Genomic DNA, 144,179 nt, shown 5'->3' on the forward strand with positions numbered 1-144,179 from the left:
TGTAAGGCTGAGACAAGGGGGGACGTCGGCGTGGTTGGGCTTGGTGTTGGCATCTTAGTCTGCAGGAGCTGGAGGAGCTAAGACCCATCTCCTCCCACCCGTCCTGCACCACACAAGATCCAGGGCACCAGACTTCTCAGGAGTGAAGAACTTATACATAGCTCATCAGAATCACTGCCCTCCTCCCCAACCTCTAAGCAGTTTTAAAAGCTTGATTTTGAAACATCTAAGGCTACCTCCAGTTATATCATGTGACATCACAAAATTCTTAACCAAACTCCTCATGACAAAAGCGAGAAATTTCTGTCTAAACCATATAATTGAAAAACTTCCCAAAATTGGAGCTTTGGAGCTTTAAGAAAATTTTAGCTTTAACAAAATGCTTACTTTCAGGAGGAAGTTATCAAAAACAAATGTTCGAAATATGTGGGCATCAAAACTCAATTTTAAGACTCCTTCTTTCCAAGACTCTTGTAGGTGAGGCAATTTCTAATAGCCTCATTCTTCTGTGCATTTATAGCTCCCTCCCTCCACCAAGAAGTTACTCCTATACACTTCATTTATCCAAGACACAAACTAGCCACGGGGCTTGGACAAAGCACTTCTTTGAGCTAGTTTTCTTATGACAAAAATACCACAGGGGACATGTGTGTGCATAAGTATGTACACCATTCAGAACTTTCAGAACACAGGCACAATCTTGGGAAATCAGATAAATAATAGGATAAAATCCCACAAAAAGCTGGGAATCATTGCCTTAAGTGACAGCTAAGGTATTTGCAAGCATGGGCGGGGACTGTCCACACCTCCTTTAACAATGGTACTAACCAAAGAAAATGCCTTTTGAACTATTCACTAGTGCTTGACCAGCAACATGCAGCTCGTAGTATGTATAGAACTGTGCAGCCGGACGACTTCCTGGGATGACGGAGGCCGCAACAGAAGCCCAGGGTGCAATGGACACGCTCCCTGGCTCCATCCCCCGACCCAGGCCTGAGGAAAGAGCGCCACCTGCAGCATCTCGGTTTTGGAGAGAAACCCTGCGCACAATGACAGTGGAACAGGTCGGCAACAACTCAGGATCCACACCATAGCAGGAGCCACTGTCAAGGCACCTTATGGATTTAGGTTGTTTGCAGTCTTTTCTTTTTAACCAAAACTGTCCCTTTTACTAAAATCTTGGGGAACCGTTCTTGGTTGGGCCCTGCGGGAGGCAGCCACTCGGTGTGTCCCTTTCGCATTGATGTTTCTCTCTCTCTCTCTCTTCCTCTCTCTCCTTCCCACTCTATCTGAACAAAAAATGGAAAAAAGTGTCCTTGGGTGAGGATAAAAAAAAAAAAGTGCCCTGGCCGGTTTGGCTCAGCGGTTAGAGCATCGGCCTGCGGTCCTGAGAGACCTGGGTTCGGTTCCCGCTAAGGGCATGTACCTCGGCTGCAGTTTGTCCCGGGCCCTGGTCGGTTGTGCGGGTGGCGGCCACTCGATGTGTTCCTTTCACGTCGATGTTTCTCTCTCTCTCTCTCTGTTCCTCTCTCTCCCTCCCACTCTACCTGAACAAAAAATGGAAAAATGTCCTCGGGTGAGGATTAAAAAAAAAAAAAGTGATAAAAAGGCAAGGACCTCCAACCAAGAGTACTCTATCCAGCAGAGCTATTATTTAGAATCAAAGAAATCAAGAGCTTCTTAGAAATAAAAAAGCTATAGGAGTTCATCGCCACCAAAGCAATACAAGAAATGTTAGAGGGACTTCTTTAAGAAGGGGTAAAAAAACCCATAAATCTGAATAATAAAAAGGCAATAACTATATACCTATTGATAACCACTTTATTTTTTTTCCCCTTTATTGATTTTTAGAGAGAGGGGAAGGGAGAGGGAGAGACAGAAACATCATTGAGAGAGAACATCAGTTGGCCACCTCCAGCATGCCCCCCCACTGGGGATTTGGCCCAAAATCTCGGTATGTGCCCTGACTGGGAATTGAACCAGCAACCTGTTGGTGCATGGGCCGACGCTCAACCACTGAGCCACACCAGCTGGGCTCAATAACCACTTTAAACGTAAATGATTCATTGGCCCATGGACCAAAGGGTTATGAGTTCAAATCCTGGTCAAAAGCACATACTTGGGTTGCAAGTTTGGTCTCCATCCCTGGTCGGGGTTGTGTGGGAGGCAATCAATCAATGGGTCTCTCTCACATCGATATTCCTCTCTCTCTCTCCCTCCCTTCCACTCTAAAAATCAATGGAAAAATATCCTCAGGTGAGGATTAACAAAAAAATAAAATAAATGTAAGTGAATCAATGCTCCAATTCAAATAAATAAGGTAGCTGAATAAATAACAAAACAAGACCCATACATATGCTGTCTACAAGAGACATACAACAGGTTGAAAGAAACACATAAACAAAGTAAAAAGGATGAAAAAAGATATTTCATGCTAATGAAAACAAAAAGAAAAAAGCTGAAGTAGCAATATATATCCCATACAAAATAGACTTTAAAACAAAGAATATAATGAGACCCCCCCCCAAAAAAAGCACATTTCATAATGATAAAGGAATCAATCCAACAAGAAGATATATATAACCCTTGTAAACATTTATGCACCCATCACAGGCATAACTAAATAAATAAAGCAAATACTGAGAGATGTAATGGGAGAGATCAACATAACACAGTCCTGGTAGGAGATTTTAACACCCCTCTGACATCAAAGGATAGATCTTGCAGACAAAATCAACCAGGAAAAGAAGCCTTAAATGACACACTAGATTAGATGGATTTAACTGACATTTTCAGATCATTTCACCCCAAAGCAGCAGAATATATATTCTCCTCAAGTGCACACAGAACATTCTCTAGGATAGGCCACCTGTTAGAACACAAGACAAATCTTAATAAATTCAAGATTGAAACCATATCAAGCATCTTCTCTGACCACAATAGTATGAAACTAGAAGTCAATTTAAAAAAAAACAACTAAAAACACACAGACACATAGAGGCTAAATAACATGTTACTAATAAACAATGAATGGCTTAACAAGGAGATCAAGAAAAAAATCAAAAGATACCTTGAGAAAAATGAAAATGAGTGCACAACTATCCAAAATCTATGAAACACAGCAAAAACAGTCCTACAAGGGAAATTCACAGCAATACAGGCATATCTAAAGAAACAAGAAAGATCTCAAATAAACAATCTAACCTTACACATAAAGGAACAAGAAAGAAAACAACCCAACGTGAGAAGAAAGGAAATAATAAAGATCAGAACAGAAGTAAATGAAATACAGCCTAAAAAAAACAATACAAAAGATTAATAAGAGCAAGCGCTGGTTCTTCGAAAAGATAAACAAAACTGATAAACCTTTAGGCAGACTCATCAAGAAAAGAGAGGATCCAAATAAATAAAATCAGAAAGGAAAGAAAAGTGACAAGTGACACACAGAAACACACAAAAAAACTACCAACAAAAGTCCTGGACTGGATGGCTTCATAGGTGAATTTTACCAAACATTCAAAAAAGAATGAATACCCATTCTTCTCAAACTGTTCCAAAAACCACAAGAGGGAAGGCTCCAAAGCTCATTTTACACCAGCATTACCCTGATTCCAAAATCAGACAAAGACATTACAAAATCTCGAAAATTATAGGCCAATATCCCTGATGAACATAGATGCAAAAACTCAACAAATTATTAGCAAACTGAATTCAGCAATACAGTAAGATCACACACCATGGACCAAGTAGGATTTATTCCTGGGATGCAAGGTTGATACAATATCTGCAAATCAATTAAAATGGTACACCACATATACAAAATCATATAACCATATCAATAGATGCAGAAAAGTGTTTGACAAAATCCAGCATTCACTTATGATAAAAATTCTCAGTGGGAAGAGAAGACAGATACCTCAACATAATATAGGCTATATATGACAAACCCATAGCTAACATCATACTCAATAAGGATAAGCTGAAAGTGGTTTCCTTAAGGTCAGGAACAAGACAGGGATGTCCACTTTCACCACTTTTATTCAACATAGTATTAGAAGTCCTAACCATAGCAATTAGGTAAGAAAAAAAAACAAAAGGCATCCAAATTGGAAAGAAGTAAAACTGTTATTTGCAAATGATATACTTTGTATAGAGAACCCTAAAAACTCCACCAAAAATTATTAGAACTGATAAATGAATTCAGTAAAGTAGCAGGATACAAATTAATATTCAGAAATTAACTGTATTTTATACACCAATAATGAACTATCAGAAAGAGAAATTAAGAAAACAATCCCATTTAGAATTGCATTAAAAAAAACAACAACCTTGGAATAAATGTAATCATGGAGGAAAAAGACCTGTACTTGAGAAACTGTAAAACACTGAAGAAAAAAAATGAAGAATATACAAATAAATAAGAGGACATACTATGCTTGTGGAAGAATTAACACCATTAAAATGTGCATATTATCCAAAGTAATCTATAAATTTAATGTAATCCCTTTCAAAATACCAATGGCATTTTTCACAGAAATAGAATAATTATAAAATTTATATAGGACCACAAAAGACCCCAATAGCCAAAGCAATCTTGAGAAAGAATAACAAAGTAGGAAGTATCACACTACCTGATATCAAACTATACTGCAAGGCTATAGTAATCACAACAGCATGATACCAGCATAAAAACACACACATAGATCAATGGAACAGACTAGAGAGCCCAGAAAAAAATCCATGCCTATATGGTCAATGAATCTATATCAACAACAAAAAAGGCAAGAATATGCCATTGGGTAAAGACAGTCTCTTCAATAAATGGTGTTTGGAAAACTGGACAGACACATGCAAAACAATGACATTGGATCACTTTCTTATACTTAACTCAACATTGTTAAGAGACTGAAATGTAACACCTGAAACCATAAAACTCCTAGAGGAAAACACAGGAAGTAAATTCTTTGATATCCCTCTTAGTAACATGCTTTTGGATGTGTCTCCTTAGGCAAGAGAAACAAAAGAAAAAAATAAACAAATGAGACTACATCAAACTAAAAAGTTTCTGCACAGTAAAGGAAACTATCAACAAAATAAAAAAGTAACCTATTGAATTGGAGAAGATATTCACCACATATCTGATAAGGGATTAATATCCAAAATATGTAAGGAACACACAAAACACAAAAAAACACAAGCAATCCAATTAAAAAATGGACAGTGGACCTGATAGACATTTCCCTAGAAGACACACAGATGGTCAATTAGACATGAAAAGATGCTCAACATACTAATCATCAGAAAAATGCAAATTAAAGCCACAATGAGATATCACCTCACACCTATGAGAATGGCTATGATCAATAAATCAATAAACACGTGTTGGTAAGAATCCCTCATGCACTGTTGGTGGGATTGTGAATTGGAGCAGCCACTATGAAACAGTATGGAGATTCCTCAAAAAATTTAAAAACAGAACGACCATGACCCAGAAATTCCACTTCTGGGTATTTATCCAAAGAAACCCAAAACACTAATTCATTTGAAAAGACATATGCACCCCTATGTTCACTGCAGCATTTATAATAGTCAAGATATGGAAGCACCTTAAATGTCCATTGATAGAAGAATAAAGATGTGTTATATATATGTATATATATAAAATGGAATATTATTCAACCATAAAAAGGAATAAAAGTTTGCCATTTACGTCGTGGATGGACTTAGGGTATTATGCTTAGTGACATAAGTCAGACAGAGAAAACAAGTACCATATAATTCACTTATATGTGGAATCTAAAACACAATAAATAAATAACAAAACAGAAACAAACTCATAAACACAGAGAACTAATTGGTGATTGGCAGAGGAAAGAGGGGTTGGAAAAGATGGGTTAAAAGGGTAAAAGGATTAAGAAGAAATGCCAGTTATGAAATTAGTCAAGGAGTTATAAAGTACAGCATAGGGAATATAATGAATAATATTATAATAACTTTGTATGATATCAGATGGGTACTAGACGTACGGGGAAGATCACTTTGCAAGATATATAAATGTCTAATCATTATGTTATACTCCTAAAACTAATATAATATTGTATGTCAACTATAATTGTCAAATAAAAAATATTTTTAAAAAATAGAATTTAGTTAAAATAGCAAAAGTGTCAAAAATTTATACGAGAAGTCCTAGGGGGTCCTAGACATTCTGCGAAATTATCAGATAGTGTTATGAAGACAGAAGATAAAGTCAGTGAGCCCTCTGTAAGGATCATAAATGTCAATAAAAGAATTGTTGGGAAGAAAATGTGGTCTCTTTTGTCAAAGCTCTCATGTTAGTAAAGACACTCACCTTTCAAAGTATTATTTATTGGAAAGAAACTTTAAAATAAGTCTTAATTCCTACAATACCAAATATGGTTCCCCAACCTCCCCAAATGTATCTCCCATTTGCTCACATTCTTTACCCTGACCCTTGGAATCTCCTGGCTGCCCTGATCAGAGGCCACATTCTTCCATTACATATTGGTTCACCAAAACCAATGGCTGATTCCAACAGCCTTCAAAGAAGTAATTATGCCAAGAAAGGAATCCACACAGTTAAACACAGCTTTCTTAGGAATGTGGCGCTATTTAATCTTAGCAAGGGCAGCTGCTCTTCTTTCTGTATTCTGGAACAAGGCACGAATTAAGGCTTTTACTTCACTGGAAGAGAATGCAGCTGCTAAGGGTCCTTTTCCATCTGCCCACCTGCAAAATAAAAGATAAAAAATTATATTTCCTATTATGTCTCTGAAGTTATACTATAACCAAGATTTTAAAAATGTTTATTTGATCCTAAACACTTGTTTTACTAAAATAAAACAAATCCTGGTATCTTTCTCCTTCTGTATGGATCTACCACCACGCCATCTCTTTGACCTCTTTAGCTTCTTGGCTGCATTATGGTACCAGCACAGACAGATGAAGAGACCAAGTTAGGAAGATAAGATTATTCTCCCTTATTCTATACTCACTAAACCCTATTGGAACGTGACAGTTATGACCACATCTTCATTTTTTCACCTAGAGTATTATAAAGTATCTGTAACTACTTTAAAAAGTAAACCACAGGCAACAAATTTCAACTGACAAAGAACTGATATAAAACATATGTAGAGAACTCCCATAAATCAATAATAAAATCCCAAACAACTCACTAGAATAAAGGGCAAAAAATATGAACAGGCATTTTACAAAAGAGGAAACATGAATGATCAATAAAAAGATGCTCATCACTAGATCTTGGGAAAATGTAAATTACAGTGAACAAAATTCACATCAATTAGCAAAAAGTTTAATCTGATAACACCAAATACTGGTGTAAATATGAAGTAACAAGATAAATAATGAAATATCTGTATAATGGAATATGATACAGCAGTGAAAATTAACTGCAGCTACACAAACCACTGTGAATGAATTTCAAAAATAGGATACTGAACTGAACCAAAGAAGCACTTATAGAAAGTTCAAAAAAACAGGCAAATCTAAACTTTATATTGTTTAGGGATATGTGCAAATGCAGTAAATCTATAAAGGCAAGGACTTCTGGCCTATATGCTCAATGGTTAGAGCACCAGCCCCTGCACTAAACGGTCACGGGTTCCATTCCTGGTCAAGGGCACCTACCTGGGTTGCAGGGTCGATCTCCGGCCCCAGTTGAGGGCGTGCGGGAGGTAACCAATCGATGTGTCTCTCTTATATCAATGTCTCTCTCTCTCTCTCTCTGTGCGTGTGTGTGTGTCCCCCTCCCTTCCACTCTCTCTAAAAAAAAAAAAAATCAATGGAAAAAAATATCTTCAGGTGAGAATTAACAAAAAAAAGGCAAGGAAATGACACAAAATTCAAAACAGCGGTTTCCGCTGATGGGGAGCATTTGGAGAGGAGTACACAGGGGTCTTCAAAGGCTCTGGTACTATTTTTTTTTTCTTAAGTTGGGTAATAGGTTCATGAACACTTATTTTACTCTTTTTCTTTAAACTATGAGTACATGTTATATATACTGTACTCTTTCATATGTATTTTTTTGAATTTTAAAATGTTTAAACTACACAACCAGAGGTAGTAGGTAGTTTCTTTGGTAAAAAAGTTTTCTCAATTAGTTGTTATCCTTATATTTACTGCAATCTCTAGAAGAAAAAACAATCTTCCTAGGCAAAACAAAAAAGAAGCTAAGATGTATCAGTATTGTAATTTTTCTCATAACAAGGAATTAATGATCATTCTTAGTCTGTAAAAGAGCCCTTTAACAGCAAAAGAAAAATTCTTATCTGCTGCCCTCTGGAGTCTTACCTAAAGATATTGTATTACCCACTAAGACCTTGTAAGTAACATATAAATAAAACAAATTTTGTACTAAGCATAAGTTAGAGGTTATTTTGATATGAGTTTTTGCAAGTAGAAATCTCATATTGTTTTAGAAAAGACATTATTTGCTAAGAACAATTCAGAACCATGTAGGTCTAATATAATTGAGGATCTGTAATAAACCAAGCTAAAGCAGATAAACAAATAGCTATAGGGATAGAGATGGACCTTAAGGCCTATTTAGGGAGCTCCCTGTACAAGGCATGCATACTGGTTAATAATCTACCAAGACAATAATAAAAGCATCCACAGATGTGTAACTAGCCCACACCTATTCTATTTTGTGCAGTATCGATGACCTCCACACACCCAGTGTGATATGATATAGACTGCATAAAACTACTGGGACAGCCATGTTAACCGAGGGTAGTGGAAGAAAACATCATCTACTACATAAGAAAAAGTGAATCCTTTCTATGTGTATGGTGCTCAATCTCTAAACCTACTGTAATCCCTGCAGAAAAACTGCTGGCCAATCAAACAATAGTTTAAGGTTGAATAATACAAATAAAAGTCACTTCTCTGTTAACGTGTCCACACCAATGTTAAAATGCACTCAGTGTTGGTTAAAATGGGCAACAATTTCCATCTAGGTGTCAGAAGGTGTACTTCTTATGAACCCAAGATCACCTGTACAGTATCCCCAAACATGTTCAAGACCACAATAACATGAAACAAGACATGTTTATGTTAACAAGTATGAAAAAGTGGTAATGAGATCCACACGACGACAGACCATGTAAAGGCCCCAACTACTGCTACTCAACAGGAAAGTCTTTCCTGGGTAACATTAAGAAATAGAGAATAATATTATAATAACTATATACTGTATCAGATGGGTACTAGACTTATTGGAAAGATCACTTTTGTAATGTATACAAATGTCTAATCACTTTGTTGTACACCTGAAACTAATGTAATATTCTCCGTCAACTATAATTGAAAAATTTTAAAAAACTTAAATAAATAAAAATAATCTCCCCATGGCAAGAAAGAACTGCTACCAATGGCACTAATACTCTTTGTAGCTGTGAAAAGGTAGACGCCTCTACCTACCGATCCCCAATTTCTTGCAGGCTGGCCTGTAACATCATCATCAGTTCTTTGAATGGCATCCATTTTGGCACGTAGACTGGAACCTCTTCTTGGTATTTCTTGTTCTTGCTTTCTTCAGATAGGGGTGCAAATACCTGAGGTCCTTCATCCATCACTGTTTTGCATAAGGAATACAATCTATCACCATCTTCAGTAGAGATGTCCTGGTTTTGCACAAACAGAACACAACAGAACAGAATTGGGCCAGCTTAGTAGTAAGGAAAGGGCAGATCTTTGGTGCATGTTGTCCAGGCAGTCAGCTACAGCAAGATGTTTTCCAACCAATTTGGCACATCTTACAAAACACTAGATTTCATCAGCTCTCTGACAATACCCCTACAGCTAGAATGACACAAAATATGTTTCAACAGATCATCTGCAGGAAAGAGCCCATTTCTCCAGCAGAATGCAGTACAGCTTGCTGCAAGGCAGGGCATGTTATTACAAGTAAGGGTTTAGCCAGTCTCTGCTGTAGAGGCATGAGATGGCAGAGTCCAGGCAACTTCTGTGGGATTACATGTATAATCCCAACTGCAGGAGTGTGTTGGAAAAGTGGTGCCTGCACAAGGCTGCTTTTCACTTTACTAAATTAAATTATTTAATTCACTTGCAAGTTAAATAAATGTATGACTTTGTACTTTACAGCTCATCTTGGGACTACTCAGTTTCCAACCTCCTCGTTCATAATTCACACAGATGCTGCTAGATGGAGAGGTAGTGCAATCCTACCTTCTTATACAGCTATAAAAGACTAAGATTAGCAAGTCTCTAGAGAGAGACAGAATTAAGACAAAACTGAAAAATATAATAGTATAATGAGTTAGACATAAAACATGAACAATTTCATCTACCATCTGTGTTGACTAACAAGGAGTCTTCAACAACACTTTCTTAGTAGAGTGACAATCTGGGAGAAGAACTGCATATCAAGTCTGGTGCAGCGTCTAATGGCTCTTACCTCTAGGGCAGTGATTCTGCCAATAATCTCAGAAATTGCTGTATTGAGTAAAGTCCCCATAGCCTTGCAATATATATTCACGGGTAGGACATCCTGCCACACAATTCCAAGTCTCTTTAGTTGGTGCAGAACCTGTCAGAAGAATATCGCTATTTACATAGAAGAGAGATTATTACAACTTTTTTCCAGATTTACATTTATCATTGGTGTGTTTATCAGAGAAGAGGCATTATATAAAGGTGAGGTAAAGTAACCAAGACTATGTGCTTCTTGAATATTAAACCTTACTGACATGCCTGCTAGATGAAAAAGACATATCCTGATGATAGAAAAATTGAACTAAAAAAAATAAACAAAATAGAAAAGAGGGGCATTAAGAGGAAAGCTAATATTTCAAATTTCCCAAACCCGAGCTCATGAGTTAAATATTTTGCTATGACAATCTTAATGACTTGTCACTGGTGAGTTGATGAAAGGTGGCTTCCTGCTGGCTTGGGGCAAGGGAAGGGAAAGATCGTAAGTATGACTATAAGGTATCCAGATTTTCCAATGAGGGTTGTGTGGACTCAACTGAGCTACCTGTAACATATTCAACATCTAAAGATAGAGTACAAATTCCAAAGCTAACAACAGCCCCCACCTGACGGATTGCTTTACTTGCTGCAGAATAGTTCTCTTCATCATCCATGTTTGAAAAGTTCCTCGCACTGGATAATCTTTCCATAAGTTCTGCTTTCTGTGCCCGCATTTGGGCCAAAAAACACTCTGTCCCTATGATGAGAAATGAAAATAAAGAATTCTAAAAGTTGTTCAATTACACACTGCAGAACTAGGGTGGAAGAGGAGAGAAGCAGACACCAGGTACCTGTTCTATTTACCGGAAAACACTTGTTTAACAGATAACATCATAAAGCTGCCCTAAGGTTACTAGAAACAATCACTTCTAATACATGAGCCAGCTCCTCCAAACCCATCCTCTGGATAGTAAGTTTTTTCCAATAGTTTGTGCAGAGTCAGGTAAGAAAAATTACTTATATCGAAGAAGCAGCTACTTATTTTTCTGATTGATCTATTCCACCTAAGGGAAAAGTCAGGAATTGAAAAGCTAACTGAATTATATAGATCCTCTGCTTTTGTTAGGCTACCATTATAGTAAACATTGATTTACCCCACATTTCATTTCTTTTGATTTTTAATAATCCCAAGTAAAGTTAAGGAAGGTAGAAGAGGAGGGAACTGTCTTGAGGTTTTGTAAAATAACAAGACTGACATTAGTGAGCTCTTACCAATAATGCTGACAAAACTTCACAACACAAATTTTGTCATTTTGCTGACATAACTCTGATTTGGTTAATTCACTGCATACCAGCAATGCAGTTTGGAACTCTAATGTGCTGTGAAGTCATGTCATGAAAAAGTAATGCTTCCACAGAGTGCTTTATAAAATTAAATAACCAAGAACACTTGCCAATTAAATGCCCTACTTTCCAATATAGCTCGGGACCACCACCTAATTTCTAACTGCCTCATTCATAAATTACAAAGATACCAGGCTGAGAAGCTCCATAATCAATATGCTTTACTGAATGTAAGGTATCAGTTACCTAGTCTCCTGAAGCCAGGTACAAGATCCACAAAAGTAGTAGTGCCATCACAAAGAATGGGAGCAAGACGTAATCTGAACTGATGCCCGAGGGTCAGCAAGTGATGCGCAATATACATACAGTTGTTGTGGTGAATGGCAGCCAACTGGGGCAGTTTTTGAAGGTTCTCCCTACAGGAAGTACAGGAAGGAAGTGGGGTAGAAAAAAAGAAATCACCTAAAGTTGGGGTTAATAAAGTTACTACTCTTTTCATTTTTTCTAGGCTTTAATCATTGTCTACTTACAAATGCTGGACATAAGACATAATCCCATCACTCCCACGCACACTCAGAGAGAAGTTGTTCTGCCTGAATGTGACCTTATCCTACAAAAGTATCCGGGTGATTAACAAACAAGAAAGAGTAAGAAAATTAAGATATTTATCTGTGTCAACTCTTTATATTGGAAACCTAGCATAGCTATATAAAATAAATCCCTTGAAATTTAACACCGATCAGTCTGTGGAAATACAGGATTACTTCCCCTTTTTCCAAATTCCTATCTCATTATATACTGAAGAACTTTGCTATTTTCTAATTCACTGGTTTTCAAAGCTGGCTACAGATCAGAATCATCTGGAAAAATTTAAATATACAGATATTTAGACTACACCCCAGACAAATTAAATCACAACCTATGAGTGAAGCCAGGGCATTTATGTTTTAAATTTCCCAGGTAATTTTTTCAAACAAAATAAAAAATCACTGCTCTAAATCTTCCATACATATTAGTCTTCTTATCCAGCTTGGTAGAAATCTTGTCTTATATTTCTGCTATATACCCTCTAGCAGTCTTTAAACACGTCCTAGTTTGCTGATTTGATTAACATCAGACTAAATATACAAAGTCATAAACTAACAATTTAAGACATTTGTCCTCACTTTGAGCTACACATCAGAATAATTTATAGGGTTTTAAAAATCCACAGATGTGCCCAGCTGGTGTGGCCCAGTGGTTGAGCATCAACCCATGCACCAAGAGATCGCCAGTTCGATTCCCAATCAGGGCACATGCCCAGGTTGTGGGCCCAATCCCCAGTGGGGGGCATGCAGGAGGCGGCCAATCGATGTTCTCTCTCATCGATGTTTCTATCTCTCTCTCCCTCCCCCTTCCTTGCTCTCTAAAATCAATAAAGAAAAAAAAACACACAGATGTGTGGGTCTTAGAACAAATCTATAAATAAAAATTTCTAGGGGTAGGACCTAGGCTAATATATATATTCTTAAAGCTTCATAGTTGATTCTAAAATATTGCCAAAGCTGCCCGGCCAGTGTGGCTCTGTGGATTGAGCATCATCCATGGACTGAGAGGTTCTGGTTAGATTCCTGATCAGGGCACATGCCCAGGTTGCAGGCTCGATCCCCAGTAGGGGGCGTGCAGGAGGCAGCTGGTCGATGTTTCTCTCTCACATTGATGTTTCAATCTCTCTCTCCATAAAAGTAAAACATATTTTTAATAAATAAATAAATAAAATACTGCCAAAGCTGAGAACTCTAGTCTAAAATAGTAGTTGCCAGTGTGGTCCCCTAACAAGCAACCTCAGCATCACCTGGAAATTTATTAAAAGTTCAGGTTTTATTCCAATTCTACTGAATCAAGAAATCTTGGGCAGGGGACTAGCAATCTTTATTTTAACAAGGCTTCCTGGTGATTCTGATGCACACGCAAGTCTGTAAACTGATGGTCCAGCACAAAGTTCCAAGATCTGACAAAAGTAAATCTAACTTCACAGCAGTAGGAAAATGTTTCTGATCAAGGAACTCCTAAGCCAACTGGCTCTGAATCTCCAAGGACATAAAGGACTATAGCGACCCAAAGACGTTTTCTCTTTTCCTTTACTTAACTAAGTAGAAAGTGAAATATAAGAAAATAGAACTAAAAATAATAAAGTTCACAATAAATAAGTTTTCTTTCATAACAAGAACAACAGATGGGCCTACTTAAAAACATCTCAATGTTCAAAAATCTAAACTAAAAACACTACAAAAAATAAACTAATTTTTTTCTTTGAAACCAGTCCTCGACTAAGGAATATCTTTGCTGACATAATATTTAAAACATTTATAAAAGACATCCAAAACACTTAATGTTGATAACAGCTTCTGGAGGCTTAAAGTTATGAGTAACTTTTCAGATTAATATTAAAAGAAACTTTTTAGCCCTGGCTGGTTTTGCTCAGCGGTTAGAGCGTCGGCCTGCAGTACAGGGAGACCCGGGTTCGGTTTCCGCTAAGGGCATGTACCTCCCTTGCAGTTTGCTCCCGGCCCTGGTTGGGTCGTGTTGGTGGCAGCCACTCGATGTGTCCCTTTCACGTCGATGTTTCTCTTTCTCTCTTTCTCTTCCTCTCTCTCTATCTGATCAAAAAATGAAAAAATGTCCTTGGGTGAGGATGGAAAAAAAAAAAAAGAAATGTTTTAAAATCCAAGACATTAAGTAAATATAGCCTAAGATAGCTAGGAAGGGTGGCTGATCATATTCGACAGTTAAATGGCAATTCCTTGTGGTATTAAGTCTGCAAAGCCAAGAGAAAATATAGTATGTTTACTACATAGCAATATGGAGCGGTGGCCTTTTGTTGTATAACCAAGTAAAGAGAGGCAGTTCTGAAAATAGAGGGCAAAGTTATTTTGAGTTTTTAAATCTGAATCACCCACTATATTGCAAGCTTACAGTATAGTACCCTTATTAATTTATTAATAAATGACCTGTGTCCTTTAAACATGTATTTTAAATGGTTTACTGCCCAGCTGGTGTGGCTCAGTGGTTGAGTGTCGACCCATGCACCAAGAGGTCATCAGTTCAATTCCCAGTCAGGGTCCATGCCCAGGTTGTGGGCCAGATCCCCAGTTGTGGGCATGCAGGAGGTGGCCAATCAATGTTCTCTCTCATTGATGTTTCTCTCTCTCTCCCCCTCTCCCTTCCTCTCTCTCTAAAGTCAATAAAGAAAAAAAAATTTTTTTAATGGTTTACTGCATTTCATTGTAAATATTTTAGTAACCAAAATATCTTTGGTGGGAATATAACATTACGGTTCAACATGACTTACAAACATTTTAGACATACACTATTATACAGAAATAAGACACAGTGGCACTTACTTGTGATATGTTGGTACAACATCATGGAACAAATGGAAGATATTCCTCACCGAGTAGAAAAGTTGAACAGCACTGAGAGGAAAATGGTTTCAACAGAAATGCATAAGAATATATTGGGTATGAGAAAATATTCAAACTAAGTGTACCTAAAGAGAGAGTCATCAGCTAAAACTACAATTTAAGACAATACTTGCCTTGGTCACTGCTGGAAACACCATTAATCTAGATGGAAATAATTCTCAGCCAAAATTTACTAACTAGATTACAGTCCTAAAAACCTAGATCCTTTAATAATTTTAAGAATGGCAGCATTCAACCCAAAGCCTTTTTTGCATTTATCAATTTGTTTTCTGCCAGGACCCAGAGTATCCCTTCAGTAACAGTGGAACTAAGCCTCAAGCAAATGTTACACACTCACTGACGCACTCTGCAAAGGGCAAGATATCAATAAAGGCACGCACTTGGTTCTTTTGGAATCAGTCTGACTTCCAGCTTTCACCTTTTCTCCTTCTTACCCCAATGCAAGATGAATCAACATTTCCAGAAGAGAATCTAACCTCAAGTTTTTTGCCCTTTATATCTGGCCTTAGAATACCTAAAGTTTATTACTAAAATGCACTCAGAAAGAGCAAATATAACATTTGTGTACTTATTTCTACATAAGAGTATCTTAAACTATGTACTTTGAATAAATCACAGGAATTCCACAAATATTTAGGAAAATAAGTTATGGTTACTATACCCCAAAACACTATTACTTGATTATTATAATATCTGATTATTTCATTCGATTTTTGTTGCTCTTTGAGATTTAATACTAGAGAAGTAGGTTACTACAGTATAGCTGTGGTTTTGTTTGTCCTGTTAAAAACTATTTATTTTAGTGAAAGAATGCCCACAAACATTCAGTATACAAAAATATTGTTGGGTATTCTGTATTCTCAAAAAAACTTAGAAAATATTGCCTTGCATCCCTAACTTCTGATCTGGTATACTTCAGGTGAATGCAATGTGAAGAAATAGTCACTCCAGCCCAGTTGGTGTGGCTCAGTGGTTGAGAGTCGATCAATGTACCAAGAGGTAGCTGGTTCGATTCTCGGTCAGGGCACATGCCCAATTGTGGGCCAAATCCCCAGTGGGGAGCATGCAGGAGGAGGCGGCCAGTCGATGTTCTCTCTCATCAGTGTTTCTAGCTCTCCCTCTCCCTTCCTATCTCTCTAAAATCAATAAAGAAGAAACATGGAAAAAAAGAGTCACTTCTATAATTATTTTGCCAAAGGAGAATATATTTTCTTTTATATGCATTTTTCGTCCTACTTATATTTAAAACTAGATGGACTTGTGAATATAGTGATTCATTAAAGACTGGAAGTATCTTGGTAAATGTGTTCTTTCTAGAGCCAACTAAAATAAAGGGGTTTGCATGTGGAAGTAAAAACTGAAACCCTGGCCCTGGCTGATTTGGCTCAGTGGTTAAAGCGTCGGCCCGCATACCAGAGAGTCCCGGGTTCGGTTCCTGCTAAGGGCATGTACCTTGGTTGCAGTTTGTCCCCGGTCCCATTGGGGACGTGTGGGTGGCAACCACTTGATGTGTCTCTCTTGCATCGATGTTTCTCTCTCTCTCTCTTCTTCCCTCTCTCCCTCCTGCTCTATCTGAAGATAAATGCAAGAATGTCCTCGGGTGAGGAAAATAAATAAATAAATAAATAACTGACTGAAACTCTGGAAGCCAATCTAAAGATGCAGTTTGATTAAGTCGAACCCTAACTGAAGGCGTTTTTTACTACGAGGAAGAGATGGAAAAAACTGCTATGTATAGATAAAAACTAAAGAGGCTTTTATAAATCTATTCTGCAATCAACCTGGGCTACAACCTGCCATTTTCTCTTCAATTTAGTCTAGAACTAGGAAGGAGCTTACAAGAGATTCAGTAGATGTGGAATAGAGTTGGGGGTAAACTGCATACAATGCACATTAAAAGAAATCATCCTGGCCCTGGCCGGTTTGGCTCAGCGGTTGGAGCGTCGGCCTGCGGTCCAGAGAGACCCGGGTTGGGTTCCCGCTAGGGGCACATGCCTCGGTTGCGGTTTGTCCCCGGCCCTGGTTGGTCGTGCGGGTGGCAGCCACTCGATGTGTCCCTTCACATCGATGTTTCTCTCTCTCTCTCTTCCTCTCTCTCCCTCCCGCTCTATCTGAACAAAAAAATGGAAAAATGTCCTCGGTTGAGGATTAAAAAAAAAAAAAAAAAAAGAAATCATCCTGATAGGGTGATCTTTGGTACATTCCCTTCTTTTCTTTCTACCTTTGGTTGCCCAACAAATTATTATGACTATATAAAATAAACATTTAAAATGTAAATTAATTAGGGCCTAGATTTCAAAAGGTAACATAAAAGTTAAGCTCAAGGGCTAGAGTAGGCTGGAGTAGATGATACAACTATCACTATTCCCACTACCACCAATGATAATAAATATTTGAAAATTAATCATTTTCCAGGTAGCAATCTAAGATCCTTACACATACTTTCTCATGTAGTATCATTCCACTCAAATAAGAAATAAAAATTAAACAACAAATAAACCCATTAGTCTGTCCATATATACACACTTCTATTTCTTAAACCTTGCTAACATGTTATTGTAAAGACAAGTTAATTATCAATATATATCTGTGTGCTGCATTGGTTTTTTTTTTTAGAAAAAAAAAATTAACTAATGAGATAAGAAAAGAAAACCCAAAAGATTCTACCTAATTTTCTTAATAAATGTCGGCATAGATATGCATTTAATCAAGTCCCTGTCATTGTCCCACAACTCAGAACTCTTACCATTGATCACTGCTGGTTGTGGCCTCTAGTAAAGTCTGATAGGCAAGTTCCATTAATTTCTTCACAGATTCACTGACACGGCAAGTGGGCAAAGAAAAGGAATGTCGGTCCAGTGTATTTTCCGGCTGTAAATTCACCATTTCATTATACTGAGTTACGGATATTTTCTGTACTTGTAGCTTGTTATCCTCATCAGGGGTGGGTAAGTCAGGCACACTTATCTTAGAATCAGGAGTAATCTAAGATTCAAAAATAGAAAATGCGCTATTCTCAGAATAATTCAAATGCAAGCACAGTGAAGAATAAGACACTGGTTGCTTCCATGATGATAAGGTTATGGCTCTACAGGGTAATGAAAATATTTGAGTAGAGCCCTCGCCAGTTTGGCTCAGCGGTTAGAGTGCCGGCTCGCGGACCAGAGAGACCCAGGTTCGGTTCCCGCTAAGGGCATATACCTCGGTTGCAGTTTGTCCCCGGGCCCAGTTGGGGCTGTGTGGGTGGCAACCAGTCGATGTGTCTCTCTCACATCGATATTTCTCTCTCTCTCTCTCTCCTGCTCTTTCTGAAAATAAATGCAAAACTGTCCTTGGGTGAGGATAAAAAAAAAAAGATTTGAGTATAGCCCAGTTGGTTGAACATTGTCCTAGGTACCTAAAGGCTGTGGATTTGATCCCTAGTCAGGGTGTGTGCAAGAGGCAATCGATGAATGTTTCTCACTCTCTCTCTCCCTTTCTCTCTCTAAAATCAATAAACATATCCTTGGGTGAAGAGTAAAAATGATTTGCATATATATGGCAGTATTCTCATGACTGCTCAATCCTGGGTTGCGAGCATGTCACAAGAATAAGCAATCCTTTTTATTATTTACTACAATTCTTCTGTTCACTCCTAATCTTGGTGAAAACAGCAAAGCTGTAAAACTGGCCCAAAATTTCAGGTAAATGAAAAGACCTTCAAAATCACCTTTCTTGAACTAAACTATTAGATTGTTTCAGATTAGTATGATTTTGCATTCTGGTCATTAAACAAATCATTTCCCACCAGGAACATGTGTTGGCTTAGTCAAAGAAATAACTCATTCAGGCTAGCACACCCTCTCCTTAAAAATTCCAAACCAAAACCTAAAATGCCTCCCTAACAATTACGCAGAATGAAAATACCCAGACTTAGCCAAGACTAAAAGAAAGAACACTAGGCTGCTACTCTGGAAACATCCGTGATATTTTTTACCCTAACTTTTGACAAAGTCATTTAACTTCTCTGGACCTCAATTTTCTAATTATATAAGGAAGAGAAATTACACTGCAATAATGGTTTTCAAACCCTGCTTCTTAAAGATGGCTCAGGGCTCAAAAAAGTAGAGCTTAGGCATGTAGAAGCAGCAGGTTCCCTAACCCTACTGCAGGAAAGCACCTCTGCTCTGCACATCCTGGACCTCCAGAGAGTTTATGAGAGAAAAGGCTCAATCTAATAACAATGTGTAAGTCATCAGACCTGCCTTCCCATTCTGTCAAAGGGTGTAACAGTATCTACTTCAAAGGGCTATCATGAAGTTTAAATAAGAATACAACTGCCAGGGACCTGTCAGTCAAAATTATGGCTACGATTAGAAGGCAGAAGATGTACTATAGAGATGATTAGAAAAATGCTAATGTTTGTCTGAAAACTAGTGGACCCAGAATACACATGACTCAAAACAGTGACTTCACGAGAAGGGCGAGGGAACCTCAAGATGGAAGAATATAAGATCTAACATGGTATCTGTCAGGTTAAAATATAAACAAAACAAACAACAAAACACAGCTTTAGATGTTTTGCGAAAATAGTGGGTACATATAGAAAATTGTTTTAGAGAAAATTTAGTTCAGGACTATGAAAGGCAAATGAAATGAAAGTGATTTATGAAAAAAAAACACCAGCTTTTCAAAGTCGGGTGGTTTAAAGATCTAATTCCAGGGCCTGGCTGCCAAGAAAAGAACCAGACAGAATCTGGAGCAGAGGCTCTCAACTGAGAACAATTCTGCCCTCCAGGGAACATCTGGCCACACCTGGAGACGTTTTTGGTTGTCACAACTGAGAAAGTTGCTACTGGCATCTGTGAACAGAGATTAGGGATGCTACTAAACGTCCTGCAGGCCAATCCCCCCACAGCAAAGAATTATCTGGCCCCAAATATCAACAGAGCGATTGCGGAAAAACCCTTATCTAGCAGAAGCTGATTATTAGGATTTGGGTACTCTGAAAACAAAAATAGTTTTATAGAAAGTCAGAATTAGTTGAATAGAAAGCTCAGAAATTATCTAGTTCAATTCTGTCATGTTACTGAAAAGGAAAATGAGGTCCAACAAAGATAAATATTTAGCTCAGACTCACAGAGCAATACAGTAACAATCCTACTTACAACAAGGAGTTATGACAGAGGAAGTGAGATACATATTCATTCACTTACCAAATATTTACTGAGCACTAAATACACAGTCATATGCACCAGGTATTTTCTTGGTGCTGGAGATATGCAGTAAAAAAAAAAATTCTAAACCCTTCCCTTATGGAGCTTATTTTTTAGAGAGGGAGAAACAATAAATAATTCATAAAGAATGTTTATTGACGAGTGATATGAAGAAAAATAAAGAGAGAAAAGTATAGGAAATAGGGAGAGGTCAAAATTTAATTTAATTTATTATTATTATTTTTTTAATCCTTACCCAAGGATATGTTTTTATTAATTTTAGAGGGAAAGGAAGAGGGGGAGGAGAGAGAGAGAGAGAGAGACAGAGAGAGAGAGAGAGAAACATCGATGTGAAAGAGAAACATCGATCAGTTGATCTGACCAGGGATCAAACCTGCAACCTGGGTATGTGCCCTGACCAGGAATCAAACCTGCAACCCTTTGGTGCACGGGACAATGCTCCAACCAACTGAGGCACACTGGCCAGGGCAGAAGTCACAATATTAAAACAGTAGTCGGGCAAGGGAGCAAGCCATGCAGTACAACGTGTGGTAAAATGTTCCAACCAAAAGGAACAAGACATTCAAAGGTTCAGCAACCAAGTGGTCCTGCAAACTCAGGGAACAGCAGTGACAGAAGAATACACAGGACCTGCAGTCAGAGAGGCAATGGGGGGCAGATCATGTAAGACCTTATAGGCTACCATAAGGCACTGGGTCTTTCTCTAACTAAGATGGGAAGCCACTGGATTTTGTCAGAAGAGTGACATAATCAGTGATATTTATGTTAAACAAAAAACACCTAAAACCCACAGCACAATTCCTGGTAATAAGTAGACTTCAACTCCCTTAAAAATCCAAAATTACCTCAAAATGTGATAATATCTATGCCCTCAAAGGACTAACTAACTTGCTGAAGTGGACACAGTAACAGGGTACCCCTAAGAAGAGCGATGACAGAAGGGGGAGAAGGAGAAGAGCCTAGTACCTGCAGTGATAGAAGAAAAATGGTTGAGAAATTGTCGTCTAAGAGATTACCTTAGTCTATGTGTTGCTTTAATCTAATACTTTACATTTACCAAACATTATTTTACATATGTAAGGTATAGAGATAGGCAAAAAAAAACAGAAGAAAATATACAGAATTATCTAAGATGAAAGGAGTAACTTACCCTCAATGCAAATTAATTAGTCCACTAACTTTGCAGAAAATGTTTACACCCTACAAAGATTACATCTTTTTGTTTGTTTTATTATTTTAACTTCAAAACTAGTGCCTCTATTAGCCTAAAAGAAGAAGTCAACATTTTCACAACAGAATATAATCTCTGGATATAAACAAAGACTAATTATACCTGTCATAATTGTGTACTAAAAACTCAAGGAATAAAGTTGAGAAAAACCTATAGGTTGGCATAATATCTAATATCAACAATAGTAATCCATTACATTTAGGTAGACTTGTTCAATTTATACAATGCTAAGTACCTTAGCTGGACTTCACAATATCCTATGAAAAAGGTAGTTATTAGGACCACTTCAAAGGTGAGAAAACTAATATTCAGAAGATGAGTAACTCCCAGTGAGCTCAGCAACTGTGATACTCTCTTCCAGTCTACCATGTTCATCTCAAAAAGGAGCTACTTCCTGAACACCATGTATACTATAACCCCAATACCTTCACAGTGTTGTGAATTTCAGAAGTCATTAGGTTTCTAGCTGCCACAATCACATCCTGACACTTCTTGTTAGCAAAATGAGAATTGATGTTATGGGCATATTTCAGCAAATCAGTAGTGTCTCCTTTTAAAAACCTCATCTCCTTTAAGGCATTTTCAAATTCTTCAGTGGATTGTATGATCTGACAAAAACAAGAAGAAATAATATTTACATATAGTCCATTTCAATATTAAAATTTCAAGTTCAATGTATAGAAAAGAACAAGGACCATTTGGTCATTTAAGTTTTAGAACACATCAATTACTAGGTGTAAACTATTATACGTTTTTCCTGCCTTAAATTCATTAGGAAGAGTATCTTCAACAGAAATTTCTGACTCTACTTGGTGAAGGTGCAAAAACCTTTAAAATAAATATACTTATTTTAGTGTTCAAGGAAACACTAAAAAAGGGTAATGCCACATAGTAACTACTATAACTGATACAAGTATAAATAAAAAGATAATTGTTTTTCAAAAGTATCTTACTAAAGAAAACACACTTAGTAAATAGATACTTCCCAATCAAAAGGTAGGAAGCCAGGAGAAAAAGGAAGTCATAGAACATTTGCTTCTACTCCTTATTAATAATTTTCTTAAAGATGTCACTAAAGAACAAAAGATCTAAAAAAAAAAAAAAAAACCCAACAAAAAACAAATCAAACCAAACAAAAAACCCGACACCAGTAAGAACCTCCAGTCTCTTAAAAGCTCCTGCGCTCCATCTGCGCTTACCTCCTCATATTGCTGTAACTTGCTGCTATTTGTTGGGATAGAATAAACCAAACAGTTTTTAATGAGGCACTCAGATAAGTCCTCCCAGATCATGTCACCAAGCATCTCAGCCAATATGATCTTAGGTGTTTTTTCATTTTCTAGACCAGTATCAAGAGGCAAATCTGAATTCAAAAGAAAAAGTTTTAAACAAGAAACCATTCTCAGTCTGGATTATTCTCTAGCTTCCTGGTGTTCTAGAATTCTTTAATTATAAGATGATGGGGGGGGGGCAGATACTTCTACAGCTATCTTAACTGACTTTGTGGGGACAAAGCATGGCATACAATCATTACTTTATTTCTCACTGCTCAAATGAATCATGTGCATTGTATTACTGTCTGTATTCTATAACAATAAGGTATTAAGCCATCTACATTATAACCATCTACTGCTAATCTACTGATCTGATTCTATGAGAAGCACTCAGAAATTATGCATATAAAGTTGAAACTAGTTTAGAATAAAACCCCAGTTCTTTAATAATAAATACTTTTTGTGTATCTTTGCATAGGAATTGAGTGTTTATCCTAATAAAAATACCAATAAACACCTTACATTACAGCATATCTAGTCTAGCAAATAATATTTCAATACCTCTTCTACAGTATACGTTATAGGGTGGTGTTTTTCCAACATATTTAGAGAGAATTATATTTAGAATATACTATTATATTAAGAAATACTTAGCCCTGGCTGGTTTGGCTCAGCGACTAGAGCGTCACTGTGGACCAGAGAGTCCGGGGTTTGGTTCCGGCTAAGGGCACGTACCATGGTTGCAGTTTGTCCCTGGCCAGGTTGGGATCTTGTGGGTGGCAGCCAGTCAATGTCTCTCTCACATCGACATTTCTCTCTCTCTCTCTCTCTTCCCCCCTCTCTCCCGCTCTATCTAAAGATAAATGCAAAAAATGTCCTCGAGTGAGGATTAAAAAAAAAATACTTATCTTCAAAATATTCTTGGAACAAAAGTAATGCTGGCCAAATATTCAATAATCAGAGATTTAAAAAAATGGAAACTTTTTCTACTAAGGTCACATTGCATATCAACAAACTAAAAGTGAAGTTCCACGGAAAGAAAAACCTTATTTGTGACCTCACTAGACAAATGCGAGAATTGAAATTAAACCTTTTCATAACACATATCAATAATAACATTATCATATTCCTAATAAAACTCAAAATGTAGATTTTAATTGTAAATTGGCTGCCAAAAATACCAAAAGAATTTTCAAAATGCCTTGCTTATACTGATAAATTCAGAGCTTTTAAAAATTTTATGCAAAACTGCTTTGAATTCCCTGTTAATAATAAGTTGATATATGGGTTAATAAATTTACTTAACTCATTTATAGTTTTGAAACAGATATGCTTTTGCTTCAAAGTCAAATTCATTTAAAAGGAAAAAAAAATGTATTGATGTAGGTGAAAATATTAAAGAAAAATGGTTTTTTGGCATTCAATACAGCTATTGGAAATTTTTCAGAATGTTTGGAACAACTTGGGTACAGAACTTACTTTTTCAACTAAATTTTCAGTATGTTTGGAACAACGTGGACATGGAATTTACTTTTTCAACTTTAAGTTTTATGACATCTAAATGACAGATCAAGTATTCCTAGGAAAAATTTGCATCCAGATTGAGAAGTATTGTAAGTATAAAATAGAAAATCTGGAAAAGTTCATATAAAAATGTAAAATAGCTCATTAATAATTTTTATATGATTATATATTAAAATTATATTTTGTTCTATTTATTTTTTTGTTAATCCTCACCTGAGGATATTTTTTCCACTGATTTTTAGAGAGAGTAGAAGGGAAGGAGAGGGAGAGAAGAGTGGGAAGCGGGAGAGGTCTATCGATGGGTTGCCTTCCACGCAAGCCCTACACAGAGCCAGGGACCAGGCCTGCAAACCAGGTGTGTGCCCCTGACCGAGAATCAAACCTGGGACTCCTCCATATGCAGGCCCACATTCTAACCACTGAACCACACCGCTGAGGTTTAAAATATTTTGACTCTATTGGACTAAATAAAATATATTATTAAATGGTAAGTTCACATTTCATTTAACTTTTTAAATGTGGCCACTAGAAATTTTAAATTACATTGTGTAGTTTGCATTTTATTTCTATTAGGTCATGCTGATCTAGACGGTAGAACCTATGTGCAGCTACCATCTTAGTTAAGTGGTATAAATATATACAGCAGCTAGCTCTGTAAGGATTTGTTGAATGGATAGATGCATACATATCAGAGAAGTTTGGTATAATACAGAGGTGTGCTCACACCATATCAACCATTTTGTACCTTTTTTTCCTCCTTAAGATCATAACATAAACATTTCACCAAACTATTAAAAAGTATTATATTCCTATTTTGCTTAGTTTTTTATTAGTAAAGGCCACTACATTTTGGCATAATATTTCCCATATCTAATGATGTAACAACATGCTGATATAATGAACTGTTTGATAGCTTTCTTATGCTGAACCATCTTTGTACTCCTAAAATAAACCCTTGGTCACATGTCCTTTTTAAAGGTACTATTGAACTGAATATTTTCTTGATGTTTGCATTTATAAGTCAAAGGTAAAATCATTCTATAGTATTTTATCTGTGAGTAAGCAACCATTATTATATTTTGGTATCAAGTTTATGCTGGTTTTTAAAAATTCATTAGGATACTTCTCATTGTTTTCTATTGACCAAAAAGCTTGATTAAAAAGGAGATTATCTGTAATTTAAAGAACACAGAATTTAGCCATAAACCTTCAGTGCCTGATGGTGGCCTCTGTAGTGTCAACTCTTTAATAACCTTTCAAATTTCTTCTACAATTATTGGTATGTTCAGAGTATCTGCTTCTTGGTAAATTTTAGTAATTTATAGTTTCTAGAAAATCATGGCAAAAGCATAACATACTTGCTGTGACAAGACTAACACCACTAAGACTAATAAAGAAAACCCCCAAATTTACTCTCTCCATACCCACAAGAAGGTAACTACTTTGTTCCCATGACATAATCTACTCACCTCTAATCTTCCATTCACTCAGATTGTGGGTATTTTTATCTACTTTGAAATAATATTTACTTAAAAACACCATAATGACTTTTCCAAAAGCACTGCCTTGAAGATACGTACCTAGAAGATGTTTCTGGAGCACTTCCAGTACCAGCCTGACCTTTGCAAAAACTTCAGATGGTGACGGATGCTCCAAATTAGTCACCACAGATTCAAAATGAATGACAATGATGTTAGGCTGGCTTTCCACCACAGCAAAAAGGGAGGGGCAAGATGTCAGAGGCCTGAGGATATACTTCAGCAACATCTGACCTGAAAAATTATGTGACATTCATCAAAAATCACTAGAATAAACTTTTACATAAAAACATGTCCAAAAAAAAAAGATCTTTGAGTCTAACAACAAAAACACATATATTGTGACATTACACACCACACACTGTGCCCTGTATATTTTCCCATTGAAGTATCCTTGATTATCTACAGATTTTATTTCAATTATTCAAGAAATCAAATAAATAGCAGCAGCTATTTTAAAAAAGAAAAAAAAGTATCTAAGCCTTTAAGAAAAAGGCTAATATTTATGACAATTCCATTTAATGAATCATGAGGTCAAACCCATGAGGCCAGATCCACTGTCAATGTTATCCAGAGAATATCTCATAATGTTTTCTGTAATTCCTTTAACACTGGACCTTCTGAGATTTCATGTAAATGAAACAACGTAGCGTGCCTTACCAAATGATTTAAGCTTGGTATGGAGCTCCCCAAGAATAGAAAATGCCAAGAGGACAGAACTGGTTGGTGGCACAGGGGTCTTCTCTTCATTCTGAGATTGTTCAGTGCACAAATGAAGCTCTGTTTGTAGGCAAGATTCCAAGTTGCTGGTATCTAAGTAAAAAAGGGGAAAAAATATCAGCTATCTCAGCAATACAATATGTTCCCACTTCCATTCCTCAGAGCCCATTCTCTACCCAGATCCCTAAATATGTAGTTTTATTACAATACACTTCCATGCAACCAAACATTAATCATGACATACATGTCCTTGGTATCACTTTAAAATAGGAAATTCCTTTTTTAGTATGTTCAAGTAATCAAACTAAGTACAAAAGCAAAGGGTGCGCCTACAATAAACACTCACTAAACATGCATTGAATAACTAAATTAAGGTAAGGAATGAAAGTGAGACCCTAGTTTCACTTAAGACCTCTTTTTTGTTCTTTTTCACCAAGTAAAGAGAATAGCTGGCCAAACAAGTTTAACAGAAAGGATGTGTTGTAACAAAGAATACATCTGCCATCTTCTCATAATTTTAGTCTGTTTGGGGATAGAATCTCAAATTTTCCAGATTATTTCTGTTAAAATATGTACCTAAAATATGAGTGTGTGTGTGGGGGGGGGTATGTGTATGCATGTGCATATATATAGAATGAATTTGGAGGCTAAAGTGGATATGAGAACAGGAACAGAAGAGACTGTGAGGTTTACCCTGAAATAAGACTAAATTTCAAGATTCAGTGTTGGAAAATATACCAAGTTTAATGGCATGTCCTTTACATAGATCCTCAGGGGTTTCACTTTGTGAAAACAGGACACTGGAGAGGGCGCACACCCAGAGATGGGCAGAGGGACTGAGAGCCAAATAGTATAAATAAATGCCAGGGACAGAGTTATCCTATTTTTTCATCTTGCAAACTACCCACATCTCATGATTTTGTCACCCTTTTCCCTCAAGGAGTGAGAAAAACTGAGTCAAACTCCTGTCTCATTGATTCCGGTCTTCATTCCTCAGCGAGAGAGAATGGTTGAACAGCTTCTTAAGCTTTCTAGCCAAGATAAACTACTGGGATTAGGACTGTTGGGAACGGGACCATCCTACTATGCAGTGGAAACTTTGTGTGGTCCTAACTTGCTACCACCTCCTCTACCACACATACCTTCACCACATGGACCCCCACCCACCCAAGCATCTTCCCTATTCTCTGCTCCTTCCCACTGAAAGGGAGAGAAAGAGAGATGTAAGGGAAGTAAAGTGAGGACACTGTAGAGACCCAGATGAGTTGGTCCTAACAAGCATTTTGCCTATGTGAGAACTCAATATAGATTTGCAAGACTAACAGATGAAACCTTCTCATCTACCAATACAAAATATTTAGAATATATTCAGAGGCCAAACTGGTTCAGGCAGATTAAGCAAAGCAGTCCACCTGAGGTCAGTAGCACCTTTTGATGGTGGGAACTTCCATATAATCAGCTTCTGCCACTCTTCACCAAGATGGTACAGTATGTTCTGTTTCTGTATGGTGAGCTCCATGCTGAGAGGTTTCAACATTTTTAAATCAAAGCATTTTCTGGATTTTAATAACTTCAAGCATTTCTGTGCCTGGTAGTGAAATGGAATCAATGTTAAACATTCCACCTGGACTCAGGGCAATTCAATTATATTTATATAATGATAAGGAATATATGGGACACAAATTTACTAAAAACAAGAAAGTACAAAGTGTTCGTGCTTTGGAGAAAGCATTTAATACCTCTTCTAGACGCTGAGCAGCAGTGACATACTTCTTCTCTGCTAATGCACAGTTATATTCTTCAATAGCCGTAGAAAACTAAAAAAAATAGTATAGTTATTAGGTATTTTATTTTATACATCCATTATTTCAAGCCTGTCTGCTTGTTTTTAAATTATAAAAAAATACCATAGCCCTGGCCTGTTTGGCTCAGCGGTTAGAGCATTGGCCCGCAGGCCAGAGAGTCCTGGGTTCGATTCCCACTAAGGGCATGTACCTGGGTTGCAGTTTGTCCCGGGCCCAGGTTGGGGTTGTGTGGGTGGGAGCCACTCGATGTGTCTCTCTCACATCGATGTTTCTGTCTGTCTTTTCCTCCCTTTCTCCCTCCCACTCTATCTGAAGATAAATGCAAAAATGTCCTCGGGTGAGGATAAAAAAAAAAAAAGATATAGTCAGGGGATGCACATTTAATGAGACCAATGGGAAAAAAATTACTTTCTCCCCTCCAAAAAGTTTGATTTGAAGTTACTGACCTCTTGTAGCTGTTTAAGCAAACTTAGGACTACTGAGTCTCTTTCCAACTGTTGCTTCAAGTCTGTAAACTCAGCAGTTGATACATGAAGATCCCGGCGGACCTAATTCACATATCAAAGACAAGTATATTTTAAGCTATACTATATCTAAGAAATAAAACATTCATAGCTAGTCAATAAGCTTTTTAGATGAATATACTACATTGAAATTTAAATGCTGGTTAAGATTGGGATGTAGCAGGAAGAACCTTGAGTGGTCCACTTATTGCAAATCCTTATCCTATGCAAGAACGCCCATCCCCATCAACATAATACCCTTGTGTCACCATCTCTTCACAGTTCAAGCCACATCTACCATCAAATCGTATTCACCCAGATTACTAGAAAGGTATCCCCATTGCCAACTCATTCATTCTACAGTAGGATGGCTCTCTTAGAAAGGTTTTCTTATGTTGAGTCAAAATCAACCTCCTGTTCTATCCCACCTTTTCAGGGACTTTGCAACATCAATTATTTCCTTTCCTCTCTACATCTTTACCTCTCACTATTTCAGCCTTCATTCACGAAATACCTAATAAAGCATGTCTCCTCCCATCAGATTTATGTATGTTAGAATTTCCCCCATCTTTAAGAAAAAACTTCCTCCACCTCAGCAACCACCCTATTACTTAGTAGGTACCTTATTTCTTTCCTCCCTACCACAAATGAGTTTCTTACAAGAGTGATCCATGCTCACTGTCTTTACTTTCCTACCTCTCATTCACTCTCTAACGCAGTTCTGCCCTCACCATTCCACCGAAACTATTCCAAACAGTTGGTGCCAATCAACATTTTGTTGCTAAATCCAAAGCATGCATCATCAATTTTAGCTATTTATCAGTACACTGTTACTTTCCTTCCCTTAGTTCTAAGACACCTTTCTCTACTGATTTTCCTCCTTTTCTTTAGCCATTCCTTCTTATTTTCTTTTGGGAGTTTCATCTCCCCTCTGCCCACTTCATACATAATGATATTCCTTTCTCCTTGGCCTTCTTACTCAAAACCAGTGGTTCTTAAAAAATAAACCCTTTTTGCCCTATCCAGGGACATTTAGCAATGTCTGGAGACACTTGGACTTGTCACAACTGAAGGAATAGAGATCAGGGGTACTGCTAAACATCGTACAATGTACAGGATAGCTGCCACAACAAAGAATATTATCCAGCCCCAAATATCAACAGTGCCTAGGTTGAGAAACACTATACACTCTCTCTGGGCAACCTCCTTCATTCCCATGGCTTCAATTTCTAAGTGCTGCTATCTCAGGTCCACACCATTTTCCTAACCTCCAAACATGTATACGGATGGGGTGATGTGTAAGCTGTTCACTAAATCCATTCGCCCACTTTCCCACAGTAACAACACATGGCTACCAACTAGACTAAATGTTCTAGCGTCCCTCACAATTGGCTGTGACCATGTGTCTAAGAGCTTACCAATGGTATATAAGCAGAAGTGAGGTGCACCATTTCTAAATCTGGACATTAAGAAAATGGGTGTGCCTCCTCTGTGTGTTCTCTTTGCCCTTAACCTCCACTATAATCTGCACATAGGAAAAAGACCAACTTCATCCATGCAAACAACAACAAAATCCTAGAGTCATGCTTCTCAAGCTGTGAAGTACATACATAACATTTGGTGAACCATATTCAAGTGCAGACTCTGATTCAGTAGGTCTGAGATGGGCCTGAGCGCCTCCATTTCCAACAAGCCACTAGAAGCTGCCACTTCTGCTGCTCTATAGACTGCTGAAAGACAATTTTTAGGGTTCGCTCACATTTTTACATTATCTTGCAAGTGAAGCAATAACTGTCTTTAATTCTAGCTATCTTTTCAAGGGTGTCTGTGTGGTAAACAACTTAGAAAACAGAGGTGATATTTCCCTCCAGAGCAAAAAGCAGGCATGCTCACTACCAGGCTCCCTACACTCAGTACTCTACAATGCAACACTGCACACTGCCCTTTAGGAGCTGGGGCTCGGGACACTGCAAAAATGCTCCTACTCTGCCTACTGCTGTGACTAATAAACTGCCCTTCATCTCACACCCAAGGAGACTATGTCTTCTAATAACATCCGTGAAATAGAGGCAGACTAACTTGCTGACTTGCAAACAAGTTAAAACCTCAGATCCACACCACAGTTCCTGACACAGCCTCCTGGAGTAGCTAGGCCCTAGGCTGTAGAATCAGTCTGCTAACCTAGACTGCTAGGGTTAAAAAAGATGTATCTTGTTTGAGCCATTACATTTCAAGTTGGCTCACTCCTACTCTCTTGCACGCTCTCTCTCTTTCTTTACAACAGTCTACCCTTCATCTTAATACAACCCCAATGTGAAGCTCCATTTCGATCTCCCTTAGGAACCCCATATTTAAACTAATTTCTCCTACAAAAACCTACTCCTTCTCCTGATTCTCTATTTCAATGAATGGCCAATCAATGACCAAGTTCCCCAGTTATCCTTGATTCCTCTATCTTTCACTCCCCACATCAACAAGTCCCAAAGATCCTACCTCTAAAATGTCTCTAGGATTCACCCACTTGTCTCCATCCCCGTTGCCACTGACTTCAGAGCAGGTCACCGTCCTGTCCTGCCTGGTTACTTTAACTGCCTCCTAATGCTTTAACTGTCTTCTCATTTCACTCTCATTTCCCTCATGATCTTTCTTCAAACTGCAAGCAAATGGGATTCCTAAAATTCAAATCTGATGTCACTCCCTTGCTTAAAATCCTCCATTGCTTCTAGTCCCATCAAGACACATCCATACTACCTACTGATATACAAGGTCCTTCCTTACCTTTCTAATCTCATGTTCCTTCCCACCAAACCCTCTAAATACAGTCATATCAAATTCTTGCAGCTCTCCAAAGTGACATCTCTCCATTACTTCCATGCTTCTGCAATGCTGTCCCCTCTGCCTAACTAAAACACTTTTCCTTCCTCTTTTACCTAATTACCTATCACTTCAGGTTTTGGTTTGGACACTATTTCCTAGAGAAAGCCATCCTTAGCTACATCTCTCTAACTTGATTATTCCTATTTAGTATGTATCACACTATTTTACTGTTCTGTAGCAGGCATGAGATTCACAGTTTAAAATTAAAAACTGTCTAGTCCTTCAACTATCACAGTGTCTGGCACCTTATAGATGTTCAATAAATATACCGAATGACTGAATAAACCCCTTTATAATATCTACCTATTGAATCAACTCCTCTTCTCTAGCCATAAAATTGAATCTTTTTCCTGTATGACAGGGGTTCAAATCTTGAAAGTGTTTCTTACGAAGGTGAAACACCTCATCTTCTTTCACTGTTCTTCAGATGGTGTGGTGTTCAGGCCTGGACCATCCCATTTAAACCAGCCATCTTTCAAAATAAAATGACCAGAACTGAATCAATTTCACCAGCCATAATCTGGCCAGCAAAAGATATAGAGACCATTAATATTTTGTTCCAGACACTTCATTTCTAAAAGCACAGTCTAAGATTGCACGCTGACTTATTGATCAAACAAATACACATTGAAAATATAGTTGAAATGTGCCAAAGTTGTGGAGTAACAGATTTATTTTTATTAAAACTTCTACTCAGAATGAGTGGGATACTAGCTATTAAATAGATTTTTCTAGGTAAGTTAGTGGTTTCCCCACTTGTGATTCAAGTCTTATAGAGAACTTTTAAAAACACATCCGTTCACTTCCTTCTTTAGTGACTTTCACAAAAAGGAGAGATTGGGTGTCTTTTCTTAAGGACCTTTAGAATACCTCAACAACCTGATTTTGGATATCAATGAGCCCTGAGTGATAATTCAGAAATAGATGTAGAAGACACCTAAGATTAGACAATGTTTAAACCTTTAATATCACTTTGATTTCTTTCAACTGCCTATTTTTCCTGAAAGGAAAAAATCTTGGTGAGGTAACATAAGTGAAAAATGTTTTTAAAATTATAAAGCACATATTTCTGTTTGCAGACCAGCTTATTTCTCATTGTGATGACAGCACCCTGGCAAACACAGTAAACATTCTTAAAACCTGCCAGACTTTCGATGAGAACTTAAGCAAACACTAGTCCCAAAGTGACACAGTACAAGATGGGCAAGAATTCTCTGTGTGTCCAGAGAAAGTGGCTTTACACAGGAAGTAGAGTGGCTGTGATTGGTAAACCAAATCAATTTTCCAGAAGGCCAAAAGACAAAGATTACCCTGAAGCTTCAATGTATTAAGGCCAGCTGCAGATATAAGAGAATACTGGCCATTAAGAGATTCAAATATTGCCCTGGCCGGTTGGGTTCAGTGGTTAGAGCGTCGGCCTGCAGTCCAGAGAGACCGGGGTTCGGTTCCAGCTAAGGGCGCGGACCTCGGTTGCAGTTTGTCTCCGGCCCTGGTTGAGTTGTGCGGGTAGCAACCAATTGATGTGTCCCTTTCACGTAGATGTTCCTCTCTCTCTCCCTCCCACTCTATCTGAACAAAAAATGGAAAAATGTCCTCGGGTGAGGATTTAAAAAAAAAGAGAGAGAGATTCAAGTATTGCCTGGCTGATGTGGCTCAGTGGATTGAGCATCAGCCCATGGACTGAGAGGTCCCAGTTCAATTCCCACTCAGGGCACCTTCCTGGATTGCAGGCTCAATCCCCACTGTGGGGCATGCAGGAGGCAGGGGATTGTTGCTTCTCTCTCACATCAATGTTTCCATCTCTCTCTCTCCCTTCCTTTCTCTCTTAAAAAAAAAAAATTTAAAACATATTTAAAAAAGAGATTCAAGTATTTTAAGAGGTGACAAGATGAAAGGCCAAATGATCCAGTTCATCTGTTTTTATTTTATTATGAAGACAATAAAATCATGAGATTATTTTTAATTATAAAGTCCTATTCAAATGCAAGATATTATTAAAGCAAAAAGTTTTTTACCATAAAGAGAAATTTTTTTAATTATATTTTTGGAAAGATTTCTATTTTAAAGTTGAAAGTCACCCTGAAATCATCTCATTCATCTTCCATTTCCCAATAAGGAAAGTGCGGTCTTGAAAAGTCATACAGAACTGAATTGTCGTAGAAATCAGGAAGCTGAACTGCCTCCCTACAAACCTACTCAGTATAACAAACTCTTCTTACCTCACTCTCTATCCTGGATTTCAGCAGGTCGATATCATCAGACAGCTTATCCACTTGGGTAACCAGATCCTGTGCACTTTGCATGCTAGGCAAGAATTCACTGTACTTCTTGCTGATCATACTGCACACCTCACCCTATAAGGCAGAAACATTACAACAAAATGAGTAGGGAACTCTTTTAAAAACATGTCTTGCCCGGGCCTGTTTGGCTCAGCGGTTAGAGCGTCAGCCCACAGACCAAAGAGTCTCGGGTTTGGTTCCTCAGTTGCAGTTTGTCCCTGGCTCTGGTTTTGGGGTCGTGTGGGTAGCAGCCAGACGATGTGTCTCTCTCACATCGATGTTTCTCTCTTCCTCCCGGCTCTATCTGAAGATACATGCAAAACTGTCCTCGGGTGAGGATAAGAAAACATGTCTTCCACTCTGGCATGGCTCAGTGGTTAAAGAGTCGATTTGTGCATGGAAGGGTCTCAGATTTGCAGGTTCGATTCCTGGTCAAGGGCATGTACCTGGGTTATAGGCCTGAGCTCTGGCCCTGGTCAGGGCACATGCAGGAGGCAATCAATTGTTTCTCCTCTCCTCCCTCCTTCCCTTCCACTCTCTCTAAAAAATAAAAATAAATAAATAAAAAAATCAATAGAAAAAATATCCTCTGATGATTAACAAAATTAAGCACATATCTAATAGAAAAGAAAGCAAGTGGGTAAATTAAATCCATAATCTATATACCTCAATCAATTTATGATTTTCTGGCTTCTTGCTTATAAAATTTAAGGCCTCATTTTATAACCCTAAGTTGATAGGTTTCATCATTTCTTTTCATTCGAAATAATTTAATAAACAAATTATTGACTACTTTGCACTAAATTAGTTGATGCTTTGGAAGAGACAGGAATAAATTATGCTTGACCACAAATAAGTTCCTTTTAGGTTAAAAGGACAGTACACCTAAGTAACCAGAATACAGAAATGCAATACAGCGACAGTTCACACCCTCCAGGAGCACAACTGAGAAAGGGGTCACCTCTGCCCAAGGGGAAATGGGGATCCTCTCCATGCAGAAAACCGCATTTGAGATGGAACTTGAGAAACGGCTAAAAACACTACAGGGAGAAGATGAAGAAATGGCAACATAAGCAAAATCTAAGATCTGGGTGGTTTTGGGGGGCTGAACCCGCCTGGAGCATGGAAGGTTATTCTCAGTTGGCCGAAGACTCAAGGTGGGGAAAGAAAGCCGGGAAAGGAAGGATGCGTCGGAGCACACGGGAAGGAGCCACGCTCAGGTGTCTTAATGATCTGTCCTCCTCCCATCACATAAAAGTGGTGGAAAATTCGAAACCCGCAATGAAGAAGAGATGCCAGCGACATGAACACTGAACGTTTGGGAAACCGTTTTTGTAACCTAGAAGTACTTGGGGCCTTTCCGGCATGACGCCCTCTCCCCCCCCCCCCCCGTGCTCCCCGAAACCCAGATGTAGGCCGCACTCCTCCCCGAACGAAAGCAGCAAAGCAGCAGAGGTGCGGCGGGCAGGCCAGGCCGGGACGGCAGCCCGCAGCGCGGCCGGGGGAGCTGCGCGGCCGGGGGAGCTGCGCGGCCGTGGGTGCTGCGCGGCCGGGGGGACCGTGGGGGCAGCGCGGCCGGGGGGCCGTGGGGGCAGCGCGGCCGGGGGGGCCGTGGGGGCAGCGCGGCCGGGGGGGCAGCGCGGCCGGGGGGGCCGTGGGGGCAGCGCGGCCGGGGGGGCCGTGGGGGCAGCGCGGCCGGGGGGGCCGTGGGGGCAGCGCGGCCGGGGGGCCGTGGGGGCAGCGCGGCCGGGGGGGCAGCGCGGCCGGGGGGCCGTGGGGGCAGCGCGGCCGGGGGGCAGCGCGGCCGGGGGGGCCGTGGGGGCAGCGCGGCCGGGGGGGCCGTGGGGGCAGCGCGGCCGGGGGGGCCGTGGGGGCAGCGCGGCCGGGGGGCCGTGGGGGCAGCGCGGCCGTGGGGGCAGCGCGGCCGGGGGGCCGTGGGGGCAGCGCGGCCGGGGGGCCGTGGGGGCAGCGCGGCCGGGGGGCCGTGGGGGCAGCGCGGCCGGGGGGGCCGTGGGGGCAGCGCGGCCGGGGGGGCAGCGCGCGGCTCCGCACCCACTGCGGCCGGCGGGGACCCGGCGGCGCCGCTCGGGCGCGGTGACCCTCGCACAGCCTCGGGGCCGGCTCGGAGAAGAGCTTCACCGCCACGACGGCTGCAACAGGACAAGTTTCAGGCCGGGCAGTGGAGCCGCCCTCCCGGCTGTACCTTCACCGACAAAGTGGACGAGAGGGTGGCGGGACAGCGCTCTCGGGGAGGAGCCCTGGACACCCCGCGACTTCCAAGCCCCGCTCCGCGGCTCCCGCCCGCGTCGCCCCAGCCTGGCCCGCACCAGCACCCCGCCGCCCCGCCTCTCCCTCTCCCTCTCCCCCGCCCAGGCCGCCTCGGCCCCGGGCCGTCGGGCTCCCTCCCCGCTCCTCCCCAACCAGGCTTCCAGCCTTTCCGTCCTATGCTCCCCAGCCAGCCCACTCCTGACTCCGCTCGTCCCCGCGCTGTCTGCCCTTCGCCCCCCTCCTCTCCACGCGTCACCCCAGCATCCCGCGTCCCTTTTCAGCCAGCCACCGGCGGCCGCCTGCACCTTGATCTCCTCCACCCGCCGGGTCAGGTGGCTGATCCGAGTGCCCAGATCCTCCTTCTCCAGACTGCCCGAGTGTGCCAGGACTTCCGTCACGAACGAAGCCATCGCCGCGACAAGAACAACGCCGAGTCCCTCTCCGGGCTCCAGCGCGGCAGCCCCAGTCCCGCCAGCAGCCTCGGCGCGCGGCCGGCCGGGAAACGAAGTCTCGCGCGGCCCAGACCGCCGCTCGGAAGGCGACGGCTGCACTACAACTCCCAGCAGGCACCGCGACTCCCCGCCTGGAACCTCCACGGCGTCTCGTAGTTGGCAAACTTGGTAGACGCAGTTTCTTTCGTAGCTGTTTTCAAAGTTTGAATTTCATGACCATCTTTCACTAGAAGAAATGAAATGTTTTTACTCATCAGTCCTAAGAGAACCTTTCTCAATTGCAAAATGCTTACCTATGAAATGTATCTAGCCAGAAGACCCGACGAGCCCACCTTGAACTTTTTTCTTAAATATTCGCGGTCATGGGCTGCATTGACCTTTAGAGCCTAAATGAATGGTGCCCTCTAGAGTTGTGCAAAGAAGTGGCGCCACCTCGTTATAAAAAAAAAAAGTCTGCCTATAATTACATAGGTTTCTATTGTATGGTTTATACTGCATCTATATACACATATACATGTATACTACATCTTTGTACATATACATATATTACATCTACATAACATATTACCTGTTTATAGTATTTATATTACCTAGGTATAAATAACATTAGCACTGTGTGGACTAAGACAAGATACTCAGCACTTTTTATCAGAGAATGCAAGTCAATTTTATAAAAAGCTTTTAAAAATTGTTTCATTATTTAAATATGTTATATACTGAAAGATGTTCACAATAGATATAGACACATACAGAGGTAAAAGATGTATAGCAAATTATTCTTACTGAGTAGTGGACTTACAATATTTATTCTCTGTCCCTGTTTTTCTATTTTTCTGCAAAAAAGAAAAATATACTGCTTTAATTAAAATGTTATCTTTAATTTTTTTTTTTTTTAATCCTCATCCGAGGATATTTTCCCATTTTTGTTCAGATAGAGTGGGAGGGAGAGAGAGGAAGAGAGAGAGAGACAGAAACATCGACGTTAGAGGGACACATTGTCTGGTTGCCTTCAGCATGACCCCAATCAGGCAGAGCCTGGGACAAACCGCAACTGAAGTTCATGCCCTTGATCGGAGCCAAACTCGCAACCCATTGGTTCTCAGGTCACTACTCTAACCGCTCAGCAAAACCGGCCAGGGCTCTTTAATTTATTTTAAGTTGTCTTTGCGGATTGACCTCAAGTAGATGCTGAGCCTAAGGTCCTTGTCAATTTTAAGTGTCTATGGGATGATCTTCTTATCCTAGTGAGGCAAGGGCAGCTTCTCATGACATGAGCAGAGGAAATGAAATGTGTTCAGACAGGCAGTACAAACCATGACACCCTAGGAGGTTCCTCTTCATAGAAAACCAAATCAACTTCTGTTTGGTAGACATGTCAGCCTCATTTTGAATTCTAAACACTGCTAATAATAAATGCCCAGTGAGGAAGAAGGACGTGCAGACAAAGTTCCTGAAAACTTATATAATTTTTGAGCAACTACTATATGGCAGACACTGCTAGGCTGGGAATCCAAAATATGTAAATAAATAATTCCAGGAAAACATGATCGTTACTATTTTGGAAGTAGGTGAGAGATGGATCCATATTTTGTGGGACCTAAATCTTATACAGTTGCTGGGAGAGGGAGGACTCTTTAAGGAAAAGAATATAAAAGAAATACAAAATTAGGTGCAGGCCTTGGAAAGGGCCTGTGCAACTAACGGTCCTGAAGTTAATCCCCCTCTGGCAAAGGTACACAGGGCAGAGGAGGAGCAGCACCCAGTCTCCGATGAAATCAGGGAAGTTTCACGGTAGGAAGGAATCTGAACTGCGCCTGGAAGGAGGTGTCACTTTGAGGTTGAGGTTCTAGGTTCTTCCTCTAGGAAACAGATCCATGTGTACACAAACACAACTACAGAAGCTTCTCCTCTCTCTGGGCAGAAAGGCCACTGGATAAACTAAGACTGTTCCTCAGGGTTCCAGGTAAAGGGGGGAAAGAGCCAGAACTAGGCTAAGGAAGGAGAAGAAAGGGCATCCAGATAGAGTGGGATTGTACACACAGACAGTCAATCATGCAGGTAGGAATGAATAGGTGAGTAAATAAAAAGAAAGTAATAAATGGATAGGTTCCGTTTTCCCTCACTAACCTGACCTCCATAGTTCATACTTACCATGGTTTATATGCCTCCCAACTCACAGATTTTCACAAAACATCCAGAAAGGGTTCTGAAGAAAAGGCAAGGAAATAAGGAGCAAGGTCTGAAAGGATTCCTCCTGATTAGTCATGGCTCACACACGTGCGGCATGCCTGTTGTCAGGAAGGAAGTATCAAACACAAATCTGGATGGATGTGCAGTACAAGCAGACAGTGTTCCCAAGGATCTATATTTTGCCATCGTGTTGATGAGAACATGTGGCTGTTAAAAGAGCAGCAGAAGAAGCTTACAATTTGAAAGAGCATCCATTTGCTTCAAAATAGGATGCAGGGAAGGCCGGGGTGGGCGCAGGCACGGACGAAACAAGATCAACATGAGTGGATAATTTTTTTTTTTTTTTTATCCTCACCAGAGGACTTTTTTCCATTTTTTGTACAAATAGAGTGGGAGGGAGAGAGAGAGGGAAACATCGATGTGAAAGGGACACATTGAGTGGCTGCCACCCGCACGACCAACCAGGGCTGGGGACAAACTGCAACCGTGGTACATGCCCTTAGCGGGAACCGAACCCGGGTCTCTCCGGACCGCAGGTGGACGCTCTAACCGCTGAGCCAAACCTGCCAGGGCATGAGTGGATAATTTTTGAAGTAGGTAATAGGACCCCAGATTTCTTTATTCCATTTGCTGTACTTTTGTATATGTTTGAAATTTCCCTATAATAAAACATAAAAGAAAAAAGAGCATTCCAGATGTTTTACTGGCCTCCCTCCACCCCCAAACCACATAATCTAATCAGACTGCCTAGGTGTTGAGACATCATGCAAATAAATGTGATACTGCCTTCCCCTTGTTGGCTGTGTCACAGCACGGCTACCACCTTCTCCTATGCACAAGGTAACCAGTAGGCTAAAACTAATAGGGAATACACTGGTCAACGTTTATGTCTCCAATAAAAGAATCCCCATTTTCTTCTGTGTTTTGCCACACAGATTAACGCAAGTCCGCAGGTCGTGTCACCAGCACGCAAGCGCAGTGCAGGAGGAATCACTGTTGTAAACTGGAGCCCAAACCATGAAATGTCACCGTCTCAGCCACCTGGCTCAGGAGTTAGGTCTGTTGCTTACCTGTTGGGGAACCTCAGCAAGTTTTATCTAACACGTATCTTACAATGGTGGTGTGAAAGTTAAAAAAGGATAAAATATCTAACCAAAGTCCGGCATTTAGCCACACCCTGTAAATGTAAATTATTTCTTTTCCCGTCAGGACCCGCCTCCTGGCAGCGGTGAGGAGCAGGAACCGAGCTGGTTTGCGTGTTTGTAGGCGCTGGCCTAGCCGCCCAGGAGACCCGGCAGGGCGCACCTCCCTGCTGATACATCCTGGGTCTCCGTGGGTGCCTTGGATGGGGGGATTTTTCATTTTTTTCTGCTTATAAAAATACTAAATGATAAACTTATAAAATACGTAGACAAGCACAAATAAGGAAATAAAAACTATCCATAATTCTTTAACTAAAATAACCATGGTTAACATTTTGTGGTATGGGATATATAGAAACATAAACAGAAATACACATAAATATACACATCTGGATATATAATGGCTTTTTTTGTGAAAGTGAAATTGTAGTCTAATACTGTTTGGTCACCTGCTTTTCTCAGTTAACCACATATAAAAAAATTTTTATGTCATTAAAATTTCTCCTATATCGCTTTAAAATTGCTGCCTAGAATTAAACAACGTGTACAGTTATTAACAATATTTCAATGGACATTTTAATAAATATTTGTATATATTCACAGCAAATTAGGCTGAGTGCCCGGAGGCGTGTGCTGGGTCGAAGCACGCACGAATCTGAAAGCATGAACCACGAAGTCAGGTCGCCCTCCCCAGAGAGTGCATCACTGTACATTCCCAGAACCTCACTTTGACCGCAGAACTGGGGAGTAATTTTAACCTTAAGTTTATGAATTTTCTCATCAAATATGTCTGGCTTTTTTGCCTCCGCGGGGATCCTCCCCCAGAAATCCAAACCCACATCTGATTTGGAGGCTCCCCTAAAGCCAGACACTGCCGAGCCCCCGCACCTGCCTCAGCACTGCGTGGAGAACAGACACCCTCTCCAAACCTGGAAGACCTTCCACTCGGCCCTCCCACAGTGCCCTCCACCAGCGGTTCTCAACCTGGGGGGCGCGACGACCCTTTCACAGGGATCGCCTAAGACATAACAGTAGCAAAATTACAGTTATGAAGTAGCAACAAAAATAATGTTATGGTTGAGGGTCACCACAACATGAGGAACTGTATCAAAGGGCCGTGGCATTAGGAGAGTTGAGAACCACTGTGCTAACCGGTCACTCAGACACCTGGTCTCCTGTTCTTTCGCCTCTGCCGTGGGAGCAACCGCGGCCCACAGTTTCTGTGTAACGCCCAGCTCGGGGGACTGCTCTCTCTCCTTGGCTGGGTCTGCTCCTGTGTGACCACCATCCTCGCCCTGCCCAGTGAAAGCCTCCCAGTCTGGATCTGAACGCAGCAGAGCCCTGGCCCCGGGGCCTTTGGGAGGTCTGCGTGAACCAGGAGGAAGTTGCCACTGTGGGCCAGGCCTTTGAGTTCTTATCTCTGCCCCGGGAGTTCCAGGTATGTCCCATCCTCATGGTGGCCTCTCGTGGGCTGGGATTATTGGGGCTTCTGCTCTCCGGCTTTGGGTCCGAATGCTGCCAGTTTCCCAGGATCAGGTGGGGATTTAAGAGGCGGCTTTGCATCCTAGGAAGGACTGTGGAGGCAAAGGTTTCAGCCATCACTCTCTTTCCAGTCTCTCGGGTGGCCCATGCCACAATCCAAGACTTCTCTGATGACAGCATCCCTGAGATTGTACCTCAGAAGGATTTTGAAGATGCCCTCTACCTGGGCCGGGCTGCTGGTATTTTCCTGGCCCTTGGTGGGTTACTACTCGTCTGCTTGGCCTTCCTGGGAAAAGATGTGCCCTCTCTCCAGGTGGCTGGTCCTACAGCCCCCAATACTGTGCTCCAGCAGGGGAGTTTGACGGCCCCTTCTATCTGATACCAAGATCTAGGGACCTGTTCATTTAGGACTAGCTTCTGCCAAGGGATCTCTGCAATAAAGGAATATCAGTAGAATCTTTTCTCTTCCTTACCCTTCATCACTCTTCATTTGTTTGCCTCATTTGGTGGGGCGGGATCACTGTCCTATTTGTTAAGGGTTTGACTATCTTTGTGATATGGTGATTCTAATTTCAGAATAAAAAATCAAGGCACCATTTCTAACAAACATGTTTGATGCTTTATTACTAAGAAAAATATATTATAAAATTGCATCCATCATAGAAGAGTCTAGTGTGAATAACCACTGTACATGTAGCTAGAAACGCTGAAGAATATGCCTTGACAAATGAAAATGAATTACTGGACTAGAATAGCACCTTAGGATAATAACGCTCCTTGTGTCTAGTTTCTGCATCAGGTAAACAGTTTAATAGGGAGTTTCACAATGTGTCTTTGCTGTTCTGTAGATTCTTAACATCCCAAAGACATATTCTTGTTTCTGCTTTGTTATGAGACTGTGAGTGGTGTGCTTCTGTGTCCTCGGCATGAAGGTAAGAAAAAGAGTGAGTGAGTGTGGTAGGGTGATCAGCCAGCCTGGTTTACCCTGAACTGGGCACTTCTAGTGTGAACACTGAGAGTCCCAGGCACGCCAGGACAAATTGGTTACCCCAGCGTGGCTGTGCCCAAGAAATGTATTTTACCATATACACAATCATGTTATAAATCCCTTACCTTTTAACCCACCTATCAGCAGACCTAACCAGGGTGTGGCTACTAATTTCCTTTGCGTGTCCCACCCGTACCATCGGACCCCCGTTTTCTCAAGGTGAAGCATCGTGCTTGCTCATGAAGCTGTCAGCAGAAACCCCCTGCGCTCTCCACCCTGTTCCCCTCACTGCTACTACCCCCGCAACTGGATGAAAAAGAGCCAGCACCAACCTGTCCACGATTCCACAAGTAAAGGGGGAGAAAAACTGAGGGTGATGGCTCCCAATGTCCCCAAATAAGTGACTTCTCCCAGTTTGGACGCCTGCTGGATGCTTGCTGCACTGAGACCCCTCCCTCCCGCCTCCCCTTGCCTGCCCAGCCCTGATCTCCCGCTGCTTGTACTCAGCCGGCTCACTTCGCTATAGAATAGCTCCGACAGCCCTGGCCTGCGGCTCAGGTGGTTGGGCATCCTCCCGGGCACCTGGAGGTTGCTGGCTCCATCCTGGTGTGGGGCGTGCAGGAGGCAGGCAACTAATGTTGCACTCTCACATCGATATTTCTCTCTCTCTCAAAATCAATTTTAAAAATCTTTAAAAACAAAGCAGCTCTGACATAGCCCTGACATCTTGAAATAGCTGCTGCTCAAACAGGAATATACACACACAGCATCACAAGAATGAACACATTTCCCAGCATAGCCTAGGCCAATTCCCTCCTTAGAAAATCAACCTTTTTTTCTGAGAAAACAAGTCTGCCCAGATGCAACTTCATCTTGTCACCCAGGGTAGGGTTCTCTAGGAGTCATAGTTTTTCCAGAAATCTCCTTGCCCTTTCAAGTGTGTTCTTTTGTGTATGTCCACTTGCCACACACAAATCCAATGATTCTTAGGTAAATAGATTTCTGAGTATAAAAGGGCAGTTTGCATCAAAGTTGTATTCTGGTCTTTTCTGTTCCAATGCTCATTTTATCATCTACCCCTTCTCAATAAATTTTCAGAGCTCTTTGGGCCAAGTTTCAATCAGGAGTGAGGCTCAAATATCCAACTTGTCCTTGGATCCCACAGGATCTACAAGAAGGACCCAGTTCATTATTCATCCATCGGATCATTTATTCACACATTTGGCAAATATTTATTGAGCACCTAATATATGCCAGGCATTGTGCCAGATACCAGGAACAAATGTCAAGACAAAATTTATCCCTGCCCCTCGGATAGGCAAATAGTGGAGACACATATTAATTTGAAATCGCTTAAATAAATAGCAATTGTAACCATGACAAACTTCACGAATTTGGAAAGGTACATGGTTCTATAAGATCATGCAATAGGAGAAATTTAACCTCATCAGGGAGTCATAAATGGGTACCCTCAGGAAGCGATCATTGGCTAAAAGTGAGGAGATGGACAGCAGTTTTAGGTAGAGAGAGACATAGTTGGAAGAGAGCCAGGGCCTGCTGGGCCTGCAGGGCAGCTCGAGGAGGTGTCCAGATGGTCAGAAGCACAGGAAGCCAAGCACACGGCAGGACTAGGAGCTCGGCCCCGGGGAACTGGGCGGTACCCTGTCCCCTTCTCTAACTCCCTCCCCGCTGTCTCCCTCTTACACAGCTGAGTCAGGTTTCTTACACAGCTGAGTCAGGTTTAAGGGTTCACAAAGAACTTTCACATATTTTTGTTTGTTTGTTTGTTTGTTTTTTATCCTCACCCGAGCACATTTTTTGATATTTTGTTCAGATAGAGTGGGAGAGAGAGAGAGAGAGAGAGAGAGAGAGAGAGAGAGAAACATCGACGTGAAAGGGACGCATTGAGTGGCTACCACCCGCAGGACCAACCAGGGCCGGGGACAAACTGCAATCGAGGCACATGCCCTTAGCGGGAACCGAACCCCGGTCTCTCTGGACCGCAGGCCAATGCTCTAGCCGCTGAGCCAAACCAACTAGGGCACTTTCACATATTTTTATTTACATAGATTTATGTAACGTATCTTGAGGGGTTTTAGTTTTCTTTTGTTTTTTTGTTTGTTTTTCTTGAGGTTGGGAGAACAGATCTTTTTGTTCTAATGAGGAAATTGATATTCAGAGAATTTAGGCAACACCCATGACAAGTAATTAGCTGGTCAGGGCTTGAACCAGGGCTCTGATGTCATGGTGGTCTTTAGTCACCCCATCTTATTACTTCGTGGGGGTGGGTTGTCAAGACAATCCACTAGACAGAGGGAAAAACTAGCACCAAAGCAGAAGGAAAAACCAAAGATCTGCAAAGAAAAATCTTGTCCTTTGTGCTTTTGTTGAGGTTTAAACGGGACCTTTGCTGCCAGGTGGCTCACCTATGCCAGCTGGTGGCCTGCGGCCCTCACCTAATCCCCCTGGGCAGGTGCTGACGTTTTCATCAGCGTGTGAATATGCCTTCTGAGGGGATGGGGAAGGAACACAAATTAAAGATTTAGAAAAATTGTGTAGCTGAATGGGGGTGAGGTGGGGGCTGTTGATTGATTCCTAAGTGGCCCACAGTATGTCCTTCCCCAGAAAGGAATGTGATGTGCATTCTGGCCAGAATCCACTTTTAGAGAGAATCTGAGGAAGAAGATGCTTTTCTAAAATAGGCACTGTTTTTATCTGCCAGCTTTGTAGGGGAAATTATGAGAAATAATGAAATCTCGGCTTCAACTCAGCCTTCTCTCATATATTTGTGACAAATTACTCTAACATCAAAACCACTCCTTTACTGTGGTTGCACATGGAGAAGATGTTGTCATATGTACTAGAAACAGGAAAGAACATCAATCAATATCTCAAGTCAAAGCTTTTCTCGCGTGCAAGGCACGGTAAGCAAACCACTCCGGGCCCCTCAAACCTGACGCAGTTAGAAGTCAGGACGTTCAGTGGTGTCTCCAACAGCCTGCCTTTGCGGCGGACTCTCCACCTTGACAGGCAAGCATTCCAGAGGGTTCTTATTAAAATACTGATCTGCTTCCCTTCCGAGCCTCTGACATTAGCTCTTGGGAAAAAGCCCCGAGGGAGCCCAATGTCGGCTAGACACATTTTGGGACGGGAGGGAAGCAGAAACAGATGAATGGGCTTCCGCACTGAAGATGTGTCTTAGCGACCAGGGTAAGGACAGTGAGAAGCTAAGACTCGAAAGGGTTAATAATGTTTTAACAAAATTAAACTCCATTCTGACCAGTTATTCCTGCACGTAAACGCCCGAGCAGTTTTCTAAAAAACCTGGGACTGACACCCAGAGGAACCATAAAGATAAGGGGTTATTGATGGTCATGAAAACTTGGAGGGACCATAAAAAGGAAGGAGATTAATGATGGCCCAGACCTCTGCTAGAGCAGACGCCTTACCTCGGAGGCGACTTGTATCAGCCCTGACACCAATTACGCGGTGCCAAGAGAATGTGGGGGTTTTTTAATGTAGTTTTTTTTTTTATTTTTTATTTTATTTTTTTAGTTTCTGTAGTTTGTAACTATAAAACCCAGAGATCAAAGAGCTTCCGATGCTGAGCTCGAAGTTTGCGACTCAGCCCGCCTGCACCCAGGCGCGAGCAGTAAAGCACTTGGCTCCACCCTGGCCTCGCGCGGTGGACTGATCTCCCCGTCAGACCTTTCAAGAGTTAGGAAAATGTTTGCAGTTGCTGGCCTCCAGTATGGAACCGAAAGAAGCTCGGTTCACCTTCTGCTGTCAATGTATGAAACGTCCAAACCTGTGAAGAATTTTGTGAGTTTATTTAAGCCAAACTGTCGACAAATGCAGGGAAGCAAAAAGTCAACGGGTTGAGATAGCTCCGGAGAAGGGCAGTTTGCACCTTAATTTATACGCGGCAATCAGAAGGGCAGGCAGGGGTGAGTGGGTTCCATGAAACCCACTGGCGATGGATGAGGGCGGCGGGAGAAAGCAGAGCGAGGAGACCTCTGGGAGTGGATGGGAAGCAATGTGCTAGACACCTTCTTCTCTTACCCATGTGGGCGCAGGACAGTTAACAGTCAACAGTTAACGTGATAATAATAACGATGAGGGGATGTGTGGTTTCTGCCCTGGTGCATGGGTTGTGTCCTGAGGGGTCTGGAAAACAGGAAGTTACCCCACATGTTACCTAATAAGCTCCATTAAGGTGAAAACTGACCTTTGTCAGGGAAGATGCCACCTCGGACTGGACTACCTGTCATAAACCACTTTTAGTTCACAAGTTTACATTTCAGACCATCCTCTGTGGTGGCTTTAGGTCTCTGAGTTTGCAAGGCCACCACGCAGGCCTCCCCGAGCTTGTCAGGTTAGCAAGTGGCCCCTCTCCGTCTACACCGCTCTCCTAATTGATGGATTATTTTTTAAGCCAGTCGTTCTTTTACCACCTCATCCACATTTATAGAATGTGGGGTGGGCTGTTCTGTGGTCCGGGAATTTGAATAGAGCCTCAGCCAAGTCCCGCAGGTGATCTATGCCCCATAGTCTAAACTTCAGTCAGGGTGGGGAACCTTTTTTCTGCCAAGGACCATTTAGATACTTATAGCATCATTCGTGATAATTTTTAAATTATTTAAAAATTAGCTTGCTAGCCCTGGCTGGTTTGGTTCAGTGGTTAGAGCATCGGCCTGCGGACCAGAGAGTCCCAGGTTCGGTTCCTGCTAAGGGCACATACCTCGGTTGCAGTTTGTGTCCAGCCCCTGTTGGGGTCATGTAAATGGCAACCAGTCGATGTGTTTCTCTCACGACGATGCTTCTCTCCCTCTCTCCCTCCCACTCTATCTGAAGATTAATGCAAAAATGTCCTCGAGTGAGGATTAAAAAAAATTAGCCTGCTATATTGGGTCAGGCTAATTTGGTGAGGTGTGTGATGTCAGCTAGTGTTGATTTTGCTAGCCTAATTCAGCCCGTGGGCTGGACGTTCCCCAGCCCTGAAAGAGAGTCTCAACACATTGCTACTCAGAAGTAGCCAAACTGGTCAGCTCCCACCCAACAGCATCCAGCAGCCATGCGCAGATTCATTAGGAGGACCCCCGAGTGGGAATTCCTGACAGCTGGGGGTGCTGTGAGGCTCCCTACCCCTCCCTGTGAGGAATGAGGAGGAGAGGGACCTCAAGGGAAGGACTCACAATGGGAGTTATTCCCAGGAGAGACCAGTGTCTGAGACACACCCATCCCTCCCCTGCTGAGCTGCAGAAACTCCCGGCCCAGCCCTGCTGCCACCAGAATGGTACTCGGGAAAGGTCTTGAAAAACCTGAGCTGTGTTTCAGGCACAGCGATGGGTGCCTGAAATGGGGACATGGCTGGAGCAGGGCATGGTGGCGCCCTGCACTTCTGGGGCACGGATGGCGAGCTTTCTGTTGCCCACGTGCATGCTGACGAAGGTCTGGGTGGCACTGCCCCAGAACACTGCTGGGAGATGTGAGTTACCAGGGCAGGAGTGAGAACTCTGAGAGGTCAACCACAAGCTCCAAAAGCCACATCAGGGACCATGCAGAACCCATAGAATGTCCACACAAGAGCTAGCAATTGGATTCTTGCCATAACAAGGGACATTTGAGAAGGAAGACAGTATACAGTAAGTCCTCACTTAAGTCATGGTAGGTTCTTGGAACTGCAGGGAAACAATGTATAATGAGACTGATTTACTGATTTACCATCCGTAAATGATATAAATGAGAGTTGAGTTCCCGCACTGTCTCATCAACAATATAACAAAATAACTTTATTCAGGGCCTGCTGTATTGAAAAAAACAAACAAACACTATTTATTAAAAAAGTAAAGGAGCTCTGGACGGTGTTATTCAGTGGTTAGGGTCTCAGGTTCAATTCCAGGTCAAGGGCATGTACCTCAGTTGCAGGTTCGATCCCTGGCCAGGCACATACAGGAGGTAACAAATTTATGTCTCTCCTTCATATTGATCCCCCCCCCCCCCCCCCGCTTCCTCCTGTCTATTCTGTCTAAAAATCAGTGGAAAAAAATATTCTCAGGTGAGGATTAACGACAACAACAAAAAGTAAAAGAAGTCATTTGCCTGCTTCTCCTGTAAACCCTCCTCCCCCAGACTCTGGGCAGCCAGGAGGTTGGGGTGATCCCAAGAGTGGAGCAGGGAGGGCGTAAGAATATCCAGTAGCTCCATCCTTACTGCTGGCCCCTGACCCTCAGGCTGCAGCCTGGCCAAGGTGAGGGGAGACGCGCTGAAACAAATGAATGAGAATACATTTTCTGTTTAGTTTAGTTTTCAGTTACAGTTTACATTCAATATATTTTTAGTTTCAAGGGTACAGCATAGTGGTTAGACATTTATATAATTTATGAAGTGACCCCCTGATGAGGCCGGTACCCACCCGGCACCATACTTGATGTTACAATATTATTGACTATACTTTACACCCCGTCACTAGTTTGGAACTACCAATTTACACTCCTTCATCCCTTCACCTTTTTCGGCCAGCCCAACCCCCTTCTCATCTGACTATTACCGGGCTGTTCTATGTTTCCATAAGTCTGTTTTTGTTTTGTTTGTTCATTTATTTTGTTCTTTAGGTTCCACATATAAGAAATAATGTTGTACTTGTCTTTCTCTGACTTATTTCACTTAGCATAATTCCCTCTAATTCCATTTATACTGTCACAAATACTAAGATTTCATTCTTTTTTATGACTAAATATTCTATTGTGTATATGTATCGCTTCTTTATCCATGCATCTATTGACGGGGACTTAGGTTGCTACCATATTTTGGCTGCTGTAAATAATGCTGCCATGAACATTGAGGTGCCTCTATCTTTTCAAATTAGTGTTTTGAATTCCTTCAGATAAATACCCAGAAGTGGACTCTCTGGGCCATAAGGCAGCTTCGTTTTCAATTTTTTGAGGAATCTCCATACTGTTTTCAACAATGGCTGCACCAATGAGCAGTCCACCAACAGTGCACAAGGGTTCCCTTTTCTCCATATCCTCCCCAATACCTGCTTGTTGATTTATTAATGACAGCCATCCTGACAGGTATGAGGTTATGCTATCTCATTGTGGTTTTAATTTGCTTCTCTCTGATGATTAGGGATGTTGGGCATCTCTTCATATGTCTATTGGCTATCTGTATGTCTTCTTTGGAGAAGTGTCTATTCAGGTCCTCGGCCCATTTTTAATTGGATTGTCTTTTTGGTGTTGAGTTATCGGAGTTCTTTATAGATGTTGGATATTAAATCCTTATCAGATGTATTATTAGTGAATATCTTCTAATTGGTAGGTAGTCTTTCCATTTTGTTGATGGTTTTCTTTTGCTGTACAAAAACTTCTTAGTTTAATGTGATCCCACTTGTTTATTCTTTTGTTGTTGTTGTTGTTTTCCTTGCCTCGGTAGATGTAGCGGGAAAATACTACTAAGGGCAATATCAGAGTTTACTGTGTTTTCTTCTAGAAGTTTTATGTTTTCAGATCCAACATTTCGGTCTTTAATTCATTTTGAGTTTATTCTTGCGTATGGTAGAAGAAGGTGGTGTAGTTTCATTTTTTTTTTTTTTTTTTTTTGCATGTATCTGTCCAGTCTTCCCAACACCACTTATTGAAGAGACTGTCTTCACCCCATTGTATGTTCTTGTCTCCAGTGTCATAAATTAATTGATCATATCAGCATGGGTTTATTTCTGAGCTCTCTTTTCCGTTCCATTATCTTTGTGTCTGTTTTTATGCCAGTACCAAGTTGTTTTGATTACAATTGTAGTATAGTTTGACATCAAGTAGCATGATACTTCCAACGTTGTTCTTCTTTTTCAAGATTGCTGTGGCTATTTAGCGGCTTTAATGGTTCCATACAAATTTTATAATTATTTGTCCTAGTTCTGTGAGAATGCCAGTGGTATTTTGACTGGGATTGCATTAAATCTATAGATAAGTTCGAGTAGTATGGACATTTTAATTATGTTAATTCTTCTTATTTATGAACACGCTTCCATTTATTGTATATTCTTAAATTTCTTATAATTTTCTAAGTGCAAGTCTTTTACCCCCTTGGTTAAATTTATTCCTAGGTATTTTATTTTATTATTATTTTATTTTATATCCTCACTGTAGGATATTTTTCCATTTATCTTCAGATAGATTGGGAAGGAGGGAGGGAGGGAGGGAGGGAGGGAGGGAGGGAGGGAGGGAGGGAGGGATGCGAGAGAAACACATTAACCAGTTGCCTCCCACACGACTCTGACCAGAGCCAGGGACCAAACTGCAATGGAGGTACATGCCCTTGACCAGAATCAAATCCGCAACCCTTTGGTTCTTGGGCCGACATTCTAACCTCTGAGCCAAACTGTCCAGGGCTATTGCAGTGACTTTTATATAGGATGACATACATACATTTTAAGTTGGATAAATGATGACTAATACATAGACACTTCTAATAAAACTCTCTCACAGCAACTTGAAAATTTAATGTTCTGCATCTTTGCCCCTTTTACTCTTAGATAATGCCACGAACTCTGTGATTTGGCAAGGTCCCCTGCCAACTTTTGACTGTGAGCTTGAGAGACGCCTTGACGTGAGTCGCTGCCCACAGTGCGTGGAGAGCTGTTTCTGGCAGGTGGGGACACTGACAGACATTTACACAGCATCACCCACGAGGAGCGCACTGAGAGCTTTCTCCCCACAGCTCCGCACCCCTGGAGAGAAGGGCCCCCTTCTCCTCAGTTCTGCTGGGGACCCCCAGGGAAGGAGACCTCTAATCAGCGGGAATGAATCACATACAAGGAAAACCCAAGTCCTGCACAGAAGGGGACTTGCCTTCATGGGGCCTGTCACTGCTCTGGATGTGACACTGGTCTAAGAGTTTATGTAAGAAACACACCTCAGTCCTGACCACTGCAGTCGAGGGAGTTGTGGACAGACTCACCCTAAGACCCTGGGTAGAGCGTAAATGCCCAGAGGTGATGGGGAGGCCACAAGAGGGGACACCGGGCCTGGACCTAAGGCAGGGGAGTGGGCAGAGCAGTGGGAAGGCCGAGTTAGTCTCTGATGGGTTCTGGTCACAATGTCACACAATGGTGTGTCTGGGCCTGGACACTAGAGGGCGCTTGGAGCTTGTTCCTGAGGGATCTGGGGTGATCAGAGGGATCCCGGCAATGCCTAGCACCATCTGCTCAGAGCTCGCAGCTGTGGCTTCCCCAAACCTGGGCCCCACACAGCCCCGCCCCTGCCAACACCCATGGCCATCCTCAGGCAGAGGCACCTGACCAGGGCCCAGGGAGAGATCACATAGACTAAGGCTTCTCATTTACGTGCGTGGACCCTCCTCTTGGAGAATAAAAAGGAGAAGAGAGATCTGAGGAAGCTCTGCTTCAGCTGTAAGGCCACTGAAGGCAGAACTCGGTGATGATCTCCACCCTGGCCCGGTCCCCTCTCTTGTCCACCCTCATCACTCACTGCACAGGTGACTGGAGATGGGGACTGGAGAAGGGGCCCTGGGGAGATGATTGGGACCCTGCTTTCTCCTCTTGTCTCTAGACCCAGAATCACCAACTCTGTGTCTCTTCCTCTTCCAGGGCCCTGGGCCCAGTCTGTGGTGACCTAGCCACCCTCAGTGTCTGGGGCCCTGGGCCAGAGTGTCACCGTCTCCTGCACTGGAAGTCGTGCCAACATTGGGGGTAATAATGTGCACTGATATCAACAGCTTCCAGGAACAGCCCCCAAACTCCTCATCTATAGAAATAGCAGTCAACCACGGGGATCCCTGAGCGATTCACTGGCCCCAAGTCTGGCAGCTCCGCCTCCCTGACCATCAGTGAAGTCCGGCTGAGCGCGAGGCTGATTATCACAGCCCGACCTATGGTGACCACCTCAGAGCTCACCCAGTGCCCCAGGACAGTGGGGAACTAGCGGCCCTGCCTCCTCTGAGGCGGGTGAGCACTGCAGAGCTGTGACCTGTGGCGTCTGCTCCTTCTCTTGCTGATGCCCTGGGCCCAGCTTCACTCGGGAGCTGCCTGGGGGTGAGCGATCCTCTGCCCCGTCCTTGGTGTCGCTCACAGCAGCACGTTCCCAGGCTGGGGTCCCAAACAAAACCGAAAGTCCATCTGCCGGCCGGCAGGGGCCATTTCCTTCCAGGCTGCTCTGTATTCATTTTTCCTTGTGATGTTGAAATAAATACAACACTGGCTTGGGCCCCTGGGCTGTCGTGGGGCCTCAGCGCTGACTGCTGTGCTGGAGTCAGCCCTGCTTGGGTCTCACGTGACAGCCGGCGTCACTTTAACCAGTGCTGACTCGTTTTGTTTTGTTTTCTGAATTTTAATACAAAATATGGCGAGCCCTGGCCGGTTTGGCTCAGCGGTTGGAGCGTCGGCCTGCGGTCCTGAGAGACCCGGGTTTGGTTCCCGCTAAGGGCACGTACCTCGGTTGCAGTTTGTCCCCGGCCCTGGTCGGTCATGCGGGTGGCAGCCACTCGATGTGTCCCTTTACGTCGATGTTTCTCTCTCTCCCTCTGTTCCTCTCTCTCCCCCCCACTCTACCTGAACAAAAAATGGAAAAATGTCCTCGGGTGAGGATAAAAAAAAATAATAATAATACAAAATATGGCGATTCTCAAGTATAACAGACCGGTGGTTACCAGAGGTGGGGGTGAAGGAGGCGGTCCAAATGGCTGAAGGGAGTCGAAGGGCGCAAAGTTCCAGTTATGAGATAAAGGGGTTCTGGGGTGTCATGGGCAGTATGGAGACTTCAGCAGAGAACACTGTCACATCTCATGTTTGAATGCAGCTAAAACAGTGGATGTAAAAGTTCTCAGCACAAGAAATAATAAAAATTGTTAAGTACATATAGTGACAGGTGTCAACTAGACTTATTCCGGTGATGATTGTCATATATACCAATACAGAATCACAATGTTGTACACTTGAAACTTATATCATGTTGTATGTTAATTACATCTCAATTAATAAATAAAATAAAATTATAAAAATAAATAAAAATAAATCCAAATCTTCTGCCTACAGAAAAACCTGCACATTAAAGTCTATAATAGCTTCAAAATTTCCCCAAACTGAGAGCAACCAAAAGTCTGTGCCTAGATGTTTACTGCAGCTGTATAATCACCCCAAACTGGGAGCAACAATGATGTCCTCCAATAAGTGACCCATTTAAAAGAATTATTTTTTCTTTATTGATTGATTTTAGAGAGAAAGAAATGGAGCAGGAGGGAGAGATAGAAACATCGATGAGAGAGAACATCGACTGGCTGCCTCCTGCATGCCCCCCACTGGGGATCGGGCCCACAACCTGGGCATGTGCCCTGACCGGAAAGCGAACCAGCGACCTCTTGGTGCAGGGTTGATCCTCAGCCACTGAGCCACACAGGCCAGGAAGGTGGCGCATTTTTAAAAGGCGATGATATTCAGAGTATGATTCTAATTAAGTCACATTTTGGAAGAGGCAAACTCTAGGTGGAGTATGAACATCTGTTGAACACAGGTTTTCAGTACAAGAGTTGACTATGTGAACACAAGGTATTTCTTTAGGAGCCGTGGAATTTGTCTATATGGTAATGTAACGGCACTTAAATGACACCAGGGCTTTGTCAAATGCACCGAAAACTTCACAGCACAGTGACAGAACCTCAATGTAGGCACATTAAATATAATCTAGGAGGTGGAGGATCCCATGGTGGAATGCAGAATGTGCAAGAACCCATCTATTTGCAATATGCAAGTACGAGCCGCTCACGGGAGGGGTGGGGAAGAGCCTACTGACTTCAGAACGTTTGACAGGAGTGGAGCCCGTGATACTGAGCAAAAGAAACTGCGCAGAAGCCTGTGCTCCAGGTGATGAAGGGGTTTCCTTGGGGGTCCAGGTGAAGACTGTTGGTGTAGCTGTGCTGGGTCCTGAAATTACACAATTAAGTGAATGGATGAACAGCGCTGGGAGCCGGATTTCTGGCTTTCGGAATGGAAATTGACATTAATCACCAAGGAGAGGAAGCTTGACTGATCCCTGTAGTGGTGCGTTACAGTCGGAGAGAGCAGTATGAACTCATGTTTAGTTTCATGCAGGCAGAAGATGGCACACAGAAATCTGTACAACTGTGCCCTTTCCTGCATTGGTTTATGCATATATTTTTTACTGTTCTGTCTGCTGAGTGTAATTGCAAGTGATAGCCTTCCATAGTGACGAGTCTGCCCTTTGCCAGATATTTTATCCCATTCTCAAATAAAATGATGCTGGCTTCCTTGAGAAATGCTTAATTCCAACATCAGGTGTTATGCAAGATGAGTATGGCATCTGGCAGCCCCACAAAGTAAAGGCTCATTTCATGCAAACACAAACATATTTGTGCACACACGCACACAATGATGGTGTGTCTAAGAGCGCTGGAATGGTTTGAGCAACCAAATACACACTATAGCATTGGGTTATAACTCGAATTATAAAACAAATGTTCATGATCTGCACTGTTAAGTAAGTAAATGGAAGAGAAGAGACACACTTCCCACGCAGAAGAATTTCAAGTCATACATGTAAATATGCGGCCCTGAAGCATGTCAGGCAAACATCCACTCACTGTTGTGGACAAAGACAGCTGAAGCAGGGAGAGTCCAAGAGACTGTCACACAGAAGCCTGAGGGGACACGACTGATAAATGTGACTAAGTATTCTGGGTGGGATCTTAGAACAGAAAAAAGGACATTAGGCAAAAGCTCAGGAAATCTAAGTAAACCGCGGACATTAATACTTATGGGCCTCATCATGTCCGCGATCATTCATGTGATGACATTCTGAGCATTCAATACCTCAGAACGTGACTTTATTTGGAAATGGGGTTGTTGCAAATGTAATTAACTAAGATGAGCCCAGTAAGGTTTCATCCCAGGTATTAGAATTCTTTTCTCTCTTTGATTCCCTCAGTAATTTAGAGAACAGAGCCAATGAACCCAACACTTATTATGATAGAGGACCCCAATAGAAAAAAATCTAGAAAGTTCTGTTGTCTTCTTACTGTGAAACCATGAGGCATTTGCCAAACAAACATGATCACAGAGCAATATGGGTGGGATACCAGGTCCTAGGCCACTTTACGTTAGAAACAGAGGAAGAAATTCTAAGAGGAAAGTCCACGGTACAGTTGTGATTTATTTATGTCAATCCTCACGCTGAAAACTATTATAAAATTTGACTAATTACTGGAAAATTAATCATAAGTATATCATAAAGACACAAGAAAACATGAATCTTTGGTCTAAATATGAAGGACAAATGAAAACCCAGAGTGTGAAATATGAAAAAAAACATTGTATTCTCACGACAATTATAGACATCACATGCCGGGGCCTGTACAGTGAGGGTGATGGAATATAGCAGGACACCCTTGTAACAGCAGCAACCCCCAAATTCGTCACAATCGAAGGATAACCACAGTAATGTTTAATCAGGTATGAACAACAGTCTTCCCGGGGAGACTTTGGCCTTTACTTGATTTAGGTGGCAAACTCGTCATGACACCAGGCAGCTGGAATCAGACTCAAACGTCTGATAACCTGAAATGTCTGGAAGTATAAGCTCTGTAACATAGACCTTATATTTAGCAGCCTGAAAGTCACTATATTCTTCATCTCCGGGGTTCTTTTCTATGGTATTTTTTTAGTTAAAGTTCTCATTTTTCATGCTTTGTTCTCCTGATATTGTTTACTTGTCTGTGTTCTTTTGTATCGCCTTGGTCTTCTTTAAGATGATTGTTTCGAATTCTTGGTCAGAAAACTCATAGATCTCTATTTCTTTGGGGTCACTTAATGGATCTTTATTAGATTCCTTGGCTGCTGTCATATGCGTTTATTCTCCATGACCCTTGCAGTCTTGCATGGGTGTCTCTGCATTTGAACAGGCAATCACCTTGCAGTCTTTATGAATTGGATTGAGCAGGTCAAGTCATTCTTCTGTCCACTCTGGTGGACTAATGGTATTGCTTCTGTGACTGGTCAGGCAGGGTCATGTCCCATCATATGACTGCAGCTGGGTCTTCTCCTTTGGGTCCACGGCTGGCAGGCCTGGCGCTCAGTGGTTATGACTCATGTCTGCCCCCTGCATGGACAGGAAGGCCTCCAGAATCGGGGTCAGTAGGGCTGGCTCTGGGGGAAGAGTCTGTTTCAGGGTTCACAGTCTGGTCTGCAGACAGCTGGCTTGTTAGCAGGTGTGGGGAGGTATGGTTCCTGGGGACCACAGTTAAGTTCCCTGGGCGGACAGGATCTGGCCCTGACCGTGGTATGCAAGAGGGGCTGCACTGACACAGAGGCCTGCTTGAGGTCCCACGGCCAGACAGAGTTCTGAAGTTCTGCCTGATGGGGTTGGATGGGCACGTCACCAGACGGGTCCATGGCAGGTGGTGGTGCCCACGGACCACTCACTCCGCACCCGGCTGGAGCAAGGTCACAGGGCTGCTTCAGGATCCACAGTCTGACAGAAGTTGTCAGACTTGCCTTCAAGGATACTGATGGGCGTGTCTCTCACCCGGTCCCTGAGGGGCTGGAATTGGGTCCCAGCCGCTTCAGAGTCCATGGCCGGAACTGGTTCATCGGGGCTGCTGCCTGAGTGAGGGTGGGGACAGCCCCTGCCAGGAGCCTTGGCAGGTGGTGCAGGTGTCAAGAGGAAGGCCATGTTCTCAGGGACAGGGTTGTTCTTGGTCTGTAGCCAGGACCACCGTCGGCGACCTGCCCCGCGGCGCACATCCCTGCGGGCTCAAACTGCCCTCCTCAGCCTTGGGTTCTACAGGACTCCCACAGACTCCTTCCTGCCCCCCAAAGCCCTCACAAGCACCCTGTGTCTGAGGGTCGCTGCCACATGGATGTTGCTGAGTGGAGGGGACTGGAGGACCTGCTGTTCCATTACGGGGCACCGCGTACGATCCTTCACGCACTTCCCGTGCTGCTTGGTGCCTCCTGCTGCCTGGCATGAAGGTGGCAGTGCTACCGCCTGTGCCTACAGCTGCTGTCGCTGTGCAAGGAGCGCGGGCCGCTGACCCGGTGCCCTCTCCTCCGGGCCCACCAGGTGCGTGCAGTGCCCCGCGGACCGGCTGGCCGGCAGGAGACCGTGGTGGCCGCGGTGGGCGACTCCACCTGTGGTCTCCTGCCCGCTCGAGGCCCACATCACCGACAAGGTCGTGCACCAGGCCTTCAGGTGCCTTGCCTTCTCAGGCGGCCCTGAAGTGGGAGGCAGCCTGCCCACTGGGCCTCTGCCAACCAGTGTGCAGCAGGCCCCAGGCCCGCTCTCGCCTCCTCATGCCTCCTCCCCCCTTAGGATCTCCACCGAGCACCCGACAGGGGCAGATATGGACCAGCCGGCACGACCTTCCCCGCCTGGGATCCCCTCCAGACTTGGGCCTGGGCAGGGGTGCCAGCTGAATCCAGGATCATCCCCCCTTCAGAAGCCTTTTTAGGGGCCTTCAGGACCCAGAACCCCTTTGAGCAAGAGCCCTTGGCCCCTCAGGGTCGTCACACTGTGCATCCAGCTTGTGTTAAGTTGGAAAAACCAGCTTTTGTCACTGCTTGGTCACTGCACCTCGGCGGGCTCGAGGCCCCCTTGGAGTCTGTCCTCTGCCCACCCCACCCCAGTGGGCTTAGGTTAGGTGGCTGAGAAGAGGGGGCCTCATGGGAAAGGGAGTGTTTGGTCCAGAGGGCAGAACAGATGCCAACTTTGCCCAGCTGGACCTTCCGCTGTGGTCTGGACTCCAAGCCTCAACCAGAGCAGCACAAGCAGCAGCTCCCCACCTCCTCCCACGGAGCCAGGAGCCCGGGACCTGCCAGGGAGGCTACTGTCCACGCTCCCACTGTGCACTCAGGCTGGCCCTGCCCTTCTCCGGGCAGACCTCAGCACCCTGGCTGAGGTTGCCTCCTGTGCCTACCCCCTGACAGTGCCAGAGGCCGGGGGGGGGAGGCACACTGGCTCGTCGTGAGCATCTCTACAGGGACTGTAGCTAACGCCCTCACCCTCACCCAGTGGTCAACAGCAACCCCAGCTCCTGACTGATGGCCTCTCAGGGCCCACTCCCTCCCTCCATCTTCGCTCCGCGGGCCCTGGCGTGATGTCGGTCAGGCGTGGGCCTGGCTCCAGTGTCTAAATGTCCACAGTTCTTAGACTAAAAAATGCTATTTTAAAATTTTTCTAAAACCATTACACTTTTAGGTTTTATATTTATGACTAAGACTCAAATTAAATTATGTTTTACTTGCCTGGCCAGGGTGGCTCAGTGGATTGAGCATTGTCCCATGGACTGAGAGGTCCTGGTTTGATTCCTGGTCAGGGCACATGCCTGAGTTGCAGACTCAATCCTCAGTAGGGGGCGTGCAGGAGGCAGCTGATGGATGACTGTTTCTCTCTCACATAGATGTTTCTATCTCTCTCTCCCTTCCTCTCTCTCTAAAACAGTGGTTCTCAACCTTCCAAGTGCTGCGACCGCTTAATACAGTTCCTCATGTTGTGGTGACCCCCAACCATAAAATTATTTTTGTTGCTACTTCATAAAACTAATTTTGCTACTGTTATGAATCATAATGTAAATATCTCATATGCAGGATGTATTTTTATTGTTACAAATTGAACAGAATTGAAGTATAGTGATTAATCACAAAACAATATGTAATTATATATTGTGAAATATTTATTTCTAATTATAAATAAATAAAATTTTGTCTTGAAGCATGGTGTAGTATGGGTAACAGTCTTAATATAACAACAGTAAACTACATTACTACATTGTCCAACAGTATGGGTAAAAAGCCAACATCAGTGTAAAGGTTGAGATTGCTTCTTTCTCACCAGATCAGAAATTCTCAGGCAGTCTTTGCAAGAGCACAACGAAGATCATCTTCCACAACAAGTCTACTTCTGTATTTAGACTTGATAACCAACAAGCTGGAAAACCCTGTTTCACAAAGATATGTCGTTGGAAATGGAAGAAGAAGGCGCAACACAGTCCCAGACAGAACAGGATATGACTGCAAACACTTGATCCAGAATTTTGTAACTGGCATTGTAGAGAAATCAGTTCTCGCTGCATCACTGTTAATAAGTTCAATGAACTCCTCTTGTGCTGTCTCAGGAACATCTTCAACTTTGACTGTGAATGGGCTTCTGGCAAGTGCAAACGGACTGTCAGGTAGATTTGGAAAGTACGATGAAATTTCGTCTGCAAGCATGTGCAAGTGTTCTTTCACAGAATTATCATCGTAATCCTTTTGTCTGGTTCAATGTCATGTTCCTCAAAGAAAGCAGATAAGGTAGGCAACATGTAAATTTTATTTTCATCCAATTTTTTTTTTGCCAAAGCTGAAGTTTCATTTGGAATGATCGGATCTTTTCAGACAAATCGAGGCATGTTGCATTTGGTCCTTGTAGTGATAAATTTAACTCATTCAAGATGGCAAAGATGTCAACCAAGTAAGCTGTTTTCTGCAGTTCACTTTTATCACAAAAAAGTGCTTTGAACTGTGGTCTTGCTTTCTGATTAAAAAATGTTTTGAGTTCATCATGAAGCTCAAAAACACGTTTTAAAACTTTTCCAGTTGACAACCATCTCACTTCAGTGTGAAATAGCAGAGCATTGCTCAGCGCATCCAACTCGTCGCACAGTTGGGAAAACAGTCAACTGTTTAAAGTGCTCGCCTTTACAAAATTGTCAGAACTTACAATGCTTTTCATTACTTCTTGTAACTCTTGTGGCAGCATTTTCATTGCTAATATTTGCCGATGAATCATATAGTGAGTTCTGACAACTTTTGGTGACTTATTCAATATCAAACATGGAAATCTAGATCAACATCCTAGCATAGCTGGAGCACCATCTGTGCAAACACCACAAACCTTTTCCCAAGAGATCTTATGCTCTTTCAGAAATGAACCAACTGTGTCAAATACATCACATGCAGTAGTTGTAGTTTCAAGAGGTCTGCAAAAACGAAACTCATCTTTTTTTTTTTTTGGTATGTGCCCCTAGCGGGAACCGAACCCAGGACTCTCTGGTCCGCAGGCCAATGCTCCAACCACTGAGCCAAACAGGCCAGGGAAAGAAACTCATCTTTAAAGTCACCATCATTAATATACCTCATGTAAACCAGTAGCTATGAACAGTTTGCAATGTCTGTACATTCATCAAGCTGGATTCTAAATATTGGAAGTGGAGCAGATTTACTTTCCTGGATTACCTGATCAAGAATATCAGCAGACATGTCATCTATTCTTCTGTGGACAGTGTCGTTAGATAAGGAAATTGCACTCAATTTCTTAACAAATTTGTCTCCGATCATAACTCAAACAATGTCTTTGGCCACTGGCAACAATAAATCCTCAGTGATGGTGTGAGGTTTCATAGCTCTGGCGACTCTGAGTGCCACCAAATATGAAGCTTCAATGGCTGCTACGTTTTGTTTGTGGTACTTGCCATCAGTGTCAAATCTGCCTTTCTTGAGTCCATCAACTTTGCTTCTAAAATAGTTGGTATCCTTGCCAGCAAAGTTTGAATGCTTGCTATCAAAATAGAGTTTTCATTTGTTTGGCTTCATAGATTCAATAGGTTGATAGAATTTCCCAACAAATAACACATTGCAGTTTCTCAATTCCTGCTGTAATTATTATTATTATTTATTTTTAATCCTCACCCGAGGACACTTTTCCATATTTTGTTCAGATAGAGTGGGAGTGGGAGAGAGAGAGAGAAACATCGACGTGAAAGGGACACATGGAATGGTTGCCACCCACACAGCCCAACCAGGGACAAACTGTAACCGAAGCATATGCCCCTAGCGGGAACTAAACCCAGGTCTCTCTGGACCGCAGGTTGACTCTCTAACCACTGAGCCAAACCAGCCAGGGCTCCTGCTGTAATTATTGAGGTAAAACCATACTGTAAAAAATCCTCACTATATGTTCTTTTCTTAACATTCTTCTCTACACAATCCATTGTCATGGGATGGTTTGCTAATGAAAATAATATATAACAATAGCTTTAATAATGCAAAAGATGATACATGGCATAGTTTAGTCAATACAGTTCATTAAAGTTTCCTATGATTTACCATTCTCTGTGTTTTTGTTTTTTTTTATCCTCACCCAAGGACATTTTTCCATTTTTTGTTCAGATAGAGTGGGAGGGAGAGAGAGGGAGAGAAACATCAACGTGAAAGGGACACATCGAGTGGTTGCCACCCGCACGACCCAACCAGGGCTGAGGACAAGCTGTAACCAAACACATGCCCTTAGCGGGAACCGAACCGGGTCTCTCTGGACTGCAGGCCGACGCTCTAACCGCTGAGCCAAACTGGCCAGGGCTGTGTTGTTTTTTTTATATACCTGTTACTATCAGAAGGTGGGGGGGCAGTATTCACAATAACCACAGCTGAATATAAAAAAAACAATCAGCATATAGATTAAGTTCCCAAGGTACAGATATTTTTTTTTGCAGTAGTTGATGATTTTACAGTACATGATTTTACATTTACCCAGTACTTATAATGCATGAAGTGTCATTTTTACCTCCAATACTGCTGCTTTCAACACAGTAGCTGCTTTCTACACAGTAGCTGCTCTCTACACATGTGTGACTGGTCCACATAAGTACATTATGATGCCAACCCTGTCACATACACCTGTATTTGTACAAGGTGTATGTGACGGGTACTTGTATGTGGATGTATCTGCATGTGGGTGGACCTACCTGGAGTCGGACAGAAGAGCGGTGTCTCGGTTTTTAAGACCATCAGAAATATGTGTTTTCCGATTGTCTTATGCAACCCCTATGAAAGGGTCATTCGACCCCCAAAGGGGTCGCGACTCACAGGTTGAGAACTGCTGCTCTAAAAGAACCAATTAATGTCACCTGAGGACATTTTTTCATTTTTTGTTCAGATAGAGTGGGAGGGAGAGAGAGAGAGAGAGAAACATCGACGTGAAAGGGACACATCGAGTGGTCGCCACCCACACGACCCAACCAGGCAGGGGACAAACTGCAACCTAGGTACATGCCCTTAGCGGGAACCCAACCCGGGTCTCTCCAGACTGCAGGTCGACGCTCTAACCACTGAGCCAAACTGGCCAGAGCTAAAAAATATTTTTTAAGAATTGAGTTTTACGTATAGGAGAAAGCAATGGTCTATGTTCGTTATTTCTATACTGTCATTCTGTGGTGTATTAAATGAAAAACGGAGTATTTCAATAGAAAAAAATTTTGATTAAAATATGCAAGACCTGTTTGTGATTTTCTTTTTTTAAAATTTTTATTTATTGATTTTAGAGAGAGGGGGAGAGAAACATTGATTTGTTGTTCCACTTATTTATGCATTCTTTGGTTGATTCTTATATGTGCCCTGACCAGGGGTCAAATCCAAAACTTTGGTGTATGGGGACAAAGCTCTAATCAACCGAGTTACCCAGCCAGGGCTCTGGTTATGATTTTCAATCAATCTCTCAGTAAGCAGGAATCAAAGGGAATTTCAATACCCAGACTTAAGTCATTAAAAAATAAATTAATAATAATAATAATAAAACTTAAAAAACCATTCTCAATGGTTTCATGCTGGAAGTCTTCCATTTAAAACAGGATGAAACATACATCATGTGTCAAAGTCTCTTAAAGGTCTCTGAGAGTATAGTGTTCTTGGGTTCTGCAAGAGACACGCTGGATTACAAGAGTTACCCCGCATGTAGAAAATCCCATGTCTGTCACAGTTTCCCAATTAAATGATCATTAGGAATAGTGCCCTACGCCTTCCTGGGAGTCCCGTGTTCACAGAATGTCAAAGACTCTCTTGAGTTCAGGATGTGTGCAGGAAGCACCAGTTGATGTGTCTCCTCACATCAATTTCTCCTCCCCCCTCTCTCTCCCTCTCCTGCCCCGCTCTCCTATTACTCTCTCTAAAAATCAATGAAAAAATATCCTTGGATGAGGATTAGCAAAAAATACTAATGCTCCTGTACTATCATAGCAAAGACCGACATAAAAAGCAAAGACGTGTGCGGTGGGGGCTGGGAACCAACAGGAGACCCTCAAACGACAGCAGCAAACAAGAACAACCACCACCAAATATTTCAACCTGCAGGGATCACCCAAGTAGAATTATTACCAAGTATGAATCAATGGGGTTCTCTGGGGAACTTTAAGCCTAAGACTTGACTTAATGTGGTCATGTGCCAGTAATGACCCCAGGGGCCAGGCAGGAGCAAACCCAACTATCGACTAATCCTTTAACATCTGGTAATAGGATTTTATTTAGCTGGCTGGAGGTCAGTAGTAACCTGGAAAAATTAATGTCTCAACCCCAACATCATGGAAGGGACCTGCTCATTCTATTGCCCTGTTTAGTAACATTAGAAAGATCCAACTGCAAACATCTGTAAGCCCCTCCAGGAGAGCTGGGTGGCGTGAAATAGGCTGGAAGACAAGAGTTCTGAACCCAGCAGGGGGCGCTGCTGGGCTGGTCCTGCGAGCTCAGGGTTCTGGGCCAGGCAGTCTAGGAAAATAGTCCCCGCCTCTTGAATACTTGGGCAGGCAGTGTCCTCGCTGAAGTGTGACTTACCTGCACCTGGTCCCCAGAAATCACATGAAATCTCAGCTATGACTCACACGTTTACCTCACATTTCGCCCTTTCCTTGTATGGAGTCATTCCCTGGGCCTGATTTATAGGCAAAGAGAGATGGACAATCACACAACAAAAATACAATCGCTTGAAGAAAAGTGACCTACAGTGGGACCTGGGCCTAGGATAGGAGACACCTGGGGAGGGGCTTCCCCAAGGCCAGCAATTAGGCCTCAGCAAGCGGAACTGTGGGGCTTCCCCCTCATGGCCCAAATTCCTCCCATCGCTCCCTGCACAGGAGTCTCCTTTCGTGGAAAGCGAGACACGGGGGTGGCATTTTCACTGCCTCTCCTCCATGCACAGCTGCCATGCACAGCTGGCAGGGTGCTCCATTCGCTGCACCACCTACCACACCTGCTTCCGGGTTCGGGCCAGAGGGGACCGTCTCTGCCATCCACAGCGTCTAGAAACGCACGTCTATATCATTACATAAAGTCGCTACAGTGTTTGTGAAGTAAAAAGTGTACTGAAATATACTGCAGTGTTGGCTTATGTATAAAAAACACAGGGATAGATTCAACAGACAAATTTAAATACATAAATGCAGAAACACATACGCACATACACACATACACACACACACCCATACAACACATGACATTTTTTTCCCCTTTATTGATTTTAGAGAGAGAGGAAGGGAGAGGGAGAGAGAGATGGAAACATTGATGAGAGAGAACATCGACTGGCTGCCCCCGGCACGCCCCCCACCGGGGATCAAGCCCACAACCTGGGCATGTGTCCTGACCAGGAATCGAACCGGCAACCTCTTGGTACGTGGATCGACGCTCAACCACTGAGCCATACCGACCAGACACAACATATGACATTTTATAAGCAGGAGAATCTCAGGGTATGGAGAAGCAAAGATTCTGCTTCCAGCCTTGCATGATTATTGTTATTACTACTCTCTAACTACAGTTTGAGAAATACAAGAGGGCTTTCTTTTTATTTTTTAAAAAAATATGGAACGCTTCACGAAGTTGCGTGTCATCCTTGCGCAGGGGCCATGCTAATCTTCTCTGTACCGTTCCAATTTTAGTACATGTGCTGCCGAAGCGAGCACTAAATGCTTATTGTTAACTCAGTTAATTCCGTTTTTGTAAGTTGCTAGTTACGTAATTTAGAAATAAAACTTTATAATAAGGAAAACTTAAAAAATATACAGAGCAAGCGACCCGTCTCCATTCACTAATATTCAGAATTATCAATTTATGAGCAATCATCATTTTCTATCTTCATTCTGGTGAAAATATGGTAGATGACGAATTTCTTTTCATTATGATTTTCTAACCAATCCAATACACAAATGTGACCAAAATAACTACAAGTGATAACCAAGCCAGGCATGTTCGCTCACAAATCACACACAGTAGAGTGTGACTCTTGTGTTATGTTATATCCACAGGGATACCCTGACACTCATCCTGGTCACAGACAGTTTTGTCTGGCTCTGAACCGGCCGACACACCTCACTGGGCCCAGATCGCACTGACGACACTGCTCAGACCGTCCTCCTCTGTCCTCTGCTGCTGCACCCCTCCGTCCTCACCCCTCCCGGAGCCTCCTCAGGTCTTAACCCATCCCCACGTCAGGTTTTCTGAGAAAAGGGACAAGTTCTTGCTGTCGTTTCCATTCCCCAGGGACGCCTATCTAGGGAAGGTGATGAACATTAGACAGAATAAAATTCCATCATAATCATATTCCCACTCTCACCTCCAAACGGCAGCTGTCCACTCCCCACCAGCCACGGTCAATCTCTTTGCTACGCCAGTACAATTACCGATTTTCCTAAAAATGATGTGCTCATCCAGCTTTTGAGTACTTGCATATTGGAGCTGTTGATGCATGTATTAACTCCTTCAGAATCGCCGAGGTCGCGCGCAGGCTCAGTCTCGACGTTATGGCCAAAGGAGGGACTGGCTGCACATCGAACACACGCCAACGTTCTGTCTTGTTCCCAATAATATTTGTTTCCTGAGACCATCAGGACCAATTCAGCCACACACACACTTTGTTATATTAGTGAAGTGCCACGCATTAGCGATTTTTAGAAACAAAGATGAATACTTTTCCGGTCACCCCCACGGAGGCATCTGTGGACCAGAGGTCACTGCGGGACATGGCTGTGGTCTGAGGGCAGAATGGATAACCTGTGTGCTCACCCCTGTGCTGGCTGGGACCTCGGGCCCTACAGCTGTGGGTCTCGGGCTCCAGGATGAAATTAGACGGGTTTCTCTCACTGCACAAGACCTGGGCTTCCGATGCAGTGGATTGTTATCAGAGCAAATCTGCACCAAATTCCTCCTTTCTGCCTCAAATGTACCATGGTCCAAGTTAAGTAACCTTCTGCACACTGACGTCCTTTCGCTCCAGGCTCCTGGACACCGAAGGGTCTTATGAAGAACCAACCCGCGTGATGGGTTTGCATGGAGAAGCACCTTCAGGAAAAAGAGAGGATCTAAGAGGGACGGGAGGCCACGTGTCCTCATGCTGGGACTCTCACAGCATGGCCTTTTAAGGGTGCACATGTGGAGCCTCTCTCTTGGCACACACACGGACACGCACACACGCTCAAACGCTTCTCTCTCTACCGTATACTGTCCTGTACCATTCAGTAGCTTGGGGGCTGCTCTGTCCCTCCAGAAGGCAGAGCTTAACTTCTGCGGACCGAGCCGTCCTCAGTGCCAGACACCAGTGGCCTGAGTGCAACTGGTGTCCTATTACCCGGGCAGCCAGAACATGCCCTGAGCACCTGCTCTACTGGGAGGTTTGTGCTCAGAATCCAAGAGCGAGTCTGTGCCTCCCGCGGGCACCTCGGCCCTCGCCCTGGCCCCTCCGGGCTCCGACAGCTGACTGCTGCACTTCGTTCTTCACAGCAGCCTGGGTGCTGCCTGCACTGTGCTCACGGCCACGGTGACACACCGCCTCCCCTGCCTTGTCAGAGTCGGGCTGCCACTCACTTGGTCACCATCTGTGACACCTCTCCCCAGGGTGTCCTAACCAGGGCCACAGAACCTGTGCTTTCAGGACTCAGTGTCTTCTTGTTCCACTGTCCTTGACTCAGACGAGCGGCCTCTGACAGACACTTCTGGGTGCAGTTGGCCTCGGGTAGTAGACAGTCTCCTCCAGTCCCGGGGAGGCTGAATAAACAACTTCTCTACCTGCAAATTCCGGGGCAGGACTGGAACTGTGCCCACCACAGAGACGAGTCCGACCCCGACGTCACTGCGTCCCGGGAGCTCCGCCTCTAGCTGGCGACCACATGACCCGAAGGTTCTGAAGTCTGAGAAGAGCCACTGTGGGGTTTCAATGGACACCAAGCGTGGGGTATCACAGGGCTCCGTGCTGCGCTTGCCCCTCTGTGTGCAGACCCACCACGCAGAGCTTACCACTGGCAACACAAAGTGAATTTAGGACTGTTTACACCCCTATGCGTTGCTTTTCCGCTGTTTCTCCATGTTTCTAACCGTAATGCCCATCGATGTTCATCACCACCGAGTTTTTTGTTTGTTTGTTTGTTTGTTTGTTTGTTTGTTTTGTGGTACGTGCCCCTAGCGGGAACCAAACCCAGGACTCTGGTCACAGGCCGATGCTCAACCGCTGAGCCAAACTTGGGCAATCACCAAGTTTTTAAATCAAAATTATTAAGGTGAATTTTATGTAAAATAACATACATCAATTTTAACTGCACGGTTGGTTAATTGGTGACTAATATAGAAATGCTTTAAAGATACCTGTTAAACAATTTGAAATTTTAACTCACTTCATTCTAAAATTTTGTGCATGTGTGCCATTTTTTTTACCTTAGGTAAATGCAACTGAAAAGGTGATTTGGCAAGGCCCCTGCCCACCTGAGTCTGAGCCTGAGCGTGGACTCCTAGGAGTGCGTCACTGCTCACAGTTTGCCGAGAACTTTGGTTTCAGCAGATGAAAATAGTGACAGTACAGATTTACACAACCCACTGGGGATGCACGTGGGGGCGTCCTTCCTGTAGCCTCTCATCCCTAGAGAGAACCCCTTCTTCCTCAGTGTCGTCAGGGAGGCCCAAGGTGGGACAGCTCTGGCCACGGGAAGGAGTCACATCTGAGGAAAGAACCCCTGGACAGGGTCCACAGCCAGCTGGACGGCTTGTCCCCCAGGGAGGGGTGGGGTGCTGGCAGGGAGTGGCGTTTGTTTCCCATGGAGCCTGGGGGCTGGGGGAGACCTGGGGCACCCGCTTGTTCTTGTTGCCACCGTGGAACGTCTCCTTCCCGTGTCCCAGGCAGCCTCCCGGGCAACCTGCTCCTCCTTGCCCGTGTAGTGCTGGCTCATCGGGAGGTAGGCCGCCAGCTGGCTGAGCCCAGTCAGGCCCAGTGGCAGGTCTGGTTCCCTTGTGCGAGTGCCCCACACAGTCATATGGAGGATGCATGAGGCGGCAGTGGAGGCACTGGGCACAGTGGGCACTGGGGCCGCTGCAGGACTCGGGCACCAGCAGCCCCCGAACTTGCAGAAGCCCTCGTGGTGGCCCAGCGCCCGGCTGGCGCCAGCTCCGCACCGCAGCGTGCTGTCCAGGTGCTCTGTGCGGTCTGGGTGACGAGCCGCGGCGGGCGCTGACAGCAGCTGCCAGGACTTGGAACACCCCCAGCTGGTCGCGGGCAGCACGAGCAGTCGCTGTGAAGCTCCTCGCACACCCAGCGGCGGATCTGCAGCAGGCACAGATGCTGCTCACCGCCCACCACAGAGCATGAGAGGGTCTCGCCCTCCAGGAAGGTCTCGCCGCTCAGGGGTGCGGGTGGACTGACCGGGGAGGGCCCAGGCAGCGCCGCTGCGGCTGAGCCGGCAGGTGCAGCGTGCACTGTGGCTCCCCAGCCCCGGCACCTCGGTAGCTGGCCATCATTTTTTTTTTATCCTCACCGGAGGAAATCTTTGCATTTATCATCAGATAGAGCAGGAGGGAGAGACGGAGGAAGAGAGAGAGAGAGAGAAACATTGATGTGAGAGAGACACATCGACTGGTTGCCACCCGCACCACCCCAACCAGGGCCGGAGACAAACGTGCCCTTAGCGGGAACCGAACCTGGGACTCTCTGGTCCGCAGGCCGAAGCTCCATAGAAACTTCAGTCTGGCCATAATTTTTTTAATCTGAAAAATCTTTTTTAACCACCGAGCCCCAGCTCTCATGCCCACCAGGAGCTGGAATCATGTTGGGTCTCCAGAATCAAGCGGCAAGGATGCCCTCCTGGCTTATGTCAGTGTCTCCCTTTTATAAGTGTTGTCCTTATATAAGTCTTATATAAGTGATGTCCAGAATTTGTACCATTTCTTCTTGCTCTTGAGAGCGCCTGCAATCACAGAAGCAAACACTTGCTTTGAACTAGCTGAAAGGAACATACCACTTGTCAAAGTCCCTGGGCTGCACTGAAAGTAGTAGAAAGTAGAGGGAAATTTACATGATGCTCCTAGCAGCTTGATTCAAACACTGACAAAACCCAGGCTGTCCTTGAAAAGGCGACAGATAAACAAACTGAGGAATCTGGTTCCTGGTTAAAAACCTGTGCGTGATTTCTCAGGCCCGAGCACTGGCAAGGACTCCTGAGGGACGCTGCCTCCCCACCCCAGACCTGGTGCAGGGCCAGTGCACCGCAGCCTCCGGGGCAACTGCCGGCAAGGGCTCGGCCCCTCTGACAGGTGGTGCTCGTCAGCATCCGTGCTCCTGGCCCGGACCTTCATCCCTGGGCATTTGAATCTGAGGCCATGAACACAGGCTCCCCTGCCAAGGCTGCCTTGTTGGGGAGGAGAGGGAACCTTGCAGACACTTCTCTCTGACTAGTACCCAGGACATTTCCGCCCAGTACCTTTGTCCTCCCCGGACCCCAGGGTCCATAAAACTGCCGAAGACTTGTACTAGGGTTTCCTGTACAGTGAGACGACCCAGGTCTGCACTCATCCACCTGGTCCTGCAATGGTGAGATGTTCGATGACAGAAAAAGCAACAAGGGCACCGGGCACTCTCTCTAGATTTACCCTCTTCCTTATGCCACCCACGTAATTAAATGGCTAACTCTTTCATTTCTGTCCTGTTGTTTGAATTTGCTCTCCCTCTCCCAGCTCAGCTGAGCTCCTGACACGCACTTTGTTGTATCCATACAATGGAAAAGTCTTCAATCATGACAATAACTTAGTTATCAAACTTTGAAAATATAAAGGAATTTAAAATGTATATTGCCAAGTGAAAGCAGTCCATAAAACCCACACACTTTATAGTTCCAACTGTATAACAGTCTACAAAAGGCAAAACCAGAGGCAATAAAATTTTCAGTGGTTTCCAGGGTTCCACAGAAAAGGGAGAGAGAAGAATGGGTGTAGACTGGGATTTGTAGTGCAGTGAAATAATCAAGAATGACACGGCAATGATGATACGTGACATTACATACTATCAAAACCAATGGAACTTTCTGTAAACTAGGACTTCAGTTAATAACATCTCAGTATGGGTTTATTGACTGTAGCAAATACGCCTGTCTAATGTAAGATGGTAATGCTAGGGAACATTGTATGTGAGGACAGGTAGGGGACATACTGTATTTTCTGGTCATTTCTATGTTAATCTAAACCTGTTGTAAATAATAAAGTCTATAATTTAAAAATACCCCTGGCCAGGTAGCTTATTTGGTTGGAGCATCATCTCATACACCAAAAGGTTGCGAGTTCGATTCCCAGTAGAGGCACATACACGAGGGAATCAATTGATGTTTCTTTCTCATATGGATGTTTCTCTCTCTCCCCCTTCCCTTATTTCTAAAATCAATAAAAACTGTTGTAAGAAGAAAGAAAGAGAGAGAGAGAGAGAGAGAGAGAGAGAGAGAGAGAGAGAAACACAGGCATAATATAAAAATGGCAACTAATAAGTATCTATCAATAATAACCTAGAATATAAATAGCTTAAATGCTTCAATCAAAAGACATAGGGTCACTGATTGGATAAGGAAAACCGACCCATATATATGCTGTCTACAAGAGACCCACTTCACAACAAAAGACTCACACAGGATGAAAGTAAGGGATAGAAAAAAATTTTTTCCAGGCAAATGGAAATGAAAAAAAAAAAAAAAAGTTGGTGTAGCAATACTCATATCTGATCAGATAGACTTTAAAACAAGGACCATAATAAGAAACAAGAAAAAAAAAAGAAACATAATATTAAATGGACCCATCCAATAAGAGGATATAACCCTGGTAAACATATAAGCACCAAATATAGGAGCACCAAAATATACTAAAAAACTTTGGGAGGTCTTCTAGGGACAGAGCATTAGCAATACAAGCATAGTGGGTGACTTTAACACCCCACTGACACTGCTGGATAGATCTAGACAAAAAATTAACAAGGAAACAGAGTCCTTAAATGATAAACTAGATCATTTGGACTTAATTGATATTCACAGAACATTTCACCCCAAAGCTACAGAATATACATTCCTCTAAAGTGCACAGGAGACATGTTAGGACACAAAGATAGACCACATGTCAGGGCACAAACTAAGTCTCTTCAAATTCAATAAGATTGAAATCATATCAAGCATCTTCTCAGATCACAATAGCATGAAACTAGAAATCAATTACAGCAAAAACATTCAAACACATGGAGGCTAAACAGCATGTCATTAAACAATGAATGGGTTACCAAGGAGGTCAAGAAAGAAATTAAAAACTTCCTGGAAACCAATGAAAATGAACACGCAATGACACAAAATTTATGGGACACAGCAAAAGCAGTCCTGAGAGGAAAGTTCATAGCACTACAGGCCTACCTCAAGAACAAGAAAAATCCTAATTGACTTTCTAACCCTACAACTTAAAGAACCAGAAAGTAAACAACAAACAAACAAAAAACCCAGAGCAAGTAGAAGGAAAAAAATAGTAAAGGTCAGAGCAGAAATAGAAGACGTAGAAACTAAAAAAACAATTCAAAAGATCAATGAAACAAAGAGCTGGTTCTTTGAAAAGATAAGCAAGATTGATGGATCCTTAGCTAGACTCACCAAGAAGCAAAGATAGAGGGCCCAAATAAACAAAATCAGAAGTGAAAGAGGAGAAGTAACAACTGACACCACAGAAATAGAAAGGATCATTAAAACATACTATGAACAATTATATACCAACAATTTGGACAATCTAGGTGAAATGGAAAAGTTTCTAGAAACACACAGTCTACTAAAACTGAACTGGGAAGAGATAGAAAACGTGAATAGATCAATAACAACTAAGGAAATTGAAGATGTAATCAGAAATCTCCCAGCAAACTAAAGCCTGAGCCCAGATGGCTCTATGGGGAAGTTTTACTAAAAATTAAAAGAAGAACTAACACTTATTCTCCTCAATCTATTTCAAAAAATCCAAGAAATCAGAAGACTTCTCAACTCATTTTATAAGGCCAGTATAATTTGAATTCAAAAACCCGATAAAGACACTACAAAAAAAGAAAACTACTGGCCAATATCCCTGATGAACACAGATTTCAAAATCTTAATGAAATATTAGCAAATTGGATCCAGAAATACATCAAAAAAATTATTCATCAGGACCAAGTGGGCTTCATCCCAGGGATGCAAGGATGGTACAATATTTGCAAGTCAATAAGTGTGATACACCACATAAACAAAATGAAAGTTAAAAACCATATGATTATATCAATAGACGCTGAAAAAGCATTTGACAAAATCCAGCACCCATTTCTGATAAAAACGCTCAGTGATGTGGGGATAGAGGGATCATATCTTGATGTAATAAAGGCCATAATGAAAAACCTACAGCCAACATCATACTCAATGGGAAAAAACTAAAAGCATTTTCTTTAAGAACAAGAACAAGAGAGGGATGCCTACTTTCACCACTCTTATTTAACATAGTACTGGAAGTCTTATCCACAGCAATTAGACATGAAGAAAGAATAAAAGGGATCCAAATTGAAAAGGAGGAAGTGAAACTGTAATTATTTGCAGATGACATGATATTGTACATAGAAAACCTGAAAGACTCCATCAAAAATGCACTAGATTTAATAAATACATTTGGAAAAATAGCAGGATACAAAATTAACATCAAGAAATCAACAACATTCTTATACACCAACAATAAACTCACAGAAAGAGAAACTAAAAAACCATCCTATTTACCATTGTGGCAAAAAATTAAGATACCTAGGAATAAACTTAACCAAATAAGGAAAGGACCTATTCACAGAAAACTACAGATCATTGAAAAAAAAAATAGAGAAAGATATTAAAAAGTGGAAGCATATATCTTGTTCATAGATTGAACAATTAACATCATTAAAATGTCCATACTACCCAAAGCAATCTATAGATTCAGTACAATCTCCATTAAAATACCAATGACATATTCCACAGAACTAAAACAAACATTCTAAAGTTTATATGGAACCAAAAAAGACCCCGAATAGCCACAGCAATCTTGAAAAAGAAAAACAACATAGGAGGGATCACAGTACCAGATTTCAGATTATACTACAAAGTCATTGTAATCAAAACAGCCTGGTACTGGCACAAGAACAGGCTTATAGAACAATGGAACAGAACAGAGAACCTGGAAATTGACCCAAGACATTATGCTCAATTAATATTTGACAAAGGTGCAAGAGCATACAATGGAGTAAAGATAGCCTCTTTAATAAATGGTGTTGAAAAAATTGGACAGCTGTATGCAAAAAAATGAAACTAGACCACCAATTTATACCGTATACAAGAATAAACTCAAAATGGATAATAGACCTAAATGTGACTCGTGAGTCCATAAAAATCATAGAAGAAAACGTAGGCAACAAAATTTCAGACATCACATGCAGCAGAATTTTCACTGATACATCACCTAAGGCAACAGAAACAAAGGAGAAAATGAACACATGGGACTACATCAAACTCAAAAGCTTCTGCACAGCAAAAGTATCCACCATCAAAATGGAAAGGGAATCCACTATATGGGAGAGCATAATTGCCAACAATACAACAGATAAGGGGTCAATTTCCCAAGTATATAGAGTACTCATACAACTCAACAAAAGACAAAAAATCCAATTTAAAAATGGGCAGAGGACCTAAATAGACACCTCTCCAAACAGGACATGCAAATGGTCGAGAGACATGAAAAAACGCTCAACATCACTAATCATCAGAGAGATGCAAATTAAAATGACAATGAAGTATCACCTCACACCTACCAGAATGGCTGCCATCAACAAATCATGAAACAGGTCCTGGCATGGGTGTGGAGAAAAGAGGACTCTAGTACACTGCTGGTGGAATTACAGACTGGTACAGCCACTATGGAAAACAATATGGTGTTTCCTCAAAAAATTAAAAATTTAACTGACATTTGACCCAGTGATCCCACTTCTAGGAATATACCCTAAGAAGCCTGAAACACCAATCAGAAAGAAAATATGTACCCCTATGTTCATAGCAGCACTATTTACAGTAGCTAAGATCTGGAAACAGCCCAAGTGTCCATCAGTAGACGAATGGATAAAAAAGCTGTGGTACATATACACAATGCAACACTATGCAGCTATAAGAAAGAAAGATCTCTTATCCCTTGAGACGACATGGAGGGACCTGGAGAGTATTATGCTAAGTGAAATAAGCCAGTCAGAGAAAGACAAGTATCACATGATCTCAATATTCCTTACCCAAAATGTCACTTTCCCCCTAACTAAGCCTATCTGAAGGACACAGGGAAGTATGAACAGCCGTCCCCCCTCCTCCTGCTCCTTCACACATCATCAGCCTTTCCGTGATCATTCCTGTGATTAGGTGACCATCCTCAGTGACCAGGGTGTGCTTGTCTACCAGATGATTCAGAAACCAGGACCTTCTGAACCAACTGTCACATGATAGCTCTATCATGAATTAGCTTCTCTTTAATTTTTTTCCCTTTATTGATTTTAGAGAGAGAGGACGGGAGAGGGAGAGAGAGATAGAAACATCGATGAGAGAGAACATCGATTGGCTACCTCCTGCATGTCCCCCACTGGGGATTGGGCCCACAACCTGGGCATGTGTCCTGACAGTGAATGGAACCAGCGATCTCTTGGTGCATGGCTAGTGACCTCTTGGTGCATGGGTCGAAGCTCAACCACTGAACCACACCAGCTGGATGAATTAACTTCTCTTTAACTGACCAACCTGGGATGAGCAGTTAAAGTGAATGAATTAATCATATCAATAGATGCTGAAAAAGCATTTGACAAAATCCAGCACCCATTTCTGATAAAAATGCTCAGCAATGTGGAAATAGAGGGATCATATCTCGACATAATAACGGCCGTATATGAAAAACCTACAGCCAACATCATACTCAATGGGCAAAAAATAAAAGCATTTCCCTTAAGAACAGGAAGAAGGCAAGGATGCCCACTTTCGCCACTCTTATTTAACATAGTACTGGAAGTCTTAGCCACAGCAATCAGACAGGAGGAAAAAATACAAGGGATCCAAATTGGAAAGGAGGAGGTGAAACTGTTGTTATTCACAGATGACATGATACTATACATAGAAAACCCCAAAGACTCCATCAAAAATCTACTAGACTTAATAAATGAATTTGGCAAAGTAGCAGGATACAAAATTAATGTCAAGAAATCGACAGCATTCTTATACACCAATGACGAACTCACAGAAAGAGAAACCAAAAATAAATCCCATTTACCATCGCAGCAAAGAAATTAAGATACCTAGGAATAAACTTAGCCAAAGAAATAAAGGATCTATTTGCAGAAAACTACAGGTCACTGAATAAAGAAATACAGGAAGATATAAAAACGTGGAAGAATATACCTTGTTTGTGGATTAGAAGAATTAACATCATTAAAATGTCCATACTACCCAAAGCAATCTATAGATTCAATGCGGTCCCCATCAAAATACCAACGACATACTTCACAGAATTAGAACAAATACTTCAAAAGTTCATATGGAACCAAAAAAGACCTCAAATAGCCAACGCAATCTTGAAGAAGAACGAAGTTGGAGGGATCACATTACCAGATTTCAAATTATACAACAAAGCCACTGTAATCAAAACAGCCTGGTACTGGCACAAGAACAGGCATATAGACCAGTGGAACAGAACTGAAAACCCAGAAATGGACCCAAGGCAATATGCTCAATTAATATTTGACAAAGGTGGCAAGAGCATACAGTGGAATAAAGACAGCCTCTTTAATAAATGGTGCTGGGAAAATTGGACAGCTACATGCAAAAAAATGAAACTAGACCATCAACTTACACCATACACAAGAATAAATTCAAAATGGATAAAAGACTTAAATGTGACTCATGAATCCATAAAAATTCTAGAAGAAACTGTAGGCAAAAAAATTTCGAACATCATACACAGCAGAATTTTCACTGATACATCATCTAAAGCAACAGAAACAAAGGAAGAAATGAACACATGTGACTACATCAAACTAAAAAGCTTCTGCACAGCAAAAACAATCATCAAAATGGAAAGGCAACCCACTGTATGGGAGAGCATAATTGCCAATGATATATCAAATAAGGGGTTAATTTTCAATATATATAGAGTGCTCATACAACTCAACAAAAGGAAGACAAATAACCCAATTAAAAAATGGGCAGAGGGCCCTGGCCGGTTTGGCTCAGCGGTTAGAGCGTCGGCCTGCGGTCCTGAGAGACCCGGGTTCGGTTCCCGCTAAGGGCACGTACCTCGGTTGCAGTTTGTCCCCGGCCCTGGTCGGTCGTGCGGGTGGCAGCCACTCGATGTGTTCCTTTCGCGTCGATGTTTCTCTCTCTCTCTCTGTTCCTCTCTCTCCCTCCCACTCTACCTGAACAAAAAATGGAAAAATGTCCTCGGGTGAGGATAAAAAAAAATAAAAAAAAAAAATGGGCAGAGGAACTAAATAGACACCTCTCCAAACAGGATATACAAATGGCTAAGAGACATATGAAGAAATGTTTAACATCACTAATCATCAGAGAGATGCAAATTAAAACAACAATGAGGTGTCACCTCACACCTGTTAGAATGGTCGCCATCAACAAATAATTAAAGAACAAGTGTTGGTGAGGGTGTGGAGAAAAGGGGACTCTACTATACTGCTGGTGGGAATGCAGACTGGTGCAGCCACTATGGAAAACAGTATGGCGTTACCTCAAAAAATTAAAAATTGAACTTCCATTTGACCCAGTGATCCCACTTCTAGGAATAAACCCTAAGAAGCCTGAAACACCAATCAGAAAGAATATATGTTCCCCCATGTTCATAGCAGCACTATTTACAATAGCTAAGATCTGGAAACAGCCCAAATGTTCATTAGTAGACGAATGGATAAAAAAGCAGTGGTACATATACACAATGAATACTATGCTGCTGTAAGAAAGAAGGCTCTCTTATCCTTTGAGACGACATGGAGGGACCTTGAAAGTGTCATCCTAAGCGAAACAAGCCAAACAGAGAAAGACAAGTATCATATGACGTCACTTATTTGTGGAATATAATGAACATAACAGTCTGAGGAATGGGGTAGTCCCAGAGACGTGGAAGTGGGGTACAGACTGACAATCCCCAGAAGCGGGGGTGGCGGGGGAGAGATAAACCACAGAACTTATATGCATGTATGCATGAACAATGGACATGGACAACAAAACTGGGGACAGGGAGGGGAGGGAGAGGGAGGGGGAATCAGTGGGGGGAAAAGGAGAAACATCTGTAACAAAAATAAATTAATTAATAATAAAAAAATAAAAATAAAAAAATTAATAAACAAAGTGAATGGATTGGAATTATCCACCCAGGCTGGTGCGTTGGTGGTTTAAATGAATAAAGTCTGCAACACCAGTCCTACTGACTAATGATCTCAACTACTAGCTCTGCAGCTGGACTAAAGCCTGGCTGAGAAAAGGCAGTGCTGCCCCTTACTACGTGTGCACCTGCCCTGGTTACTCCTTGTCTCTACTCTGAAAACCCTGCTCCATCCCTAAACCCGGCAGGGTTGGGAGACAGAGTCCATCTGCTCTGTGGAACCCTGCATGGCCACACCCTTGAGATCCCCATTCCAGGACTCTCCCTGCGGGTCACGAGACCCTCCACTGTCTGCAGATGTTGGTCCCACAGACCTCAGGGCACTGTCCATTCCCACTGCTGCCCTAGACAGTACTCGGACCTCAGTGACTCCTCATCATCCCCGTGAGCTCTCGCCAGGAAGTCACAGATTCCCTCCTTCGTGAAAATCTTCGGGTCCAGATTGCTCCTGGTTGATTTCAGATCGACGTTTCCATTCAGAAGAGTCTCTCCTGGAATTCTCTGCTCCAGAAATGTCTGTTCTTGTGGTTACATTACGACCCCCTGATCGAACGAGAGCCGTCTGGGTGTGTTCTCTGTGTCTCTACTCTAAATGGGTGTGTCTCTGATTGGCACTAGAAAATAGTGTCCTTTCCTAAATGTCCTAATTTTTCTAAGGCAACAGCCTGTAGAAAAATCAAACATATAAACTGAGGAACAAAACATTTTTATAATTTTGTATGACAAATTGGAAATCAGAAAATGAAAAGAGACAATAGATAAGTTCTGAGAATAATAATTACCCATTTACAGTGACATTGTTCAGAAGATCGAAATGAATACATCTCTAGAGCAGCATCCACAGCCATATCTCGCAGGACCCCAAGTCTGAAGCTGAGAACCTCCACCCTGCATCAGCTCTGACCCCTTCGGCTCACGGAGTGAGTGACAAAAACCACATAAGCACTGTGACTGGTCACCATGGCATATTCAGAGTGACCTGGTGGGATCCAATAACTATTGTCTGGCAAAATGTGTTTCCATATGTAAAAGTTTCTCATATATGAGGCATTTTGCTTCAAACTGGAATACCAGTTTGTTACTCTCTGTTTTCAAAAACAAGTTATGTGAGAGAAAAGTATTGTTAATAATGACAACTTCACAGTGAAGAGGAACAAACTGATGTGTTGAGAACAAATAGAAGAATCATTCCCCCCATTTCTACCCATTGAGTCACCAGACCTTTCTAGAATAATCTAAATTTTGTTTCAGATAAATTGAAAACATTATTAGAAATTCAAATTTGAAAAAGCACAACTCGCCCTGGCCGGTTTGCCCCAGCAGTTAGAGCATCGGCCTGCGGTCTGGAGCGACCCGGGTTCGGTTCCCGCTGAGGGCACGTACCTCAGTTGCAGTTTGTCCCCGGCCTTGGTTGGTCATGTGGGTGGCAGCCACTCGATGTGTCCCTTTCACATCGATGTTTCTCTCTCTCTCTCTCTCCCTCTCACTCTACCTGAACAAAAAAATGGAAAAATGTCCTTGGGTGAGGACAAAAAAAAAGAAAGAAAGAAAAAGCACAATTCTCTCTCAAATAACAATCTAATTATATAAAGCCTTCTGTTATCATCTACACATATGACCTTTTTGTCCCTGTATGTAATTCAGTGACTTCTCAATCTGCATGAGCTCAATGAGCGATTTCTCTGGGTGTCATTGTGTGGGTGAAGGGCTGGCTCTCCGCTGAGTAATTGGTACAAAAAGGCGATATATTTTTAGCAATGCATTTCTGTGGTTAGTAAAAGTCAATGAAGTTGAAATTAGCAAAGGGTTTTTAGAGATGACCATAATTCATAATTTAAAACTAAACAATATTTAAATTTTTGGTTTTGTAAAAGGCTCTACCAATAGAAAGGGAAGACATTCAAACGATATAGGTGAATGATCTGTAGCCCAAATCCATGAAAAACCTTTAAACTCAATAATAACAGAAAAATCTAAAAAAAACACCAAAACGATCAAAAGCTCTGATATAAAGTATGTCCTTCTCTGTCTTACAGCACTTAGCATAATATTTTCATGGTCCATCAATGGTGTCACAAATCACAGAATCTCTTTTTTTATTGCTGAGTAATCTTCTACATATGTAAATATATTCCATCTTTATCTATTTAGCCATTGATGGACATTTAGGTTGTTTGCATAAGAAATATATTTTATTTCTAACCATGTGATGATGAGAATAGATGGTAACTGCATTTTTTTTTTTTTTTCAGAGATATTCCCCAAGGGAAGGAAATGGAAGGTAAACACCCTTCCTCCTCTTCTTGCCCCCGGTCCCCCCAATCCAGAAGAGCTTTCTCACACCTCGAGAGTCCTCAGCTCCTTCCAGTCCATGTTCAGGGGTCATCTCCGCAGGACATGCAGCCTGTTCAACCGGACGCTTTTCCTCAAGCCTGATTCCCCGCCCTCACCTCTGCCTCTCCTTCTAAAATGCTGCGTCATTGATTAATTTGTCTCCTGTCAGTGGGGTGGGTGCTCCACACGGCGAACATTTCTGTCGGCTGTTTGCCCTGCTGTTCCTCCAGCAGCTAACACGTTACCTGGGACGCCAACTATCGCTCATTGTGTTTGACAAGGAAAGCCAGTCTGGAGCCTCACAAAGCAAGACTCACCGTGTTGAATAAATCTCTCCGTCCGTGACAGATGCATAGATGTGTGTACATCACTCTATGTTAGGGAAGCATATTCTTTAAACAAGTAACAGTTATTTCTTTAGGAAGTTAGTGGTATTGGATGAAGGAGATGGGTTTTCAGTGGCTGGTATATTTAATCCTATAGGTCAAAGCATTCATTTAAGTTTGTTTTTATTTCAAGATTCTCTCTTGGGATTATAATTTATTTTTACTGCAATAAAAAAACTGCTATCATCAAGAAAAAATCCTGTGTTCATTCTGGCATATAATTTGGCGATGGACCAAAGAATCTACCGACAGTGTTTGGGAGTACACACACTTTTCATAGTGTCCCTTCTCTCCACATCCTCACCAGCACTTGTTGTTTGTTGATTAATTGATGACAGCCATTCTGATAGTTGTGAAGTAATGTCCCAGGGTGGTTTTAATTTGCATTTATCTGATGATTAGTGATTTGGAGCATCTTTTCAAGTCTCTTGGCTGTCTGTCTGTCCTCTTTGGAAAAGTGTCTATTCAGGTCCATTGTCTATTCTTAATTGGATTATTTATTCTAGTTCTATGTAATCTGAGTAGAAACTGTATTGAATCTACAGATTGCTTTGGGTAGTATAAACATTTTAATAATGTTAAGTCTTGGCCTACTTGGTTTTGTTCAGTGGTTAGAGCATCGACCCACAGACTGAAGGGTCTTGGGTTCGATCCCTGGCCCTGGTTGGGGTTGTGCAGGAGGCAACCAATTGATGTGTCTCTCTCACATCAATATTTCTCTCTCTCTCTCCCTCCCTCCCTTCTACTCTCTCTCAAAATAAATAGAAAAATATCCTCGGGTGAGGATTAAAAAAAAAAAAAAGTAATAATGTTAATTCTTCTTATCCACAAGCATGGTATTTGCTTCCATTTCTTTGTATCTTCTTTAGTTTCTTTCTTCAGTGTCTCATAATTTTCAGAGTACAGGTCTTTTACCTCCTTGGTTAAATCTGTTCCTAAGTATTTTAATTTTTAATGCAATGAGGTTGAGATTTAAAAAAATAATTGCCTTTTAAGTGAGGCGCTTTCTAGGTAAAGCAGAGTTGGGAGAACAGTTCCTTTCAAAAGGAAGTCTCGCCCTGGTCGGTTTGGCTCAGCGCTTAGAGCGTCGGCCTGCGGTCCGGAGAGACCCGGGTTCGGTTCCCGCTAAGGGCATGTACCTCGGTTGCAGTTTGTCCCCGGTCCTGGTCGGTCGTGTGGGTGGCAGCCACTCGATGTGTTCCTTTCATATCAATGTTTCTCTCTCTCTCTCTCTCTCTCTCTCCCTCCCACAAAAAATAGAAAAATGTCCTCAGGTGAGGATTAAAAAAAAAAAAAAAAAGGAAGTCTCTGGAAAATGTGGAAAGCAGATGTCAGGTAGGACAATCTTCCTGAAGATCTATCAAAGGATTTCAACCAATGCTTCCAGTTTACCTACAAAAAAAAATGGTCATTCCACTGCCTTTTAAAATTATTAACTCTCACCCTTTATTAACACAGAGCAATAATAAAAATAAAAATGTTTATATATATTCATCTCATTAGATACAATTATCAACTATTAATCTACTTTTTGCATGCACAAAATGTTCAGGATGAATTGAGCAGGATTATTCATCACTCACTATGTGGCTCAGTGGTCAGATGAGAGCTCAGGTCGCAGGGCTCTGGGAGAAGACCCCAGCGGGAGGAGGTGGGTTGGTGGTCACATTGTCCTCGGGGGCTTCACAGATTACCCCTCAGTCTCCTCGAGGCTGCAGCTGCTCCTACATCAGCTTCAGGATCTTCACTTTGCAAACTGCACAGTGAGCCACAGCCATCCTGCGACACCCCTGAGGTCCCCGGGGATCATGACGAACAAGGAGACACAGAGAAGCCAACGATCGTGAAGGCCGGGAAGTAAATGTTACTTCCACGGCCCTGGCTCTTCCTGGTCAGAGCAGCTGACCACTGCAAAGAGGGGTCACAACCACTTCCAAGCATCAGCACCCTGAGGCATATAGATACATGTTATTATACAAAAGTGGAAAACCTTTGCATGGCATTAATTTCAATAAAAAAGTAAAACCATCATTAACAAACTGGAAAAATCATGTGCCTACAACATCACCAGGGTTTTAACACACTTGTTATATAACAAGTCTCTGAAAAAGGCAAGAAAACCACCAGCAGTCCACGTAAACATGGCAGAGACAGGCATACACAGTTCAAAGGAAACACGCAGGTAGCTTTTACATCCCTCAACAAAGACACCAAAACCTTCACATCTATCTGGGGTGAAACTGCGAAAGTGTCGCATCTACTATGACAGTGTAGCTGCGGATGCATTTGAGCTTAGGATCAGTCAGCGCCTACGGAGGTGAGTCTGACAATATCTAGTAACAGTGCCTAGGAATTAACCCTTTACCCAACAGTCCAACATCTTCAAATTTATCCTATAAAGAGAATGATAAAAACATGAAAATGTTCATGCCCAAAGCCACTTTTTACAATATTAAAAATTTAGAACATACATGTAAACTCAAATGTCTGTAAAAATCATAATTAATGTTAGGCAGAAACAATAAATTATATTAATGATTGTGCAAATAAAAATTGTGGGATGTAGCAAAAAACATTGCATTGAGAGAAATGTAGAGCCATAGTTATTTACATTTAAAAAGCAGAAAACCTGAAAATTAATGAAGTAAATACCCTATTTGAGAAAAAAATACCCCAAATAATACAAATGGAAGGGCAAAGAAATGATAAACTAACGAAATAAAAAATAGGGTAATAATAGGAGGAAGTAAGAAAGCCAAAATCAGTTCTTTGTAAAAAAAATACACACACACACACACACACACACATATAACGGGCAGATCTTTAGCAAGTTTTATGGGAAAAAAGAGAAATAACAAACACTAGTATTATAAAAACACTAGTATTATAAATTAAAGAACACATAACTACAGGGCAGCGGAGATTTAAAAAGGCAAAAACACACACTGAACAAACGTATGCCACTACATTAAAATATAAAGGGAAATGCACAGAGTGTTAAGAAAACTAGACCCTTCCCGAGTTGACTCGTTGAGAAAGGAAGTCCCTCAGTCTGGCGAGCAGTCTGGGAGCGGCTGTGGGTGCCCCAGCTCCCCAGCAGGTGGCAGGGACCACTGGCGAGCAGTCTGGCAGGGTCTGTGGGTGTCCCAGCTCCCCAGCAGGTGGCAGGGACCACTGGCGAGCAGTCTGGGAGGGGCTGTGGGTACCCCAGCTCCCCAGCAGGTGGCAGGGACCACTGGCGAGCAGTCTGGGAGGGGCTGTGGGTACCCCAGCTCCCCAGCAGGTGGCAGGGACCACTGGCGAGCAGTCTGGGAGGGGCTGTGGGTGTCCCAGCTCCCCAGCAGGTGGCAGGGACCACTGGCGAGCAGTCTGGGAGGGGCTGTGGGTACCCCAGCTCCCCAGCAGGTGGCAGGGACCACTGGCGAGCAGTCTGGGAGGGGCTGTGGGTGTCCCAGCTCCCCAGCAGGTGGCAGGGACCACTGGCGAGCAGTCTGGGAGGGGCTGTGGGTGTCCCAGCTCCCCAGCAGGTGGCAGGGACCACTGGCAGCCGCACAGCATCAAGCCCAGAGCAGCCATGGCAGCGGCGGTGGGGGGCTGGGGATGAACCTACGGCAGGTTTCCTCCCTGGGTTTGTGCTCCACATCCTCTCCTACATTCGTGAGGGTGCCTATGCCATGGTGAGGGCCCGACCCCCCACCTCTGGGGGCCCAGGGGACTCAGCTGAGCCCTCGTCCTCACCTGGCCTCAGGGCCCCTGAGCCGCCAACCCCAGCCTTCACCTCCCAGTGCCAGGGCCCAGGCTGTGGCCTGTGCTTGGTGTTGCTCCAGGCAAATTCTGCAATGACAGGATTCCTCTCTAGAAGGCCTCCCACTAAAGAAACAAGAAAATCCAAGAGCTTACAAAATGAAAAGTCATCATTATTGCCCTGTGTGTTTTCTTTTTTTATATATAATTTTTTTTTCTTTATTGCTTTTAGTGAGAGAGAAAGGGAGAGGGAGAGAGAGATAGCAACATCAGTGAAAGAGAACACTGACTGGCCGCCTCCTACATGCCTCCCACTGGGGGTCGGGGCCACAACCCGGGCATGTGCCCTGACAGAGAACTGGACAGGCGACCTCTTGGTGCAGGGTCGACGCTCAGCCACTGAGCCACACCGGCCGGGCGCCCTGCATGTTTTCTTGACCTAGAAATCATGAGGTGGTGACCCCGAGCACAGATGCTGAGGCGGGGGACCTGCAGACACGGGGGTGTCAGGAGTGCGCTGTTACTCAGTGTGCTTCACTTCTTGCTTCGTTCCTCTACCCACTTTCTCGTTTTCCAAATAACACTGAGCTTTGTGACCCCACATGGACACGTTATGCTTAACGGTTAACAGCCAGCAAAATGCCCATAACCAACAATCTTCATCTCTGTGATTAAACATTCAATCCTGAAAATGGGTCAAAGGTAAGCCATGGGCAAATCATTCTCTAACAAAAAGTAAATAATAATGCATCAATTAAAGATTTAAAAACGCAGTTTCTTCTAATACGTATGTATTTGTACCATAAACATATCGTGCTTTTTGTGTGTTTTTTTCCAAGCTTGAAGAAAACAAAGTCAATTCACATAAATTACAAAGAAACAGCTCATTCAAAAGTGAATTGGGAAGAAAGAATTTTGTGCGTTTTACTATTGAACTCCCACAAGGAGAATGAATTGCTTAAAGGATGGTGAACAGTAAAATCCTAACAGAGGTTCCCCAGTCCAGGGAGAATGCCTTACTCATCTTTCCAAACCCCAAACTATCTTTTGCTTTTTGTGAGAATAATAAAAACAAATAGAACTTACTAGACTGTCCAAAAAAGGTCATCACTATTCAGTCACTGAGAGGTCGTAGACGCTTTGTAGAGCTTCACGGGATCATCGAGCCTCAGTTTCCTTCCTGCCCAAATGTTTGTCTCCTCGTCTCCCACCGCCACCTCTGTTTCTCTGTGTGTGTGACACTTTAGTTCCCTACGGTTCGGTTCGTGAAATGCTAAGACAGTCGGGCTTACTTGAAAACCATGAATGGGAAAAAGGAGAGTGCGACCCCTTCTTTCTGTTTCTTGCCTTCCCCGGCCCGTCTCCAGTTTTCACAGGCTCCAGGTTTCTCAGGGTCCCGCGCGCTTGTGGCAGGACAGTAAGAAGCTAGGAAAATTCCCAGGCAAGTGGAAAGAGGAAATTGAGGCCAAAAAAATTAAACAAGGCCACAGTTTGAACAGCTCGCAGCCAGCTCCTGAATCACAGGACCTTATCTTCCCCAACCAAGGGCACGTGAGAGCAGATGGTGCAGACTCTCCTCTCCAACCACAGAAGGCATAGCCAAGTCACCTGGCCTGGGAAAACAGAGAACATGGACCCAGTTAATACCATCTGTGCAGCTAAACCCAAGGACATAAAGTTGGGGAATAAATAACAAAAAGCCCATTAAAACCAGACAGATGTAAGATAAAAGCAAAACAGATCAAAGAATAATCCAAAACTCCCCTATACACTCATTTTGATGCATCAGCATATTAAAAATATACCTGGACAGCTGATGAATATTCTACTGAAACCCTCCCCTAAGAGTCTCACCTGCAACAACAACAAAAAAGAAAGGATTAAAAGCTCTCAGGACAAAGACTCAATGTGGGCTCACCTAGGGCATGCCCATGCCCCTTCCTGGGCCTGACGTTTTATTCCTAAGGGTCCCCATGAGACTTGCAACCCGGGAAGTAGTGGGCAGTAGTAGCTTGACCTGGGCTCACCCCTGATCCTGTGTCCAAGGCCTTCTTTTTAAAAAATTTATTATTATTTTATTATTATTATTTTTAATCCTCACCCAAGGACATTTTTGCATTTATCTTCAGATAGAGCAGGAGGGAGAGAGGGGGGAAGAGGGAGCGAGAGAAACATTGATGTGAGAGAGACACATCAACTGGTTGCCACCCACACGACCCCAACCGGAGCCAGAGAGGAACCGCAACCGAGGTACATGACCTTAGTGGGAACCGAACCCGGGACTCTCTGGTCCGCGGGCCGACACTCTAACCACTGAACCAAATTGGCCAGGGCTCTAAGGCCTTTTTCTAACGTCCCAGTGAACTAAGGCGGCCCTGCCTTGGCTCACCTCTTTTCTGTGACATTGCTAGACAGCCTAAGCAGAGCACCGCCGACGCTCTCCTGTGGCTGCTTCTACCCGAAGGCCTTCCTTTGTGTCACTGTCCCCAGCTTTAATAAACACCCTTTCACAATCACCTGGACCTCTGGTGTGAAATCTTTCCCACAGGAAGTCAAGAACCCACACACTACAGGCAGGACCGAGCCAGGCCTGCTCCGACCAGTCCCTGTCCGGTAACATGTTGCCATAATCTCCAAGCAGCCTCTTGGAATTGGTCTTCTCCCTGAGTCTGTCCCTGTTAACACGGCACAATCTCGAATGTTCGCTTGGGTGAACGCATCTGTGGAGTGTGTGGATGGCTTCATCTGTTATCTCCTCCCTTTGCTAGGCATAGAAACTTACAGAGATATTTTGTTAACCCGTCTTTTAAAATTTTTTAATTAAAGTTTACTTTTCATATTCTTTTGCATTAGTTTTGGGTGTAGTGCATAGTGGTTAGACAATCATATACTTCACAAAGTGATCCGCTCAGTATTTCAAGTACCCACCTAGCACCATCCATAGTTATTGCAATATTATTGACTGTATTCCCTATGCTGTACTTGACCTCCCTGTGACTTTTTTGTAACCATTAATTCGTACGTCATAATCCCATCCCCCTTTTCATCCAGTCCCACATCTCTACTCTGGCAACTACCAGTCTGAGCTCTGTGTCTATGGGTCTGTCTCTGTTTTGTTTATTTTGCATTGTAAATCCCACATATAAGTGAAATCATGGCATTTGACTTTCTCTGCTAATTTCACTTAGCATGATACCCTCTAGTTTCTCATAGGGGAGGACCGTTTTCAAAGTATCTGACTGTCTAACCACTATGCTGTACACCTGAAACTAATACAAAATAATACTGAATGTAAACTGTAATTGAAAAGGAAAATTAGAGATAAATATTTGATGCCAGTTTTCCTTCCCCTGACCTAAACTATAAAGCATTTTTTTTTTTTTTTATCATCCTCACCCAAAGACACCTTTCCATTTTTTGTTCAGGTAGAGTGGGAGGGAGAGAGAGGAACAGAGAGAGAGAGAAACATCGATGTGAAAGGGACACATCGAGTGGTCGCCACCCGCACAACCAACCAGGGCCGGGGACAAACTGCAACCGAGGTACGTGCCCTTAGCGGGAACCGAACCCGGGTCTCTCGGTACCGCAGGCCGACGCTCTAACCGCTGAGCCAAACCGGCCAGGGCTATAAAGCATTTTTTAATGAGTTAAATTTAAGGAAAGACTACACCTGCGAGAAAAGAAGAGAAGAAAGTTCTGTTACTTGAGGTTTCAGAATCCCTGTGAATGAGGACCAGTGTCTTGGTGGGGCCAGGCTGGGCCCTGCGCCTGTGCAGGCAGGGGCCCTGAGGACTCGGAGCTTGGGGGCCTGGGAATGCCGGGAAAGAACCCCAGAGCTGTCTCGCCAGTTTCTGCTCTGAGCTCGTGTTCACGGGACTCCCCTGGTGCTCTGTGCAGCACTGAGTAACGCCCCAGTGGGATGTCTTCCACATATCAGTATGGCATTTCCTCAAGTAGCTGCCCTGGGCCGTTTGGCTCAGCCGTTGGAGCGTCAGCCTCGGATCAAAGAGTCACGGGTTCGATTCCAGTCAAGGGCATGTACCTCAGTTGCGGTTCAGTCCCCAGCCCTGGTCGGGGTTGTGTGGGAGGCAACCGGTGGATGTGTCTCTCTCACATCAATGTTTCTCTCTCTCTCTCCTTCCCTCCCACTCTAGCTAAAAATAAATGAGGAAAAAATCTTCCGGTGAGGATTTAAATAAAAAAATAAATAAATAAAAGGTACAGGGTCTCGCTGCTCTGCAACGCATGCCCGTGTTACCCAGATGTTCAGTGGGCCTGCAGAGCTCCCCTGAGACCCACAGCCTTCCACGCTTCAGCCGTGGGAGGCAAACGCGTGTCGCGCTGTGTCCACCTTCGGCTGTCTGAGAGGCGGGCTTCAAACACTCCTGTCGGCCATGGTTTCCCGTAAATCTTTTGGTGAATACGGAGGTGTCCTGCACATATCCACCCTGGAGGGTGCACGCCAGAGAGGGCACATGATGAGAAGGCCTACGGATGAAAATCCCAGGTTAAGAGACGGACCGCTTGTGTGTACACGTGAGCAGCACAACACCCACAGTAGGTACCTCCTGCGGGGTCTTTCTGCAGACTGTACAGGCTGTGAAGAACAGCCTCTAGCTGCACATCCTGCTGTGGTCCTGAGGCTGTGCTGGCTCCTGGGCGGGCTGGTCCCGGAAGACCACCCTGGTGCACACCTTGGAGCCTGTGCGCCCTGGTGGGGAGGCTGAATGGGGAGGAGGCGGGGCGCAGGACGAGGTCCGCTAGCGGAGGAAACTGCGCTCAGCCCAGGAGGAGGCGGAGAAGGAGAAGGTGGCTGAGGCCCAGGAGGCTGACATGGCAGCAGGGGCAGCAGTGGCTGAAGCAATAATCACCATAAACTCCGGAGACCTTGGGAAACCTGAAAAGCTCTGGCCCCACCCCCAATGTCCTGCTGCTCCCCAGCAGGGTCTGGTTGACCAGTGAGCCCCACGGCCAGAGCCGCTGCTGGTAACCCCACCCCAGTAACCCCGAGTGCGCCCCGCCCCCTACTCCTCTAGGGACGCCCAGCACCCACCCCCGCTCACGGCAGCCTGCGTCACCTTAATGACTGGGTTCCAACAGCAGCGTTCGGTGACTTCTGGGGACACTGCATCCAGGTGTCCGCCCATGTTTCTGACCCACTTCCTGAAACAGCCACCATATTTTCTAACAAAGCATCGGCTTCTGTTGTAACTTTGAGACAAGACCCTGGGAAACAAATTACCATTGCGAGAGCTGTTGGCATCCTGTTGGCAGTAGACTGTTGGAAAATTAATTGATTCACATTTTTTAATTGATTGGAGACAGAAACATCTATGTGAGAGAGGAACATCAATCAGTTGCCTCCCATACACGCCCCACTGGGGATCCAACCTGCAACCTAGGTATGTGCCCTGACCAGGAATCAAACCCAAAACCTTTTGGTGTATGGGAGGGTGCTCCGGTGGACTGAGCCTCAGGCCAGGGCTAATTTGTTCACCTTTTAAACTTCCGATCCACTCTTCACCAGTTGTCCAGTGGACAGCTGACTCACAGTGAAGCTTTCGGAAGCTCGTGTGTTTTGAAGCCGCTTGTGTTTGCGTCCATAGGGGTATCAAGTCACACCGCACGGGCAGACGCCCAGATTTCTTTCTTTAGAGGGGACAACACAGGCAATATTACACAGTGACTGAGAGAGTGGGCTGGTACCTGACGATGACCTGGGTTCAAATCCCAGTAGAAGCCACATGACCCTGCGAGCATCATATAACCCTCCACAGCCCACTGCACGGTCACATAAAACTCTAATAAGATTAAGCAAAAATGCCCCAGCTGGTGTGGCTCAGTGGCTGAGTGTCGAGCCACGCACCAAGAGGTCACCAGTTCGATTCCCAGTCAGGACACATGCTCAGGTTGTGGGCCCAATCTTCATTGGGGGGCATGCAGGAGGTGACCGACCGATGTTCTCTCTCGTCAATGTTTCCATCTCTCTCTCCCTCTCCCTTTCTCTCTCTAAAATCAATAAAGAAAAAAATTTTTTTAAAAAGATTAAGCAAAACAAAAAGAAACTTATACATAATACATAGACATAGACAACAGGGTGGTGACAGCCAGAGGGAAAGGGGGGTGAGGGAGGTGGAGGCAGGCAAAGGGGGTGTAATGGGGATGGAAAGAGACTTAGCTCTGGGCAATGGGCACATGATGCAGTGTGCAGATGATGTTTTGTTGTATACTTGAGACCTATGTGGTTTTGTGAACCAATGTCACCCCAATAAATTCAATTAAAAAATACATACATGGATCCTGTTATGATGCTAAGAATCAGTCAGATGGAACTGTGGCCCCCTGGGAGGCTGGCTCTGGGCCCCTGCTGGCCCCTAGCCCTCCCCATCACTGGAGTGGCCACACGGGAGGGCCGGACACGTCCCCCTGTGTAGGCCAGGCCCATGCCCACTGGGTCCATGCAAAGTGACGATGTGGGGGCCTTCACACAAAAGGTGGAGAATAAAGAGCACTTAAAGGTAATGTGAGGCTTTTTCCTTTAAAATGTTATTATTTATAAAGCATAATAGTGGGGAGAAACATACACAAGTAGGAACATACACTCACACATCACAAAATGATACCTGTGGTGTCGCCTACGTCATACAATAAATATAACACTTTATTAATTTGATATCTGGTTGATCATACAATTTTTGGAAATTTTCTGTTAATGTATTTTATACCCTGAAAATATATAATTTTAGCAAAGTACTATTTAATCCATATAATTAGAGGCCTTGCTAGTCACTATTGCTAATTCCAGATTTCAAATTCTTTTTAAATTTGAGAAAGATCTTTCTCCTGATACAACTGTTATTGGAGCTCATAAGAGGCTGCGACAATATTGACATAACTTTCTGATAATTCTTTGAAATGTAAATTGTAGTTTACAAAGGTTGCTGGTTCTTGGAGAACAATTTTCCTAAAACAATTTAACTCTAAACACGTGGATTACAAGTAAGTCTGAATGTATTATTTCTTTTACAATAGCATTTTAAATTCAATGTATTGGGGTGACGTTGGCTGAATGATGGGGACCGAGACATGGAAACCCTGAAATGGCCTGCAGATGACTGGATAAATGAGACAGGAATTTCGTTTCAAACGTGAACTTTTAAAAGAGCACTTTATCCTTCCTCTGACATTTCCTATAACTTTTGGAGGCCGTACAAGTAACCAAGTTGGAATCTGAATTTGTGTATAATTCAAAATGCCTGTTTATTCATGAAATCACTGTTATCAGTAATTATGAAGAAAATTTAATATTAATATTGTTTTCCTCATTAATAATTGGTTCTTCTGAATCTTTATATTAAAACAAATGTTCTTATTTGCGTACTACAATGATCCTTTTATTCAATTTATTACTTCTTTTTTTAATTTAAATTTTATTTCAATTGCAGTTATATTAGCTTACAATATTATATTAGCTTCGGGTGGACACCCCAGTGATTAGACATCGTATCAGTTACTAAGTCTTCAGCTGCTACCATTACCACGAACACTCTGAGTCTCAGTCCTGGGCCTAAACACTTATTGGAACCTGTGGTCCACGAAGTGCCTGGGGGTGCACATGCGCACCAGCAACCAGGCCACATGTCTGCTCCGCTGCATGATGCCTTCTGTCTGCTGAGCCTCATGCCTGAGCCCACAGGTACACACACTGCTACCTGGGTATCTCCTTTGATCATGCACGTGATCTATGGTCCCATCATATATCAATGCAAAGCAAAAGTTCAAAGATAAAAATTAATGTACAGTCCAGCCGGTGTGGCTCTGAGGCTGAGTGTTGACCCATGCACTAAGAGGTCGCCGGTTTGATTCCTGGTCAGGACACATGCCCAGGTTGTGGGCCCGATCCCCAGTGGGGGGCCTGCAGGAGGCGGCCAATCTATGTTCTCTCTCATCAATGTTTCTCTCTCTCTCTCCCTTTCACTTCCTCTCTAATATCAATAAAGGAAAAACAATTTTTTTAAATTAATGTACAAATGCACAATTTGCATGTCCATAGATGGCCCCACCCCCTGTCCCACTGCAGCTCTGGGAGAAAGACCAGATGGCACACCCACTGGACTCTGCATTTATAAAGTATGGTCACATGCTCTTCTGGAACCACTCAGGACTCAGGTGGAAACCTCCCCCATCCCTGCCCCCCACCCCCGCAACATACAGCAGCACCAGATTCTTAGCTTCAACTCTTCTGTGTATTGAGTTCATGGATTTCATGTTGCTCAAGGGAAAACATACAACCAAGTTGGCAGTAACACACAACAGGCTTTATTTGGGGAGCACTTTGACAGATTAGCATGCAGGGTGGGGTGCCCAGCATGAGGACTTTCGGAGACAATAGGATGGGTCCCCGTCTAGAAAACGAAAAGGGCAGGTAGCGCCAGGGTGAGAGGGACTCAGAGACCTGAGGTGTCTCGTGATTTGGCTCAGCAGCGTGGTGAGGGGCTGTGAGTCACAGGGCAGAGGGCTGCGGGGGATTGTGTGTGCATGCCACCAGGGTCTGTGTGATCCATGGCCGGAAGATGGTGGTGCAGGTTTTACACTATGCAAAGCAGGCAGACTTTCAATGGCTAAAATGTGCTTGCTTCAGGTATAATCTACACAATTGCATGTGTAAGAATTGGAGTTGGATCAGGTAGTGTTTGAACGAACAGTCCAGCCGGCTGTGCAGTAAAAAACACAGGGTCAATGATACGGGCATCTTTGGTTCACATAAAACCCTGTTCACATACACTTGTTGCCAGAGGAAGTGGGGTCCCTGAGGTGTCATGAGAAAAGCATTTTGGGGGACCCACATGGGAGGATGAAGTCTGGTGGTAAGGTTTATTTAGGTGGAAATAGTATAGAAGGCTGCCCCCAGGTTCTCAAAGTCTCATCTCCATCTGAACCACCATGGGAAAAGTCCAGCCTTGTCTTCATCAAGCCCAGCACAAAGGCCAGTGTCCAAAAGTGCTGTGTCAGCCCTGGCCGGTGTGGCTCAGTTGGTTGGGTGTCATCCCATGCACCTAAAGGTTGCTGATTGGATTCCCGGTCAGGGGTTTCCAGCTCAGTCCCCAGTAGGGGGCGTGCAGGAAGCAGCCGATCAATGTTTCTCTCTCGCATGGATGTTTCTTTCTCTCCCTCTCCCTTCCTCTGTCTCTTAAATATCAATAAAAAAAAAAAATCTTAAAAAAAAACCACGTTATGTGTCATGTCAAAGCCTAGTCCACGTTTGCCCATCCGGCTGGCTTAGTCTGTGTGCCCAGCTGTACTGTGCCTGGCACTGTGCCCAGGCCCACGTGGTCTGCTGCAATCCCCAGGTGGCTGCTGCGGACAGAGATGTGCATGCAAACGGGGTGAGTACATGTTCTGGGGGCTGGGGGTGGGGGAGAGCACTTTGTTAAACCTGGATTACATTGTCATGGGCTTGAGAAGGCCAGGTGCCCTTTCAAAGCAATCAATCAACTTCCTATCTTCTGGGGGCTTCTGATGGCTCCTTCTCCTATCCAATCCATTTCCTAGATCTTCGGGGCTTCTGTGTCCCTTGTCCAATCTGATGTTTTCCCAGCTAGGCTCTGCCTCCTGTGGTCACCACCTGAGTTCCTCATAGTAGAAGCACCTCCCTCTGCACCATCTTGGCTCCTACTGGGCATGCACCCAGCCGGGGAAGTTCCCCTTCTCTGTCTGTTCCCTCCCCCATAGCCTGGGCAAGTGGACCTGGGCGGTTGAAATCGGTCCTTCCTCCCTACAGGGGATGGAGGGATGTTGAGGCCCCTGGCGGGGAGATACTGCAATCCCCTGGGGAGTGTGTGAAGCTGTAGCTTCCTAATGAAGCCAGCTCAGTGTCCAGTTCAGTTCCCCAGCCCACTGGGCTCAACAATGTCCATGCCCCTGTGCTCCCTTCCTTTATTAGTAGTTAGCTATCTACGCCTACATGTTCTCACGCGGCTTATCCTTCTCCACAGAAGAGCCCGTAGTCCATGTGCTTGTCGCTGCTTTAGACTTCCTTGGGGCCCTCCAGGCCAACAGCCTGATACCTGGACAAGAAACTCAGGCAAAGGTCTGAGTCAGGAGAAGAGTCTCCGAGGTCCCTTGGGGAAAGCAAGCACTCAGGCACACAGAGCCCTTGGCCGCACACGCGCGCGCACACACACACACACACACACACGCACACACACGGTCAGGGTTGGATCTTTTGCCTTGAGCCCTTCTCATGATCAGGTGACCACACCAGTGACCAGCAACGTGCTCGGCTCTCAAACTGTCTCAGAACCCAGAACATTCCAAACCAACTGTCACATGGCGGCTCTGCCCAGGATCAGCAGTTACTTAACTGCCCAGCCCCGGAAGAGCAGCTGAGGCAGCCCGCTGGGAAAGGGACCAGCCGGCGGCAGTGTGCTGGCTTCGTGCCTTGTCTGTAGCCCTGAAGTGTGGCCGGGTCACCTCAGCGGCTGTCTGCAGCCTTGGCTGAGACCCGAGGGCCTGGCGGTGGCCGCACTCACCCTTGACTTTTATGGAAATCTTTGTTTCTGCGGCTGCAGCAATACTGATGGACTAAGTAAAATGACTTTCCACATGTGAATGAAAGAAGATGGCTTTGCCTTTTCACAGCTTCTCTTACATAAGAGGCATTAAATAGCTACAACGATGAATTTCGAATCAACTGAAATGCCATTTCCACAGTTCCTTCGCTGGAGTCAGTGTAGGGTGCACCCTGTATTCGGCAGGATGTGTTTCAAAACCAACGCCAGCATAGTCTGACTGCTTTGGGGAAACGCCTCCATGGGTCCTACCTGGAATCCTGTTACCCAGCAGGACAGATATGATTACTAATGCTCTCCAAACTCTCCATAAAAAGAGACATCAAGAAGGAAGCTATGCCCTGGCCGGTGCAGCTCGGTTGGTTGGAGAGTTGTCTGTACACCGAAAGGTGGCGGGTTGGATCTCGGGCCAGGGAGCATATGGGGGCAATGGGGGCAACCGATCGACATTTCTCTCTCTCTCTCTCTCTCTCTCTCTCTCTCTCTCTCTCTCTCTTTCTGTCTCTCTCTCTCCCCTGCCCCCTTCCTCCCCCCTCTTCCTCTCTCTAAAAATTAATAAAAAGCATATCCTTGGGTGAGGGAAAGATTTTTTTTAAATAAGAAAGTTAGCCCTGGCTGGTTTGGCTCAGTGGTTAGAGCGTTGGCCTGCGGTCCGGAGAGACCCAGGTTTGGTCCCGCTAAGGGCATGTACCTCGGTTGCAGTTTGTCCCTGGCCCTGGTTGGGTCATGTGGGTGGCAGCCACTCGATGTGTCCCTTTCACGTCGATGTTTCTCTTACTTCCTCTCTCTCCCTCCAACTCTATGTGAATAAAAGGTGGAAAAGTGTCCTCGAGTGAGGATAAAATAAAAAAAAATAAAAATAAAAAAAATAAAATAAGAAAGTTAGTAGGGAGAAGGTCTCAACCCCTTTTCAGACTCCAGTGAGGCGGTGCTGGCTAACCCTGGACCGCCCTGCTCTTTCATGTGCATTCACAGGACTGCACTAGAGACACCTCGGCCATTAAAATAAACATGGGAGAACTTCCTCCCTCCCCAAACCCACACACTCATTTCGGGATCCGGAATTCGGATAGCTACAGAGACAAAAGCCAACACACACACATTCCTGACGCTTGAGACACCTGCAGGCGTGGGAGAGAAAGCACTGTGATGGTGAGATCAAGCCAGGCAAGTTTACAGGGTCATGTTTTTATAACTTAAAAACTCATCCAGTTTATAACAGATGCTCTCATTTCAAGAGGATGTCCTCTATTAGCTGTCAACTGGTAAAGCCACCACATGGTCACTTTGTATGTCCTGTAGACCGTACCTTGTCAGAGGATCATATCGGAATTGAATTGAAGAGTGAAAAAAAGTAGAGGGGGAGTACATATCATAAAGGAGACATTAAGCAGCAGTTGTTTCGACTTGACAAGGTGCCTTTAAACAGGCTCTCACATGGAGCTAGGGAGACAGAACCACTGTCAGTACCTTAGCAGCTGCTGATCACGAGTTACTCAGGGAGCTTGATACGTGCAGACGAGGGGCTCTAGGGGTACGGTGGTGGTTAGTCAATAAGTACGGACTGAGCCCCTGCGGGCCATCCTACTGGGTGGGAGACGGATGGTAGAGGAGAGAAAAAAAAGAAAGAATACAAAGAATCTTTGTACAGTTTTCGCTTACATATTGGATAGTGAATAACCTACAATTACTCGTCCTAAATCAAATTAATATTTGAATTTTTATATACCTTCAACCCAAACATAGGTTTGGGTGCACTGCTGGTATATTCAGGCTCCTCCCGGAAACCTCCCAACTTGGTCCTACCTGGAATGTTGATAACCCAGCAGAATAGATTTGATCACTAAGCCTCTCCAAACTTGACTCTTTGGAAACACAGACATCTGGAAGAAATTCATGAAGGAGAAGGGCTCACCCTGTATCCAGAGACTAGCTGGCCCTGCTCTTTCTTCTGCATTCGTAGCACAGCTAACTCTTTATTCTCCAGCCAGTGAGTGATTCCACAGTTTACACCAACATCGCTGGTGCTTGCGGCACCTGCATTTATATAGAAGAAAACACTGAGGGTCAGGTCAAGCTATCCAATTTTACACAGGTCTGTTTCAACTCTTAGTGAATATACATAAAACAAATTTTGAATAAAAAGTCATAGACCCCAAAGCAAGTATAGATGACCTCTGTTGAAAGGCAGGGGCTTTGGGGGAGAGGGGGTATGGACCTATCCAGCTCATTGGGAAGCCAATTATAAAACACTTAATCCAAGTGGGAAATTGGGAGGGACAGATTCTGCTCTCCGGTTTATAAGGGATGTTGTCAGTCAAACTGTTGTCAGTTCTCTTTAATCAGATATCAGCTAGGAAAAGACACAAGGTCAACATTAACCTCAAACATCAAGGGCCCTGTGTATGTCTTGCAAATTGCACATTATCAGATTTTTATATCTGAATTTAATTGAAAAGGAAAGAAACCATTAAAGCCACATTTGTTTATAATGTCAATAATGGGGTCCTTACTTGAGCCACAAATGTTTGATTTCATAAGTTGCATTTAACAGGATCTCAAGTAAAGTTAGAGGGACACAAAGTAACTGTTGAGTGCCTTGGTGGTTGCTAATCAGGAAATGTTCAGGGAGCTCTTCTTGGTTTGCACAGGGGCCAGAGGGTACCGAGGGTAACAAGTGTGGACCGAGCTCTCGCTGGGCCATCATACCGGCTGAAAGATGACAGAGAGATGATAGGGAAGAAAACACTTTGTAAAGTTTCATCTCACATATGAAGACTTTAAAAACTTACAATTATTCATTGTGTAAAAAGCGATATTGTATTCACACTCTCTCCAATTTAAACACAGATTTGGGGCACCGCGTTGCTTGGCAGGGCGTAGAGTTTTAAGCGCACTGCCGGTATATTCTGACTGCTCGTGGGAACCCCACCCAGGTTTTACCTGGAATGTCGGTGCACAGGAGAACAGATTTCATCATGACTCACACTCTTCAAAATCCACTCCGTTGTTAGCGAGGGGCTCACTCCTTCCTCTGGGCACCAGTGAGACTGTGCTGGCTGAATCCAGACCACCCCGCCCTTTCCTCTGGGTTCACAGCACCTCGAGAGACTCGCCCACCATAGACCAACATGTGGGACCCTCTTCTCTAACCACACCCATGGGCACATTTTGGGGCCCAGAATTAGGGCTATAGACATAAAAGTCCATTATTTATGCCAGCCAGTGACTGATCCCAGAACACATACCCATGTCCCTGAAGCTTGAGGCACCTGTAATTGTAGGAAACACTGTGGGTTAGATCAAGTTGTGCGATTTTACACGGGTCCTTTTTTACTCTTAATGCATTTAAACAAACAAACAAACAAACAAAAAACAGATACAGAACAGGGGTTGAGTCAAAGGTCAAAGATCCTAAAAGAAACTGGTGGACACCTGTAAAATAGAAAGATCATTTCAGGGAGCATGTACCTCTCAAGTGCTGTGAATTACACGTTCTTAATCCACTGAGGGAAATCAGTCTTGAGAAAAAGCCCCCACCATCCAGTCTATAACAGACGCTGTCATTTCAAACACTTATCTGTCAGGTATCAACTGGTAAAAGACCCCAGTCCACACTAACATCAAGGGCACTTTTTATGTCATGTATACTGTATATTGGCAGATTCTCATATCTGAATTTGATTTAGGAAGAAAGTGTTTCTATCTAACACAGATGAAGAGGGCCTTGAGCAGCAGGTGTGGAGGCTTCAGAAGGTGCCTGACAGGTTCTCAGATGGGGCAACGCTATCACCTTCCTGGCTGCTGGTCGTGAATTACTCAGGGAGCTCCCAGGCGGGAACAAGGCACTGGGGCCTCGCAGTGGTTGACGGGTGCAGGGCACTCTGCGGAGTGGCAGGCAGGAACCGCAAGGACGTGATCCAAAGGGTCTTTGTACAGTTTTCTCTTACACACGGGAAACTGAAAAACCGGCAATTATTTATCGGGAACCCAAACAGAATTTGAATGTTTACAGTGCCTTCAGCCCTTCACACAGGGCTGGCTTGGCAGGGCACAGGTGTGTCACCCACTGACGGTGTATTCTGACTGCTCCTGGGAAGCCCCCCCTCGGGCCTCCCTGGGAATCCTGTTCCCCAGCAGGACGGATTTCCTCATAACCAACACTCTCCAAATATGTTCTGTCGAAACGTCGCCATAAGGAAGAAAGTCTTTAGGGAGAGGAGCTGACCCCTCCCTCCAGACAGCAGTGCGGCCACGCTGGCGGCCACCCGGCCAGCCTGCTCCTCACTGTGGTCACAGTCCCCACCAACGCCCTGGCCGCCGTTTTACACGTGACCACATTTCTCTCAGGCCCCCTCAGGCCCCTTGCAGTACAGAATAAGGTGGCTTTATAGATGAAACCCAACTCCTTTTTTTCCTAATTCAGCTAGTTAGTGATTCCAGAGTATATACAAGTATCCCTGATGCTCGATTGCATCTGCAACCGCAGAAAACACTCCACGGGTCAGATCAAGCTGTTCAACTTTATATAAAGCAGGCACGTATTTGAACATGCTCGGCCACCCACGTCTGCACACACGTGCATGGAGCAGAGGCACACACGTGGTCACCAAGGGGAAGGACCGGAGCACTGGACACCACCTTTGAGGGCTCTCCTCCCGAGCGGAAGGACTTTTTTTTAAACAAACATACTTTTAATACAGCTCAGGTATGTAAAATACTGTACACTGTTAAAAAGCTAGAAAACTAGAGCTTCAAGTCTTGTTTTTAAAAAGCCATGAAGCTAGCCCTGGCCGGTTTGGCTCAGCGGTTGGAGCGTCGGTCCCGAGAGACCCGGGTTCGGTTCCCGCTAAGGGCATGTACCTCGGTTGCAGTTTGTCCCCGGCTCTGGTCAGTCGTGCGGGTGGCAGCCACTCGATGTGTCCCTTCACATCGATGTTTCTCTCTCTCTCTGTTCCTCTCTCCCCCTCCTACTCTACCTGAACAAAAATAAATAAATAAATAAATAAATAAATTAAAAAAAAAAAAAAAAAAAGCCCTTGCCGGTTTGGCTCAGCGGTTAGAGCGTCGACCTGCGGTCCTGAGAGACCCGGGTTTGGTTCCTGCTAAGGGCACGTACCTCGGTTGCGGTTTGTCCCCGGCCCTGGTTGGGTCGTGTGGGTGGCAGCCACTCGATGTGTCCCTTTCACATCGATGTTTCTCTCTCTCTCTCTCTCTGTTCCTCTCTCTCCCTCCCACTCTATCTGTACAAAAAAAAAAAAATAAAAAGCCATGAAGCTTAAGTGACTAGAACACAAGGCTGCAGCTAAGGCCGTGGTGGCCACGGGGCACGCACCTCCCAGGCCGCGCGGAGCAGCAGCCGTGGGCACGTGGAGTGGGGAGCTGCCCCTGGGTCCCACTGCCGCTTGGGTATTCTCGAACTGGAACAGGCCGCATAAAACCCAGAAGTGGCCAGCACAAGGATTAAGCTGAAATGTCCCTCCCCACTCTACACAGCCCCAACCTTCAGCTTCCGAGTCTCGGTTCTTCCTAGGGGCTGTGTCGGGTTCTCCTAAGTTCACTGTTAAACACGGTCCCCGGCGGGGCGCACAGCTCGGTCTGCGGGTGACTTCTGTGGCGCTCGCGTGTGCTCCGTCTCGTTTCATGTGCGCGGCCCAGGAGCCGTTCGCTGAGCCCCCCAATCTACCCGTCGCGGAGAGCTCGCGGGTCAGTCGCGGGCAATGTTCTGGGAGACCAGCAGGCTCACCTCTATAGGAGATGGCCTTGGTCCCTTTGTCCAGCCTGGTTTTTCAGCGTTCCTTGAACTCACCTACATCTCTTTAAACACGCGTGAAGTGTTCTAAGATTTACGCTTGGTGGCCTCCAAAAAGGGTTTGGAAAATGGTGTCATCACAGTCCGGCCACAACCCCGGGAAAGAAATGACTTGTTTTCGTAGAGTTCCTGACTCTCTCGTAACTTCGGTGCCCCTGAGCACATGCTGATACCCAGCTGGACGGAGGGCAGTGCCACCGGGGTTGGTGCACACCCCCTGGATGTGTCCCGCTCAGCTCCCGCTTTTCTGGAGCCCATCTCAGACCTCAAGGAGTTCGGTGGTTTGCCTTGGTCTGCTGCACACAGTTCCCGGAGGTTGTCGAAATCCGTGGTCAATACCGGAGCCCCCTTTCCCATCAGGTGGAGAACTGATGGAGGAAGCTGTTTTCCAGAGTCTTCCATCTTTGACTCCAAGTCACGGACCATTTCATGTAAACAGTCCTTGAAATACGTGGATCAAACACTTGTCGCATGAGGAGTCTCTGAACAAGGGCGTGGGCAACATGAACAAGATTCTTGTCCTCATGGAGACACTTCTGAAATGTTTTGCTCTCCTCATAGAAGATCAGAATCAGTGGCAGCGTCAGTAAGGCCCGAATGAACCCCTTCTAAGATTTCAGGGCTAGAACCGGAGGTGCACACCCAGCACTGATGTCTGCTTGCTCCCGTCACCAGCCCCAGTTCCTGAGGCTTCCTACTTGTTACGTTAGAAGCAGCGTCCTGGGCTTTTGGGTAGGGGATCCACCATCACTGAAGGGTCCACAAGTCTTGTCTGTCTCAGAGGCTGGCTCCCTGTAGAGCCGTCCGGTTCTGTGGGAAGCATTGGGCATCACTCCCAATCTCGTCTCCTCCGGATACTGTGCGTTCCTGCCCATCCCTGCAGCGGAAGCTCCTCTTGCTCTGTTCATTCTGTGTCAGCCCCGAACTCCGCCACTCTAACTCTGTTCTTGATTCCTTTAGAAGTCACTATTTGACTATAATAAACCCTTATTGTCCTTGTAATAATCCTCCGAAAATTAAAAATGAAGAATTGCCTTCACTCCATGCATGAGTGATAAATGGATAACAGTAACGTGATTTTAATGTTTGTAGAATTATCAAAGTAACGCACCTTAGGAAAAATTCAGTCACCACCTGAAGGAGAATTGATTTATTGCAAGTCTCACCTTCAGAGGTGACCATCGCGAGTGGTTTGGCGGGTCTCCCGGGCTCTCTGCTTCTCATTCTGTCTTTTTCTGTCTCTGTCACATGCCTATACACATACGAACATCTGCCTGTTGAAATCACACGCTGTGTTGTCTGACGGGTGGGACTCTGGAGGCAGGCGGCCGGTCCACGTGTCTCACCTGAGAGAGCTGAGCTCTTTGTCTGTGGTTCACAGAGACCCCTGCACCTGCGTCAGCAGCTGCCCAGCTTCACTGCTCCATGGGAACCGGGACGGGCAAAACCCCCTCTGCACCGATTTCGTGTTTTTCCGATTCCCGGCTATTTCCCCAGTGCTCTGAGTGGTAGTCTTGAAACTACATCTTTAAAAAATTATGCAACTGTTTGTGTGGGATGGGCTCCTAGGATGAGCACCGCCAGGGCAGGTGGGCACCTGTGGGACTCGGATCGCCTCTGCGCACTGTTGTCCCAGAGTGGCGCCTCTCCCCTCTCTCCGGGGGCCTGCTGGGGCCTCTGCTTCCTCGCGTGGTCCCTGGGGCCAGTCTGATGGCGACAGTGCTCTCTCGCCAGCGTGTACAGTGTGTGACCCCGTGGGGAAGTGGGCATCTCTGACATGTCCTGGCGTGTGCCCGGTCTCTCATTGGAAGTCATGTGTTTGTTCTTTGTGCGTCTTTAAAACACCGACTTTTGAGAGTTTTCTGCACCGCAGGGATGTCAAACCTTTCTCTGGCCTTGGGTTGCAAGGGATGCTTTTCAGCTTATGGTTCTTCTTTCCAGCTTTCTGCATTTTTCTTGTTTTTGTTGTGGGCACAGGAAGAAGCAGCCATTTCCCGACTGGTTCCTGGCTCTGGGACCTCACCCCTCACCGAAGCCGCTACCCTGAGGTTATGCACAAACCAGCTAGAAGTCTTCTTTCTTTATCTCTAATCTTTATTTCGCCCGGAATTTCATGGTTAAATAGCAAAAATGCTAGTTAAAATAAAACAAATGAATCGGCCCCTTCTTGAAATAGGTGAGCAGCCACAAAAGGCAAGTGTGGTAGGGACCCACTCATGAGAAACATCCACGCTAGGGAACACAGCGAGAGCCTGGGGGGCCAGGCGCTGGGCACGGAGGGAGGGGAGCAGGAGTTTTAGTAAAGGCCTTCCACTCGGGCAGAGGAATATTCTCCAGGCGGGCTGTGGTGATGTTTGCACAGCCCCGTGGGTGTGCATGACGCTCATGACTTGCACAACTTAAAACAAACATTATTTTATACGTAATTTATAACTTGAAATAAATGAAAGTATATAATACTCAAACCAAAAAAATACAAAAAACACCAAAACAAAAGCTCAGAAAGGGAGGGTGCAGGGAGTCCTGGCGGGGACACAGGTTCACGGAGAGGTCCGGCAGCCGGCCCTGAGGAGCTAAGACTGGGTAGACTGGGTCCCCAGCGGCTCCTGCTCTCCCGCAACCCCAGCGTGGGCGTGGGTGCGGTTCCGCCGCAGGGGTGGGGCAGGCCAGCTCTGGCGGGGTGCAGGTCCAGTTCCGGGGGCTGCTGCGGCCTGCACTCCGCGCCGCCCTGGCTCCAGACCTGCGGGCGGAAGGATGCTGGTGCTGCCCGCAGGTCTGGAGGGCCCCGGGCGCGGACGCCGCTCGCCCTGGAGCAGCCTTGGCTTCTGTACTGGTTTCTGCACCCGCACCTGGCTCCCGAGGATGTGCAGGCGCTGCAGCTGTGGCTGGAAGAGGAGAGAAGGGGACCGGTGTGCCTGCCTTCCACGTGCCCCAGACACACAACACAGCCCCCGCCTCCCAGAGCAGTCGCAGCCCAGGACGCACCCCAGGACCAGATGGGGGGTCTGAAGCCAGACTTTGTTCCTGGCCCCATGACAGCCTCCAGGTTTCCTTTCTGTCTGGCCAGCCCCAGCCCCTCCCTAGATGCTCTCACGTACCCCCACCCCCCACTGCCTTCTCATGGTTGCCCTTTGCCTCTGAGGGCTCCAGGTTCTCCAGCCAAGTCCAAGCGAGTTGGCACAGTGCTCCAGGTCAGGGCTGCACATTAAGACGTGCACAGACCATGGATGGGGCCTGGGACGCAGCGGGGCAGCCTCTGGGCCATCCCTAGCCGTCCCTGGTCCCTGTTCTGGAGCCCCCGCAGTAGCCACAGGCAGCCCAAGCCTCCCCTGAGCCTTGCTGGACGTGCGGCGCACCTGCACTTCCCTAGAGGAGATGGAGTGGCTGTCCCCACTCACCATCTCCTGGACGACCTCCTGAGTGGAGCTCTGCAAAGAGAATGACCATTCGCTCATCTGGAAGCTTCAGAGCCCCGGGGGACAGGAGATTCCCCTCCAGGGCTCAAGGTAAACTCAGACAGAGGGCACCGCCCCATCTTCACATCCGCCCAGCCCACCAGACTTCTGACACCTCCTCAGCCTGTTCTCAGGGCAGGCCCTCCCGGTGTGACCCCCCCCACACACACACACACAGGGAGGGACAGAGAGATGTCCAGGGAGGATCATAGTGATGGTCTGACCTAAACTGGACCCCCCTGGGTCTCCTGCTGTTACCTGTCAGTCCCTCTAGGAAAAAGGCCAGAGACGCCATGATGAGGTTTGACCCAAAGTCTGCAACAAGCCGTCACTGCAGGCTTTCCTGCAAGGCCATGAGCACTAGGGATGCAACAGGTAAGCGTTGCTTCCCGGAGCACCTCCAGCTACCTGACCTGGCCGGAAGCTCATCTAGCAGGTGGCTGCCAGGGCACCAGCATGTTGAGCTCTGTCATGAGGAAGTGAGTGACCTGCCTGGCTTCCCCTACCTGAGCTTCCTTTTGAGGCAACAGCTTTCCAAGGGCCCCTCTGGGCTGCCGACGGCTCGCCCTGCACCCCACCCCACACCCAGTTACAGCGTAACTGTCCGTACACAGACTGACCAAGGGAAGGGCTCATTTACTTCTTTTCCTTTCTTTGCTGTCCTTTAGCCCCTGCCATTTGGGAACCACTGGGTCTCCACTGTGAGACCTTTCTAGGATGGCATTGCTGAGGGCCGCCCCTCGGTCCTGACCCCATCGCTGTCCTTCATGCTTCAGGGTGAGCAGCTCACCGTGCAAAAGCCACAAGGGGACCTTCAAAGGAGTTTGCCAGCCCACACTGGCCTGTTGTCGATCTGTCGCACTGCCCCTCCCTGGTGCAGACGGCTGTCCCCGCCGACGGCTTCCCATGCCATCCTAGGTAGGGCGGCAAAGCCAGACCAGAGGGTGAGCCCTGTCCGGCTGTCATCGCTGCTGCTTTTCGCTCTTCTGCTCACGGATCAGGCCCGGACCTGGGTCTGCACAGACCTCCCCTGGGAGAAGGGGATTCACCCCCAGGGTCAGGATAAGCCTCGGCAGAGGGATCCGCCCACACAGATCCATTCTGCGGCCTTAGCCCGGGCTGTGAACACAGCCGGCCACCGGCTTCGGAGCCCTCCCCAGCTCCTGCCAGGACGGGCCCTCTCACGTGAACCTCTCTCCTCCACACACGGGGACGAGACATGGAGACGCCAGGCGGGGTCTGAGTGGTGGCCTGGCCTGGCCTGGACCACCCTGGGCCTCTGTGTTTGTTACCTTTGGGTCTCTCCAGGGAGATGGCCAGAGGCTTTGGGTGTGATGTGGCCCGAAGTCGGCAACATCTGAAGTGCCTGTCATCATGGGCTTTCCTCAGACTACGGCCTCGTGACGTGGACGCAACAGATGAACACGTCACTCCATTGAGCTTCTCCACAAAGTGAGCTCAATCAGGGTGTCTCCAGAATGGGACTGCCAGTGACCAGGGGCTAGAGCTCTGTTGGCTCTGTCACGAGGAAGAGAGTGACCTGCCTGGCTTCCCCTCCTGAGCTTCCTCCTGAGACAACAGCTTTCCAAGGGCCCCCCCTGGGCTGCCGACGGCTCGCCCTGCACCCCACCCCACACCCAGTTACGTGTAACTGTCCGTACACAGACTGACCAAGGGAAGGGCTCATTTACTTCTTTTCTTTCCTTTGCTGTCCTTTAGCCCCCGCCATTTGGGAACCACTGGGTCTCCTCTGTGAGACCTTTCTCAGGACAGCATTGCTGAGGGCCGCCCCTCTGTCCCTACCCCATCGCTGTCCTTCATGTTGAGTGAGCAGCTCACCGCGCCACAGTGAGCCTTCGAAGGCGGCTGCAGGGCCTCGGTCCCAGGCCACCGCAGGTGTCTCACATGCGGCTAATGACCTGGAGCCTTGGAAAGGGTGTGAGTGCCTCCCTCCCGGAGACACTTCAGCAATTAGGAGTCAATGACCTCTCTGCTCCTGCAACATGGAGGCTCCTACTCCACAGGTGTGCTTAGAAGGCTATGCTGACAGGTGATGTCGCGTCTCTGCCGAGCCAGCCACCAGCCGACCTCTCACAAAGGGCCAACGGAGGGAAAATGAGCAGGACGAGCACACTGGGTAACAGGATTAGATCAGTATCCCTAGCTGAAAGCATCTTGGGATCGGCATTCAAAATGAAGAGATTTGGGGAAAAGATTGCTGATGTCGGGTAATGGGTAATTCTATTTCGGAGAAGTAGCTCTGGGGAGAATTTAGGCATCTCGACTTCTTGCTCAAGCCTCCTCACTTGTCTTCTCCCTTCAGCGTTTTGTTGTATAATCTGAACGCAAACACATCTCCGGAGAGAACATTCTCAACATCTTGCCACCTTTTTTTTTTTTTTTTAAAGGGGGGGAATGTCAGGGGCATCCATTTGCTCTTCAAAAAAAAAAAAAATAGGACTTGCATAATTTGGCCATTTTCTGCATTTTCAGTCTCCTCTCTTACTCCCCCATGTGGTCATATATGTTACATTTCAGCAGCACAGAGCTGTCGGTAGGTCCCTAGACCCAACGCTCTTTGATGAATCCATGTTTCCTTCTTTCTAAACCCCTAAATGCGCCACCCCCCAGCCCGGTGCTCAGAACGGAAGTCTGGGAGCCATTTTGACTGCTCTTTCCTGCTCCCGCACACCAATCCCTCTGCAGGTCCTGGGGATGCCCCTCTGCATTTCTTCCCTTGCTGGCACCCGGTTCACACTCCGCCACGGAGCGTGGAGCAGCCTCTCGGCCGCGGTGCGCACTGCTCCTGAATGAGTTTCCCTTTTCCATCCACTCTCCCTACAACCCACCGGGCTCCTGCAACTGCAAATCAGCTCTTACTATTTTTGTTCCTAAGACTTTCCATTGTTTTTGTAATTAAATCTAATTTTTTTCTTTTTTTCTTTTTTTTTTTTTACCGTGTCCTGCATCACTCAGCTCTGCACCCACCACGGAGCTCGCTGGTCTCCTGGCAGGGCCCTCGTCCTTCGTCTTCAGTCAGCAACGGCCATCTAAGTCATTCCCATTCCTCAGATCTCCCTGTCTCTCTCTTTTTAAAAAAATTTATATTTTCCTTTATTGATTTTAGAGAGGAGAGGGAGAGAGAGAGAGAAACATTGATGAGCGAGAACATGGATTGGCTGCCTCCTGCATGCCCCCCACTGGGGATCCGGCCCACAACCTGGGCCTGTGCCCTGACCGGGAATTGAACTGGCGACCTCTTGGGGCATGGGCCGACGCTCAGCCGCTGAGCTATGCCAACCGGACCCTGGTCTCCTTTTCTACCTCTTGGTAGAAGATGGCTTCTGCCTCCAGCGAGGGAAAATTCTCTACTTTTAAATGCTCTTGTAATTAGATTGTGCTCACATTAATAATTCAGATATCTCCCTGTTGTAATACCTGAAATATTTCACTTGCAAAGTGAAGGGCTCAGTTTACTTCTTTCTTTGCTGTCTTTTAATCCCTACCATTAGGGAACCACTGGGGCTCCTCTGTGACACCTTTCTCAGGACAGCAATGTTGAGGGACACCCCTTAGTCCCGACCCCAGTGCCATCATTCATGCTTCAGAGTGAGAAGCTCACCATGCGAAAGCCATAAGTGAAATCATATAATAAAAGTATTCTGCTTCTGGCTTATTTTACCTATGTGTATACTATTGCAGCAGTAATACAGGATTTAACTTTCATTGCTATGTACAATTATATTTTATGAATATACCTCAACTTATCCATTTTACTGTTGGACATCTTTTTCAGTTGGGTCTTTTATATATAATACTGCTGTAAAAATGAGTTGACAATTTTGTAAGCATATATATATTTCTATTGGGAATATATCGAGTAGAGGAACTATAGGGTCACTGGGTAACTAACTAGTTGTTAAATATTTCTAAATATTTTTAACTTTATGTCTTGTATACCAGTGTAAAAATGAAGTATTTCTCACTGTGATTAAGTTCTTGAGAAGAACAAACTACCTTAGATTATATGTCGGGCCCAAAGTAGTAACCACAAGGGTCCTGATTAAGAGGAAGGCGGAAGGTCAGAGAGCGAGAAGGGTGTGTGATGTGAGAACGGAAGCAGAGGTCAGGGTGATGTCATCGCTGACTTGGAAGACGGAACAGGGCCACACGCCAAAGAATGGCAAGCTTCTAAACGCTGGAAAAGACAAGAAGCAGATTCGTTCCTAGAGCCCCTAGAACAGCGGTTCTCAACCTGTCGGTTGAGACCCCCTTGGGGGTCGAACAGCCCTTTCACAGGGGCCACCTAAGACCATGGGAAAACATATTTCCGACGATCTTAGGAACCGCACAGGGCTCCTCGGTCCATCTCCGGCGGGCCCGCCCACATGCAGATGCACCCACGTACAACTTGAGGAGCTGGATTAAAGGGCCGCAGCACCAGGAAGGTTGAGAACCACTGTGCCTGGAAGGAATGCAGCCATCCTGGTACCTTGATGTCAACCCAGTCAAACCCATTTTGGACTCCAGTTCTGCAGACTGCAAGAGAATACATTTATAATGTTTAAACCACTAAGTTGTGGAAATTTATTGCAACAGCAATATTAAACCAATGCATAGCTCTCTTTACTTGATAGTATAATTTTTTAAGTTTCTAAAATATTCTATAAATTAAAACAAGAGTCCTGAGACAGGCCAGAAATACACTTTCCATATGAAACTAATCTCACAGCTATGAGATTGAATACTAACAGTGAGGAAATGATAGGGGAAGAGTATGCTGTAAGAATAGAACCACAGTTGATTAATAGCTATTCACTATACTAACTATAGGTAAGAGATTTTCTTCCAGACCCTGCGAAACTGTCGAGGATGTGTTGTAAGGGGAAAAACAGAGTTGCAAAGATAAATTGACCTTGAAGTCCAGGTGGCTCCATCACTCAGAAAGAAGATGCATTTTGAGAGCAAATCAAGGACAGGACATGCCGGGAGAGGACAAATGTCCGGGGGCTGGCCTTTATGAGGACAATGATAGAAAACGACCCTGGGAACTCACATGTTTTAGATTCTTCCCCACCCTCTAACCCAATATGACCACTGGCCTGAGATGAGAGGTTCGAGCAGTTTTTCAAGGTACTATGCCTGCCACTCCCTCGGATCGCTGGCATCTCATAGAGCACCTCAGAGATCCAGCTTTGTCTCTGGCAGTGACAGGCAGCAGCTCCGACATGCTTGGTTCTGGCCTCAGTCCCATGGAACCTAGGACCACACTTTTTTTTTTTATCCTCACCTGAGGACATTTTTCCATTTTTTGCTCAGATAGAGTGGGAGGGAGAGAGAAAGAGAGAGAGAAACATCGATGTGAAAGGGACACATCGAGTGGCTGCCACCCGCACGACCCAACCAGGGCCGGGACAAACTGCAACCGAGGTACGCGCCCCTAGCGGGAACCGAACCCAGGTCTCTCTGGACCGCAGGCCGACACTCTAACCACTGAGCCAAACTGGCCAGGGCCTAGTGACCACTCTTAAGTAATGGAGACCCATGTTAATGTTGTACAACATGAGTATATTTAGGGCCTATCAGTGCAAAATTTATTTGAATATAATTTAAGAAAATCTATGTAGGTAAAATGTGCAATTTCATCTTTGTATTAGAAGGCACAAGGTACTGGAAGAAATGAAACTACTTGATTAAATTCACAACAGAACCAGGTCTTAAACTGCAACTTAATTGAGTCCCATTTTCTAGTGACTACCTTGTTTATCCTTTCATTATCTTTGGCACATTAAATCAAAATCTCATGCATTTGGATACTAATGTATCCATAAACACAAATATTTTAAAATCTTATATTTTTACACTCATTCAGATATATTAAATAATCCAATATTTTAGACAACATTTAGGACTTTTTTAGCATTAAATTATCTAAGATGATAGAAGACAATATGAAATTTTTTCCTTTTGTATAATGCTGGTTCTGTTGTCATTTTTAAGTAATCAGCATGTGGTATCATGTTGTATAATAGGGGATTTAGATTTCCTTTTTTCATTTCAGTAAATGAGGGAAGATATGTGCTTTTAAACTTATTTTCAAGATAGCTGGGTCATTATGAGGATTTGCATTAACTTGTTTTACTCCCTTCTGTAATACATTTCTTGACTGATTTGAAAATACTTTGTTATGAATCCTGTTACTTTTAATTATAACACTCCATGTTATGATTTAAAATTTATGTATATGATTATTTATTAAGCATCTTTCTCCTTTGGCAAAAAAGCCTTGTGAAGTCAACTGGGAACTCACTAGTTTAGAACCAGTGTTTTTTATGCGCACCCAGTAAGAGGTCCTCGATGAATAGCTGTTAAAGTGATACATTTAGGCGGTTCGAGTATGGTAATGCCATCAGCATACATTCTTTTCAAAACCAGAACTGTGTTCTTAAAACAGTGTTCTCAAGAACCATAACAGTGTAAAGGAACTCCAATTGTTAAGAAAAGTTGAATAGTTATATAGAGATTCTTGTTCAGAAAGTTATTTTTTGCCATGTTATTAAACTCAAAAGTTAAAAAGATAGATCATATATCTTATGTACATGTAATTGAAATACCTTTCAGGATATAACCTTATAGTTTAAGTTATTTTTCAGGTAAAGCTAAATGACCAGAGTATATTTTCCCTGACTTACAAATGAAGAAATCACAGCTCAGATGTGACTAGTAAATTGTTTAAATGAATACAGCCGGTAGGCATTAGAGTAAAGATATAAGCTTCTAAGTCAAATCTCTTTTCCCACTATGATTTTTTTCCATAAAATCATTTTTCCATGAGGGAAGAATGCATATCTAATTCATCTTTGTTTTTCCAAAATGTCCATATACATTTCTTAACACATATTTGGAACAAGTAAGAAGATTTTACCCATGTGATAGATTTAAGTAGCTGATGCTATAAGAACTGTGTTGTGATTATATATGTGTGTGTGTGTGTGTATACATACATATACAAATATATATATGTATGTACATACATATACAAATATATATATGTGTGTATATATACATATACACATATATATATATATAAATCCTCACCTGAGGACATTTTTGCGTTTATCTTCAGATAGAGCAGGAGGGAGAGAGGGAGGAAGAGAAAGAGAAACATCAATGTGAAAGAGACACATCGACTGGCTGCCACCCTCACAACCCCATGAGGCCGGGGACAAACTGCAACCAAGGTACCCTTAGTGGGAGCTGAACCCAGGACTCTCTGGTCCGTGGACCGACGCTCTGACCGCTGAGCCAAACTGGCCAGGACTGTATTGTGATTATAAAGTCACTGAATTTGTTATAGGACAATGAAAAGCTAGAAAAATTCCGGGACGAGTGAAATAGGGAAACTAAGACAGAAAAGTTAAACCAAGCCAAAAAGCTTTGCAGGCAGCTTGTAGCAGGACCTTATCTTGAGAACAAAGGGTTAAAACCTCTCCTTTTCACAAAACAATGCAGAAGAGGAGGAGGAAGGGAAGGGAGGGAGAAGGAGGAAGAGAAGGAACCCTAATTCAACTTCTCACCAACCAGAGACTATTTAGTGCAAGTCATTCTAAACCTGTTAAAACAGCAGTGTGGCCCAGCCGGTATGGCTCAGTGGCTGAGCACAACCCAGGCACTGAGAGGTCACTGACTGTGGGCCAAAGCCCCAGTGGGGGGCATGCAGGAGGCAGCCAATCCATGTTCTCTGTCATCGATGTTTCTATCTCCCTCTCCCTCTCCCTTCCTCTCTCTCTCAAATCAATAAAGAAAAAGAAACAGCAGGGAGGAGAGGGACAGAAGAGCAGTCTTAGCTCATCTCACCGTTTCAACAGAAAGCAGCAGTGTCCGAATTTAATTGCCAGCTGCTTATCATAAATTGTGGAAAAGCCATAACAAAGAAATGGGAGACCTTCAGAGTTTATCTGTACCAGGATATCTAGCAGAGGAATTAGAAACAAAAACCTTATAGACTGGAGGTTATATAATGCCTCAAACACCCACCCACTTGCTCTTCAGATGAGCTGAGAGCCCATTACACTTCATAAACCAGATGTATAGATTTGCTTGCCTTGTTTCTTTAATACATGTGCATGTTTTATGTTTTAAATAAACTGGCTTTATCCCAATGCAATAAAGTGTTCTGATGTAAATTCATTTATATGAGAAGACAAGAATCAAGGTGGGGACAGCCCTCTTCCTCTGACTCAGGGGCTGTCGGATAACACCTCTGGGTGTCTGTGACGGGCACCTGTCACATGTGCTTCGATGACACAGATCAAAGAGCGAGGTTAGGGTCGGAACTGGATCGCTGCCTGTTAACTCTTCGCCGCCCAGTTGTCAGTGATTCCCCCCAATGGACTGCAATGTGATTAGAGGTTGCAATAGATATTGCCCTGTGTTTCTCGTTTACCTGCTTAAACATAAACTTATATTATGAGTGGGTTTTTTTCATTATCATTAAGTTAAAACTAGAGTGATTAGAACAAAATAACTCATCATCATATTTCAATCATTTAACATTCCCTTGATAACTAATGTAGGGACTCATTGGGGCAATTAAAGTAGATTTTAGGTTTAACACTGCATTTAAGAAGATTATTAAAGAATCATGTTTCCTTAAAATTTAATAAGGTTTCTGTGTGAGAAGGTAAGCAAAAGTAATTACATGTAATAAATAAAAAATGTTCCATTTCTTTTATAAGATTAAGAGATAGCCATATATCTACATTTCTTTTCTAACTTCGGACGCCTTTAAAAGCATCTTGTTAACAAAACAATTCCCTGGGGGAAAAAGCAGGGGAAAAAAAATATATATATATATGTATATCTATATCTCTCTCTCTATATATATATCTCCAAGATTGTCCTGGAACCCAAGATGTTTGTTCCCCTACTGGTAGCCATCAATATATCAGATCCTATAAAGTATGAAAAATAAATATGTTATTGTCTGTATACAAAGTGATATGTAATTATCTATAAAATATGAGTCAGAAATATCCTCGGGTGAGGATAAAAAAAATAAAAAATAAATAAAATATGAGTCAGCATCAAGGGAGTACATTTTATTTGAAATAAGTATGTATTCTATATAAAAAAACAAAGTAAAATATCAGTAGGCAAGTGCCAAAGACTATGTGAAAAGAAGAAAAAGTAGTTGCTTATTTACATCTCCATTTTCCTCAAGCTTCTTCTATTTATGTGTCATGGACAAAGTTAGAATAATTGCATAATATTGTTTTTTGAAACAAATACCTATTTAGGATTAATAATCAGAATTCATCATATTTTATCACAACTGTTAGTATGTGCTAGGTATTGAATTCATAATGCTCACCTTACAAAGGGTTTTTAAATAATTTTGTATTATAATATAAATATCATTTCTATTTTTTGAAGAAATACATATAGCTCTGGAATGTGGGTGAAATTTTGACAGACTCTCATAGGAATCATAGAAACAGTTTATTTTTTAAATGGAGTGAAGAAAAGAAGAAAAGTAATGAATTTATAAGCTATTGGGTTATAAAATAGAGGACACTGACAAGTATATTAATAATGTACATAAAATAATCACATAAAATTATTTATATTCAAAATAGTATTTTGTAAATTATGAGAAACAATTGAGAAAGAATTCAGTAATCTAATTTTCATCCCTAGATCAACAAAGATATCCATAAAACAAAACAGAAGCATATTCATTAAGTGCTGGTGAATATATTTAGAAACTAATACTGTGAAAACTAAATTTCTATAAATTCAAAATGATTAAACGGAGGACAATAATTTCCATTAGACCTAAGGCAGGGGTGGGGAACCATTTTTCTGCCAAGGGTCATTTGGATATTTATAATATCATTCACAGGCCATACAAAATTATCAATTTAAAATTAGCCTGTTACATTTGGTCAAACACTGAATTAACTCACCCCCAAGGTGATGGCTGGAGCTGCTGCTCTGTGGTGAGGCTGTGATGTCAGCTGGTGGTGATGCTGCTGCTGCCCGCAACTGCTCTTCCAGGTTTGCTTCCGTCCGTCTAGGGCGCAGTCGACTCTTTGTGGTGGGAGGTTTTGAACTGCTCACAGCAGTAAGTTGTTCCGAACACAGATGCGTATTTCAATGCGTGTCTCCTCAAAGTGGGAACTTCATCATTGCTTATGGACCGTTTCTAGAACTCAAGCAGTGGGAGGTGGTTGTACCTAGCTTTCAGCTCATCATCATTTTGCAGCTGAATGATTTTGAGTTATAGGTTATCAGGCACATCAGCTGGTTCCACCTTGAACAGTGTAGCAAAGATGTTCAATTCCATTTGTTTACTTTTGACGTCCTTGAATCTTTCATTAAATGCTTCAATTACTTTCACACATTCACCAGCATATTCAGGTGTCATAGAAAGCTTTTGTCCTTCCAGAGTGGGGAAATGCACCATGTTATTCCTTTCGAGTTGCACCTTCCACAGCCTTCATTTAGCTTCAGATCATTTCATGTCTGAAAGCAGGGAGCTGAGAAGCTGGTTGGGGCCCCGCAGCCTGACATTCAGCTCTGAGAGGGACTTGGTAATGTCCACGAACACTAAATCACACAGCCACTTGCTATCATTGAGTTCCCTGACAGGATTTCCCTTCACCTCCATGAACTGCTTGACTTCATCCCACAGTTTGTAAAACCTCACGAGCATGTTCCTGCCACTCAGGCACCGCACTTCACAGTGATAAACAAGATCACTGCCCTCAGAGTCAAGATCAGTAACTCCTCACACTGGTGGCTGTTAAACCCTCTGCTTTTCACAAAATTTCTGCATGACACTTCTGTTGACATCACATTGTTGAGCCACAACGACTGTGCACACAGACTTTCTTGGTGTATGATGCAGTGGCATAGAATTAAGTCACTTGGATCAAGACTGAGATGATTCAGTTCTTTCTTGACAAATGCCGTTAACCCTTTTTGCGAGCCAACCGTGCTGGAGCGCCATCTGTAATAAGCCACTTTTCAAATGTCAGCTCGTGTTTTCATTGATAAAAGAAGTCTCTCAAACAAGTCCTCACCTCCTGCAAGGCCACGCATGGCTTCCAATGACAGCAGTTCCTCTCGCGTGTCCAGCTCTGCAGTTATCCCACGAACGAAAACGTCCAGTTGGGCAGCATTTTTTTATGTCCATTGTCTCATCACAAGCCAGAGAGAAAAAATGGAAATCTCCTGCAGAATCCTTCAGTGTTTTTTCAGTATCTTGTGCTAAATGAGTAATCCGATCTGAGATGGTTCTCGGAGACGAGCTAACCCCTGAAACAATCTCACTCTGTCTGGGGCTAACAGCTCCGAGCAGGCACCACGCGTCTCTCACAGACTCTCCCTCTACACGAGGCCCCAGCGTCTTTGTGATTAGCTCGCTCACTGCATAAACCGACTAAGACGCGTGGTCTGTCACGAGGCCCAGTGAAAGCGGCTTGTTGTGGTTCCAAACTCCATTGAACAGCATTGGTTTTCTCCAGACGCATTTGGCCTCCCAATTCACTGAGTTTAGCATGTTTTGAGCTACAATGACACTCCAGATTGGCTTTTCTCATTACTGCTCACGCATGGCCACAAACTAGGCACACAGGTTTGCCTGTGACTTCAACAAAAATAATTCTTTGTCCATTTCTCTTGGAAAGATCGACACTCTGCATTAACTTTTCTTTTCTTTGTAGTTACCACTTAAGTTTTCATAACTATCCAGTGTGTGTGTGTTGCCAGTGACATGATTATTTTACTTTGATTGCTGTTCTAATCCTGCATCTTGGATTTGGAACATATCCAATGTTCATATCATCGACTCTTGAGGTCTTTTCTGTGTACTGTAATTTCCTTAATCTTCCTCTGAGATCAGTTTTTGCTAGGATTGTTGGTCATGGATGTGTGGATGAAGGCTGGGTTGGAATTATCATCTGTGTAGACAAAGAAGTCGACAACATGATCATCAGTCATGGGAGGCAAGGTCATCAACATCAAGATAAATCATCACATGTCGTCTCATCATCGCTGGACCATCGTAGTTCTGCCACAGTGTGTGAACACTGTTGAACATGTACACTGCCAGCCTGCCTGCCTGACTGTCCTCTGAGTCACCACAGCACAGACAGGTGGGCCCCAGGCAGCCAACAAGAAGCATACGTGTCTGTCCCATCATGTACTTGTATGTTTCCTGTCTACCCCGTAATGGACGTTTCTTGCTTTTCCCTCAAAATTTACATTACTTTTATTATTCACTTAATATAAATTTATGTTGCCCAGCCGGTGTGGCCCATTGGTTGAGCACTGACCCATGCACCAAGAAGTTGCTGGTTCGATTCCTGGTCAGGACACATGCCCAGGTTGTGGGCCAAATCCCCAGTAGGGGGCATGCAGGAGGTGGTCAATTGATGTTCTCTCTCATCGATGTTTCTCTCTCTCTCTCCCTCTCCCTTCCTCTCTCTCTAAAATCAATATAAAAAAAACAGTTATAAAAAGAAAAAAAAATATAAATTTAAGTTGCTATGAAAAAACTCCTTGATTTATTGAACTTCGAGTCCACCTGCAGTTGCCTTGGCCAGGCCAGACCAAATGATTTCTAGGGCATTTTATGGCCTGAGGGCCAGATGGTCCCCACCCCTGACCTAGGTGATAGAGAAAAAAATGAACTTAATTTACACATTAAAGTATTTGCTGTCCGGCTCATATGAGATGGTATTATACTTAATTTAATAGTTATATTAATAGTAGTCAGACTAAGTATTTAGATAGTTATATTGGAGGTTATACAAAATGTCCTAATGTCTTAACAAAATCGGATGAAAGAGAAGAAATAAAGAGAAGAAAAGGAAAAAGAGTGTAGAGGGGTGAATATAAATGAGAATAGAATATAAATGAACAAGAACACACACACACACAAAATGAAATTTCTCTTATGTTAAGTGAAATAAGCCAGTCAGAGCAAGACAATTACCATATGATTTCACTCCCATGTGGAATCTAATGAACAAACTGACAAGCAAAATAGAGACAGACTCATAGAAAAAGCAGGCTGCAGTTGGGGGTGGGGTGGAAATGGGGGGGTTGGGGAGGAGAACTCACGGCGGCCGTCGTAGAAGCACCAGCGGTCCAAATAAAGTTTAATCCCTTTGTGACTTCCGACCAGAGCAAGAACCATAAAAGGCTCTTCAGTGCACCTTCCCACATTCGCAGGAAGACTGTGTCTTCTCCTCTTTCCAAAGAGCTGAGACAGAAGCACGTGTCGGTCCATGCCCATCCGAAAGGATGACGAAGTTCAGGTTGTGCGAGGACATTGCAAAGGGCAGCAAACTGGCAAAGCAGTCCAGGTGTACAGGGAGAAACATGTCATGTACACTGACCGAGTGCACCGGGAGAAGGCTAGCTGTGCAACTGTTCGCGTGGCCGCTCACCCCCGCAAGTGGTCGTCACTAGACTAGACCCGACAGAGACCGCAAAAAGATCCTTGAACATTAGGCCAAACCTCGCCAAGTAGGAAAGGAAAAGGGCCAATACTAGGAAGAAATGGTTGAGAAGATGCAGGAATAAAGTCATCTTGCATGCAGCTTCATTACAACCTAAATCACAGACCTTCTCCATCATGTTGAACGTCTAAGAAGCAGTGCACCTTCCCACATTTGCTTTGTGATGGCCAGTGAGCTTTACGCGCAAGACACGCCGCCACTCTGTCCGGGCCCTTCCCATGCCCATGGTCGGGGGCACCCCCGTTTCTACTGTGACATTCTGCTGTGACACTATCCGCCGAGAGGTGAAACATCTAAACCTCTATGTCTGACCACCGCTGTCCGTTCCTCCTTGGATGTCTGTCCAGTCAGCATCTCACGCATATGTTTACAACTTAAACTTCAATTTAAAAAGTCTGTCTCTTCCTTGGTCTTTTCAGTGAATGCCAGTCTTGTTCACGCTGAAAGGCCCTCGGTCCCCTCGTGTCTGTCACGTCCCATCCGCGGAGTGTCCGACATGGCCTCGCGGCCAGTCCACGTGCAGCACTGCGATGACTCCTGCCGCCCTCTTCGCTCCTGCCGCCGTCACCGCCACCTCTTTTCCGGGCTACTTCATTCATCGCCTCAGTTTCTGTTGTCCCCTGGCGAACCCCTCCTTCCCAGGAGCCCCTCCCCTCCCATACCAGACCGATTCTTTCCAAATACATGCTGATTCCTGTGTTTCTCCAGTGACACCCCGAAGTCGCCAGAGACTGCCCGACACCTGTCCCTACCTGCCTCATCCATCTCCTGTTTGTCGTCACCAGTCCTCACCGGGACACAAGCACGTCCCGGGCAGAGCGGTCGCCTGCACCCTCAATGCCCAGGCCCTGGAGGACGGCCCGGCAGGAGGAGGCTCTCAGATGTTTCCGGAAGAATACATTCATTTTTTTAATCTAAGGCAGATTTTAGAACCATTTGTGTCAATACACATGCTCTCGTTAATTTTTGAACCAGGTAGAGAGAAAATAAAGCAATTATTGTTGCATTTGTCACAAAGTTAAGGGAAGACAGAAAGTGACAGGAAACTGTAGGAGTCTTTTCCCCGGGCAGGAGTAGGAGAGACACAGTGAAGACGTTTGGTGGGAAACCACAGGGAAATCTTTGGAGCCACTCCTGGGTCTGCCCCACCTTTCTCGCAGTGACACGGCCTCCCGCGTCTCTTTAGGCATCCAACATGCGGAGACCACGCAGGACCAGAGATGAAAAGTACAGGAGAAACAATTCGGACTAAGGGGCAAGTTGATCTTTGTCCCAGGGCCCACACCGCCTGGTTAGCTTCTTCCTCCCTCATAAAACCTGTCAGGAGGTGGGACCTGTCCCATCCTGAAGCCAGTGGCCGGAGTAGCCCTACTCCAGCTTTCACAAGATCATCCTCAAAACATACACCACCTTCTTTAAGTTGCTTTTGGGGATGTACCATATTTGCACATTCATTTCTAATAATACCTGAATGCTCCACCCTGTTGCTGGGGAGAAACATATTAACCAAAATGAGAACTGGTGTAGTCTTCTCTGTTCCCGAAGAAACAGCAGACCTCCTAATATTAGAATCAAAAATAAGGAAAGCTATACGGAAAACCTAGACTTAGATTCACTGGTCTGGGCAGCAGGAATACTGAGCTGGGCTAATTATGCCAAACCCATCATGATTAGATTAAAAGATCCTACAAAATTTCCTCACAAGAAGCAGTACCCTATTAATTCTGAGGCAAGAACAGGCCTATAAGAAATTATATTTAGATTCCTTGAACATGTCTTTTAATCCCCTGCAAGTCTCCCTGTAAAATTCCTATTCTACCTATAAAGAAAAAAGATGGAAAATACCAGCGTGTTCAGGACTTAAGAATAATTAATGAGGCAGTAGTTCCTATCCACCCCGTGGTTCTAAATCCCTGTACTATTCTCAGCAGAATACCATCAGGAACACAACAGTTTTCAGTACATCTAAAAGATGCCTTTTTTTTTTTTTATCCTCACCCGAGGACATTTTTTCATTTGTTTAGATAGAGCAGAAGGAAGAGAGAGAGAGAGAAACATTGACGTGAAAGGTACACATCGAGTGGCTGCCACCCGCATGACGCAACCAGGGCTGGGGACAAACTGCAACCAAAGTACATGCCCTTAGCGAGAACCGAACCCGGGTCTCTCTGGACCGCAGGTCGATGCTCTAACCGCTGAGCCAAATCAGCCAGGGCTGAAAGATGCCTTTTTCTGTATGCTCTTAGACCCAGCTCATCAATTTCTATTTGCCTTGGAATGAACAGACACACAGGAGTTTCAACAACAGCTTATTTAGACAGTCCTGCCTCCAGGCTCCAGAGATAGCCGCCCCCCCCCCTTTGGGCAAGCCTTAGCAGAGGATTTAAAGGACCTATCTCTTGGGGTGGGTGGACAGATCTTACAATATGTCGATGATCTAATCTGTTCCCCCACCAAAAAATTAGGCCAAGAGTATTTAATCTAGAGTTTAAATTTTTTGGCAGTAAGGGGATAAAATCTCTAAGGAAAAGGCACAACTCTTAAAATAGATAAATTATTTAGGCTTAATACTCCCACATGGAGAAACAATTATATCTCAAGTGAAAATACAAACTATACAAAATACACTCAGGCCCACCTTGACTAGACAACTGAGGGCCTTTTGGGGGTAACAGGATATTACTGGCTTTGAATCTTGGGCTATGAAGAAAAGGCCAAACCCCTGTATAATACTCTACAGAGAGACAACATAGTTTGAGAAGGAAAACAGGAAAGGGCATATACTTTAGGGTTTGGCTGGTGATGTGGGCTTGTGAAAGAATTCATAATTGAGAGAAGAGAGAGAGGAAAATGTACTTTTACTTTCCAAGGAAGGAAGGGCCAGTGTCGACAGGCAACACAAGGCAACACAGAGAGAGAGAGTTGCCCTTTTATTGGGGTTTTAGGGAGTACACTGCAGCGGCAGCAGGGCGGGGGGACTGTGTGGGAGTTGACCAGATTTCAAGGATTGACTGGAGAAGTTGGTTTGCTTTCTGGGAGACAGTCAGGCAGATGTCCTAAGGAGATGTGGTTTTTTTTTTTTTGATACGTGCCCCGAGCGGGAACCAAACCTGGGACTCTGGTCTGCAGGCCGATGCTCCAACCGCTGAGCCAAACCGGCCAGGGCTTAAGGAGGTGTCTTTATCAGCATTTCTCTAGCCTATAAAACATGCTTAGAGCAAAAGTTGCAAAGAGTTCAAAAGAAAGAGGTTTGTCTGAAGGGGAGAGGGAAGGGAACTTTCCACTAACTAGAGACTCTTTGGTGCAAATCAGCCCAGAGTTGTTAAAATAGCGGGGAGGAGGGGGGAGGGGATGCAGCCTTGAGCCCTGCCCTTATCGGTCCCACTGGTCCCACTGCGGAGGGAGAGGCAGACCACTCAGGAGCCAGCAATTTCCACACGTAATTACCAGCTGCTCCTCACAAATGGTGGAAACACCGGAACAAAGACAAGAAAGGCCTGTTTTCTGTCCTTACAATACTGTTGTGCCTTCTGCTCAAACAGCGTCAGGGTTCCAGGCACCACCGGGCTAAAGCCATGTTCCAACTCGGATGAAGGGCAGAATCACCCTCCGAAATCTGGACAGTGGAGCCGCTACATTTAAAACTACTCTATTTTTAAAAATGAAGTTACCTTTCAAGAAAATTCTCAAAATATAAATAATGATTAATAGTAAGATTTAAAGCAGCCTCTATTCTGGCTTGTTGCTTTTTTATAGGTTTAATTTATGGTGCTTGACCAATACAGTCTGACCAATACAGTCGGCTTTGTATTTTTCTTTCAGGATGGAACTATAATTCTCTCAAATGCTTATATAATCATTCTCCTTATATGCTTGTTCACTTACACACCACCAGAGACCCCATTTGAGGGTTATGTTAACCGTTTCTATACTCTATATTAATCAATCCTTTCAGGTATAAGACAACATCAGAAGCCTCATCACACAAGCCACGGACCTAGAAAATAAATACAAATCCCTCTCTTGGAGTCCCTGACTTCCACCGTCCTCCAATGGATAACTCCCTTTACCCCAATCCTGTAAGGACTCTTACCCTAATTTTTGAACCCTGAATTCTAAACACCCTTGTCTCCTTTGTTTCAGATTGAATACAAGCTGTAAGACTTCGAATGACACTGACTCAAGACTGACTCAAATTACCAGGTCTCAGACTCACCTCTATCCCCTTCGGTTAGCCTAGGCCACCAAACCCACTAGATCAGGTTACACAGTGCTTCCACTCCACCCTAACCTGGCCACTCCCAGACAGAGAGCAAGGGCCATCGGGCCAACTCACCTCTACGTCCAAACTCAGCAGGAAGCAGATCCGGAAGTCAGAACTATGCCCTTCAGCTTCCCAAATGAATTTGACCCATATCCCTTGAGGGAGGGGAATGTTAGAGTAGGCAGATAGAAATACATAAGCAGGGAGGGGCAGCTGGGGCTTGGAGAGAATGTGTATAAGACATGACAAACCAAAAATAGACAATAGAGGCAACAGACCCCTATGTGAGGAGAGACGACTTAGAGCCTCTCCAGGATGTGGTCTGACCAGTGGCATAACACCTAGGTGAAGGAGCCTTATAATTTAAAGATTTTTTTGTGGGGCGGGGGGGGGGGGGGATTTGAGAGAGGTGGTGACTTGCTGCTTGCCTAGGAGCATTCCAGCCTAGGGGTATAAATCCTCTGAACTCCCAAATATCAGGGCACTTGGTTCGGTCACAGTCAGCTGGGCTGCCTGCTCAGGGCATTTGATTTGTTGTGGCAGGTTGAGCTGCCCGCTCAGGTTCTATTTGACTGTATTTCTTTCCTACAAATAAATCCTCACCTGCTTTTGCTGCTAGTTGTTGTCTCTTGTTTGAATTAATTCCTACAAGCAAGATAAGAACTGCGGGGTACAGAGTACTGTCTCTGGCCAGAGGCTATCTCTAGCCAGAGACCCACCTTGACCTCCGCTGACCAAAGCAGACAATACCAAGTGTTGACAAGAGTATAAATTAGTACAACCAATGTGAAAATGTTTGTTGATATTAATCCTCACCCAAGGATATTTTTTCTATTGACCTTTTTAGAGAGGGAGGGAGTGGGGGAAGAGAGAGAGAAATAATGATGTGAAAGAGATACATCAATTGGTTGCCTCCTGCAAGTGCCAGCTGAGGCCAGGGACTGGACCTGCAACCCAAGTACATGCCACTGACCAGGAATCGAACCTACAACCTCTCTGTGCATGGGCTGACGTTCTAACCTCTGAGCCACACTGACCAAAGCTGAAAATGTTTTGACAGTATTTACATAAAGAATATTATGCATCTAGCTATATATCCAACAGAAATATTTAAACATGCTCATATGAGGTCATGCGTAAGAACAGTAATGGCAGCACTATTCATAGTAACCCTAGCTGTAAACAACCTGAGTAATTGTCAATGAGTAGAGCAGATAAACTGACATATATACATCTTAAAACCATTTGGCAATAAGAAGGAGGCAACTACAACTACATGCAACAATATGTTTGAATTTCACTAATATAATGTTGAACAAAAGAAGTCATAGGAAAAGATCACCTACTGTATCTTTCTATTTATTTACACTTAAAAGCAAGCAAGCAGAATTCCTATCTCCTGTTGCATGTTAGGAGAATAGTTACTCTGAGGGAGGGGGAAGAGGGTTGTGATTGGAAGGGGAACATGCAGTTTTCTTGATTATGGTAGTAATTTCATAGGTATATTTATTTGACATAATCAAATTCAAAATATGTATCTTGGGCTCTATGTCAATTGTGCTTCAATAAAATGTCTTAAAATATATATCATACAAATTAAAATAACCACCAGAGTAAAAAATTAAAGGTATAAGGATGTGAGCATTTAGCAATTTTTTTCCTAGTAGAAGAGGAATGTTTAATTGACTATGAGGTGCAAGAAACCATTTTTATTTATGTCTACAATATGAGACAAAAACATCACTTGAATAATATTAGCTAATCTTGATTATTCCACTAGGAAAAAAAGGGGCTAGAGAAAAAAAGTATTTAAAATATCAAACAATAAAAAAAAGATCTTGTGAAAAAGATGTCAGTTTTATTGAGCTGAATCTGATTTAGTAGGCATTTTTAGAAGTTCTCAAAAAATAAAATTCAATAATAGAGATGAGATGTATTTAGGTCTGCAGTCATGGAGTTATAGGTGAAATACACAAAGGTGAATGTCAAAGACATGTAGTCGATGAACAGCAAATATCCTACATTTACATATATCCACCCACAAGAATGATGCTACTGTACTATTATCAATGCCAATTACAGAGTTGCTTCGTAGTAATAATTTGTCCCAACAGTTTGTTTTTAAAATTAATAACCCAGGGACTTCCGGTCAAGATGGCAGGTAGGTAAACGCGGTCTCGCCTCCTCCCACAACCACATCAAAATTACAACTAAACTACAGCACAACCATTATTCAGAACTGCCTGACACTGAGCTGAATGGAAGTCGTACAACTACGGAATTAAAGCAGCCACACTGAGACTGGGAGGAGGGCGGACGGGCTGGCCCCACATCCACGGGTGGCGGATAAAATCAGGAGGACACCTCGGCTGGGAAGGTCCTCCCTGAGGACTGAGGGGTCCCCGTCCCACACCAGGTGCCCCGCTCAGGGTTCCAGTGCCAGGAAGAGAATCCCCATCACTTCTGGCTGGAAAACCAGCGGGAACTGAGGCTCAGGGAGGCTGAGGCTTCAGGAGCCCCATGCAGCTCCTCTTAAAGGGCCCGCGCACGGACTTACTCGGACTTGCTCCCTCTGAGCTCGGAGGGAATGCAACTTGAAAGTCACCTGAGCTGTGCGAGGAAGAACTGAGATGTTTGGCCTTGGGACGAGGGCTGGAGAGGCAGCTTCCTCATGGACAGACATGCTAGTGGAGACCTTTGTTCCCTTGGTGAGCCCTTCCCTGAGGCAGCAGATGGCTGCTATATCTGGGACTCCAGCAGCCTGGCTCACACTGTTTGCCCCTCCCTGGTGATTCCCTGAGGCCCACCCAAGCTGTTTCTAATGGCTTTACCATAGGATTGGTCTGCCTTGGATCCTGCTTCAGATTTTCTTAAAATCTCTCGAACAAGCAGCATCTGGTCTCAGCGAGCCCCATACCTCTCATTAACTGGCCTTGGGCCTGGCACTAGAAGCAGCCAGCCTAGGTTCACAACTTGGCCTTTCCTGGGCACCTCCAAGCCCAGCAGGTCACTCTGTAGCTTATGCCTGGATGGCCTTGGATAGAACACAGGCAGTGGCTGACCTTGCCCCAGAGCCACCACACCCAGTGGACAGCTTCAGACCACGTCGAGGCACCACTGGCCAACCACCTCCACAAGTGACACACTCAGTGAGTGGCTCAGTGGGTACTAGAGCCCTGCTGAAGTAAGTCTTGCTCTGTGTGTTGGACCCTTACACAGCTGATCCTCCAGGGTAGTCAGGGGCCAGTAGTCAGTGGGCACAGCCAGTCCTTGCAGCTGATCAGCCTGAGTAAATCCCTGCCATTGACGTACCAACAGGACACCTACAACAATAGGCCACCCTATGAAGCCTAAGAGACATAGCAACTCTACCTAATACATAGAAACAAACACAAGGAAGCAACCAAAATAAGGAGACAAAGAAGCATGTCCCAAATGAAAGAAGAAAAAAAAAACTCCAGGAAAATAAATAAACAAAATGGAGATAAGCAATCAATCAGATGCAGAATTCAAAACACTGGTTATAAGGGTGCTCAAGGAACTTAGTGAGAACTTCAAGGAACTTAGTGAGACCTTAAAGAAACTTAAGGAGAATTTCAAGGAACTTAGAACATCAATAACATAAAAAAGGACCAGTCAGAAATAAAGGATGCACTAACTGAAATAAAAAATAATTTACAGAGAATAAATAGTAGAGTAGGTAAAGCCAAGAAGTAAACCATTGATTTGGAATATAAGAAATCAAAAACCACCTAATCAGATCAGCAAAAAGAAAAAAGAATCCACAAAAATGAGGATAGTGTAAGGAGCTTCTGGACAACTTCAAGTGTGCCAACATTCGCATCATGAGGGTGCCAGAAGGAGAAGAGAGCGAGCAAGAAATTGAAAACCTATTTGAAAAAATAATGACCGAAAACTTCCCTAACTTGGTGAAGGAAACAGACATACAAGTCCAGGAAGCACAGAGAGTTTCAAACAAAATGAACCCAAAGAGGTCCACACCAAGACACATCATCATCAAAATGCCAAAGGTTAAAGACAAAGAGAAAATCTTAAAAGCAGCAAGAGAAAAGCAGCTTGTTACCTACAAAGGAGATCCCATAAGACTGTCAGCTGATTTCTCAAAAGAAACTTTGCAGGCCAGAAGGGAGTGCCAAGAGATATTCAAAGTGATGAAAAGCAACAACCTATAACTAAGATTACTCTATCCTGCAAAGTTGTCATTTAAAATGGATGGACATATAATGAATTCCCCAGACAAGAAAAAGCTAAAGGAGTTCATCACCACCAAACCAGTATTATATGAAATGTTAAAAGGTCTTCTTGAAGAAGAAGAACAAAAAAAATATGAACAATAAAATGGCAATTAATACGTATCTATCAACAATGGAATCTACAAACAAAATGAGCAAGGAGAACAGAAACAGACTCCTAGATACAGAGAATTTTTTGTGGCTTGCCAGATGGGAGGGAGTTGGGGACATGGGTGAGAAATATGAAGGGATTAAGAAGTACAAATTGGTTGTTAGACTAATGAACCTCAATGGGAAGTGGGGAGGGAGGTTTGGATGAGATAAACCAAATAACTTCAATGCATATATGCATAACTAATAAACACAGACAATAGTGTGGGGAAGGCAGAAGTGGGGTGGGATTGGTGAGGAGGGGGTCAATGGGGAAAAAAGGGGGGACATCTGTAAAATATTCAACAATAACGATAAGTTTAAAAAAATGAAATTAGTAACCCAAAATGTATTACATTGTCCTTATCTTCATCACACACATTTATATGCTAGCACACTGGAATCACAAGTTAGAAATAGTTCATAAAACATATCAAAGTTATGAAATGTGAGAAAGTTACCTAACAATTTGATTCAATAGTAAATCATATGGGAAAGACATATCAGTCTAATAAAGCATTCTAAGAAAATCTGGACAATTTAATAAAATTGAAGTATTTTATTTAAACTACAAATACAGATTTGGTTATCTCTGATCTACTCATTAGGCAAATATTATTGACTATTTATATCATATTAGCATTATATTAAATGTCAGAGATATGAAGACAGAGAAAGCCTCCCTTAACCACAAATAATCCATGCCTATTCAAGATCAAGAACAGATTATATTAAGTGTTTTATATCTTTTTAAATACATTCTTGTTAATAACAATAATTTCACTTTTAAAAAATCATAGAATTTTTATGAAATAAAATTGTTACTGGTTTTTGTAACACACAGCTGAGTGATCTATACATTTTTAGCTATTCCTACATTTTGTAGAGAAATGTCAAAATTATTGGCTTTTATTATAACACACAATAATTTAGATGTAACAGTAAGAAGGAGAGGCAATATGTAACAAAATAAAATTGTTTGATATATACAATGTTGATTTTTGTTGTTGTTATTAATCCTCACCTGAGGATATTTTTCCATTGATTTTTAGATAGAGTGGAAGGTGGGAGGGAGAGAGAGAGAGAGAAACATCGATGTGAGAGAGACACATCAGTTGGTTGCCTCTCACATGACCCTGACCAGGGCTGGGGATAGAACCTGCAACCCAGGTATGTGCCCTTGACCAGGAATGGAATCCACAATCCTTTGGTCCACAGGCCAATTTTCTAACCACTGAGCAAAACTGGCCAGGGCCAAAGTTGATTTTTTAGCCAACGAATCTTGATTCAAAACCCAGTAACATATTAGCTGCATGAACTAATAAAGAACGTATTAGAGGGTATGAAAATAAGATTGATGTGGCCCTGACTGAGTAGCTCAGTTGGTTAGAGTGTTGTCCCAAAATATAGTTATTTTATGAGGTGAGAACAGGCATGAAGAGAAGAGCATAGTTAGGTCAGCTTTCAAGAATGAGAATTTAGGCTATTATCTGAAAGTGTTTCCCCATAATTTTCATTTGTTCCTGATAATCCTGCTAGGACAATGTCAAAACACATTTTTGACAATACTTAAGTATTTTAAAGTAAATGAGGCTTTTTTCTAAAAGAAAAAGTCACTGATATATACTAGTCGAATTCATTTTATACTTATAAACACTTAAAAATATAAACTTATGTGGTAATTTCCAAAATCTTATTTACATCATGGACCTAAAAACTAAGAAGAAATAGGTCAACACAGTGAATCAGTGTCATAAAAACAAAAACAAAAAAACTGCTTTTAAACTTTTAATCAACAAACTTTGGGCATCTATTATAAATTAATCAGGAACCTAGGACCTACTCACATCTAATTCAGCACTGTCTTATCATCCCAGGACAGAGGGAGATCGGCGGCGTGTTTGTATCAGCCCCTCTGTAAGATGTGGACTAACCAGGGGGAGGCGCTGATGGGGAAGAGCCTGTTGTGTGTGAGGTAAAATCGAGGGAGGAGCAGAGATGACAGATTCTTAAAGCAGGCTTTAAGGTGTGACTGTAGATGCAGGATGGTATGGAGGAGATGAAACAGCAGGGGCTCAGAAGAAGGTAAGAGGAGTAGTGCGCACCCCATGCCTGTACCAAACCACGCCCAAGCCTCGCTACTATACTGAACTTGTTGAAGGGAGATAAACATGCAAAGGACCTTTTTTTTCACAGAATATTTCCTTATTGGATGCATATTAATTGATAATTGTCAGTCTACTAGAGGCAGAAATAAAATTTTCATTTGGAAAAAAATTCATATGACCTTCTGAAGACATGTTGTTATTTTTCATCTAGAATGTTTTACAGTTCTTTTTATAATTAAGATAGTGTTATAAACTAGATTTTCTGTCCTCCCCCCTCCCCCGTACTTGTGCTTACTTGAAAAACTGACATAATAGCTACTTAAGTGTTAGGCTGCCATAACCAAAGTGTAAGCCACGAGCTGCTGGCTAAGCAGTTGGGCAGTGTGTGTTGAGAAAACAGATATCACAGGCTAGAAAGGTAAAGATCAATTTGGGGCAGAAAACAGCATTAGGAAAAGCATTTTTCTCTTCTTGTAGAGAAAGTGGCTAAAAATACCAAAAGTGAGTATTGAAAAATTTTGCCTGACTTTTGAAATACTTTACAATATATTTACCCTCTAAATATACTACAATGTAGATATATATTAACATATACATGTTAATACATATATATCATAGAGTCCAAGAAAATATACAAAATAGAGTTCAAGAAAGATTTGGCTGGTTTTCACGCAGAAGTCAAAGGAAACAGAGTTTAAAGGTAATAGACGTCCAACTCTGGAATAGCCAACTTCATCTGAATAAAAAGATTATTATTTTAAAAGACTGAAGAAAATCAGAAAGCAAGAAGCCTCAAAGTTATGAGTTAACAGTCAGATTAAGGGTGCTGTCCCACAGTCTCTCTGCTTCACATGACTCTAGGGGAGCCACCGGTCGTCTGTAAGAGAGAGAGAGAAAGGCAATGAAGAAAAACTCAAATAAAACCTATTTTAGAATTATGTACAGAAAACAAAATTTGAAGCTTTGAATATAGTTACTGATATATGAGACTCAAGAAAGGCAAAAATATTGCCAGCTTACTGCACTGTCGTGAGAATTCATTACGAAATGCATCGCAAGCCAGGAAGAAAGGACGCTTCAGGGTCCTCACACAGAATTGAACCAGCACGTGGCTTTGCGCCACGAAGAAGACACACGTCTGAGCAGCCACACCTCTGACCATCCACGTCAGAAGTGGGCGTGTAAGGTGATGCCTGAGAAAGCGTGTCCTTGTGAATGGACTTTCCTTTTCCCATGTCCGCTCCCTCGCCTTGCGCTCTGGCTCTCAGCTCTCCTCGTTTACTGACAAATGCGAGTTACACTTTTTTCTTCTGCATCCTTACAATTTCTTCCTTATGGGATGATTCCTATTAGCCCGAAACATGGTTATCTCCCATTAAGGAAATATACATAACATTAAAGCGACTTTTGCCATTTCCGCGTTTCCCTTAGAATTTATCCTGCTTTTTGCCAGCATGATATGAAAAGTTCCTTGTATAAGACAATGGTCTATAATCATACTTTTCGTTTTGTTTCTTTCCACACTCAGCTGAACCCATCCACTTCAATCTCAATTTTACCCTCAACACTGTTGGAAAAACAACTTTCCTCAAAGTTTCAAACGACCTCTATGCCGCTAAATCCAACAGGGGTTCTCAGCTCCCCGTGGACCGGAGGAGGTTCTGGCTCCAGCACCCGTCGGAGGGGCTCCCCAGCCTCCTCCGCTTCCTACTTTGCTCCCAGGGCCCTTTTGCACTTGGTTTCCTCTTTCTTCCCCTTCTGGCCGCCGGTCTCTGCCCACACTGCCGTCCTCGGACCTCTTCTCGGGGATCTCAGCCCGAGCCCTGGTTTTAACTGCTGCTTTCTCGCCCCGCAGCTCCGGTTTGTGGCTCTAACTGCTCACTTGACATATTACTTGGGAGCCTAATAGGGTTTTAAAATGAACATCAATAGCCCAACTGGAGTGCGGGTGGCCTGTCGTCCTGTGCAGGAGAGGGCGCCTCTTTAGTCCCTGCTCGGGCCGAACCGGGTTTCAGGTTTGGTCCAGGTCGGGGTGCAGGAGGGCAGCCATCGATATTTCTCTCACCTCTCTCTCTCTCTGTCTGTCTCTCTCTCTCTCTCAGCATGTCCTCTGGTGAGAATTAATTAAAAAACAACAACCCTGGCCAGTGTGGCTTGGCTGGTTGGAGAATCGTCCGGTGCACCAAAGGCGGTGGGTTTGGTTTCCGGTCAAGGCACATGCCTAGGTTGTGGTTCAGTCTCTGGTCAGGGCATGAGCAGGAGGCAGCCAATTGACGTTTCTGTCTCTCAGTAATGTTCTCCCATTCAGTGGTTTGTTTTTGTTTTTGTTTAATCCTCACCCAAGGATAGTTTTCCACTTGTCTACAGATAGAGTGGGAAGGCAGGGAGAGAGAGAGAGAAACATCAAAGAGAGAGAGACACACACACCAATTTGTTGCCTCCTGTACAATCCCGATCAGGGCCGGGGATGAACTGCAACCAAGGGAGGTGCCCTTGACCGGAATCGAACCCCCACGCTTTGGTCCACTGGCCAGAGCATATTTTTTAATTGTCATTATTTAATTTTTTCCATCACCTTTTATCCCCTCTATGCCATCTACCACCTCCACCCCCCAAATCACCACACTCTTGCCCAGGCCCATCCATGAATTCTCTATTGTTGTCTTTAATGCTCAATCCCTCCACCCACCCCCTCCACTTCCACCTCCAGAGCTGTCTGCCGCTCTCTATCTGCAAGTCTGTCTCTATTTCGTTTGTTAATTTAGTTTGTTCATTAAATTCCGCATGGGTGAAATCAGACACTTGTCTTTCTCTGACTGGCTTATTTCACTTAGCATAATGTTCTCCAGGTCCATCCGTACTGTTGCAAAGGGTGAACTTTTGTTCCTTTTCAGGGCCGAGTGTTTTTGTTGTTGCACATATAGCACGGCTTTTTTACCCACTCATCTGCCGATGGCCGCTTGGGCTGTTTCCAGGTCTTGGCTATTGCAAATAACACTGAATGAACGTAGGGGTGCAGTCGGCCCTCGTTTATCACGGTTAATCACTTCCACGATAAGTTAATTTCCACGAAGTAGGAGTCTTTATTTATAAATCGAATATTTTCACAGAGCATAAAAAACTTGTTTACGGCCTTCTATATGTTTTTAAACATTATTAGAGCCCTCTAGACATGAAATAACACTCTTTAGTCACCATTACGCCTGCATTACCCAATATATTAGAGAAAATAAGACATATTAGACACAAATATTGTATCATTATCGTACATTTAGTCACACACACACAGTTCTTACACACAACCACTGACCTATGAAAATAGTGCAACTTGGAGGACTCACGGAGGAGAAAAAATGGCAGTGGAGTGAATGGATGCTACACAGACCATCTCCCAGGACCAAACTGGATTTACAACAAAAATAAAGACAAATCGTCAGGAAGGGGCAACCGAAAGGCAGCCTGGAGGACCACATAACCAGGGACACTGACTCAATCCTGGTAGGCTTGCGAGGACGCGAGAGGTGGCCAGGAGCCCACAGTCCGCAGCGGCCCGGGTGGGGACCAGGGGACTCGGCTGGGACCAGCAGCTGCCGCGGCTGGGTCCTGCGACCTCGGCTGGGTGCTACGCCCTCGACTGGGACCAGTGGACTCGGCTGGGACCTGCGGCCCCGGCTGGGACCTGCTGCGGCCTCAGCTGGGACCTTCGGCTGCCTCATCTGGGTCCTGTGACCTCGGCTGGGTGCTACGCCCTCAGCTGGGAGCTGCCACAGCCTCGGCCACCCTTAGCTGGGAGCAGCGCCCTCGGGTTAAAGTCCCAGGCAGCTCCACGGCACAGAGCCCGGACAGAGGCTAAATTGGCAGCAGCCACTCACCTTGGGCTCCGACAGAGGGAAGGCAGACTGGACTGGAACTGTGTGGGGACACTCGGGATGTGGAGGGCACTCAGAGCTTTTGCTGAGTTGCGGCCACACAGGACTGTGGTCATCTTACTCCTTCCCACGGCTCTGGGGAGAGGCAGTGGCCCCTCCCTTGGAGATTCAACCCCACCAGGTGGCCATAGAAATGCTAATTGAGTCCCATTAACAACCAGCATCTGCCCCACCCTCGGGAAATCCTCTTACACTGAGCACCTGAGGGAGTTTTTCAGTCAACTCAGAAACCAAGTTTCTTCATGTGACCGCCACTAATAGCCTCCAGGCAAAAAAGCTAGAGGATAACAACCATTCCCTGGGCTAGCTACTCTAACCAGGAAAGTTAAGACTTGACAGTGGTGTTTAAAGTGGGTCCTCCCTGCCTCATCCAAACCCAGGAGAGGGAGCCACAAACAGCAGAACACTAACACCCACAGGGAAAACTTGGCAGACCACAAAGGCCAATATAATAGCCAAAATGGTGAAAAACAGAAACAAAAGCCAAATGAAAGAACAAGAGACCTCTACCGAAGATGAGATAAATGAGGTGCAGTTAAGCAAGTTAACAGAACTAGAATTCAGAACCATGATCTTGAGGAAGCTCAACAGCATGTGTAAGGACATGAGCACCATGAGTAAAGACATAGAAATGTTGAAAATCACCCAATTGGAAATTAAAAACCACCAAGAAGAAATGACGAATGACATATCAGAAATAAAAACACATTGGAAAGTCTAAATAGCAGGGTAGAGGAAGCTGAGGAATGGATCAGTGAATTAGAAGATAGGGTAGAAAAAATCAACCAATCAGAAAACCAAAAGGAAAAAATAATTAAAAAACAGAAAAACAGTTTAAGAGACTGTGGGACAACTGAAAACGTAATAACATTGGCATCATAGGAGTCACCGAAGAAGAAGAAAATGAGCAAGGATTAGAGAATATATTTAAAGAAATGGTGACAGAAAACTTCCCTAATTTGGGGAAGGAAGAAGGTATTCAAGTTCAAGAAGCACAGAGAACCCCAAGTAAGAAGAACCCAAACAAGCCCACACCAAGACACATAGTAATCAAAGTGCCAAAAATTAAAGACAAAGAGAGATTCCTAAAAGCAGCAAGAGAGAAGCAATAGGTTACCTACAAAGGAAACCACATAAGGCTCTCAGCTGATGTCTCACAAGAAACACTAAAGGCCAGAAGGGAATGGCATGAGGTAATCAAGATCATGAAAAACAAGAATCTGAATCCAAAACTACTCTACCCAGCAAGGCTATCATTCAAAATAGCAGGTCAAATAAAGAGTTTCCCAGACAAAAAAAAAGCCTAAGGGAATACATTAGCACCAAACTAACACTGCAAAAAATGTTAAAAGGACTGCTGTAATTAGCAGGAGAAATAGGAAGAAAACTATAACCACACTAAACAAAAATGGCAATAAATAAGTACATATCAATAATCATCTTAAAAATAAACGGACTGAATACTCCAATAAAAAGACACAGAGTAGCTGATTGGACAAAAAAGCATGACTCATCTATATGTTGCTTACAAGAGACCCACCTCACAACAAAAGACTCACATAGGTTGAAAGTGAAGGGATGGAAAAAAATCTTCCAAGTAAAGGGAAAGGAAAAAAAAAGCTGGGGTAGCAATACTCATATCTGATCAAATAGATTTCAAAATGAAGGCCATAACGATAGACAAAGAAGGCCACTACATAATATTGAAAGGATCTATCCAACAGGAAGATATAACCTTGATAAACATATATGCACCCAATAGAGGAGCACCAAAATATATTTTAAAACTTCTGGAGGACTTCCAAGGAGAAATCAACAGCAATACAATCATAGCAGGGGACTTCAACACCCCGCTGACACCACTGGATAGATCCTCTAGACAAAAAATTAGCAAGGAAACAGAGACTCTATATGAAGCACTAGACCAAATGGATTTAATAGATATCTACAGAGAATTACACACCAAAACTACACAATTCATATTCTTCTCAAGTGCACATGGGACATTCTCAAAGATAGACCACATGTTAGGGCACAAACTAAGTCTCTACAAGTTCAAGAAGACTGAAATATCAAGCATCTTCTTAGATCACAATGGCATGAAAGTAGAAATCAATTGCAAGAACATACAAACACATTTGAACACATGGAAGCTAAATCGCATGTTATTAAACAATGAATGGGTTACCGAGGAGATCAAGGAAGAAATTAAAAACTTCCTGGAAACCAGTGAAAATGAACACACAACAACACAAAATCTATGGGATGTAGCAAAAGCAGTTCTGAGAGGGAAGTTCATAGCACCACAGGCCTACCTCAAAAAAACAAGAAAAATCTCTAATTGACTATTTAACCTCACAACTTAAAGAACTAGAGAGCAAACAAAAAGAAAACTCTGGAGCAAATAGAAGGAAGGAAATAGTAAAGATAAGAGCAGGAATAAACAACATAGAGTCCAAAAAAAACATTTCAAAGGATCAATGAAACAAAGAGCTGGTTTATTGAAAAGATAAACAAGATTGATGGACCGTTAGCTAGACTCACCAAGAAACAGAGAGAGAGAACCCAAATACACAAAATCAGAAATGAAAGAGGAGAAGTAACAACTGACACCACAGAAATACAAAAGATCGTTAACAACTACTATGAACAATCATATGGCAACAAATTCGACAAAGGGAAATGGACATATTTCTAGAAACATACAGTCTCCCAAAACTGGACCAGGAAGAGATAGAAAACTTGAACAGACCGATAACAACAGAAGAAATTGAAGATGTAATCAAACTCTCCCAGCAAACATAGCCCAGGCCCGGATGGCTTCACGGGGGAGTTTTACCGAATATTCAAAGAAGAACTAACACCGATTCACCTCAAACTATTTCAACAAATTCAAAAAGAAGGAAGACTTCCAAACTCGTTTTATGAAGCCAGCATAATTCTAATTCCAAACCCAGTAAAAGACACTACAAAGAAAGAAAACTACAGGCCAATATCCCTGACGAACATAGATGCCAAAATTCTGAACAAAATACAGTACTAGCAAATCAGATCCAGCAATACACCAAAAAAATTATCCACCATGACCACGAGGGCTTCACCTCAGGGATGCAAGGCTGGTACAATATTCGCAAATCAATAAACGTGATACACCACATAAATAAAATGAAGAATAAAAACCACATGATCATATCAATAGATGCCGAAAAAGCCTTCGAAAAAATCCAGCATCCATTTCTGATAAAAATGCTCAGCAATGTGGGAATAGAGGGATCATATCTAGACATAATAAAGGCAAAATATAAAAGACCTACAGCCAACATCATACTCAATGGGCAAAAAATAAAAGCATTTCCCTTAAGAACTGGAACAAGGCAAGGATGCCTACTTTCGCCACTCTTATTTAACATAGTACTAGAAGTCTTAGCCACGGCAATAAGACAGGAAATAAAAAATAAAAGGGATCCAAATTGGAAAGGAGGAAGTGAAACTGTCATTATTTGCAGATGACATGATACTATATGTAAAAAATCCCAAAGACTCCATCAAAAATTTACTAGACTTAATAAATGAATTTGGAAAAGTAGCAGGATACAAAATTAACGTCAAGAAATCAATGGCATTCTTATACACCAATGATGAACTCACAGAAAGAGAAACTAAGAAAATCCCATTGACGATTGCAGCAAAAAATTTAAGATACCTAGGAATAAACTTAACCAAAGAAATAAAGGACCTATTCGCAGAAAACTACAGGTCACTGAATAAAGAAATAGAGGAAAATATAAAAAAGTAGAAGCACATACCCTGTTCATGAATTGGAACAATTAACATCATTAAAATGTCCATACTGCCCAAAGCAATCTATAGATTCAATGCAATCCCTATCAAAATACCAATGGCATACTTCACAGAATTAGAACAAGTACTTCAAAAGTTCACATGGAACTAAAAAAGACCTCGAATAGCCACAGCAATCTTGAAAAGGAAGAACAAAGTTGGAGGGATCACACTACCAGATTTCAGGTTATACTACAAAGCCACTGTAATCAAAACAGCCTGGTACTGGCACAAGAACAGGCATATAGACCAGTGGAACAGAACAGAGAACCCAGAAATGGACCCAAGGCAATATGCTCAATAATATTTGACAAAGGTGTCAAGAGCATACAGTGGAGTAAGGACAGCCTCTTTAATAAATGGTGTTGGGAAAATTGGACAGCTACATGCAGAAAAATGAAACTAGACCATCAACTTACACCATACACAAGAATAAACTCAAAATGGATAAAATACTTAAATGTGACTCATGAATCCATAAAAATCCTAGAAGAATCTGTAGGCAACAGAATTTCAGACATCATATGCAGCAGAATTTTCACTGATACATCACCTAAGGCAATAGAAACAAAGGAGAAAATGAACACATGGGACTATATCAAACTCAAAAGCTTCTGCACAGTGAAAGATACAATCATCAAAACAGAATGGCTACCCACTGGGTATATCAGATAAGGGGTTAATTTCCAATATATATAGAGTGCTCATACAATTCCACAAAAGGAAGACAAAGAACCCAATTAAAAAATGGGCAGAGGAACTAAATAGACACCTCTCCAAACAGGACATATAAATGGCTAAGAGACATATGAAGAAATGCTCAACATCACTAATCATCAGAGAGATGCAAATTAAAACAACAATGAGGTATCACCTCACACTTCTCAGAATTGCCGCCATCAACAAATCATCAAACAAGTGTTGGCGAGGGTGTGGAGGAAAGGGGACTCTAGTACACTGCTGGTGGGAATGCAGACTGGTGCAGCCACTATGGAAAACAATATGGTGTTACCTCAAAAAATTAAAAATTGAACTGACATTTGACCCAGTGATCCCAATTCTAGGAATATACCCTAAGAAGCCTGAAACACCAATCAGAAAGAATATATGTACCCCCATGTTCATAGCAGCACTATTTACAATAGCTAAGATCTGGAAACAGCCCAAGTGTCCATCAGTAGACGAATGGATAAAAAAGTAGTGGTATACATACACAATGGAGTACTATGCAGCTGTAAGAAAGAAAGATCTCTTATCCTTTGAGATGACATGGAGGGACCTGGAAAGTATCATCCTAAGTGAAACAAGCCAAACAGAGAAGGACAAGTATCATATGATCTCACTTATTTGTGGAATATAATGAATATAACAGTCTGAGGAATGGGGTAGTCCCAGAGATGTGGAAGTGGGGTACAGACTGACAATCCCCAGAAGAGGGGGTAGTGGGGGAGAGATAAACCACAGAATTTATATGCATGTATGCGTGAACAGTGGACATTGACAACAAACTGGGGAAAGGGCAGGGAGAGAGGAAGAGGAGGGGGAATCAGTGGGAGGGAAAGGAGAAACATCTGTAACAAAAATTAATTAATAAAAAAAAAAGAAAGAAAATAGTGCAACTTGTTCGATGATGAAGAGATGAAGATGAAGAGATGTACTGCACAGCAAAGAAGAGCTAGGTTACTGCTCCTCTGAAGGCACGACCTCAGTAGGAGAGTCTGCAGGTGGTGCAGTATCTTCAGCAGGTGCATCATCGTCTTCTTCCGCTGAAGGAGCACTGGGAGTAGGCAGTGGGTGACTGGGTGCGCGGCTGAAGAATATAGTGAGAGGCAGTTGCTGGCGCTGTCTTTGCATATGTGTGAGGAGGCTTATGTAGGGTCCTATCGGTACATCGAGTGCATTCTGGAACCACAATGCACGCATAATTTGTGGGTCCCGTTCGCCAATCATGTCCTGTACTACCTTAATAGTTCTCACAACTTGCAAGAAATGCTCAAGTGTAAGGCCAGCTTCCTCTTCCTGACCCCCAGGATCCTCTGGCTGCTCTTCCTCCTCCTCACTCACAGATTTAGTCATCTCCACCAGATCCTCGTCAGTGAAGGGATTGAATGTGTCTCCAGCAGCTCATCCACATGTTCTGGATGATACTTGCCCTCCTCAAGGACCTTCTGGAACGTGTTGTTCACGTAGTCCTCTGCTGCAGGCTGGTCAGCAGAGGCAGCTTCTCTGTGGAGAACGACACTCTTCAGATGACACCTCTCCTGGAACTTCTCAAACCAACCCTTGCTCGCCATGAAATCCGTGAACGTTGCAGAAGAGGGTCCTGGTTGAGGTTTGTCCTCCGTAAAGCACTGATAGAGCTGCCTCGCCTTCTCCCGGATGACCAGTGAATCCAGTGGAATGTGTTTCTTGCGGCTGTCGCTGATCCAAACGGCTAGGGCAGACTCCGTTTTTACTATGAACTTATTATGACTTGTCACAACGCGCTTTGTTTCCTTGTTGAAAGAGACAGTGGCCATTGCACGGATGTTCTTTTCATCTTTACGGATGGAGTGAACGGTAGACTCATTCAAGTCATAATGGTGGGCAACCTCCATGATTTTCTTGCCATCTTTGCTCATACCCAAGAGTTTCACCTTCTCCTGGATGGTAAGCACCTTCTTCCGGTGCTTAGTTTCATTGTCAGAAGGCTTAGAAGCAGCAGCACATTTAGGAGCCATCGTGGAGCTTAGATAAAAGTTCTCAGAAATCGCAAACACTTGCAAGAGCAGAGATGCTTCTGATGCTTAGTAATGTAGAAGCGTGTATGTGAGAAAGGAACTTGCATGAGGCTGAACCAATCCGGGGCCAGGATAGGAGAGGCTAGGATAGCCAATCAGTGACCAGCACGCTCTGATTGGCTCGGTTTCACCACACCCGCTTTTGTGGAAAAAAGTTACTGCCCACACACAGGAGGGGTCGAGCGGTTGCACCTCGTGTTGAAGGATTTGAGGGGGTGCTCGAATACATAGGCCTACAGTCCATATGTACAGTAATTTTAATTTTAATTATAATACAGGGTGTATAATTGACTTAGACAACCGAGCACATGCTATATCATTTTCAGTCTCGATCAGCTTTTTTTTTTTATCCTCACCCGAGGACATTTTTGCACTTATCAGAGCCAGAGGAAGAGAGGGGGAAAGAGAAAGAGAGAAACATCGATATGAGAGAGACACATCAACTGGTTGGCACCCACACGACCCCAACTGGGGCCAGGGAGAAACTGCATCCGAGGTACGTGCCCCTAGTGGGAACCAAACCTGGAACTTTCTGGTCTGCAGGCTGATGCTCTAACCGCTGAGCCAAACCAGCCAGGGCTCCATCAACTTTTTAATGAATATATTTGCAAAAACTGCGATAGAGTGAAGCCATGGAAGTTGAAGTGCGAAGTGGCGAGGAACGGCTGTACATATATTCTTTCAAATTAGTGTTTTGGTTTCTTCAGATAAATTTCTAGAAGAGGGATCACTGGGGCATAGGCAGTTCCATTTTTAATTTTTTTTTAATCCTCAACCGAGGACATTTTTCCATTTTTTGTACAGATAGAGTGGGAGGGAGAGAGAGGAAGAGAGAGAGAGAGAAACATCGATGTGAAGGGACACATCGAGTGGCTGCCACCTGCACAAGCAACCAGGGCCGGGGACAAACTGCAACTGAGGTTCGTGCCCTTAGCGGGAACCGAACCCGGGTCTCTCTGTACCGCAGGCCGACGCTCCAACCGCTGAGCCAAAGCGACCAGGGCCATTTTTAATTTTTTGAGGTACGTAACTCCATACTGCTTTCCGCCAATTTACATTCCCACCAACAGTGCCCGAGGGTTCCCTTTTCTCCACATCCTCACAAGCCCTTTATGTTTGTTGATTTATTGATGGTAGCCATTCTGGAAGATGTGAGGTAATGTCTTATTGTGGTTTTAATTTGCATTTCTCTGATAATTAGTGATGATGAGCATCCTTTCATATGTCTATTAGCCATTTGTATGTCCTCTTTGGTGTTAGCAGAACTGGATAACCATATGCCAAAGAGTGAAACTGTAACTCTATCTAATACCACAAATAGTCTGATTAAAAATGAGCAGAGGGTCTGAGTAGACATTTTTCTAAGGAAGACACACCAACAGCCAACAGGTAAATGAACATGTGTTGAACACCACTAATACTCAGGAAAATGAAAACCAAAACCACAATAAGATGTCAACTCACTCTTGTTGGAATGGCTGTTGTCAGAAAGAAGGAGGTAACAAGTGTTGGTGGCCAAGTCAGCTGGTGCAGCCACTATGCAAAGCAGCATGAAGATTGTTCTGAACACTGGGAACAGCCCTGCCCTGTGATCACAATCCCACTTCTGGGTACACAGCCAAAGGAAACGACGTCATTGTCTCAAAGGGACATCCGCTCAGCCATGCTCTTTGTGGTGTTATTCACAACAGCCACAATGTGGAAACAACCTAAGTGTCCATCGACTGGCGTGACTGCTAGATCATACAGCAGTTCTCTTTACACACACACACACACACACATACACACAGGGAATATTATTCTACTATAAAAAAGAAGGAAATCCTGCTATTTTCAACAACAGAAATGGATATTAAGGCATTATGCTAAGTGAAATAAGCCAGTCAAAAACAAATATTGTATAATATCACTTATATGTGAATTCTCTAAAAGCCCAAATCTTAGAACTAGAGTCGAATGGTAGTTGTCAGGTCCTGGAGGGGGGGGATGTGGAGCTGTTGGTTAAATCTACAAGCTTCCACTTATATGATGAATACGTCTGGGCATCGGTTAACTGGGCAGCATTATAGAGGAGACTTGACAGTTGCGGACGTAAATCATCAGTGTTCTCAGCACTCACACAAAGATGGTAATTTTGGTAGGTGATGGAAGTGTGAATGTTATCGGGGCAATCATTTCACTGTATATGTGTTTATCAAAATATTGTGTTGCACACCTTAAAGTGACACAATGTTACTTGTATGTCACTTGTATCTCTGCAAAACTGGAAATACTTAAAACAGCAAACCCTCTCAGCACTGCCTGGCCCCTCAGCCAAGTGTCTGCTTCTGTAGAGCAGTAGTTATTTCCGCCTACCTTTCAGAATAAGAGTGTTTTAATGTTTACATCTACCTGCATTATCTTTATCAATCTTTTTACTTTAATATTATTCATTTATGGAAATTCATTTAATTTAAGAAGACATATTTTATGTTGTGGCCATTCCTACACTATGACTGTAACTTTATAATAATTACTTCCTCTTTCCCAATGAAATTGAAATGCTTTGTTTAGAATGCTAAGTTTGAATGAAATTAAAATCATATATTTAGAATATTAAGTTCCCCCAAACCTAACTATGTTAATAGTAAAATATAAACTGTGAATAGGAATACTTGGATACTACGATATATTTAGTCTGTCCACTGTTCCCCAGCCTTCTTCATGCCACTTTCTCTGATGCAGGTTGGAATGAAATGCTCTTTTTCCAAAATACTCTTCACCTAGTGGTGGTGAGGATTTTTTAAAAAAATCAAAACAAAAAAACCAAAGAGCCCTGGCCAGATGGCTCAGTTGATTGGAGCATCATTCTGTACACCAAGAGGTTATTAGGTTTGATCTATCTTACATCGATGTTTCTCTTTCTCTCTCTCCGCCCCCTTCCTCTTTCTTTAAAAACCAATAAAAATGTATCCTCGAGTGAGGATTAAAACAGGAAACTCAAAGAAAAACAGGCAGAATCATAAAAAATTGAAGTTTTAGAGAATAGTTTAAAATATGCAACTCTGGCTCTGGCCAGTATGGCTCAGTGGTAAGAGTGTTGCCCGCGGACCAGAGTCCCGGGTTTGAGTCCGGTCAAGGGCGCGTACCTCGGTTGCGGTTCGTCCCCGGCCGCAGTTGGGGTTCTGTGGGTGGCAGCTAGTCGATGTGTCTCTCTCATGTCGATGTTTTTTCTCTCTATCACTCTTCCTCCTGCTCTATCTGAAGATAAATGTAAAAATGTCCTCAAGTGAGGATTTAAAAAATAAATAAGTAGGATTTCCAAAGTGGCGGCGGAGTGAGCGGAAGCTGCACAGACTGTCTCCCAGAACCAAACTGGAATTACAACTAAAACACAGACAAATCGACGGGAAAAAGCAACAGAAAAGCAGCTTGCGAGGACCATATAACGAGGGACACCGACTCGATCCCGGTAGGCTTGCGAAGGCGTGAGACGGGGCTGGGAGCCCACGGTCGGCAGCTCGGCAGCGGCCTCAGCTGGGAGCAGGGCCCTGGGGTCACACTCCCAGGCGGCTCCACAGCGCAGCCGGGACAGAGGCTGAAACAGCCACAGCCACTCACCTTGGGCTCCGGCAGAGGGAGGGCAGACTGGACTGGAGTTGTGTCGGGACACTCGGGGTTTGGAGGGCGCTCAGAGCTTTGGCTGAGTAGCTGCCACCCAGGACGGTGGCCACATTGCTCCTTCCCAGGGCTCTGGGGAGAGGCAGCAGCCCCTCCCTCGGAGATCCAACCCCACCCTGTGGGCCATTGAAGTGCTAATTGAGGCTCACTAACAACCAGCATCTGCCCCACCCTCGGGAAAGCCCCTTGTGCTAAGTACCTGAGGGAGCTTTTCAATCAACTGACAACCTAAAACTCTTCAAGTAATCTGGACTGCTAGCCTCCAGGCAAAAAGCTAGAGGATAACAGTACCTTTCCTGGGTGAGCAACACTAACCAGGATAGTAAGACTTGACAGTGGTGTTTAACGTGGGTCCTCCCACACTCATCTAAACCCAGGAGAGGGAGCCACAAACAGCAGAACACCAATACCCACAGGGAAAACTTGGCAGGCTCCAAAGCCCACTGTGATAGCCAAAATGGTGAAACACAGAAACAAAAGCCAAATGAAAGAACAAGAGACCTCCACTGAAGATGATATCAATGTGGAGCAGTTAGTTATGTTAACAGAGCTAGAATTCAGAGCCCTGATCTTGAGGAAGCTCAACAGCATGAGTAAGGACATAGAGATGCTGAAAATAAACCAATTGGAAATTAAAAACCACCAGGAAGAGATCAAGAGTGACATATCACAAATAAAGTATACATTGGAAGGTCTAAAGAGCAGAGTAGAGGAAGCTGAGGACCGAATCAGCAAATTACAAGACAGGGTAGAAAAAATCAACCAATCAGAAAACCAAAAGGAAAAAACGATTAAAAAACAGGGAAAGACAGCTTAAGAGAGCTGTGGGACAACTGGAAACGTAATAATATTCGTATCATAGGAGTCCCCGAAGAAGAAGAAAATGAGCAAGAGTTAGAGAATATATTCAAAGAAATAGTGACAGAAAACTTCCCTAACCCGAAGAAGAAGAAAATGAGCAAGAGTTAGAGAATATATTCAAAGAAATAGTGACAGAAAACTTCCCTAATTTGGTGAAGGAAGAAGTCATTCAAGTTCAAGAAGCACAGAGAGCCCCAAGTAAGAAGAACCCAAACAGGCCCACACCAAGACACATAGTA

General features: G+C 43.7%; 2 protein-coding genes, 1 non-coding gene and 2 pseudogenes across 5 annotated transcripts; 2 read left to right on the forward strand and 3 right to left on the reverse strand.

Annotated features, from left to right (window-relative positions):
• Nucleotides 1-6,435: 6,435 nt before the first annotated feature.
• On the reverse strand, nucleotides 6,436-36,994 carry ZW10 (zw10 kinetochore protein). Of its 3 annotated transcripts, XM_036259775.1 has the most exons (16): nucleotides 36,825-36,994; nucleotides 34,192-34,326; nucleotides 29,039-29,140; nucleotides 28,527-28,604; nucleotides 28,216-28,375; nucleotides 26,728-26,880; nucleotides 26,110-26,301; nucleotides 22,931-23,094; nucleotides 22,157-22,339; nucleotides 18,031-18,269; nucleotides 15,204-15,275; nucleotides 12,067-12,236; nucleotides 11,103-11,233; nucleotides 10,463-10,594; nucleotides 9,466-9,668; nucleotides 6,436-6,750 (listed from the first exon to the last, which is right to left on the reverse strand). In XM_036259775.1, the coding sequence occupies exons 1-16, from the start codon at nucleotides 36,927-36,929 to the stop codon at nucleotides 6,630-6,632; spliced, it is 2,340 nt and encodes a 779-aa protein (XP_036115668.1). In that variant the 5' UTR covers nucleotides 36,930-36,994; the 3' UTR covers nucleotides 6,436-6,629. The 3 variants fall into 3 exon arrangements, with proteins under 3 accessions (XP_036115668.1, XP_036115669.1, XP_036115670.1); XM_036259776.1 differs by lacking the exon at nucleotides 6,436-6,750 and having other exon boundaries at nucleotides 9,590-9,619; nucleotides 36,825-36,970; XM_036259777.1 differs by lacking the exons at nucleotides 6,436-6,750; nucleotides 9,466-9,668 and having other exon boundaries at nucleotides 10,491-10,611; nucleotides 36,825-36,969.
• Nucleotides 36,995-39,023: 2,029 nt separating this feature from the next.
• CLDN25 (claudin 25) lies at nucleotides 39,024-42,193 on the forward strand. Its single transcript, XM_036258195.1, is given in 4 exon segments — nucleotides 39,024-39,029; nucleotides 41,539-41,605; nucleotides 41,608-42,117; nucleotides 42,120-42,193. Coding segments are annotated over 4 exon segments (657 nt in total).
• A 5,913-nt stretch (nucleotides 42,194-48,106) lies between these two features.
• On the reverse strand, nucleotides 48,107-101,938 carry LOC118627755 (annotated as a pseudogene).
• Nucleotides 65,395-65,501, reverse strand: LOC118629225. The gene has a single exon (XR_004959446.1). It is a non-coding gene; the product is annotated as a U6 spliceosomal RNA (small nuclear RNA).
• Nucleotides 101,939-104,856: 2,918 nt separating the features above from the next.
• On the forward strand, nucleotides 104,857-118,159 carry LOC118627756 (annotated as a pseudogene).
• Nucleotides 118,160-144,179: the final 26,020 nt, after the last annotated feature.

Source organism: Molossus molossus, unplaced genomic scaffold (assembly GCF_014108415.1).
Source record: "Molossus molossus isolate mMolMol1 unplaced genomic scaffold, mMolMol1.p scaffold_m16_p_13, whole genome shotgun sequence".
Classification (NCBI taxonomy): domain Eukaryota; kingdom Metazoa; phylum Chordata; class Mammalia; order Chiroptera; family Molossidae; genus Molossus; species Molossus molossus.

Excerpts from the sequence above, each read along its gene's own strand:
- ZW10 (XM_036259775.1), bottom strand. The coding sequence starts at position 36,929 with ATGGCTTCGTTCGTGACGGAAGTCCTGGCACACTCGGGCAGTCTGGAG. Across the intron at positions 26,302-26,727 it reads TACCAAGCTTAAATCATTTG|GTCAGATGTTGCTGAAGTAT; the intron begins GTAAGGCACGCT and ends ATAATTTTTCAG. Across the intron at positions 11,234-12,066 it reads ACCTGGCTTCAGGAGACTAG|GGACAGAGTGTTTTTTGGCC; the intron begins GTAACTGATACC and ends TTCTCATCATAG.